Source organism: Sciurus carolinensis, chromosome 4, assembly GCF_902686445.1.
Source record: "Sciurus carolinensis chromosome 4, mSciCar1.2, whole genome shotgun sequence".
NCBI classification, from domain to species: Eukaryota; Metazoa; Chordata; class Mammalia; order Rodentia; family Sciuridae; genus Sciurus; species Sciurus carolinensis.
Window position 1 is genome coordinate 6,068,327 of NC_062216.1, and position 108,379 is coordinate 6,176,705.

The window sequence follows — 108,379 nt, forward strand, 5'->3', positions numbered from 1 at the left end:
GAACACATGAAACATTTTATATCTCTATTAATCAGGCCCAATGTTAAGAATGGGGTATTTTCAAATATGCCATGAAATGTGTCCAGTTGATATTGTAGTTGGTGTTGTACTGATCACCAAAGATGTGGAGCTCCCCTTCTACATTACGTGAATGATGAATTGTGTTATTGTTGAATTTCAAGTCCTGCAGTCCATTTTCTATTTATTTTGTTTTCATTTTTCTTGACAGAGAGCAAGTACAAATGAATGTTTTATGTGCATTTCTTTACCTCCCTCAAAGCAGCAGGCTACTACCCATCCAAACTCCCTGGAAGAATTCTGTCCTGGGCCCTGTGTTGGAGAGTCAGCTACCTGTCAAGAACACTGAGGAGAGATCCATCCTCCCTACCACACAACCCTTCCAAAGAAATGAACTTGATTTCTACTCCATCCCTGTGCCCATGAAAGAACAGGAAGCAGCTACCACAGGCACCAGCCAGCCAGCAGTCAGACTCTGGTCTGAACACTCCCCTCCATGTGAAAGGAGCCCACGAATGCCCAGAGGGTGTATCCTCTAACATTGCTCAGACTGCCTCTGAAAGGCATGACATGAGCCAGTGGCTCAATTCTCCACCAACTTCCAGGTGCTCTGATGTTAGCAAACAGCACTGCCTACAATCTATAGAATGGAGCGAGGTCCAGGGTCTCACACTCAGCATCAGGGTCTCAGGTAAGGAACATGCCAGGATCCTGTCAAGAGAATCCAGATTGCCCCAAAGAAACTTAGACTCAATCCAAGATTGACTCCACAGGGGGGCTCTGACTGTCCAGGCTGGGAGGATTTTAAGTCCCTGCAATGTGTGTCAAATACAAGTAGACTCAGAACAATAGTGGAAACCCAAGTGACCAGGAAATCTGTACTCCATGGTTCCAGCATGGATCTTCACCAACCACAGAAAAGCTCAGTGCTGAATCCTGTCCCACGGGCCCCAAGTCCAGTCTTCCAGCAGCCAGCTGTATTACATGACAGTCTCTCAGAAAGGTTTTCAGGAGACTACACTATGACATGGGAGCTCCAGGTTCATTCCAGCTCCAACTAATCCTTCTCCTACAAAGTCCAATGCTCCAGCTAAGAGCAATCCCTTCCTTGACATATCTGAGGGATACAGCACCAGTGTGCCAATGAGTTCCTTCTGTGAGGATCCTCAGATGTTCTCCTCTGAGGACAGTGACAAGGAGTGAGGTAATTCATGACAGGGAAGACTCACCTTCTAGTATCACGTGACATGGAATGGAAAGTGGGACTAAGGAGGTAAAAGTGAAGGGAGCGGGCTGTGCATGGAGTACAGGACACTTCTAGCTGTGGGGCAGGTACAAATTCTGGAACTGCATACAGTACTAGAACAGACACAGACACTTGCTCTGAATGATGGAAGCTTCTTTGGGGTTTCCAAAGTGATTTGTCAAATGGTCTCATGAAGGATTACGTATATTGTGCATAGAATGGAAAATGGAGTGGAGATGCTGATGTACCTATTGAACCGTAATGTAAATAGGAGGCTCATGTGATTCTGTTTTCCTATGACTGCATTCATGGCAACACTGGTTGATCACTGGGACCTGTGTCTTTTCAGCAGTGTCCTGTCTTGTGATGGGAGGGTTTGACAAGACTATGTCAGTGGAAACAATTTAGGACAGTTTCCTTGTCCTCACTCATTGTGCTCATTTATATTCTTTGCAAATATGTACTTAAAAAATTCATTTTAATCTTAACACAATTCTCCCCATTTTTTATTGTGTCCACAGTTTGAGCACTTAGCTGTGCACATCCATTTCAAACCCATTTTTCTCCTCCAAGTTACACTCCCTGTTCTCAGGTGCTCAATAGGCATGAGTTGGAACCTCTTCAATGTGGCAATTCAGATCATTCATTGTGTTCGATGAAGTATGTGTCACTGTATTTTCCTTTATACCATAATAAAGTCATGAAATTACATAGATTTTCCCAGATAAAAGAGTTTTTATCTTCATTTTGAGTCCTGAACCTTGAGGCTTTTCATACTGTCCAGGCGATCCTACCATTCAGCAGTTGGGGAATGACTGCCATTTTGAGAAGGAGCACAGGATTCTACATGCATTCACCATGCCTAATCTTTAGAAAAAGGTCTGCCCAGGATCCACAATGTCTCTGTGACTCTCTAGGATGATTAAGCAGCTGAACTCTCCTTCCTTGCCAATGGAACTGACATTCAATTCCCTATTCAGAGACAGTGTCTGGGCTGGTAAAGAACTTCTTAATCCAGGCAGGTGACACCTGTGAGAACCCTGGGGAAATGTTTAGCTGCTCATGGCTCCTGGCACCCTCAGGCACTGCCACCTCTTTCTGAATCTGGGCCCAAATGACTCAGTGATGCTTCTGACCTACAAGGTCAGAACCAGGGATTGCCATCTTCAAAGGTATCAGTACTCTGCATTTATTAGTTCCTGACCCACTGTATCTGGTACTACTGATTTGGTGGACACAGGTAGAACACAATCATTTCCTGCCACCATCTCTCTTTACTTCTGAAGATAACAGTGGGTTCTGGAGCACTCACCATTTACTCCAGAATGATCACTTGATTTCTTAGCCTGAATAATTGGAGATACAAAAAACATGATGTCTGACTAAGGCAGATTTTAGTAAACTCAGTCAATTTTTTGAGTAGAGTAGGGTTTTCTGCAATTTTCCTGGTTCCTCAACTATTGTTCAGAGAGTCATGTTTACTGATGACTATCCTGGGAACCCCATTAGTGTGTGAGTTCATTCACATGCCCTTCTGTGTGAGCAACCTACAGTGACTGATACACATCCAGACAAGTATGGAATGGTACAGACTGCTGAGGGATGTGAAGAGAAAGTGTAGAGTGGGCAGAAGAAAGGTTTCTATTACCCACTGTTCTTTCAGGAGCAGCAAGCTGTGGGCACACCTGATGGGAGCAATGGTTTATGGAAGACTTATGTGGAGAACACCCAGCTGCTTCTGCAGTTATGGAACCTGAGAAAGGCAGTGCTGTGCTAGAATTTCCTGACCAGGTGCAGAAGTGGAGCTGGCCCCTCCCCTTGAGCAGACACAGTGGGGAGAAAGACCCTGCAGTGGAGCCTGCTTCTGAGATGAGCAGAGGGAGAGCACTATCCTGTGTGCATGTGAGACTTTGGTGAGAAGGCGGGCTGTGGAGTTTTGCCTGCAGATGGGAGCATCAATACATTTTATTGTCACAGATTATGTCCCTCATATTCAGTACATCTCCTGGTAGTAGAAGACTTGAAGGTGTTTGAGGAAGAGGAGAGACCTGAAATCATGGCTCAGGTAAGCAGCACCTTCCACTCAGGAGAAGGGAGTAGAGCAGAACTGCTCAGGTGTTGGTACTTGTGGCCACATGTTTGTATGGAGACCATCTTAAGACATCAAGAAGCCATTCATTTCCTTCCTTTATCTGAAACTCAATCTTCTTCCAGGACTTACTGGAAAGGTTCACTGAGGTGCTGGAATGTGTGATCTTTCTGGAAGGAATGAAGGTTAAATACTGACTGTGAACTCAGCACCTAGGTGGTAAGATACCTTCTCTAGGACCCTGGAAGTTGTGGTGCTGGAGAACTCTTAACCTACTGCCTGGGGGTTATTCTGTTGCCTACTGTAGGGGACTGATCCATGGAAATACCTGATATGTGCCATGGCGGAGGGTCTGGATGTAGGGAATGTGTACTGAACCTCATGTGGGTCACTTCCCCATCATGACCCTACCCCAAAGACTGTGGTCGAGGTAAAGCAGCTAACTATTAAGGAGAGAAGAATAGATGCCAACATTTCTGGGTGAGGATGGGAGGTTATTCCTCCTTCTATGTACCCAACTGTGTCATTGTTTTTTCAACTAGACCAACAGATGTTCCCAAAACAACCAGCATGCTGACAGGGGAATTGCAGGCATACATTGACCCCTGATGACTTCTTTTCTCTTGCTTCAAGCAAATGCCCACGAAGCTAAACTCAAAAAGCAATGGAGAACTGTTATTACTGCAGACATGTGGCTAGAAACATGAACCATGTGGAACATGGATCATCCTACTATTTCATTTTTATTAACTTCTTTTCTTTCTCCTTTATGTTGTCTCCTTTCCATTTATTTCATTCTTCTTTCTTTCTCCTTTTCTCTATTTCTTCCTTTTTCCTCTTCATTTGTTTCTTTTTTCTCTCTTGAATTTTGTGTTGTGTATTTGACCAGTTGTGTTTTACCACTCAACAATGTCCCCACACTACTTTCTTCTCCTGTTTCTCTCCAGTTATCATCTTTTGTCTATCTGCATTTATGATTTTCTCACCAAATGTGCAATTTTTACTTCTTCATCTTTGTCTTCACCTTGTGTTAGAGTAGATAAAATTGAAATGAGAGATTACTTACTTTCTAAGTGCAATCTAGGCACTTACATATTTTAGGTGTTTTTTCTTATAGGGGCTTCCAGTTTCTGCAAAGTGGAAAGGTGGTATAAAACCAGGATATTAAACAGGAGGAATACAGGGAGGGTCAAGAAGGTAAAGTGGGGTAGACACTCCTCCTTATGACCTTGCAATTCAGAATATTCATATGATTTTTCTCCTGAGTGAGTTGCTATATGGTGTCTGAGGAAAGTGTTCTGACTAAAGGCTTTGCAACACAGATAAAATCTGTATCATGAATGTAATGTAGTCTCTCCTGCTGACTAAATTCAAGATAGAGATTGAAGGCTTTCCCACACATGGGTATATTCTCTTATGCATTATAAAATCAGAAGAGCATCTGAAGACTCTCCCACCAGAATGATGTTCATGTGGTTTCTGTCTAGTACCGCGTTTCCCTGCCCGCAGAGAGACACGATACACGGATCCTGGTTCACTGCTTTAATTCTTTTTCTTTCTCCCCCCCCAACTTCCTGGTTACAGCGTCCTATATACAATAGCTCAACCAATCAGACAATAGTGCATGCACTTTTTACATGGACAGACTATAGCAAGGATACAGAGTATGTGAATATCGCACAAGGATCATGCAGACTTGCCAACCAATTATGATTACTTCCGTAATTTTATTTCTCTCTCCAACTGCACTGGCAGTTTGCCAGCCGCCATCTTGGTGCCTTTGAGCACACCCTTGACTGGGGCTCTAAGACCCCGACAGCTCCCCCTTCTTTGTTTTAAAAACAAAAGTAAGGGGCCGTGCCTGTCTTAGGTTGTCCGTGGTAACTTACATTCTTACCTGTCATTGGAATTCTGACCTCTAGGCGTCAGAACCCTGTCTTAGGTTGATATGTAGTTCCACAGATCTTACCCATCATTGACTACCGGTCCAGCATACTAAGCCAAATGGCTGGGGAGCTGCCTGTCTCCAATGCTGCAAAGGCTTGTTGTACAATATGTTGATTACGTATCATGTTAGCACGCAAGGCACAGATCCAACGAAGGAGAATGATAAGGAACAATAATAGAATTCCCTCCAAGGCTAGAAAACCAAACCACTCTTTGCCAAATTGAATAATGCCCTTAAATATATCAGTAAATTGTCCCATAGACAATGTTTGAACTTTGGTGGCATTAAGTTGTAATATTTCCAATCTCAGTCTTTGAGTTAGATTAGTAAATTTAGAAGTCCAAGTTCCTTTTAACATCTGTCATAGTTCCCTAGACATATTAGCGGTGGCAGTAAGGTTGTTATAAGATCTGGCAGTGACACATAGTTCACTCAGAGAATGGATGCAGTCAGCCTGCAGTACTTGTTCTAGTATGGCTATTTGTTCTTGTAGCAGGTCCACATGTTGATTAACTATCATTAGTCCAGAATAGATAGGTTCATTGATGGCTGTCTGAGTATCCAAGGCTTGAGCAGTGAGTGATGAAATATTGTTAAGAGCTTGGGCAGTAGGAACCGCAACTGCTAACGAAGCAGCTGCTCTGCAGCAGCTGCAGCTGAAACTGCAATGGTTGTTACAATGGCAGCAGTGATTCCAAAATCACGTTTGGTCCTAAGTAAAATATTTAAATCTCCAGAGTTAATTTTAAAAGGCATAGGAATATGAGTGGGAATATTCATGGGAAGAGTGCCAGTATGTCTACTGGCATTCCAGCAGCTCGACATGACATAAGAGGAAGTACTACAATTTAGAATATTAGAAGTATTATTAATTGAAGTCCAATTAAAGAGTAAAAAAATAAATGGAGGGTGTAAACATACAGGTGAGTCTGTGTACAATTGTCTATCTTCACATTATTTCCAAAGGGGGTCCCAACGGAATGATTATATGAGAATCTTTTACATGAGCCTCCTTCCAAAAAGCTCATAGCATTAAGGGTGGTGCAGGAATCCTGAGTGTTACAAAGCAACCATATATTAAAAGGATTACCTGAAGGTGCAGATTTTGCATAAGTACCATTAAAATGAACTGGAGGGCAAGGAGTACTAGTAGTAGGAATAGTAGTAGTAGAAGTAGTAGTAGTAGTAGTAGTAGTACATGCACTAAAATATTTTTTTATGTTCCCTTCTTCAAATTGATAAACAATTCCGAGAAGATTATAATTAGTAAAATTTACACTAGATGTAGTTTTGTTACAATGGTTGGCAAAAGGTATGGAAAATGAAAAGGATTTGCCCATGGTAACAAACACAAGGTAACCAGATTAGCATCCTGTAGGTGTAGGGGGCCAAGATAAAGTGAATTGACACTGAGGAAAAACATTAGGTTGAGGAAGCATTAAGGTTGTTGAGAGATGGATATATATAAGGATCCACCTTATTAGGAGTTATTCCCACTAAGATGTATGTAAAACCCGTTTGAAAACCATTTAAAATAGGTTCAATAACTGAGCCATTAGAATGAACTAGTTTCCCTACTGGAGCTTCAAGGGCCCATCGAAAAGCCTCCTGAAGTGACCCGGAGGGATTAAAATTAGGCAGACCTCTAAAGTGAATAGATTTATTAGTGGGTATGAAATGACCTAAGGTCTGATTACTCAGGATTATACATGGTGGATGAGGTGTATTGGATAAATTTAAATGTATATAAAAGCATAGACTTCTGGGAAGATCAAGAATAGAAAAGTTATTGGTAGCCTCTATTACATCCATGGGTACTGAAGGCATGTCAGTGGATGTGTTAATAGAAAAAAAATAAGGTAGGACAGAGGAGGTATAACTTACAGGCATGGGAGTTGACCAGGACCGCAGTATGGCCCATAACTCCAAGTCATCTGGTTTCCATGGAATCGAGATTGCTCTCATTGGGGCCCTTAGTATCCCCAGAATGCTGATTAGACTCATAATATGTTGAAGTAACATCCTTAGGACTTGGTGTCACACAAGTCAATCGTTCAGGGACCCATACAGGTGTCGACTGGTCCTGTCGAAAAACACAAACCAAACCCGAGACCCATCCTAGGACAGGGTTTGGACACTTCCATGTTTCTATTAAGATGTCTTTCCACATTACAACTTGCTTTGTAGAATTTTCAGGGGAACAATGATGGTCAGCAGCTGAACGCCCATCATTGTCTAAGGATAAAAAATTTAAAATAAAAAGGACTAAGTTTAGTTTATCCTTAGGGGATCTGAGGGATGCCCCTATTCCCCCTTTTTGTTTTTGTAAATAATTTTTGAGTGTCAAATGAGTCCTTTCAATGATTCCTTGTCCTTGAGGATTGTAAGGGATACCTGTCACTAATTGAATATTAAAGGTTTTGGCAAATTGTTGAAAGGTTTTAGAAGTGTACGCTGGACCATTATCAGTTTTTATAATTTTTGGAGTGCTTCAGGAGGAGAATGTTTTTAAACAATGTTGTATAACATCGCGAAACTTTTCTTCGATAAGTGGGGAGGCCATAATAACTCCCGAGTAAGTATCTACAGAAACATGGACATATTTAAGATTACCAAATTCTGGAATATGGCTGACATCCATTTGCCAAGTAAGATTAGGTAACAAACCACGAGGATTTACTCCAAAAGATTGAACGGGAATTAATGGCACACAATGTTGACAATTTTTAACTATTTGTCAGGAAAGTGTTTGGGGTATTTGAAATTTTCTACTTAACATTGTAGAATTAACATGAAAATTATCATGAAATGTTTTTGCTTGTTCTTCCACAGAAAAAATGAATTTTGTATGTGTAGCCAAATCTGCTATTTGATTTCCTTTATTTAATGGTCCGGGGAAGTTAGAATGTGCTCTTATATGTCCTATAAAGAAAGGGTGGTTGATGCTTTAGGATATAGATTTGTAGGCTAATGAAATAAGGAGCAGCAGCAGAAGTGGTAGGAATATAAGGGACAGTTTCTGTTATAGATACAGAATTAACAATGTAATTGCTATCTGTTAGTAAGTTAAATGAGACATCAAAATATAACTCAAAAGCTAAAATTACTGCTGCTAGTTCAACTAGTTGAGCAGAAGAGCCAGAGACAATGGTTGTATGTATTTTATCACCTGCTACAAGAGCTCCTGTTCCTTCTTTGGAGCCATCCATAAATATTGTAAGGCAACCTTCAGAAGGGTTGGTTATAGTAACTTTAGGGAATATAATAGGAGCATTCTTACAAAATTGGATACATGGATGTTGAGGATAGTGATTATCAAATTTAGCAGTGGTAGAACAGTAAATTATTGCCAATCTGCATCATTATTAACAAGCCATTGTATCTGGGCTGTAGTATAAGGTGTGATGATGGTAGCAGGGTGTGACACAAATACAGACACAGTTATTTATGCCTTTTAAAATGAGTTGAGCCACTGCCGTAGGATAAGGCTGTACAATTTTTGGTGTCGAACTGGCTAAATGAATACTTTGTAAGGGTCCCCCTTGCCATATTATGCCTGACGGACTATGATTTTCAGGGAGTATAATAAGATATAAGTGATAATTAGGGTCACAATGGCTAATCTGACATTCTTCTAGGCATTGTTGAACTAGAGAGATAGCTTGCCTAGCTTCAGTGGTTAGAGTTCTTGTAGAATTAAGGCTGGGATCACCTTTAAGTCTATCAAATAAAGGCTTTAGCTCTCCAGTAGAGAGTTTCAGATAAGGTCTAATCCAATTTATGTCTCCAAATAATTTTTGAAAATCATTTAGAGTTAGTAAGTGATCTAATCTAGTAGTTTATTTAAGAGGTCAGACTGTAGTAGCGGAGAGCATAGTTCCTAAATAAGTCTTTAATTCTTCTGTTTGTATCTTTTCTGGAGCTATAATAAGATTCCAAGATTATAACTCTTTAGTCATATATGTTAATGCTTCTTCTACAATTGACTGATTAGGATGATATAATAAGATATCATCCATGTAATGATAGATCAATAAGTCCTTGTATATATTATGAGTGGAGTTAAGTGCTTTATCCACATAAATTTGACATAATGTAGGGCTATTAGTCATCCCTTGAGGCAAGACTGTCCACTCAAATCTTTTATCTGGTTTGGAATGATTGAGAGCAGGCAAGGTGAATGCAAATTTCAAGAGGTCATCTTTATGTAGTGAAATACAGAAAAAACAATCTTAGAGATGCTCTACAACTCCTCTGTCCTTGAGACTTGGAGAAATTATCTTGTTATAAAAAGCCTTTGTTACTAGTGGACTTTAAGAAGCAAGCAAGTTATGTGATCTGCACATGTGCAAAGTTAACTGTACTATGGAATGTATGTAACTTGATATGACCAAGGAAGAGATAATAAACTTGACTGGTTTTCCCATGAAAGCCACTTCTTGCTCTTTGCCATCCTGTGTGTTTGCCTCTTTATTAGCTCTCCCTCAACCCTTATAGCTGGACCCCAATTAACCATTACCCATGGGTGCCATGGTTTACAGGAGAATGGTGTGGAGAACACCCGGATGCATCTGTAGGTACTGAACCTGAGAAAGGCAGGACTGTGCAAGAATTTCCAGACCAGGTATAGGAGTGGAGCTGACCCTCCTCTTGAGCAGGCACAGGAGGGTGAAAGAATCTGCAGTGGAACCTCCTTCTGGGATGAGCAGAGGGAAAGCACTATCCTGTGTGCATTTGAGGGCATGGTGAGAGGTGGACTGTGGGTGTTTTCTGCTTGATGCTGTGGGAACATCAAGACAATTTATTCCCACACATTACATCTTCATGCCCTCTTCAATGTCCCTCCTTTTCAGTATGCTCTTGACAATAGAAGACTTGAAGGTGTGCGAGGAAGTGGTGGTGCTGGAGGAACCTTAGAATGCTGTCTGTTGGTTATTCTGTTCCATGCTCTAGGGGACTGTGCCATGGAAATGTCTCAGCTGTGACATGGTGGAGTATACAGATGAGAATGTGTATCTAACCTGGATGTGGCTCCCCTCCCAAACAAGAGCCTACCCCAAAGAGCATGGTCCAGGACAGACTTTTATTAGGATTGAAATGAAACTTAAGTACATGTTTGCAAAGAAAGTAAATGAGCACAATGAGTAATGCCAAGGAAACTGTCCCCAATGGTTTCTACTGACATACTCTACAGTCAAGCCCTCCCATCACAAGCCAGGACACAGCTACAAAGACAGAGGTCCCAGTTATCAGCCATTGTTTGCCCTCAATTCAGTCACAGGACAACAGGGAGTCACCCGAACCTCCTAGTTACACTATAGTTCAATACATACACGTGCATATCACCTCCATTTTACATTCTATGGAGTGTACATACAATCCTTCACAGCCAGTTGACAAGTCACATCTGAATCTTCTGTCATTCAGAGCCAATGTCTGTGTCTGCTCCAGCACTCTATGCAGTCCCCAAATTTGCATCTGCCACATACGTGGGGAGGTCCTATGACCCAGGTGCAGCCGCTCCCTGCACCTCAGTCCCATAGTCCTCTCCAAGTCCCTTGAGACCAGAAGGTGAGTCTTCCTAGCCATGGAGTGCCTCACTCCATGTCACTGTCCTCAGAGGAGGAGGAAACCTGAATGTCCTCATAGAGGCAACTCACAGGCACATGGGAACTGTGTCCCTTAGACTTGTCAAGAAAAGGGGCGCTCATAGCAGGAGCATTGGGCTTTGAAGGGGGAGAGGAAGGGGGAGTCATAATGAACCTGGAGCTCCAACAGTCATGTTGCAGTCTCATGAAGACCATTCTGAGGGTCTGTCGTGGAACACAGCTGGCCGCTGGAGGATTGGACTTGGTGCAGGGTGGGACAGGATTCAGGACAGGGCTTTTCCTTGGAGGGTGAAGATCCATGCTGGAACCATGGGGTGGAGTTTTCCTGGTCACGTGGGGTGACACTTTGAATCTGAGTCCACTTGTAGAAGGCAGACACTGCACAGATGTGTAAACCTCCACGCCTGGACTTTCAGTGCTCCAATATGGAGTCAGGCTGGGGTTGCCTCTAAGTTTCTTTGGGGCATGCTGGATTGCCTTGACAGGATCCTGGGCATGTCTCTTGATGGGGGCCCTGACACTGAGTGTGGGGACCTGGGCTGCTCTCCATGCTGTAGCCTGCAAAAGAGCCGTTTGCTCGCATCAGGGACCCTGGCAATGGATTGAGTATGGAGCACCTGGCCCACCACATGGCTTTTAGAGATAGCCTGGGCCACATTAAGGGAGTCGCCTCTGGCTTTTCATCTGCTCCCTTCACATGGAGGGCAGTGTTCTGCCAGACCACCTTACTGCTGGCTGGCTGGTGCCAGTGATGGCTACCTCCTGTCCTTTCATGGGCACAGGGATGGAGTAGAAATCATGTTCATTTCTTCGGAAGAGTTTCCCTGTAGGGAGGATGGGTCTCTCATCAGTGTTCTTGACAGGTGGCTGACTCTCCAATGCAGGTCCCAGGACAGAACTCTTGCAGGGTATTTGGATGGGCGGTGGCCTGCTGGTTTGCTGGATGACAAGACATGCACATAAAGCATTCATTAGTACTTGCTGTCAAGAAAAAATGAAAAGCAAATAGGCAAAGCACTACAGAACATGAAATTCAAGAGTAAGACAATTCATCAGTCACCTAAAGTAAAAGGCACGCTCCAACTCAGTGATCATTAGTAGAACACCAACTATAATATCAACCTGACATGTTTCAGGGCATATTGGAAAATATCCCATTCTTAACATTGGGCCTCATTGTTTGAGATGTAAAAGGCTGCTTAATGTGTTATTTTGTGTGATGCAGATGGCTAATGCTCCTTTGAGCAGAGTGCGATGGCTGAGGAGATTTCATACCACAGCTCAGAGTGTTCACCCACTTTCACTAAGAATATTCCTGCAGAGTACATTCTATCCTTTCAGACACCAGAATGAACTTGGTCCATATGCACTCCCATTCCTAATGAGGAGATATATGGAAGGAATCCCACAAAGTATTGCAAACACCATACCTGAAATACACACAAGCCTGAGGCACATTGCCCTTAATAAGCTATAGCAAGTCCCTCAGCAGCAGGGAAATGGAACAGGAAGAAATCAAGTTTATCCAGAGCAGAAAAAGAGCAGCCCAGCATGGAGATACTCACCCTCAGAGAGGAACTGGATTCTTTCCTTTCCTCCCAATTTGGTTGCTGCCTCCCCTGAAGTCTCCTAGGAATTCTTTGGAGCAGAGACTTCCTTGGCTGCTCTTCTTGCCTGCAGAACAAACCAAGGTATTTGGATGAATCCAGAGCAGGAAGTAAATGTTCATGTCCCATTTCCCTTAGTGTTTGGTCTGATATGGTTTGACAGTTCCTAGATCTGTGCCTTCCCTTATGTCACGCCCACTCTGTAACTCCAGCCTGTCCTTCTCATTTTCCACTAAGTTGAATCACAAGGACTCATTGCTTTTGTGCTTATCATGGTCATGTTCCTAGAGAGCCCTGAATCCTGCCCCTTACTGGAGGCATGGGAGCAGAGTGGCATCCAGGGTGTGGCATTCTGAAGTGATGTCCTTACCTAATTGTTTTCCACTTACCCTGTCATTGCACATAGCTGTGATCATTCTGTGGAGGAGGAAGGACACCATCCCTTTGACTTCAGTGCCCCAGCTTGGATCCCCCTACCCATTACTCACCTTTGCCCCTGGTCTTTCCTTCTCTCAAGCTGCTTAAAGCTTTCTGTGTCATGGAGAGTCTCAAGCTGCCTTGGTGTCTGGTTCTCCTTCTCCTTCTTTGGGCCCAAGTGTTGTGGGGCCAGTGCCCCATCCCAGCACTTCATGGGGCATCTTCTGCTCCTTGAAGTGTGTCCAAAGGCCCCACAGTCCTTGCACTTGACCTGTGGGTGCAAAAAGACAAGTCAGCACAAACAAATCCAGCTCTGCAGTGTCAAGGTTCAGATGGATTTTCAAGACTAAGTTAAGCTTTGTTTCAGATTACAGATGCAGACATGTGCACCAGGAATTTATATGATCGCCAGGATTGCTGAAGTTCTTTGGAAAGCATATGTTGTTAGAATCCCTAGTAGGAAGAATTGAATGTTCCAAAGGTGATGATACTGAGCCAGAATTCAAGAAAAGTAATAAACATGGCTGAATATGCTCCTAATTTGGATGGAAGATATCTCATCACATCATATGAACGGGCTCATTTACCTGTGAGCAGGTACCTGGCCTGGCCTTCATGGGTTTTAGCAGGAGATTTGAGTTGTAGAGACCAAATCAGCAATATCTGAGCCAGACTCTGACCCTTGCTACCCCCAGGCTCCTGACTCTTCCAGGCCTCCACTTACCTGGGGGTTTTCCTCCTCTAGTGGGGTAGCCCTCTGCCCCACAGCTCTCCTCTGCTGGAGCTTATCAGTCTGGGTTTTAATGAACCTTTGGGATGGAGGCTGTGAGGAACGACCTTCCCACTGCCTCATGTTCTTGATGTCAGGTCTTTCTTCCTCAGAGGCTGAGATTTGGGTGTCCTGAGTAATGGAGAGAAGACAAATATATTCATGACCACAAAGAAATGGTATGTCCATTGGACTTTGTTTACATTGTAGTGTTGAGCAACCCTCACAACCACTGAGGAAATTCTATTTCCCAGAGTGCAATGCTCCATTCCCAGATGTGTCTTTTTCCACAGCTACAGGTACCTGGCCCTAGGAGGGGACCTTGCTAGGACTCTGACACATCATATATGGATGCTTATTTTAGATTTGCATTGGGTGACTGATTCTAGACAATATGCTCATTTCCTTTATAACACAGTGCATTAGAGATATGAACAACTGTTTTTCCCCACAATTATGAAATAATGATTGTTACAAGGATGGATGGATGGAAGCCCCTTATGCACATCCTTGAAAATGAAAAGCACAACAGTTACCCTTCCAAAGTATTCACTGCTATATTAAATATCACCAGAAGTGATCTTCACAGCATGCATTCATGAAGATACTGTCTTGTGTTAGCTTTGGTAGATGAAGGTGATGGTCTGGATTCTACTTGCTGCATTATATTAGCTCCCCAGTATTTAACTACAGTACTAGTAAATTTGGAATGAGAATATGTGCCCTATGTATGAACAAATGAATTATTTAGGCTCTAAATATCCATGGGATATATTAAGCCTGACATCAATGTCCAACAGTTACAAAACACTTGAAAACAGTATCATTCATCTATTCTGATCACAATGGAATAAAACTGCAAATCAGCAGCAAAAGAAAGAATAGGAGTTATCAACTAGGTCAAAATGGAAAAACTCCCCTTTGACAAAATCTGAGACTCTTGAAAAGTGTGGAGGGAATTTTACAAATTGCTTCAATCACAGGAAAATCAAAAAGCAACACATCAAACTTGGGGCTTACAGCAAGAGCAGTGCTGAGCAGTACCTTCATGAGCTGCCTACATTGCAAAAACTTTCAGAAGTCCCAAATTAGTAATCTACTTTGTTATCTCCAGTTCATAAAAAAGGAACAAGGCTATGAATGACCAAATCAGAATCAGAAGAAGGTAATAAATATCACAGTACAAATGAAAAAAGGACACAAAGGACAGTGATCATGAAACAGAGACCACATTTTGGAAAAGATAACTGAGCTAGAAAAAAAAAATCTCAATGAAATCAGCTGCAGATCAATATCCTTGCTGAAAACAGATGCAGAATTTCATGAGAAAAGTCTGACCAACTGCATTCAAAAGCATATTTTATATGTAGTACACTAGTGATCACATTAGTTTTTTCCTTGGGTGAGTAAGTTTGGTTTGACATAAGGCAATCAGTAAGTGTATTACTGCACATAATTGTCAGGAGGACAAAAATCCCATGAAGATCTCCTCACATGCCCAAAACCAGTTGCCAGAGTCCAGCACCCATTCGTGTTTACAAACCAGAAAAACTAGGAATAGAGGGAACTGACATCAGAAGCCCACAGGCTATAGCCGATGAATCCAAGGGCAATATTATCCAGGAGAAGAACCGAGAGCATTTTATCTGAACACAGAAACAGGACAAGCATGATCACAAACCACACTCCTCTTCGATCAAAACCTCAAACTATAGCCATGAAAATCAAGCAAAAGATGGAAATTAAGTATCCTGAGTAGACAGAAACAGGGAAAGAGAACGCAAGATGGCCCCGTTGGCTGAGGATAGGATCCTGTATTTAGAAGACCCACAAACTCAGCCAGAAGACCTATAGAGCTCATAATGAATGAGGCAAGCACTGGAGACAAGGTCAACAACCCAAATCCATCACCAAGATTTATTTTGTGCCCCTCAGTAGAAAGACACACAATTTAAAATGAAACAATCCTTAGCCCAGCACTGAAACCTCCTGCATTCCTTTTCCTCCAATCTATTAATATTTCCAGTAAAAAACTGAAAAACACCTGAAAAGGGAAATCAATATGAGGTCCCACTGTTCTGCTCTTTTCTGTGAGAAGGTTGTCAGGCAGGTGGCTTCCAGAGGTACAACAGGGCAGGAGATGCTGCCTCCAGGATGCCAGGGGAAGGACTAGGGAGGACTTGTCATGGTCCTGGACTTTTATACTGCCCAAGAGTGACGTGAACCATAACGCGGTGAGCTATTGTAACCAACGGAATCTCCCAGGGGCCATTTCCTGTAAATCCGTGACTCACACCATTGCACCACATGATTCTACCCGGGGTCACTAATTTGCCAATCATTGGGTCCTAGATACTTGCTACTTCCCTGGACCACTTAGTAAATCTTTCTGTGGCAAAAATCTTTAAGATTATGTTCAGATTTGACAGGTGGAATGACTAAAATGACTTAGTAACCTGACAAATGCAAGATACTCTAAATGGCATTTGGTACTTAATAATTTTGCTTCCTGTGTTCTGAATGATTAAATATCTTTTCTACCTAAGGAAGCCTCAGTTAAAATTCAAGGATTTCAGTAATTCTATTATTTGTAAGATACACATATGTTTACTACCTGGGGATGCAATTTGGTTGGACATAAGGAAATCAACAAATGTATTTCTGCACATATTCATCAGCAGGATAAATATCGCTTGATTATCTCCATGCATGGCCTCCAAAAAGATGCCAGACTCCATCACCCATTTGTGCTTACAACACCAGAAAATCTAGGGATAGAGGAAACTGACCCTAGCAGCCCACAGTTTATACCTCACAAATTCAAGGGCAACATTATCCAGGGGAAGAACTGAGAGCATTTTATCTGAATGCAGAAACAAGACAAGTGTGCCCAAATTCCACACTCCTCTTTAACCTAAATCTTGAGACTGAATCCAAGAAAATCAAGCAAAAGTTGGAAATTAAGTTTTCTGAGTAGACAGCAAAAGGGAAAGAGAAATCAGATTGGCCCCGATTCCTGAGGACAGGGTCCTGTATTTAGAAGACCCACAAACTAAGCCAGAAGACTTATAGAGCTCATAATAAATTAGGCAAAGAAGGGCAGAAAACACCAACACTGATAATCCATCAGCCATTTACAGAAAGATTTATTTTGTGCCCCTCAGTAAAAAGACACATAATTTAAAAAGAAACAATCCTTAGTCCAGCACTGAAAACTCTGGCTTCCTTTTCCTCCAATCTATTAATATTTCCAGCCACAGTCTGAAAAACACCTGGAAAACGGAAACCAATTTGAGGTCCCACTGTTCTGCTCTTTTCTGTGAGAAGTTTCTCAGACAGGTGGCTTCTGGAGGCACAACAGGGAAGGAGATGCAGCCTCCAGGATGCCAGGGGAAGGACTAGTGAGGAATTGTCATGGTCCTGGACTTTTATACTGCCTCAGAGTGACGTGATCCAAAACGTGAGCTACTGAAAACAACAGAATCTCCCAGGGGCCATTTCCTGTAAATCCGTGACTCACACCATTACATCACATGACTCTACTCAGGGTCACTGATTTGCCAATCATTGGATCCTAGATACTTGCTGTTTCCCTGGAACACTTTGTCAATCTTTCTGTGGCGAAATCTCTTTAGCATTATGCTGAGATTTGACAGGTGGAATAACTATAAGGACTTAGGAACCTGACAAATGCAAGATACTCTAAATGGCATTTGGTACTTACAAATATTGCTTCCTCTGTTCTGAATGATTCTTTGTCTTGTCTTTCTTCCTAAGGAAGCCTTAGTTAACAGTCAAGGATTTCAAAAATTCTATTATTTTTTAGAAAAACATATGTTTACACCTGGGGATGCAATTTGGTTGGACATAAGGAAATTAATAAATGTATTTCTGAACATAAACGTGAGGAGACAAATATCGCTTTTTTATCTCATGAATGCTCCCCAAAAGATGCCATAGTTCACAACCCATTTGAGCTTACAACACCAGAAAATCTAGGGATAGAGGAAACTAACCCTAGCAGCCCACAAGTTATACCTCACAAATCCAAGGGCAACATTATCCAAGGGAAGAACCGAGACAATTTTATCTGAATGCAGAAACAGGAAAAGCGTGCCCACATTCCACACTCCTCTTTAACCTAAATCTTGAAACTGAATCCTTGAAAATCAAGCAAAAATTGGAAATTAAGTATTCTTAGTAGATGGCAACAGGGAAAGAGAACTCAGATTGGACCCAATTGCTGAGGAAAGGGTCCTGTATTTAGAAGACCCAAAAAAAGCCAGAAGTCCTATAGAGCTCATAATAAATTAGGCAAAGAGGTGGAGAAAAGAGCAACACCCCAAATCAACCAGCCCTTTACAGCAAGATTTTTTTGGGCCCCTCACTAAAAAGACACACAATTTAAAAAGAAACAATCCTGAGCCCAGCACTTAAACCTCTGGCATTCCTTTTCCTCCAATCTATTAATATTTCCAGCAAAAATCTGAAAAACACCTGAAAAGGGAAAACAACCTGAGATCCCTGTGTTCTGCTATTTTCTGTGAGAAGGTTGTCAGACATGTGGCTGCTGGAGGCACAATAGTGAAGGAAATGCAGCCTCCAGGATGCCAGGGGAAAGACTATTGAGGACTTGTCATGGTCCTGGACTTTTATACTGCCCCAGAGAGACTTGAACCAAAACGTGAGCTACTGAGACCAATGGAATCTCCCAGGGGACACTTTCTATAAATTCCGTGACTCACACCATTACACCACATGACTACTCAGGCTCCCTGATTTGCCAATGATTGGGTCCTAGATACTTGCTGTTTCCCTGGACCACTTTGTCAATCTTTCTGTGGCAAAACTCTTTAGGATTATGTTCAGATTGACAGGTGGAATAACTATAAGGATTAGGAACCTGACAAATGCAAGATACTCTAAATGGCATTTGGTACTTACTAATTTTGCTTCCTCTGTTCTGAATGATTTTTTGCCTTGTCTTTCTACCTGGGGAAGCCTTAGTTAAAAGTCAAGGATTTCAATAATTCTATTATTTGTTAGATACACATATGTTTACACCTGGGGATGCAATTTGGTTAGACATAAGGAAATTAATAAATGTATTTCTGCACAAAATTGTGAGCAGAACAAATATCACTTGTTTTTCTCATGCATGCCCCACCAAAAGATGCAGGAGTTCATCGCCCATTTGAGCTTACAACACCATAAAATCTAGGGATAGAGGAAACTGACCCTAGCAGCCCACAGTTTATAGCTCACAAATTCAAGGGCAACATTATCCAGGGGAAGAACAGAGAGCATTTTATCTGAATACAGAAAAAGGACAAGCGTACCCACATTCCACACTCCTCTTTAACATAAATCTTGAAACTGTATCCTTGAAAATCAAGCAAAAATTGGATAGTAAGTATTCTGAGTAGTCGGCAACAGGCAAAGAGAACTCAGATTGGACCCGATTGCTAAGGACTGGGTCCTGCATTTAGAAGACCCACAAACTAAGTCAGAAGACCTATAGAGCTCATAATAAATTAGGCAAAGAAGTGCAGATAATACCAACACCCCAAATCAACCAGCCATTTATAGCAAGATTTATTTTGTGCCCCTCAGTAAAAGGACACACAATATAAAATGAAACAATCCTTAGCTCAGGACTGAAACCTCCGGCATTCCTTTTCCTCCAATCTTTTAATATTTCCAGCAAAAATCTGAAAAATACCTGGAAAAGGGAAAACAACCTGAGATCCCTCTGTTCTGCTCTTTTCTGTGAGAAGGTTGTGAGACAGGTGGCTGCTGGAGACACAACAGTGCAGGAGATGCTGCCTCCAGGAAGCCAGGGGAAGGACTAGTGAGGACTTGTTATGGTCTGGACTTTTATACTGTCCCAGGTTGACGTGATCCAAAACGTGAGCTACTGAAACCAATGGAATCTCCTAGGGGCCATTTCCTGTAAATCCGTGACTCACACCATTATACAACATGACTCTTCTCTGGGTCCCTGATTTGCCAATGATTGGGTCCTAGATACTTGCTGTTTCCCTGGACCACTTTGTCAATCTTTCTGTGACAAAACTCTTTAGGATTATGTTCAGATTTGGCAGGTGGAATGACAATAAGGACTTCGGAACCTGACAAATGCAAGATACTCTAAATGTCATTTGGTACTCACTAATTTTGCTTCCTGTGTTCTGAATGATTATATGTCTTATCTTTCTACCTACGGAAGCCTTAGTTAAAACTCAAGGATTTCAATAATTCTATTATTTGTTAGATACACATATGTTTACACCTGGGGATGCAATTTGGTTGGACATAAGGAAATCAATAAATGTATTTCTGCACATAATCGTCAGCAGAACGAATAACACTTGATTATCTCCTTTTATGGCCTTCCAAAAGATGGCAGACTCCATCACCCATTTTTGCTTCAACACCAGAAAATCTAGGGATAGAGGAAACTGACCCCAGCAGTGCACAAGTTATAGCTCACAAATCCAAGGGCAACATTATCCAGGGGAAGAACAGAGACCATTTTATGTAAATACAGTAACAGGACAAGTGTACCCACATTTCACACTCCTCTTTAACCTAAACCTTGAAACCGTATCCATGAAAATCAAGCAAAAGTTGGAAATTCAGTATTCTGTGTAGACAGCAACAGGGAAAGAGAACTCAGATTGGCCCTTTGTGCTGAGGACAGGATCCTGTATTTAGAAGATACACAAAATAAGCCAGAAGACCTATAGAGCTCATAATAAATTAGGCACAGAAGTGCAGATGATACCAACACCCCAAATCTACCAGCCATCTAAAGCAAGGTTTATTTTGTGCCCCTCAGTAGAAAGACAAACAATTTAAAAAGAAACAATCCTTAGCCCAGCACTGAAACCTCTGCCATTCCTTTTCCTCCAATCTATTAATATTTACAGCAACTATCTGTAAAACACCTGGAAAAGGGTAACCAAATTGAGATCCCACTTTTCTGTTCTTTTCTGTGAGAAGGTTGACAGACAGGTGGCTGCTGGAGGCACAACAGGGAAGGTGATGCAGCTTCCAGGATTCCAGGGGAAGGACTAATGTGGACTTTTCATGGTCCTGGACTTTTATACTGCCCCAGAGTGATGTGAACCAAAATGTGAGCTACTGAAACCAATGGAATCTCCCAGGGGCCATTTCCTGTAAATCCGTGACTCACACCATTACACCACATGACTCTAGTCAGTGTTCCTGATTTGCAAATCATTGGGACCTAGATACTTGCTGTTTCGCTTGCCAATTTTGTCAATATTTTTGTGGCAAAAACTCTTTAGGATTATGTTCAGATTTGACAGGTGGAATAACTATAAGGACTTAGGAACCTGAAAAATGCAAGATACTCTAAATGGCATTTGATACTTACTAATTTTTCTTCCTCTGTTCTGAATGATTTTTTGCCTTGTCTTTCTACCTAAGGAAGCCTTAGTTAAAACTCAAGGCTTTCAATAGTTCTATTATTTGTTAGATACACATATGTTTACACCTGGGGATGCAATTTGGTTGGACATAAGGAAATTAATAAATGTATTTCTGCACATAATCATAAGCAGAACAAATATTGCTTGTTTATCTCATGCATGGCTCCCCAAAAGATGCCAGACTCCATCACTCACTTGTGCTTACAACACCAGAAAATCTAGGGATACAGGAAACTGACCCTATCAGCCCACAGTTTATAGCTCACAAATCCAAGGGCAACATTATCCAGGGGAAGAACTGAGAGCATTTTATCTGAATGCAGAAACAGGACAAGCCTGCCTACATTCCACAATCCTCTTTAACCTAAATCTTGAAACTGAATCCATGAAAATCAAGGAAAAGATGGAAATTCAGTATTCTGTATAGACAGCAACCAGGAAAGAGAACTCAGATTGGCCCCGATTCCTAAGGACAGGGTCCTGTATTTAGAAGAATCACAAACTAATCCAGAAGACCTATAGAGCTCATAATAAATTTGGCAAAGAAGTGCAGATAAGACCAACACCCAAAATCCACCAGCCAATTACAACAAGATTTACTTTGAGCCTCTCAGTAAAAACACACAGAGTTTAAAAAGAAACAATACTTAGCCCAGCACTAAAACCTCTGGCATTCCTTATCCTCCAATCTATTAATATTTCCAGCAACAATCTGAAAAACACCTGGAAAAGGGAAACCAATTTGAAGTCCCACTGTTCTGCTCTTTTCTGCGAGAAGTTTGTCAGACAGGTGGCTTCTGGAGGCACAACAGGGAAGGAGATGCAGCTTCCAGGATGCCAGGGGAAGGACTAGTGAGGACTCTTCATGGTCCTGGACTTTTATACTGCCCAGAGTGACGTGATCCAAAACGTGAACTACGGAAAGCAACGGCAATTCCCAGGAGCCATTTCCTGTAAATCTGTGATTGACTCACACCGTTACACCACATGACTCTACTCAGGGTCCTTGATTTTACAATTATTGGGTCCTAGATACTTACTGTTTCCCTGGACCACTTTGTCAATCTTTTTGTGGCAAAAACTGTTTAGGATTATGTTCAGATTTGACAATTAGAAAGACTATAAGGACTTAGGATCATGACAAATGCAAGATGCACTAAATGGCATTTGGTACTTACTAATTTTGCTTCCTCTGTTCTGAATGGTTATTTTTCTTGTCTTTCTACCTAAGGAAGCCTTAGTTAAAAGTCAAGGATTTCAATAATTCTATTATTTGTTAGATACACATATGTTTACTACCTGGGGATGCAATTTGGTTCAACATAAGGAAATTAATAAATGTATTTCTGCACATAATCATGAGCTGGACAAATATTGCTTGTTTATCTTGTGCATGACCCCCTAAAAGATGCCAGAGTTCATCACCCTTTTGAGCTTACAACACCAGAAAATCTAGGGATAGAGGAAACTGACCCTAGTAGCCCACAGTTTATAGCTCACAAATCCAAGGGCAACATTATCCAGGGGAAGAACTGAGAGCATTTCATCTGAATGCAGAAACAGGAGAAGCCTGCCTACATTCCACAATCCTCTTTAACCTAAATCTTGAAACTGAATCCATGAAAATCAAGGAAAAGTTGGAAATTAAGTATTCTGTGTAGACAGCAACCAGGAAAGAGAACTCAGACTGGACCTTTGTGCTGAGGACAGGATCCTGTAATTAGAAGATACACAAAATAAGCCAGAAGACTTATACAGCTCATTATAAATTAGGTAAAGAAGTGCAGATAAGACCAACACCCCAAATCCACCAGACTTTTCAGCAAGATTCATTTTGTGCCCCTCAGTAGAAAGACACACATTTTAAAATGAAGCAATCCTTAGCCCAGGACTGAAACCTCCAGAATTCCTTTTCCTCCATTCGATTAATATTTCCAGAAAAATCTGAAAATCACCTGGAAAAGGAAAAGCAACTTGAGGTCCCACTGTTCTGCTCTTTTCTGTGAGAAAGTTGTCAGACACGTGGTTTCTGGAAGCACAAAAGGGAAGGAGATGCAGCCTCCAGGATGCCAGGGGAAGGACTAGGGAGGACTTGTCATGGTTCTGGACTTTTATACAGCCCCATAATGACGTGATCCAAAACATGAGCTACTGAAACCAATGGAATCTCCCAGGGGCCATTTCCAGGAAATCCGTGACTCACACCGTTACACCAAATGACTCTACTCAGGGTCCGTGATTAGCCAATCATTGGGTCGTAGATACTTGCTGTTTCCCTGGACCACATTGTCAATCATTCTGTGGCAAAAACTCTTTAGGATTATGTTCAGATTTCACAGGTAGAATGACTATAAGGACTTAGGAAAGTGACAAATGCAAGGTACTCTAAATGGCATTTGTTCTTTACTAAATTTGCTTCCTCTGATCTGAATGATTATATGTCTTGTCTTTCTACCTAAGGAAGCCTTAGTTAAAAGTCAAGGATTTCAATAATTCTATTATTTGTAAGATACACATATGTTTACTACCTGGGGATGCAATTTGGTTGGACATAAGGAAATGAACAAATGTTTTTCTGCACATAATCATCAGCAGGAAGAATATCGCTTGAATATCTCCTTGCAGGGCTTCCCCAAAAATACCACACTCCATCACCCATTTGTGCTTACAACACCAGAAAATCTAGGGATAGAGGAAACTGACCCTAGCAGCCCACAGGTTTTAGCTCACACATCCAAGGGCAACATTATCCAGGGGAAGAACTGAGACCATTTTATCTGAATGCAGAAACAGGACAAGCGTGCCCACATTCCACACTCCTCTTTAACATAAATCTTGAAACTGTATCCATGAAAATTAAGGAGAAGGTGGAAACTAAGTTTTCTGAATAGACAGCAACTGTGAAAGAGAACTCAGATTGGCCCCGATTGCTGAGGACAGGGTACTGTATTTAGCAGACCCACAACCTCAGCCAGAAGTCCTATAGAGATCATAATAAATTAGGCAAAGAAGTGGAGATAAGACCAACACTCCAAATCCACGAGCCATTTACAGCAAGATATATTTTGCGCCTCTCAGTAAAAAGACACACAATATAAAATGAAACAATCCTCATCCCAGCACTGAAACCTCCGGCATTCCTTTTCCTCCATTCGATTAATATTTCCAGCAACAATCTGAAAAACACCTGGAGAAGGGAAAACAACCTGAGGTCCCTCAGTTCTGCTCTCTTCTGTGAGAAGTTTGTCAGACAAGGGACTCCTGGAGGCACAAAAGTGCAAGAGATGCAGCCTCCAGCATACCAGGGGAAGGACTAGTGAGGACTTGTCATGGTCGTGGACTATTATACTGCCCCAGATTGACTTGATCCAAAATATGAGCTACTGAAACCAATGGAATCTCCCAGGGGCCATTTCCTGTAAATCCGTGACTCACACCGTTACACCACATGACTCCACTCAGGGTCCCTGATTTGCCAAACATTGGGTCCTAGAACTTGCTGTTGTTTGGACCACTTTGTCAATCTTTCTGTGGCAATAACTCTTTAGGATTATGTTCAGATTTGACAGGTGGAATCACTATAAAGACTTAGGAACCTATCAAATCAAGGTACTCTAAATGGCATTTGTTATTTACTAAATTTGCTTCCTCTGTTCGGATGATTATATGTCTTGTGTTTCTACCTAAGGAAGCCTTAGTTAAAAGACAAGGATTTGAATAATACTATTATTTGTAGGATACACATATGTTTACTATCTGGGGATGCAATTTGGTTGGACATAAGGAAATTAATAAATGTATTTCTGCACATAATCATCAGCAGGATGAATATCGCTTGAATATCTCCTTGCAGGGCTTCCCCAAAAATGCCACACTCCATCACCAATTTGTGCTTACAACACCAGAAAATCTAGGGATAGAGGAAACTGACCCTAGCAGCCCACAGGTTATTGTTCACACATCCAAGGGCAACATTATCTAGGGGAAGAACCAAGACCATTTTATCTGAATGCAGAAACAGGACAAGAGTGCCCACATTCCACACTCCTCTTTAACCTAAATCTTGAAACTGAATCCATGAAATCAAGGAGAAGATGGAAATTAAGTTTTCTGTGTAGACAGCAACTGTGAAAGAGAACTCAGATTGGCCCCGATTGCTGAGGACAGGGTCCTGTATTTAGAAGACCCACAACCTTGGCCTGAAGTCCTATAGAGATCATAATAAATTAGGCAAAGAAGTGGAGATAAGACCAACACCCCAAATCAACCAGCCATTTACAGCAAGATTTATTTTGCGCCCCTCAGTAAAAAGACACACAATATAAAATGAAACAATCCTGAGCCCAGCACTGAAACCTCCGGCATTCCTTTTCCTCCATTTGATTAATATTTACAGCAACAATCTGAGAAACACCTGGAAAAGGAAAAACAACCTGAGATCCCTCTGTTCTGCTCTTTTCTGTGAGAAGTTTGTCAGACAGGTATCTGCTGGAGACACAATAGGGTAGGAGATGCACCCTGCAGGATGCCAGGGGAAGGACTAGTGAGGACTTGTCATGGTCCTGGAGTATTATACTGCCCTAGGGTATCGTGATCCAAAACGTGAGCTACTGAAACCAACAAAATCTCCCAGGGGCCATTTCCTGTAATCCTTGACTTACACCATTACAGCAAATGACTCTACTCAGAGTCCCTGATTTGCCAAGCATTGGGTCCTAGATACTTGTTGTTTCCCTGGAACACTTTGTCAATCTTTCTGTGGAAAAACTTTAGGATTATGTTCAGATTGACAGGTGGAATGACTGTAAGTACTTAGGAACCTGACAAATGCAAGGTACTCTAAATGGCATTTGGTACTGACTAATTTGCTTCCTGTGTTCTGAATGATTATATATCTTTTCTTTCTATCTAAGGAAGCCTTAGTTAAAATTCAAGATATCAATAATTCTCATATTGGTTACATACACATATGTTTACTACATGGGGATGTAATTTCGTTGGACATAAGGAAATCAACAAATGTATTTCTGCACATATTCGTCAGCAGGATGAATATCGCTTGATTAGCTCTATGCATGGCCTTCGAAAAGATGCCAGACTCCATCACCCATTTGTGCTTACAACACCAGAAAATCTAGGGATAGAGCAAACTGACCCTAGCAATCCACAGTTGATAGCTCACAAATCCAAGGGCAACATTATCCAGTTGAAGAACTGAGAGCATTTTATCTGGATGCAGAATCAAGACAAGCGTGCCCACATTCTACACTCCTCTTTAACCTATATCTTGAAACTGAATCCAAGAAAATAAAGCAAAAATTAGAATTTAAGTTTTCTGAGTAGACAGCAACAGGGAAAGAGAAATCAGATTGGCCCCGATTCCTGAAGACAGAGTCCTGCATTTAGAAGACCCACAAACTAAGCCACAAGACCTATAGAGCTCATAATAAATTAGGCAAAGAAGTGCAGATAAGACCAACACCCCAAATCCACTAGACGTTTACAGCAAGATTTATTTTGCGCCCCTCAGTAAAAAGACACACAATTATAAAATGAAACAATCCTTAGCCCAGGACTGAAAACCTCCGGCATTCCTTTTCCTACAATCTATTAATATTTCCAGCAACAATCTGAAAACACCTGGAAAAGGGAAACAACCTTGAGTCCCTATGTTCTGCTCTTTTCTGTGAGAAAGTTGTCAGACAGGTGGCTGCTGGAGACACAACAGGGCAGGAGATGCAGCCTCCAGGATGCCAGGGGAAGGACTAGTGAGGACTTGTCATGGTCCTGGACTTTTATACTGCCCAGGGTGATGTGATCCGAAACATGAGCTACTGAAACCAATGGAATCTCCGAGAGGCCATTTCCTGGAAATCTGTGACTCGCACTGTTACACCACATGACTCTACTCAGGGTGCCTGATTTGCCAATCATTGGGCTCCTAGATACTTGCCTTTTTTCCTGGACCACTTTGTCAATCTTTCTGTGGCAAAAATTCTTTAGGATTGTGTTCAGATTTGACAGGTGGAAAGACTGAGGACTTAGGAACCTGACAAATGCAAGAAACTTTAAATGACATTTGGTACTTACTAATTTTGCTTCCTCAGTTCTGAATGATTATTTGTCTTGTCTTTCTACCTAAGGAAGGCTTAGTTAAAAGTCAAGGACTTCAATAATTCTATTATTTGGAAGATACATATATGTTTACTACCTGGGCATGAAATTTGGTTGGACTTAAGGAAATCAACAAAGGTATTTCTGCACATTATCGTCAGCAGGACGAATATCGCTTGATTTTCTCTTGCATGGCCTACCAAAAGATGCTAGACTCCAACAACCATTTGTGCTTACAACACCAGAAAATCTAGGGATAGAGGAAACTGACCCTAGCAACCCACAGTTTATAGCTCACAAATTCAAGGGCAACGTTATCCAGGGGAAGAACTGAGAGCATTTCATCTGAATGCAGAAACAGGAAAAGCATGCCTACATTCCACACTCCTCTTTACCATAAATCTTGAAACTGTGTCCATGAAAATCAAGCAAACAGGGGAAATTAAGTGTTCTGTGTAGACAGCAACAGGGAAGGAGATCTCAGATTGGCCCCGTTTGCTGAGGACAGGATCCTGTATTTAGAAGACCCAAAAACTCAGCCAGAAGTCCTATAGAGCTCATAATAAATTAGGCAAAGAAGTGGAGATAAGATTAACACCCCAAATCCACCAACCATTTTCAGTAAGATTCATTTTGTCCCCCTCAGTAGAAAGACACACAATTTAAAATGAAACAATCCTTAGCCCAGCACTGAAACCTCTGGCATTCCTTTTCCTCCAATCTATTAATATTTCCAGCAACAATCTGAAAAACACCTGGAAAAGGGAAACCAATTTGAATTCACAATGTTCTGCTCTTTCTGCGAAAAGTTTGTCAGACAGGTGGCTTCTTGAGGCGCAACAGGGAAGGAGATGCAGCCTCCAGGATGCCAGGGGAAGGACTAGTGAGGACTTGCCATGGTCCTGGACTTTTATACTGCCCCAGAGTGATGTGATCGAAAACGTGAGCTACTGAAACCAATGGAATCTCACAGGGGCCATTTTCTGGAAATCCCTAACTCACACCGTTACACCACATGACTCTACTCAGTGTCCCTGATTTGTTAAACATTGGGCCCTATACTTTCTGTTTCTCTGGACCACTTTGTCAATCTTTCTGTGGCAAAAACTCTTTAGGATTATATGCAGATTTAACAGTTGGAATGACTATAAAGACTTAGGAAACTGACAAATGCAAGATACTCTAAATGGCATTTGGTACTTACTAATTTTGCTTCCTGTGTTCTGAATGATTATAAATCTTGTCTTTCTACCTAAGGAAGCCTTAGTTAACAGTCAAGGATTTCAATAATTCTATTATTTGTTAGATACACATATGTTTACTACGTGGGGATGCAATTTGGTGACATAAGGAAATTAATAAATGTATTTCTGCACATAATTGTGAGCAGAACAAATATCGCATGTTTATCTCCTTGCATGCCCACCCAAAAGATGCCAGAGTTCATCACCCATTTGAGCTTACAACACCATAAAATCTAGGGATAGAGGAAAATGACCCTAGCAGCCAACAGGTTATACCTCACAAATCCAAGGGCAACATTATCCAGGGGAAGAAACAGAGAGCATTTTATCTGAATGCAGAAACAGGAAAAGCATGCCCACATTCCACACTCCTCTTTCACCTAAATCTTGAAACTGAATCCTTGAAAATTAAGCAAAAATTGGAAATTAAGTATTCTTAGTAGACAGCAACAGGGAAAGAGAACTCAGATTGGATCCAATTGTTGAGGACAGTGTCCTGTATTTAGAAGACCCACAAACTAAGCCAGAAGAACTATAGAGCTCATAATAAATTAGGCAAAGAAGTGGAGATTAGACCAACACCCGCAAATCAACCAGCCGTTTACAGTAAGATTTCTTTTGCGACCCTCAGTAAAAAGACACACAATTTAAAAAGAAACAATCCATAGACCAGCACTGAAACCTCTGGCATTCCTTTTCCTCCAATCTTTTAATATTTCCAGCAAAATCTGAAAAACACCTGAAAAAGGGAAAACAACCTGAGATCCCTCTGCTCTGCTCTTTTCTGGGAGAAGGTTGTCAGACAAATGGCTTCTGGAGGCACAATAGTGAAGGAGATGCAGCCCCCAGGATGCCAGGGGAAGGAGTAGTGAGGACTTGTCATGGTCTTTGACTTTTATACTGCCCCAGAGTGACATGAACCAAAACGTGAGCTACTGAAACCAACGGAGTCTCCCAGGGGCTATTTCCTGTAAATCCGTGTCTCACACCATTGCACCACATCACTCTACTCAGGCTCCCTGATTTGCCAATGATTAGGTCCTAGATACTTGCTGTTTCCCTGGACCACTTTGTCAATCTTTCTTTGGAAAACCTCTTTAGGATTATGTTCAGATTGACAGGTGGAATAACTATAAGGATTAGGAACCTGACTAATGCAAGATACTCTAAATGGCATTTGGTACTTACTACCTTTGCTTCCTTGGTTCGGAATGATTTTTTGCCTTGTCTTTCTACCTGGGTAAGCCTTAGTTAAAACTCAAGGATTTCAATAATTCTATTATTTGTTAGATACACATATGTTTACACATGGGGATGCAATCTGGTTAGACATAAGGAAATTAATAAATGTATTTCTGCACAAAATCATGAGCAGAACAAATATCACTTGTTTATCTCATGCATGCCACATCAAAAGATGCCAGAGTTCATCAGCGATTTGAGCTTACAACACCAGAAAATCTAGGGATAGAGGAAACCTACCCTAGCAGCCAACAGGTTATAGCTCACTAATCCAAGGGTAACATTATCCAGGGGAAGAACCGAGAATATTTTATCTGAATGCAGAAACAGGCAAGCGTACCTACATTCCACACTCCTCTTTAACCTATATCTTGAAACTGTATCCTTGAAAGACAAGAGAAGATGGAAATTAAGTATTCTGAGTAGACAGCAACAGGTAACGAGAACTCAGAATGGCTCCAATTTCTGAGGACAGGATCCTCTATTTAGAAGACTTACAAACTCGGTCAGAATTCCTATAGAGATCATAATAAATTAGGCAAAGAAGTGGAGATAAGACCAACACCCCAAATCCACGAGCCATTTACAGCAAGATTTGTTTTGTGCCCCTCAGTAGAAAGACACACAATTTAAAATGAAACAATCCTTAGACCAGCACTGAAACCTCCTGCATTCCTTTTCCTCCAATTTAATAATATTTCCAGCAACAATCTGAAAAACACCTGGAAAAGGGAAAACAATCTGAGGTCCCACTGTTCCGCTCTTTTCTGTGAGAAGTTTGTCAGACAAGTGACTTCTGGAGGCACAACAGGGCACGATATGAAGCCTCCAGGATGCCAGGGGAAGGACTAGTGAGGACTTGTCATGGTCCTGTACTTTTATACTGCCCCAGGGTGACGTGATCCAAAACGTGAGCTACAGAAACCAATGGAATCTCCCATGGGCCATTTCCTGTAAATCCGTGACTCACACCGTTACATCACATGACTCTACTCAGGCTCCCTGATTTGCCAATCATTGGTTCCTAGATAATTGCTGTTTCCCTGGACCACTTTGTCAATCTTTCTGTGGCAAAAACTCTTTAGGATTATGTTCAGATCAGACAGGTGGAATGACTATAAGAACTTAGGAACCTGACAAATGCAAGATACTCTAAATTGCATTTGGTACTTACTAATTTTGCTTCCTCTGTTCGGAATGATTATATGTCTTGCCTTTCTACCCAGGGAAGCCTTAGTTAAAAGTCAAGGATTTCAATAATTCTATAATTTTTAAGGATACACATATGTTTACTCCCTGGGGATGCAAATTGTTTGGACATAAGGAAATTAATAAATGTATTTCTGCACATAATTGTGAGCTGGACAAATATTGCTTGTTTATCTCGTGCATGACCCCACCAAAAGATGCCAGAGTTCATCACCCATTTGAACTTACAACACCAGAAAATCTAGGGATAGAAGAAACTGACATTAGTAGCCCACAGGTTATAGCTCACAAATCCAAGGGCAACATTATCCAGGGGAAGAACCGAGAGCATTTTATCTGAATGCAGAAACAGGACAAGCGTGCCCACATTCCACACTCCTCTTTAACCTAAATCTTGAAACTGTATCCATGAAAATCAAGCAAAATTTGGAAACTAAGTTTTCTGAGTAGACGGCAACAGGGAAAGAGAACTCAGATTGGCCCCGATTGCTGAGGACAGGGTCCTGTATTTAGAAGACCCACAAAATAAGACAGAAGACCTATAGAGCTCATAATAAATTAGGCAAAGAAGTGGAGATAAGACCAACACCCCAAATCCACCAGCCGTTTACAGCAAGATTTATTTTGCGCCCTCAGTAAAAAGACACACAATATAAAATGAAACAATCCTAAGCCCAGCACTGAAACCTCCGGCATTCCTTTTCCTCCATTCGATTAATATTTCCAGCACCAATCTGAAAAACACCTGGAAAAGGGAAAACAACCTGAGATTCCTCTGTTCTGCTCTTTTCTGTGAGAAGGTAGCCAGGCAGATGACTTCTGGAGACACAACAGTGCAAGAGATGCAGCCTCCAGCATGCCAGGGGAAGGACTAGTGAGGACTTTTCATGGTCCTGGGCTTTTATACTGCCCCAGATTGATGTGATCCAAAATGTGAGCTACTGAATCCAACGGAATTCTTCCATGGGCCATTTCCTGCAAATCCATGACTCACACCGTTACACTCAGGGTCCCTGATTTGCCAATCATTGGGTCCTAGATACTTTCTGTTTCCCTGGACCTCTTTGTCAATCTTTCTGTGGCAAAATTCTTTAGGATTATATTCAGATTTGACAGGTGGAATGACTATAAGGACTTAGGAACCTGACAAATGCAAGGTACTCTAAATGGCTTTTGGTAGTTACTAAATTTGATTCCTATGTTCTGAATAATTATATGTCTTGTCTTTCTACCTAAGGAAGCCTTAGTTAAAAGTCAAGGATTTCAGTAATTCTATTATTTGTAAGATACACATATGTTAGCTACCTGGGGATGCAATTTGGTTGGACAAAAATAAATCAACAAATGTATTTCTGCACATAATCGTCAGCAGGACGAGTATCGCTTGATTATCTCCTTGCATGTCCTCCCCAAATATGCCAGAATCCATCAAACATTTGTGATTACAACACCAGAAAATCTAGGGATAGAGGAAACTGACCCTAGCAATGCACAAGTTATAACTCACAAATCCAAAGGCAACATTATCCAGGGGAAGAATGGAGACCATTTTATGTAAATACAGTAACAGAACAAGCGTGCCCACATTCCACACTCCTCTTTAACATAAATCTTGAAAGTGTATCCATGAAAGACAAGAGAAGATGGAAATTAAGTATTCTGAGTAGACAGCAACAGGTAACGAGAACTCAGATTGGAACCGATTGCTGAGGACTGGGTCCTGCATTTAGAAGACCCACAAACTAAGCCAGAAGACCTATAGAGCTCATAATAAATTAGGCAAAGAAGTGGAGATAAGACCAACACTCCAAATCCACCAACCATTTTCAGTAAGATTTATTTTGTCCCCCTCAGTAGAAAGACACACAATTTAAAATGAAACAATCCTTAGTCAGGACTGAAACCTCCGGCATTACTTTTCCTCCAATCTATTAATATTTCCAGCAACAATCTGAAAAACACCTGGAAAAGGGAAACCAACCTGAGGTCCCTCTGTTCTGCTCTTTTCTGTGAGAAGGTTGTCAGCCAGGTGGCTGCTGGAGACAAAAGAGGGCAAGAGATGCAGCCTCCAGGATGCCAGGGGAAGGACTAGTGAGGACTTGTCATAATCCTGGACTTTTATACTGCCCCAGATTGACGTGATCCAAAATGTGAGCTATTGAAACCAATAGAATTTCCCAGGGTCCATTTCTGTAAATCCGTGACTCACACCGTTACACCACATGACTCTACTCAGGGTCCCTGATTTGCCAATCATTGGGTCCTAGATACTTGCTCTTTCCCTGGACCCCTTTGTCAATGTTTCTGTGGCAAAAATTCTTTAGGATTGTGTTCAGATTTGACAGGTGGAAAGACTGAGGACTTAGGAACCTGACAAATGCAAGAAACTTTAAATGACATTTGGTACTTACTAATTTTGCTTCCTCAGTTCTGAATGATTATTTGTCTTGTCTTTCTACCTAAGGAAGGCTTAGTTAAAAGTCAAGGACTTCAATAATTCTATTATTTGGAAGATACATATATGTTTACTACCTGGGCATGAAATTTGGTTGGACTTAAGGAAATCAACAAAGGTATTTCTGCACATTATCGTCAGCAGGACGAATATCGCTTGATTTTCTCTTGCATGGCCTACCAAAAGATGCTAGACTCCAACAACCATTTGTGCTTACAACACCAGAAAATCTAGGGATAGAGGAAACTGACCCTAGCAAGCCCACAGTTTATAGCCTCACAAACCAAGGGCAACATTATCCAGGGGAAGAACTGAGAGCATTTTATTTGAATGCAGAAACAGGACAAGCGTGTCCGTATTCCACAATTGTCTTTAAGCTAAATCTTGAAACTGTATCCACGAAAATCAAGCAAAAGATGGAAATTACGTTTTCTGAGTAGATGGCACAGGGAAGAAGAACTCAGATTGGCCCCATTTGCTGAGGACAGGAACCTATATTTAGAAGACCCACAAACTCAGCCAGAAGTCCTATAGAGCTCATAATGAATTAGGCAAAGAAGTGAGATAAGACCAACACCCCAAATCCACCAGCTGTTTACAGCAAGATTTATTTTGTTCCCCTCAGGTAGAAAGACACACAATTTAAAATGAAACAATCCTTAACCCAGCACTTAAACTTCCAGCATTCCTTTTCCTCCAATCTATTAATATTTCCAGCAACAATCTGAAAAACACCTGGAAAAGGGAAACCAACCTGAGGTCCCTCTGTTCTGCTCTTTTCTGTGAGAAGGTTGTCAGACAGGTGGCTGCTGGAGACACAACATAGGGCAGGAGATGCAGCCTCCAGGATGCCAGGGGAAGGACTAGTGAGGACTTTCATGGTCCTGGACTTTTATACTGCCCCAGGGTGATGTGATCCAAAACGTGAGCTACTGAAACCAACGGAATCTCCCAGGGGCCATTTCCTGTAAATCCGTGACTCACCATTACACCACATGACTCTACTCAGGGTCCCTGATTTGCCAATCATTGGGTCCTAGATACTTGCTGTTTCCCTGGACCACTTTGTCAATCTTTCTGTGGCAAAAACTCTTTAGGATTATGTTCAGATTCCACAGGTGGAATGACTATAAGGACTTAGGAACCTGACAAATGCAAGATACTCTAAATGGCATTTGGTACTTACTAATTTTGCTTCCTGTGTTCTGAATGATTATTTGTCTTGTCTTTCTACCTAAGGAAGCCTTAGTTAAAAGTCAAGAATTTCAATAATTCTATTATTTGTAAGATATACATTTGTTTACTATCTGGGGATGCAATTTGGTTGGGCATAAAGAAATGAACAAATGTATTTATGCACATAATCATCAGCAGGACGAATATCGCTTGAATATCTCCTTGCAGGGCTTCCCAAAAAATACCACACTCCATCACTCATTTGTGCTTACAACACCAGAAAATCTAGGGATAGAGGAAACTGACCCTAGCAGCCCACAGGTTATAGCACACACATCCAAGGGCAATATTATCCAGGAGAAGAACCGAGACCATTTTATCTGAATGCAGAAACAGGACAAGCGTGCCCACATTCCACACTCCTCTTTAACATAAATCTTGAAACTGAATCCATGAAAATCAAGGAGAAGATGGAAATTAAGTTTTCTGTGTAGACAGCAACTGTGAAAGAGAACTCAGATTGGCCCTGATTGCTGAGGACAGGGTCCTGTATTTAGAAGACCCACAACCTTGGCCTGAAGACCTATAGAGCTCATAATAAATTAGGCAAATAAGTGGAGTCAAGACCAACACCCCAAATCCACCAGCCATTAACAGCAAGATTTATTTTGTGCCCCTGATTGAAAAGACACACGATAAAAAATTAAACAATCCATAGACCAGGACTGACACCTCCGGCATTCATTTTCCTCCAATCTGTTAATATTTCCAGCAACAATCTGAAAAACACCTGGAGACGGGAAACCAATTTCAGGTCCCATTGTTCTGCTCTTTTCTGTGAGAAGGTTGTCAGACAGGTGGCTTCTGGAGACACAACAGGGCAGGAGATGCAGCCTCCAGGATGCCAGGGGAGGGACTAGTGAAGACTTGTCATGGTCCTGGACTTTTATACTACCCCAGGGTGACATGATCCAAAACAAGAGCTACTGAAAGCAATGGACTCTCCCAGGGACCATTTCATGTAAATCCGTGACTCACACCTTTACACAATTTGACTCTACTCAGGGTCCCTGATTTGTCAATCATTGGGTCCTAGATACTTGCTCTTTCCCTGGACCACATTGTCAATGTTCTGTGCAAAACTCTTTAGGATTATGTTCAGATTTGACAGGTGGAATGACTATAAGGAGTTAGGAACCTGACAAATGCAAGGTACTCTAAACTGCATTTGGTACTTACTAATTTTGCTTCCTGTGTTCTGAATGATTATAAATCTTGTCTTTCTACCTAAGGAAGCCTTAGCTAAAAATCAAGGTCTTCAATATTTCTATTTTTGTAAGATACACATATGTTTACTACCTGGGGATGCAATTTGGTTGGACATAAGGAAATCAACAAATGTATTTATGCACATATTCGTCAGCAGGATGAATATTGCTTGATTATCTCCATGCATGGCCTCCCAATAGATGCCAGACACCATCACTCATTTGTGTTTACAACACCAGAAAATCTAGGGATAGAGGAAACTGACCCTAGCAGCCAACATTTTATAGCTCACAAATCCAAGGGCAACAATACCCAGAGGAAGAACTGAGAGCATTTTATCTGAAGGCAGAAACAAGACAAGCGTGCCTACATTCCACACTCATCATTAACGTAAATGTTGAAACTGAATCCAAGAATATCAAGCAAAATTTGGAAATTAAGTTTTCTGAGTTGACAGCAACAGGCAAAGAGAGCTGAGATTGGCCCCGATTCCTGGGGACAAGGTCCTGTATTTAGAAGACCAAAAAACAATGCCAGAAGACCTATAGAGTTCATAATAAATTAGGCAAAGAACTGCAGATAAGACTAACACCTAAAATACACCAGCCATTTACAGAAAGATTTATTTTAAGCCCTTCACTAAAAAGACACACAATTTAAAAAGAAACAATTCTTAGCCCAGCACTGAAACCTCTGGCATTCTTTTTCCTCCAATCTATTAATATTTCCAGCAACAATCTGAAAAACACCTGGAAAAGGGAAACCAACCTGAGGTCCCACTCTTCTGCCCTTTTCTCTGAGAAGTTTGTCAGACAGGTGGCTTCTGGAGGCACAATAGTGAAGGAGATGCAGCCTCCAGGATGCCAGGGGAAGGACTAGTGAGGATTGTCATGGTCCTGGACTTTTATACTGCCCCAGAGTGACGTGATCCAAAACGTGAGCTACTGAAACCAACGGAATCTCCCAGGGGCCATTTCCTGTAAATCCGTGACTCACACCATTACACCACATGACTCTACTCAGGCTCCCTGATTTGCCAATCATTGGGTCATAGATACTTGCTGTTTCCCATGACCACTTTGTCAATCTTTCTGTGGCAAAACTCTTTAGGATTATGTTCAGATTGACAGGTGGAATAACTATAAGGATTAGGAACCTGACTAATGCAAGATACTCTAAATGGCATTTGGTACTTACTAATTTTGCTTCCTCTGTTTGGAATGATTTTTTGCCTTATCTTTCTACCTAGGGAAGCCTTAGTTAAAAGTCAAGGATTTCAATAATTCTATTATTTGTTAGATACACATATGTTTACACCTGGGGATGCAATTTGGTTAGACATAAGGAAATTAATAAATGTATTTCTGCACATAATCGTGAGCAGAACAAATATCGCTTCTTTATCTCGTGCATGCCCACCCAAAGGATGCCAGAGTTCATCACCCATTTGAGCTTACAACACCATAAAATCTAGGGATAGAGGGAAAATGACCCTAGCAGCCAACAGGTTATACCTCACAAATCCAAGGGCAACATTATCCAGGGAAGAACAGAGAGCATTTTATCTGAATGCAGAAACAGGAAAAGCGTGCCCACAATTCCACACTCCTCTTTTAACCTAAACCTTGAAACTGAATCCTTGAAAATCAAGCAAAAATTGGAAATTAAGTATTCTTAGTAGATGGCAACAGGGAACAAGAACTCAGATTGGACCCAATTGCTGAGGAAAGGGTCCTGTATTTAGAAGACCCACAAACTAAGCCAGAAGACCTATAGAGCTCATAATAAATTAGGCAAAGAAGTGGAGATTAGACCAACACCCCAAATCAACCAGCCGTTTACAGTAAGATTTCTTTTGTGATCCTCAGTACAAAGACACACAATTTAAAAAGAAACAATCCTGAGCCCAGCACTGAAACCTCTGGCATTCCTTTTCCTCCAATCTTTTAATATTTCCAGCAAAAATCTGAAAAACACCTGAAAAAGGGAAAACAACCTGAGATCCCTCTGTTCTGCTCTTTTCTGTGAGAAGGTTGTCAGACAGGTGGCTTCTGGAGGCACAATAGTGAAGGAGATGCAGCCACCAGGATGCCAGGGGAAGGACTAGTGAGGACTTGTCATGGTCCTGGACTTTTATACTGCCCCAGAGTGACATGAACCAAAACGTGAGCTACTGAAACTAACGGAGTCTCCCAGGGGCTATTTCCTGTAAATCCGTGTCTCACACCATTGCACCACATCACTCTACTCAGGCTCCCTGATTTGCCAATCATTGGGAACCAGATACTTGCTGTTTCCCTGACCACTTTGTCAATCTTTCTTTGGAAAACCTCTTAGGATTATGTTCAGATTGACAGGTGGAATAACTATAAGGATTAGGAACCTGACTAAATGCAAGATACTCTAAAATGGCATTTGGTACTTACTACCTTTGCTTCCTTGGTTCGGAATGATTTTTTGCCTTACTTTCTACCTGGGGAAGCCTTAGTTAAAACTCAAGGATTTCAATAATTCTATTATTTGTTAGATACACATATGTTTACACATGGGGATGCAATTTGGTTAGACATAAGGAAATTAATAAATGTATTTCTGCACATAATCGTGAGCAGAACAAATATCGCTTGTTTATCTCATGCATGCCCCCCAAAAGATGCCAGAGTTCATCACCCATTTGAGCTTACAACACCAGAAAATCTAGGGAGAGAGGAAACCTGACCCTAGCAACCAACAGGTTATAGCTCACTAATCCAAGGGTAACATTATCCAGGGGAAGAACAGAGAGCATTTTATCTGAATGCAGAAACAGGACAAGCGTACCCACACATTCCACACTCCTCTTTAACCTATATCTTGAAACTGTATCCTTGAAAATCAAGCAAAAATTGGAAACTAAGTATTTGAGTAGTCTGCAACAGGGAAAGAGAACTCAGAGTGGACCCGATTGCTGAGGACTTGGTCCTGCATTTAGAAGACCCACAAACTAAGCCAGAAAACCTATAGAGCTCATAATAAATTAGGCAAAGAAGTGGAGATAAGACCAAAACCCCAAATCAACCAGCCGTTTACAGCAAGATTTATTTTGCGCCCCTCAGTAAAAGGACTCACAAAATAAAATGAAACATTCCTAAGCTCAGGACTGAAACCTCCGGCATTCCTTTCTACTCCAATCTATTTAATATTTCCAGAAAAAATCTGAAAAACACCTGAAAAGGGAAAACAACCTGAGATCCCTTTGTTCTGCTCCTTTCTGTGAGAAGGTTGTCAGACAGGTGGCTGCTGGAGACACAAGAGTGCAGGAGATGCTGCCTCCAGGATGCCAGGGGAAGGACTAATGAGGACTTTTCATGGTCTGGACTTTTATACTGCCCCAGGGTGACATGATCCAAAACGTGAGCTACTGAAACCAACGGAATCTCCCAGGCACCATTTCCTGTAAATCCGTGACTCACACCGTTACACCACATGACTCTACTCAGTGTCCCTGATTTGTTAACCATTGGGTCCTATACTTGCTGTTTCCCTGGACCACTTTGTCAATCTTTCTGTGGCAAAAACTCTTTAGGATTATGTTCAGATTTAACAGTTGGAAAGACTACAAAGACTTAGGAACCTGACAAATTCAATATACTCTAAATGGCATTTTGTACTTACTAATTTTGCTTCCTGTGTTCTGAATGATTATTTTTCTTCTCTTTGTACCTAAGGAAGCCTTAGTTAAAAGTCAAGGATTACAATAATTCTATTATTTGTTAGATATACATATGTTTACTACCTGGAGATGCAATTTTGGTTAAATATGAGGAAATCAGTAAATATATTTCTGCACATAATCATCAGGAGGACAAAAATTCTCATTGTGGTCTCCTTAGATGCCCAAAAACATTAGCCAGGCTCCAGCACCCAAATGTGTATCATTCTGGGTCAATATGAATCTCAGTTTACACTGTAGAGTCTAGCTCTTTGTATTTCCCTGTGTGATAGGCTTACTTACTTTTCCCCATGGAAATGTTATGGGGCAGACCATATGGGCAATGACTAAACAGACTCCATTTTACCCCGAGACTCCATATTATGTAGAAAATACTTCTCCAACAGGAAACCCCTGCATCTGTACCCATGATCAGTAGCTTTGCATGACATGTTTGGCAACACAATATGGAAATTTTAATATAGCAAAAATTTGTGCTGTTTTTGATTCTCATTTTTCCTAAACAATGTACCATGTCAACAGTGATCTCCACAGTGATTGTCTGGACATTAGTAACCATTCTTAATTTGTACCTAGGTAAGGTCATTTTGACCCACTTCCCTCCTTCTGCTAATGATTTTAGATCTCATGGTGTTAGTTTGTAATTTTGAATCATAGCAACAGACACTTATGATTGTACTGACTTATGGTATAAAAACCCCTACAAGCCTGTGGTCAGGGCTGTTCTCCCAGTAGCCAATTTTGGGGTGTTGTGTGAGACAGGGAGTTGGGTGGACAATAAAGGCTCTCAAATTTGGACTTCTCAGTGGTCATTGGTCTGTTCTTAAGTTCTGCCCCACAACATTTGCAGGACCCAGACAGATCCTTGCTGCCAGCTGTATAACCATGGATCACCACTGACCTGGAAACTCCTGTGGGTGTGGAGAAGCCATAAAAGCTGTTGCTCCAAGGGGAAGGCCTCTCAGAGACTCAGCCCCAGGCTGCAGAGCTCAGATCCAGGAGTGAACTAAATTCTTCCAGAGACACCTGTGTGTGCCCCCAGGGCACCCAGGTAAATCTACCTCTGGTGGATTCATATCTGGGGACTCTGAGGAGGGCTGGATACAGCATTGCTTTCTGAGGGTGATGGTGCCCACGCCCTCAGGTCAGGAATCAGGAGTGACCACTTGTCATTGTCTTTGGTGTCTTACCGGCTCTGTCTTTTTTTTTTTTTTCTGTTTTATGTTGCCACTGAGTGTGGACGTGGGTCAGTATCCCTCATGTTTTTCATGTACTGCCCTTCAATGTATGTTGACTAATTTCCAGGAATTTCAGAGAAGGGCCCCTGACTACACGACCTGTCATGACATCTTTTCTCTCTCTAAATTCTGTGGGAGAGGATGGCCAACTTTCAGGGTCAGATGGCCCCCTCATGGGACCACCAAATTGTCTCTGGGCAGCCTGAACATCCTTACCAAAGTCTTATATGAAAAAAATTTTAAAAAGTGGTTAAAATGCTTTTGATCCATGTTCACTAAAGCTTACATGGAAATGTAACCTGGTGTCAACAGGAACTTCCAACTATTGGACTTTCTCCACCAAAATGCCAGGCAAAAATTTTGATGGCTGCTGTCCAAGAGATCAGAAAAAATGGTTTAGACCAAGACCCCAACCTGAGGGGGCTCTCCCAAGGAGACCAACAGAAGCAGACTCCCTTGCTGTCTCTTCAGGAAACTCCTTCAGGGAGGGATGGGGCATAACCTTTGTCTATAGTTGCTGAATTCTTCTTATCTGTGATGAGCAAGACCACATCAGGATGGAAGCCAAAATGACTTTTGACATTCTATTTCTTAACTTCATCATTTAGCTCTGCACCTAGTTTAATTTTTGGATCAGACCTATTCTATCCAACTATAAAGTCTTTCTAGTGCTCCGTTTCATTCAGAGGCCAGTGTATAAGGGTTAACTCTCAATCTTGTGGGCTTTTAAAAATAAGTTACAAGGCCTTTGTTTATCTGTTTTATGTGCATGTACACCAGTGTATTGTCACATCAACATATATTTTTAATCGAAGTTGACATATGAGCTCATAAACTAAAATTTTAAAAAATGTATCCAAATACCTTAAATTCATGACATTTAAAAGGTTTGATTTCAATTGGGTAAACAAATAAAAGTAAAGATGTCTTTAAAACTCACAAGATTCTCTAGGTGTTCATGCAACTGATAAAATATCAATGTCTATAAATATCTAGATATCCATTGTTTCTAGATTTTCATCAACAGGGAAGAAACAGTTGCTGTCCAATATACCTGTCTGATATCTTGGATTTTAAAAATAAGGAATTTAGATTTGACCTATATGAGATTGATCATGGATGTGTTTGTTAGAGACATATAAGTGATTTAAATGTTAAGATGCTAACTGTTAAAGATAACATCAAGTACTCTTAACTCCTTAAATTCCATAGGGTAACATAATTAACACAATTTTGCTGTTTTCATAAATTGGTAAATAAAAACAGGGGTTTATAATTACTTTATCACTGAAACCAAGATTACTAGAAGTTTCAACAGGGATAATTCTATATAAAGGGTTCAAAAGTTTCAACTACATTTCAAATAGAGTTTTATAAATACAAAGTATTTCATCGTATTAAAATGAAGTAATTTATCTAAATTCAGAAATTTACAGGGGTTGTTTCAGAATATAAATTTTATAAAAGGGGATCAACAGATTAAACAATTATAGGATTCTAGATATAAAATTTTATTTAGCAAAGAAAACAGTGTTTCTAGGCAAAAAGTCTTTATGTGATAAAATAAAGCTGTCATATCTCTAAGTAAACAATAGGGTCTAATTAAGTGATTAAAAACTTTAAATTAAGTGTAAATTTTGAAATGCTTATGTGTATATATAAGTAACACAACAGTCAAAATTATTCAAGGTTTTCCCCTAAGGTCAAACACTAATGCACTAGTACAAACCAAAGTTCAATCTATATGCTAAAATGACAAATAATTCCTAAAATATTAATTTATTCTTAACAGTATATTCAGAAAGATGTATTCCCTAGTGCAACTAGTCTTAAAAATTTGCAGTTTGTACAATGCTGGTTAAACAGTAGCTGCTATTTTAGAGTATTACACTACATTAGAAAGTAAATTATCCTCAAAAGCTAAACTAGGTTGATATAATAACATGAATGTATTTATGACTCTATTTCTATTCTTATGTATAAAATTGTGCTTGGATCTATAAGGTATACAAGCCCTTAACATAAAACAACTAAAAGAACATTTTATCAAGCTGGTTTTCTTCAAACTAAAGTGGTAATGGTAATTTTAAAATTATAAGAAGAGCAAATTTTATTGGGGACTTATCATTTAATGTTCTGTAACTGGACCTGAACTTTATATTGCCTTCTACATGGGGATAAAAGTGTGAATATATTTCTAAAAGTTAATGAGACACTGATTTATTTAAAGATTAATGTTGTACAACCTAAAAACACTTACCACTTTACTCCACACAGGGAAAGTTGAAAGCTCTGTCAGCTTTCTTTGATTCATATTTTAGATGGAACACCATATTGTGTTAACTAATATTCATACAGGCTTAGGAAACTATATATGTAATCTTTGTAAAATGACATTGAAAAAGAAGACAATGTCCAGCTTCAAAACTAGACCACCTTACCTAGGATTTGTGAAAAGTCCCACCAAACCTGGGATAAGGCTCTGTCTCCCACCTTACTACATGTTAGAGTGACTCCACAATAAGCCAGACTTCAGCTCCATTAATGTTACATGCAAGAGATTATTTTTTGTTGTAAAATTACTGTGATCTCAAACAGGGGCTTGAATGCGTACTTCAACTGCTACCTGTTAGTGCCTTACCAAAGTATATTAGGCCGTTATCTATGGACAGGTAATAAATAAAAAGGGTAAAAGTAACTATAAAATTATAAACATTACAGTTAAAGCCCAATATTCTTACTTTAATACTGCTAAAACTGGTTTGCTGGATGTTTAAAAATCAAGACTTAAACATTGAAATTAAGATAAAAGGGCCCAAAACCAACAAACAATATTTGGATCTTGAACTCAGACTCAGCCTGAACTCAGGGGACAAGAGAACTTCTTTAAGGAGCTTCACAAATGTGGGCCACATGACCTCCCGATCAGGGAGATGCTGAGAGCACTAGAGGATGAAAAGCCAATCAGCACATCTACTGCAGAGGAAGGTCCTTAGAAAAGGGAGACATCCCTAAAGCTTCCAAAGGAAGCCACCCCACCAAGGAGACACTCTCTAGTGATCTTCTCTCAAGTTCCACATGAGTTACCCCTATGGGGACTCAGCTGACCCATAACAACAGTTAGGAAGAAGGTCAATTTGACTGACTTGATCTTAAACACCTTGCAAAAACAGTTAAAACCAATACACAGTCATTCCTGGACATTTTAAAACCAAAACAATAGTTATTGAAATGTAATTTGAAATGTACACTTGTATTAGCTCCCCAAGATAAGTAAAAGTGCAGGTGACAATAAAAAGATTCTTAGACCACAATGCCTGACAACTATCAAGGAAAACTGCCAGAGTATTAAGTTTTTAGTCACTTTAAGGCCTGAAGATCTTCCTAACCTCCTAAACAGGTAGACTTAATCCATGTTTGCTAGTATAATTCTCTAGCCCTAAGTAACATAAATGAAGGGATCTCTACTAAGCAAAGAGTTCATAATAATAAAAAGATATTTTACAAAAATCAGATGACATGAGGTAACTTAAGTAAATGTTGTGTTACATTCTTGATAACTCTGACAATATTAAAGATTTTTCAAAAAAAGGCTTTATCCTCTCAGTCTTGTTAGGCTTCCTTAGGTTTGTTAGGCCTTGTTATGGAAAAACATCTCAGTTCTTCCACCTCCTCGTAAGAGATTATTGATTTCTATCATCTTCTTGATATTCATTGACATGTTCCAGATGCTATTTATTTTGTACACATGTGTATTTGTTTCTCTTATAGCACAAAACTTTCTCCAGTAAAAAGACTCAATTTCTAACAAGGGACTCCAAACGGGTTGCCCAACCCCACATAGCCCCCTCTCAGTTTGCAGCAGCAAGAGGCCTCATCATCCTGTTGCCTTTAGGCAGTAAGAATTTCTTAGAATTAGAGGGCTAATGATAATAAAAATAATAAAAGGCAGTCAATATAGATAGGTAATTGGGTTGAATCAAAAAATGAAGGCCAGTTTGGGTCCAGAAAGTTGGAGGCAAAGGACCTCTGAGAAATTCAAATGTTAATGCTTCCAGAAATCTTCCTTAATGCTTACTATGAACCAGTTCCACTTCCAACCTGTTGTTAAGTCTCTCCAACAGCATCAAAATATGAGAGAACCAACCCCAAGAGAGGAGTAATTTCCAACACCAATTCAAGCCAGTCACTATATCTATGTCAAATGGTTCCAGAACAAAGGACTAACACCCACCTTAAAAGGAGGGAACCTTGCTCACAGCATGGACTCATCACATCTGAGTCAAGACACCAAAAAATGAACAGCCCTCAGAGACTCCAACCACCCTCGAAAGATAAGAGTGAAAAAATATTAATCATTTTTTTCTCTTGCTTATTCTTGCACCTCTACTCTAGTACTTGGGACATCCTCAGGCTCATATGACATCCATCTTATGGCCCTGAGGGAACATAGTTGATGTGTGTGTCAGCTGTAACTTCATGCCTGGTACTTCAACTTTTTGAGGTTACCAAATGGGATGAATTCTCTGTTAGTGTTCACATCATTCCCCAGGTGTACTGTAATGATGGGGAGGGAGGAAAGGAACATATGGGGCTCATATCTAAAAGAGCAGCCCCTGTCTTAGTTCCTCTCCTAGTGGGAATAGGACTAGCATGCTCCACAGCTGTAGGGACCACTGTACTGATTACAGTAAACTGAAATTTAAAACTTGAAGTAGACTTAAGTGAAGTAGAAAACTCTGTGAGCCCCTTAGAAAATTTGATTCACTTGCTGAAGTAGTTTCCTGGAAGAGAAGAGGGATATGTTTGCTGTTTTTACAACAGGGAGGATTATGTATGGTCAAGGGGAGACCTGATGATTCTAGAGTAACCACTGAGGTGTCATTCATGATAGTTTATCTCTGATTAGAGTAAGACTGAAGGAGAAGGAGGGAAGTGAAAAAACTGAGGGAAATTGGCACCAATTTCTGTTCTCTTCATCCCCCTGGTTAAGAACTGTAATAACCCAGATGATGGGACCTCTCATCCTAGCTATACTGGTGCTTTTCATTCAGCTGTATGAAATAAACTATTCTACCAAATATGTTAAGAGATAGAATCCAATCTGTTAAACTAATGGTGTTAGGCACCATTACAATCACCTCTATACTAATGATGAATCAATGCTTTGATTACATACACTGAAAGCAGTGGGGAATGTGACAGGATGACAGATTTGGCTCCATGGAAATGCTATAGACCAGGCTATATAGGCAATGACTAAAGAGACTCCACTTGGCTCTGAGACCCCATGTTATGTAGGAAATGCTTCTCCCATGGAAAGTTCCCACCTCTGTACCCAGAAATGGTTGCTTAGCTTCTCCCATGGGAATGCCCACCTCTGTACCCATCTTCCATTACTTTGCATGACACATTTGGCAATATAAAATGACAATTCTCATATAATGAAATATTCTTCTCTTTTTAATTCCTATTTTTCGTAAACAATGTACTGTGTTAACAGTGAGGTCAACAGTCATAGTTTAGATGTCAGTAACCATGCTTTTGTTTGTACCTAAGGAATGTCATTTTGATCCACTTAAACTCTGCTAATCATTTCAGATTTCAGGATGTTACTTTGTAATTTTGAACCATAGCAACAGACACTTATGACTGATGTACTGATTTCTGGTTTAGAAATACCTGAACCCCATGATCGAGTCTGATCTCCCAACAGCAATTTTTGGGGAATTGTGTGTGACAGTCAGCTTGTCGCGCTCCCTGCCCGCAGAGAAAGGAGACGCAAACCTGGTTCTTTTGAGCTCTTTATTTTGCGCGCTTACTTCCTCATAGTTCTTTCTTTGTTCTCTCTCTTTGAGGAACTTACGCTCCAATATCTACAGTACTGTAACCAATCAGCAACTCGAGCACGAGGGGAGAGCATTCACAGATACAGGCAGCAAAGGCAGGCATACAGTGGACCTGTACTGTCCATCAGGGAGCTCAGCCAATCCCTGGAACTTCCTCAAAATAATGTCAGTTGTTTATGCAAAAGTTAACTGCTCTGGCTCACTGTCAGGCGCCATCTTAGCCTTGCCACACCTAGGGCCAGGGGTCCGGCCGAAACCCCGACAGTTCCCCCTTTTCTCTTTTAAAAAGAAAAGGAAAGCTCAGGACCATGCCTGTCTTAGGAGGAGTGGTCAACCACCGTCCTTACCCGTCATCGGATAACTGTAGAGCATGCTACAGCTCCTGTCTTAGGTCGGTACGGTGTCACCTCCTTCCTTACCCGTCTTTGACTACCGGTCCAGCATCGAGAGCCATACTTGTGGGGAACTGCCGGCCTCTAGGGCAGTCATGGCCTGATGAAAAATAATCTGGTCCATTTGTTGGGTGGTTCGTAGTTGTACAACCAGGCGGGTGAGGAAAAAGATACCAAAGAGGAGTAAAAACCCCAAAGTGCCAAGGCTTGCCCACTGTTTACAAAATTGAAAGCAGAAGAAAACCATTTAGCCAGCTCAGACATAGAAGCAATTTGTACCCTAGTAGAATTAACTTTGACAATTTTAGCCCTAAGTCGTGAGGTAAGATTATCAAATTGAGACGACCAAGTAGAAGTAAGATAGACTGACAATTTTTTAGATAACCCAGCTGCGGTGCTGGAATTATCATATACAATGGGGGTAGCACAAACAGCTCTTAAAGAGTAAACACATCCCAGTCCCAAAAGTTTTTGTAATATGTCCACTTGTTTTTGTAATAGGTCCACTCTCTGATTCATAAGGAGTATTCCTGCTGTTAGATGTTGGTTTAGGGTCTCTTTAGTCTGTAGGGCTGTAGCTGTATTTTCGGCCAAGAGATTGACTGCTGTTGCTGTAGGTATGGCAGTTGCTAGTGCTGCTGTTGCAGAAACCACTATTGCAGTGACCATAGCCGCTGTGATGCCAAATTCTCTCCTGTTTCTTGATAGTAACACTGGCAATTCTGTATCTGTAACAGAGACTGGGACTGGTAGGAAGGTAGGAACACACATTAAGTCTGCCATCAGGAACCTAGAAGCATTTTAACATTGAGAGATAGCACAAATCTGAAGTACAATTGAAAGAAGCAGTTGTTTTGTTACATAGTTGAACTGTTCCTCCTAAGAGACTAAAAAGAGGTTGTAAGTTAGTTTATTCCATGGAAACACACAAACTGAGCCACAGCTCCAGTAAAGCACCGGGTTACCCTTATTACCCAGAGTTAAAAAAACCCCAAACAAAGAGACAAAGAGAAAGTTTATCTTTAGGGGACCTGAAGGTCTCCTCTATTCCCCCTTTTTGTTTATAAAGAGCATTTTTGAGGGTGAGATGTGTATGTTCAACAATACCTTGTTTTTGTGGGTTATAAGGTACATCTGTGGTTAGAGTTATTTTAATTTTAGTGAGGAATTGGTTCTTACCAATTTTAGTTTTTAAAGAAAAATTTAGACTTTATAACGTAGTACAATCTTTAACAGTTGCTTAACCATAATTGTATAAACCCCTATTTTTAAGACAATTGTTTTAAAGAATAAAACTTAAGAGACACAAAGTTAAGAATGAATTAGTGTTTTTAAGAAAACTTTGTTATTTTACCATGTCATTTTACCATATAGATTAAACTTTGGCTTATATCAGAACATTAGTATTTCACCTTAGGAAAAACCTTAAATAGCTTTAGCTGTTTTGCATACATACAACCAACTTAGTTACACACAGACTTGTTGAAACTTGCCCTTTATTACATACAGACTTTCTTATCCAGAAACATTTTCTTTTTCTTTTTATTAAATACATTTTTAAACCCAGAACCTTTTATTTTTTCTTTTTTATCTGTCGACCCCTTTTTGTTTACATTCTGAAACAACTCTTATGAAATTTTTGAATTTAGATAAATTACCCTATTTTAATAAGATTAATTATTTTGTTGTTTATAGTACTCTTAATTGAAACACAGTTGAAACTTTTGGGACCCTTTATATATAGAATTTCACTTGTTAGGACATAACTTTTAGTAACCTTGTTTTTAGTTTAGTGATGACACAAAGCAACTTTAAACCCTTTTATTTACCATCCTATGAGAACACCAATAATGTTTAAGTACGATACTCCATGGGATTTGAGGGGTTAAGAGTACTTGATGTTATTTAACAATTAGCATTTTAACTTTGTAAATTAACCAGACGTCTCTACAAACACATTTGAGTAATCCCATACATGTTAACTCCAATTTATTTATTTTATAAAAACCAAGATATTAGACAAGTGTCCTGAACAGGATCTGCTGCCTCTTTCCTGTTGAAGAAAAGTCCTAGAAGCAATTGATATTAGACATATTATTAACATCAATATTTTATTAGCTTAACCACCTAGAGAGTTGTGAGTTATTTCTAAAGACATTTTACTTTTATTAGTTTACCCAATTTAAATTGAACCCTTTTCAATCATGTGAATAAAAGTATTTGGATCCATTTTTAAATTTTAATTTTAAGAGCACTCAGTTTTGACAAAACATGACATTAGACAGCACAACATAACACATAACACAAAATCAAAGGCCTTGTAACTTTATAGGTAAATGTTCATTGCAATGAAACAGCTGTTCAAAAACTTCAGTTGAATAAAAAATAGAACTGATCAAAAAGAAAAAAAAATCATTAACCTAGGTATGCAGGATCAAAATTATGAGCTCAAAAATACAGCATTAAAGAAAAACAAAACAAACGAAGAATCCTAGAAAATAAGTTAGTTAAGTTTAAAACGGACACCCTTTTTTTTCTTTTCTTCAGGTTACCCCCCCCTTTTCCCGCTGAGACTGCTGCTGTTTACATTCCATTGCAGGCTTTGACAAGGCCAGGCAGAGGGGAGGGAGGATCACCCAGGACTTTTTAACCCTTTTTTTCCTGGTTGAGAAATCAGGTTAGGTTTGAATGCAGAAAATTATGAAACAATTATCTCCCAATACTTGTGGGGACTATGGCTACTATATTATGTTCCCACTGTGGAATATTTAACAGCCCCTCCTTTAAAAACCACGGAGAGACCTTCTCTATGGTATCAAGGAACGTTAGTGGCATTCCATGCCTTTTTAGTAACTCCCTAAGAGGCTGTTGCATTCCAGTCTTAGACAGTTCTGTTCCTATGATTAAATCTTACAGCACTAAGAGCTCCAAGCACACAAACAAGCCACACAACAAACACAAAAATAACACACCACACACACAATTTGGTACCACTTCATAAATTGAAACTAACTAATTTTACCGGGCAACGAGTCTGCCTTCTGTGAACTTTTACCAGGCTTTCAGCCTATTAACCTCTCTCTGTTACCGGGCTTAAAGCCTATTAATCTCTCTCTGTTACCGGGCTTAAAGCCTATTAATCTTTCTCTGTTACCGGGCTTAAAGCCTATTAATCTTTCTCTGTTACCGGGCTTAAAGCCTATTAATCTTTCTCTGTTACCGGGCTTAAAGCCTATTAATCTTTCTCTGTTACCGGGCTTAAAGCCTATTAATCTTTCTCTGTTACCGGGCTTAAAGCCTATTAATCTTTCTCTGTTACCGGGCTTAAAGCCTATTAATCTTTCTCTGTTACCGGGCTTAAAGCCTATTAATTTTTCTCTGTTACCGGGCTTAAAGCCTATTAATTTTTCTCTGTTACCGGGCTTTCTAGGCTTACTTACTTTATTACTTTATTGCTTTATTAATTTATTACTTTATTACTTACCACTTAACTTACCCTTGTCTGTGAAAAATTATTGTTCTTTGGGTCCCGGGATTTCAGCACCATTTGTCGCGATCCGTGCCCGCAGAGAAACGAGACGCAAACCTGGTTCTTTTGAGCTCTTTATTTTGCGCGCTTACTTTCTCATAGTTCTTTCTTTGTTCTCTCTCTTTGAGGAACTTACACTCCAATATCTACAGTACTGTAACCAAGCAGCAACTCGAGCACGAGGGGAGAGCATTCACAGATACAGGCAGCAAAGGCAGGCATACAGTGGACCTGTACTGTCCATCAGGGAGCTCAGCCAATCCCTGGAACTTCCTCAACATAATGTCAGTTGTTTATGCAAAAGTTAACTGCTCTGGCTCACTGCCAGGCGCCATCTTAGCCTTGCCACACCTAGGGCCAGGGGTCCGGCCGAAACCCCGACACAGCTGGTCAGCTAGTATAGACTCTCAAATTTGGACTTCTCCGTGGTGACTGGTCTGTTCTTAAGTTGAACCCCAAAACACCCTGTCTGAAATGGAAGCTTTATCTCCACATGCAGAATTTTGTACCTTTATTGAGGTACAATGGAAAACACAGTAATGCATATTTCTAAGTGTGCAGCATGAATACATTTGAGTTCTGTGAATGGTATGGACCAGGCTGTATGGGCAAATTTCAAAAACAGACTCCATTTTTCTCTGAGAATCCATGTCACGTTGGAAATGCTTCTCCTATGGGAACTCTCTGCCTCTCTACCCATCAACCTCTGCTTAGCATAGTGTTTGGCAACACAAAATGGCAATTCTTATAGAATGTGCAATTGTTCTCTTTTTGCTTCCCATTTTTCTTGGACAATATACCCTGTCAGAGAATGATTATCTAGATGTTAGTAACCATTCTTTAACTTGCACTCAACCAGGGTCATTTTGACCCACTTTCCCTTCTGCTTATGATTGTAGATCTTATGATTTTTTTGTAGTTTTGAATCATAGCAAGAAATTCTTATGATCAAAATACTGACATGTTTTACTTATGGTCTAAAATGTGTCCTCTAACCCCTGGAGCATGTCAAAGGGTGTCAAAGGGTGTGGACTTGCAACCTGCCCATCCATCCTGCCAGCTGGTAAATCCATACTGCCAACTGGTTAATTAAGATGGTCCTGACTCCTGCTTTAAGATTGACTTGGTGTTGTATTGCAATCTTGCCATAACATTTTGGAGGACCCTGCAAGATGATCACTGGAGTCAAAGTTGTGGCTCTTGGGAGCATTGGAGTCCTGGATTCTCTGAAGCAGAGAGAGGGATCCTCCTTCTCTTGTTGTGGAAGTTCTCTGCTTTGCCAAGGTCTGCACCTGCTGTGATGACTAATTGGAGCCCACCCATAAAGGAGCTCCTGGTGCGGTTCACTCCTGTAATTCATGTCTGGTGTGGTTTATGCCTGTAAATTCAGAGGCTTTGAAAGAGGATGGAACTTCATGTGTTTGGAAGCAGCTCATTTTTCTCCCGGTTTGACTTGACAGTAATTCCTCAGAGGTTCCGAGGGCCCAATGTTAAGTCTTTTGAAGTGTTTCAGGGGCTCTCTGCTTGAGGTGTATCAAGCACTTGGTTGTCAATCTTTCCGTGTGCATCAAGTCCTTGACTACAGTACGCAAACTTGTATCAAGTGACTGTGAGTCTGAGGAGGCCTTGGTCACTAACTAAGCACTCTGGCACATGGACTGGGATGACGGTCTCAAGGTTGGGATTATGCGGAGGAGAGTGTGTGTGTTTTGTGTTTCTGTCTTGTCCTGTTTGTTGTTTCTTTGTTTGTGTTAGTCTCTACCTCAGTTTGTACCTAACACTTTTTTCAACACTTTGCCCTAGCGAGACTCCCCAGAATTCTTTTCTCTCATCTTCCTATTGTTTCTGCCTATTGCTTTGTTAGTATTTTAATCCAAACCTGGTCTGATTAGCAACCTGAAAAAACATGGTTAAAAACATTTTTAACCATGTTCATTTGCATTAAAATTTAAACTGCTCCTTACAGGACTAATTAATGGCCATATTCTTTTGACTAGGAAAATTCCAAAAACTTAAAAGAATTGTAGGCATGGAAGGTTTCCGACATTGGAGTTGGTCCACCAAAATGCCAGGCTAACATCTTGATGGCTGCTATCAAAGAGACTACAAAAACCGGTTGAGAACAATTCCCCAACTTGAGCAAACTCTCTGTGGGAGACCAATGGAAGTGGGCTCCCTTGCTGTCTCTTTGGGAAATTCCTTCAGAGAGGGTGGGACATGGCATTTTTAGATATTCTCTTAACTCTTTTCATCTCTGATGAGCAGGACCACATCAGAATGGAGGCCAGGAAGGCTTTAAAAATTCTATTTATTGGGTTCATCATTTTGATCTGGCACCCCCAGTTAAATTTTTTTTCAAATCAGACCTACTTTATCCAACTCTAAAGGATATTTTTACACTCTGTTTCATTCAGTGGCCAAGTTACCAGGGTTAACTCTACATCTAATATGTTTAAATGGCAACATAAGGTATAAGGCCTTTGTCTGTTTTTTTTTAAACGTTATGTACACAAGAGTATTGTCATGTCTACATATGTTTGGCACCAAAATTGTTATATAAGCTCATAAATTATAATGAATCCAAATGCCTTTCATTCATGTGATTTTAAAAAGTTCAATTTAAATTGGGTGAACAAAATATGTCTTTGTAGTTACTGCCACACTTTTGTTTCTAGGTGGTCACAAAATGATAAAATGTTAATGTCTATAAAATGTCTAATATCCATTGCTTCTAGATTTTTCTTCAGCAGGGAAGAAATAGCTGAACTGTCCAATACACTTGTCTGATATCTTTGATTTAAAAAAAATTAATTCAGATTGGACATGTATGGGATTGATCTTGGATTTGTTTCTTAGAGACTTCTGATTCATTTACTGAGTTAAAATGCTAAATGCTAACTGTTAAATACAACAAGTAGTCTTAACTCCTTAAGTTCCATAGGGTAACATACTTGGAATATTCCTAGTGTTTTTATAAATTGGTAAATAAAGAAGGATTTAAAATTACTTTGTGTCATCATTGAAAACAAGTTTATTAAGTGTCGCAACAGGTATAGTTCTATAAACAACTGGTCCAAAACTACCTTTCAAATTCAGCACTATAAATAACATGAAGCATTTCATGTTATTAAAATACAGTAATTTATCTCAATTCAGAAATTTATAAGTTTGCTTTAAAAATCTAAATTTTAAAAGAGGGGTTTGACAGAGTGGAAAGAAAATTGAAAGGTTCTAAATATAGAAATTTTTTTAGTAAAAGGAAAAATAGAAAAATTGCTAGATTAGAATGTCTTTTTGTGCCAAAATAAAGTTGTAGTACAACTGTGTAAACTAGATGATGGAATTAAGTGATTAACAGAAGTGTAATTGAAGGGTAACGTTTAAAGAAAATGATTAACATAATGACATAAACTAAAGTTCAGTCTATATGTTAAGATGACAAGTAATTTGTAAAGCATTTCTTTACTTTATCATGATGTCTGTTAAGGTTTATTCTTTAAAGAAGATAGTCTTAGAAGTTTGGAGTTCATAAAACTCTAGTTAAACAGCAATTGTTATTTCAGAGTATTATTCTACATTTTAAAGTCTAAATTTTTCTTTGAAAGCTACACTTAGTTAATATAAAACATCAATGTAATGATGCTATTTCTCTTTTTGTGTATTAAATGTGCTTATATCTTACAGGTATACAACTCTTTAAAATAAAAGGTTTAAAGAAGAATTTGTTGAATCTAGGGTTCTCCAGACAAAAGTTTTTGGTAACAGTAATTTTACACTGAGATATTAATATTAAAATTTTTTTAAAAAGAAATCAAGAGCCTGATCTATTTAAAGATTAAAAATCTTCTCTTTTGGTTCCCATTTCTCTTGGACAAGGTATTCTGTCATGAATGATAGTTTAGATGTTGGTAACCATTCTTTAACTTGTACTCAACTAAACTCATTTTGACCCACTTTCCCTTCTGCTTATGATTCTAGATCTCAATATTTTTTTTTTTGTAGTTTGGAATCATAGCAACAGCCATTAAAGAGTAACATACTGATATGTTTTACTTATGGTCTAAAATGTGTACTCTAAACACTGGAGGGTGTCAAAGGGTGTAGAATTACAGCCTGGCCCTCTGTCCGAACAGCTGGTGAATCTGGACTACCAGCTGGTTAATGAAGATGGTTCTGTCTCCTGATTTAAGATTGACTTGGTGACTGTTCCAATCCCACCATAATGTGAACACTCATTTTCAGCCACCAGGTATTCTAACTGGAGGCACAGAGAATCATTGTTCTGGTATAACATGTCCTGAAATGTTATCACCTCATGGTTTGGAAAGGAACTTGCATAACTAAGGAGACAAAGTATGTGGCCAACATCCACCTTGGGAGGAATTGTATAAACATTTAACTAAATTAGGCATGGGTCATGGTTGCTTTATAATCTACAATGTGCAATTCTGAGGGATCCTTGTCCACAATGATATCCACTGACATGGGTTGGAATCAAGACCCTTGACTCCCACATCAGGCCACTGCTAGGAATTTAGAGATCTCATAAAAGACACCCAGTATTTCCACATGTGAGGTCATTTTCACAAGAGAGATTGTATTTATGAGGGTTTAAGTCCATTTTTCATGAATGGGCTTAGAGTATTGACCTTCATAAGCAGTTTGAATAACTCATAGATTTAAAGCACTTTTGCAATCCCATTATCCAGAATCAGTGTCTAAGTGATCTGCCCATCAGGCTCTGGAGTTCCAGTTTGACTGATTCCACAGCATAGGTCATTCCTATGAGGCCTGCTCACCTCATCTTGGGATTGGTACCCAAGGCCCAATCTTGTCACTGTCTTTGTGGGCTGGGTGTTTCTATGAAAGGATCAGAGGAGTAAAGCAGGGACACTGAATCTGAATGGCAGTACGAATGTGCCATAGAAATGCAGAAAGCTCCATGAACCATTGCAACTTCTGAGACACATGACCTTAGCCTACAGCCCTGAGCCCTGCCTTGTAGCATAAGAGCAGTATGGAAGGTGATGCCGGGGTGACATGACATGGTGTGGCCACAACCTTCCTCCATGTCCATTGCAGCCCCTGAAAACTGTCACTCTCAGGTATTAACATCACACACTGTGATGTAGCTCTCTCTCCCTGTGGAGGGGCCATATTCTACCTTGAGTGTGTGTGCCTTGCTTGAACCCCATGCATCTCTCAATTCAGATGCCCCATTCTCCCATGAATATGTATATACTTTGATATATGTCTATGCCTTTGAGACACATCCTGAGATTCTATTCTCTCATGAATTCCAGGAATCCCAGTGTAACCAGGCATTGTGCCACATGTCTGTAATCCCAGTGGCTCAGGAGACTGAGGTAGGAGGATTGCAAATTCAAAGCCAGTCTGAGCAACAGCAGGAACCTGTGCAAATCAATGACAACCTGTCTCTCTATAAAATACCAAAGAGGGCTGGAAATGTGGTTCAGTTGTCTAGTGCACCTGAGTGCCATCCCCAAGTACAAGAAACAAAAAGAACTCCACTGCTCCTATGGCAATCTCTTTGGAATATCTCAGAACACTGTAAATTCTGGGTGTCCCTTAGGGGACCTTTGCCGTCATTGACCTTCCTATATTTACCCAAATACTTTGCCTTGCCTGGGATGGATTCTGTGATCTCCTGCACTCTCCTCCACTTTCTGCATTTAATGAGGAGGGTGTGTCAGGTCTGAGGATCTGCACTCTCCTCATAGGGTCCTCCCATATCTCACACCCTAAGGCAGCCTCAGAAGGTCTCTCCAGGCAGACACTTTCTCCCTGGGAGCCAGCTGTGTCCCCAGGGGAGACAAATTGTTTATCAAGTGTGCATCTGCCAAGGTGACAATGATGACTCTACAGGTAGAGTAGGACCTGAGTGGATTTAGCATCAGCTCCATTTGATGGAGAAGATGGTGGTTTAATAAAGTCATCAAACTGAGACTGGCCTTGCCAGTGGAGAGAAGATGTCTCCTTGTCACCAGCATCAATGCCTCCAAGTTGTCCCTGCCTTACCCCAAGAGGAAGAGAGACACTTCTCCTTTTGAGATGATTTTCAAAGGGCATGCTTTTCCTGATCCTCAGGAACTAACTAGTCTACCCACCACACCCATTCACTTGGTGCAACATCCACTAATCACTTCTAAGAACTTAATTGGATTATTAAGGTTTGGGTGTGACCAATGCATTCTCTGGAAAGGTCATGGGAGTTGTTTCTTCAATTACTATATGTGAAGCATCTTAAGAACAAAAGAAGGTTTAGTTATCAGTATTGTTCAAGAAATTTCAAAGAACTCTAGATGATTAAGAAAATTTCCAAGCAGTGGACTGGGGCTGCTATGTTGGTAGGACACTTGAATTAGGTCTCCCAAAATGAGGAAAAGGAAAAATTCTGGAAAAGAATTATATTTCTGTGTGTGTGTGTGTGTGTGTGTGTGTGTGTGTGTGTGTGTGATTATATGTATATATATTTGAAGATCTAGCATACTAATTAGGTATCCATACCATTATGCTTTGTATTCATTAAAAAGAACTTCATGAATATAATTTTCATTTTTATTTAATCAACCAAATTTTCTTGCAAGTCTGTTGAACAGTTTTCATGCTGATTTGATTGGGAAAAAATATTTTAGAAATGGCTCTAACTCTATTTGGAAGAAATTTTAAAGGAGTCAGGAAGTAGGGGTTGCAATCAGTTTCTGTGATGTTTGAGGTAAGTTTGGTGCTCAAGTGAACAAGGGAATGAGCTTGGTAGACAGCCCCAAGTGCTTTTAAAAGGGAAAATCTCTGTGTCTGGAATCTTAGGGCCCTGAAAGAGAGAGACAGGAGCAGGGAAGGACTGACATAGTGCTGGGAATGACTGTTAGTCACGGGCAGGTTTGGACCACTGGACATGGTAGAGGGCACTAAAGTATTTCCCAGGTTTCACAATGTACTTAGCCAGTGGAGGGCCCCAGTTGTCTCTCTAGGAGCAGGGCTGATGCCAGAACCCACCCTGCTCCTGCCCTGGAAATCAGAAACACCACCTGAATCTCATGGGAGACCCAGGACATCAATTCTCAGCAGCAGGCTATCCTTCAGCCATGTGGTCACTGTCAGCTGTTCCATATCCAGAAGTGTCACTACAAACTCTGCAAAAAAACAAGTACACTTCAATATAATCTGACATTCATATTCACCAATGACAAGTAGAGTTCTCATAAATAATTGAAGAATGCAATTTATTTCTCTCAACTTAGTCATCGTTAAGTAAAATGCCAGGAAAAAATCTTTCAGATATCAGAGAGCAAATTGGAAAAAATTGAAAGCTCTTTAGAAGACATTGCATGTGCAATCTTTGTAGAGTCTCCAAATCATCCTGTGTATTTAAAATCTGTTTCTAATAAAATAATTGCCTCATAAATATAGACACCATGGTCATGGAAGCAGCATGTATCAAGGACACAGTGTTTGGAGAATCTGGTACCCTGAATATAGTGATGGGATGCAAAAGTTTGAGTCTTTGGGAGATAAACAGGAAACTGCACCTGATTAGCTTGATTGCATTAGTTGGTGTTTTGGATCACATGACACTTGGGGAGTATATAATCCAGGCACTTGATCCTCCCTCACTGTACCTTCCCCTGGCATCCTGCAGGCTGCATCTCCTCCAGTGTTGTGTGTCCACCAGCCACCTATTCAACAACCTCACAGAAAAGATGAGGATAGTGAGATCTCAGGTTGGTATCCTTTGTCCAGGTGTTCTTCAGATTATTGCTGAAAAAATTACTAGATGGGAGAAAAAGGAGTGCCAGAGGTTTAAGTACTCAGTTAAGGATTATTTCATTTTAAACTGTGTATCTGCTGAGAAGGCTAAAATAAATCATTGTATATTTAATATATTCAAAAAATATTAATATTTCAGAGCATATTTATCCCTGCATTCTGATACCTGTAGGCAGGTTTTGAATGCCAGGGAAAACTGGTGATTTTTACTGTGTGTATTTGGAAACATTAATGAGGAACACTTACAAATGCCAGAAGTTAATGGGATTTGCTGTGATATTTCCACACATTCACATGTAAGCCCATGGTCATACACACCCCATTTTTTTCAACCCATGTCCTCCTCCCCTCTGTCCTGCACTCCCATCCCCTGCCCTGTCCCTGGCAGTTCAGTTTCTAACTTTCGCTCATTTCTCCCCTTAGTTTCCACACACAAAACAATTATTTGCTTCTCAGTGTAGCACACAATGTCCTTGGATTTCATGATTAATGCCTTCCAAAATAACCAAATTTCACTGTTCTCTGTAGCTGAATATTTATCATTCCTTGCTCTCTGCTCCCTGTGTTGAGTTTTGGTAGAGAATCCTGCCAAATAAAGGAAATCAAATAACAGATTTGGCTACACATACAAAATTCATTTTTTCTGTGGAAGAAAAAGCAAAAACATTTCATGATAATTTTCATGTTAATTCTAGTTAAGTAGAAAATAACGTTAAGTAGAAAATTTCCAATACCCCAAACACTTTCCTGACAAATAGTTAAAAATTGTCAACATTGTGCGCCATTAATTCCCATTCAATCTTTGGGTTTAAATCCTCGTGGTTTGTTACCTAATCATACTTGGCAAATGGATGTCACCCATATTCCAGAATTTGGTAATCTTAAATATGTCCATTTTCTGTAGATACTTACATGGGAGTTATTATGTCCTCCCCACTTACCGGAGAAAAGGTTCATGATGTTATACAACATTATTTAAAAACATTCTCCTCCTGGGGTACTCCAAAAATTATAAAAACTGATAATGGTCCAGCGTACACTTCTAAAACCTTTCAACAATTTGCCAAAACCTTTAATATTCAATTAGTGACAGTTATCCCTTACAATCCTCAAGGACAAGGAATCATTGAAAGGACTCATTTGACACTCAAAATTTATTTACAAAAACAAAAAGGGGGAATAGGGGCATCCTTCAGATCCCCTAAGGATAAACTAAACTTAGTCCTTTTTATTTTAAATTTTTTAATCTTAGATAATGATGGGCATTCAGCCGCTGACCATCATTGTTCCCCTGAAAATTCTACAAAGCAATTTGTAATGTGGAAGGACATCTTAACAGGAACATGGAAAGGTCCAGACCCTGTCCTACGATGGGTCTGGGGTTCCGTTTGTTTTTTTCCACAGGACCAGTCGACACCTGTATGGGTCCCTGAAGGATTGACTCGTGTGACACCAAGTCCTAAGGATGTTGCTTCAACATATTATGAGTCTAATCAGCACTCTGGGGATACTAAGGGCCCCAAAGAGAGCAGTCTCGATTCCATGGTAACCAGTTGGCTTGGAGTTATGGGCCATACTGCAGTCCTGGCCGACTCCCATGCCTGTAAGTTATACCTCCTCTGTCCTACCTTATTTTTTTTCTATTAACGCATCCACTGACATGCCTTCAGTACCCATGGATGTAATAGAGGCTACCAATAACTTTTCTATTCTTGATCTTCCCGGAAGTCTATGCTTTTATATACATTTCAATTTATCCAATACACCTCATCCACCGTGTATAATCCTGAGTAATCAGACCTTAGGTCATTTCATACCCACTAATAAATCTATTCACTTTAGAGGTCTGCCTAATTTTAATCCCTCGGGGTCACTTCAGGAGGCTTTTCGATGGGCCCTTGAAGCTCCAGTAGGGAAACTAGTTCATTCTAATGGCTCAGCTATTGAACCTATTTTAAATGGTTTTCAAACGGGTTTTACATACATCTTAGAGGGAATAACTCCTAATAAGGTGGATCCTTATATATATCCATCTCTCAACAACCTTAATGCTTCCTACTTTGCCCCTCCTCAACCTAATGTTTTTCCTAAGTGTCAATCCACTATATCTTGGCCCCCTACACCTACAGGATGTCAATCTGGTTAACCTGTGTTTGTTACCATGGGCAAATTCTTTTCATTTTCCCCACCTTTTGCCAACCATCATAACAAAACTACATCTAGTGTAAATTTTACTAATTTTAATCCTCTCGGATTGTTTATCAATTTGAAGAAGGGAACATAAAAAATTATTCTAGTGCATGTACTACTACTACTACTACTTCTACTACTCCTCCTCCTGCTAATAGTACTCCTTGCCCTCCAGTTCATTTTAATGGTACTTATGCAAAATCTGCACCATCAGGTAATCCTTTTAATATATGGTTGCTTTGTAACACTCAGGATTCCTGCACCACCTTTAATGCTATGAGCTTTGTGGAAGGAGGCTCATATAAAAGATGCTCATATAATCATTCCGTTGTGACCCCCTTTGGAAATAATGTGAAGATAGACAATTGTACACAGACTCTCCAGTTTAAACCCACACCTGTATGTTTACACACTCCATTTATTTTCTTACTCTTTAATTGGACTTCAATTAATAATACTTCTAATATTCTAAATTGTAGTACTTCCTCTTGTGTCATGTCAAGCTGCTGGAATGCCAGTAGACATACTGGCGCTCTTCCCATGCGTATTCCCACTCATATTCCTATGCCTGTTAAAATTAACTCTGGAGATTTAAATCTGTTACTTAGGACCAAACGTGATTTTGGAATCACTGCTGCCATTGTAACAGCCATTGCAGTTTCAGCTACAACTGCTGCAGCTGCAGCTGCTTCTTTAGTAGTTGCGGTTCCTATTGTCCAAGCTCTTAACAATAGTTCATCACTCACTGCTTAAGCCTTGGATACTCAGACAGCCATCAATGAACATATCTATTCTGGACTAATGATAGTTAATCAACGTGTGGACCTGCTACAAGAACAAATAGCCATACTAGAACAAGTACTGCAGGCTGGCTGCATCCATTCTCTGAGTGGACTATGTGTCACTGCCACATCTTATAACAACCTTACTGCCGCCGCTAATATGTCTAAGGAACTATCACAGATGTTAAAAGGAACTTAGACTTCTAAATTTACTAATCTAACTCAAAGACTGAGATTGGAAATATTACAACTTAATGCCACGAAAGTTCAAACATTGTCTATGGGACAATTTACTGATATATTTAAGGGCATTATTCAATTTGGCAAAGAGTGGTTTGGTTTTCTAGCCTTGGAGGGAATTCTATTATTGTTTCTTATCATTCTCCTTTGTTGGATCTGTGCCTTCTGTGCTAACATGATACGTAATCAACATATTGTACAACAAGCCTTTGCAGCATTGGAGACAGGCAGCTCCCCAGCCATTTGGCTGAGTATGCTGGACCGGTAGTCAATGATGGGTAAGATCTGTGGAACTACATATCAACCTAAGCCAAGGTTCTGACACCTAGAGGTCAGAATTTCAATGACGGGTAAAAATGTAAGTTACCATGGACAACCTAAGACAGGCACGGCCCTTACTTTTGTTTTTAAAACAAAGAAGGGGGAGCTGTCATGGTCTCTGAGCTCCAGTCAAGGGTGTGCTCAAAGGCACCAGATGGTGGCTGGCAAACTGTCAGTGAGGTTGGAGAGAAAAATAAAATTACAGAAGTAATCATAATTGGTTGGCAAGCCTGCATGATCCTTGTGCAATATTCACATACTCTGTATCCTTGCTATACTCTGTCCATGTAAAAAGTGCATGCACTATTGTCTGATGGGTTGAGCTATTGTATATAGGATGCTGTAACCAGGAAGTTGAGGGGAAGAAAGAAAAAGTATTAAAGCAGTGAACCAGGATCCATGTATCGTGTCTCTCTGCGGGCAGGGAAACACGGTACTAGACAGAAATCACATGAACATCATTCTGGTGGGAGAGTCTTCAGATGGTATTCTGATTTTATAATGCATCAGAGAATATACCCATGTGTGGGAAAGCCTTCAATCTCTATCTTGAGTTTAGTGAGCAGGAGAGACTACACTACCTACATTCATGATACAGATTTTATCTGTGTTGCAAAGCCTTTATTCAGAACACTTTCCTCAGACACCATATAGCAACTCACTCAGGAGAAAAATCATATGAACATTCTGAATTGCAAGGTCATAAGGTGGAGTGTCTACCCCACTTTACCTTCTTGACCCTCCCTGTATTTCTCCTGTTTAATGTCCTGGTTTAAAACACCTTTCCACTTTGAAGAAACTGGAAGCCCCTATAAGAAAAAAACACCTAAAATATTTAAGTGCCTAGATTGCACATAGAAAGTAAGTAATCTCTCATTTCAATTTTATCTACTCTAACACAAGGTGAAGACAAAGATGAAGAAGTAAAAATTGCACATTTGGTGAGAAAATCATAAATGCAGATAGACAAAAGATGATAACTGGAGAGAAACAGGAGAAGAAAGTAGTGTGGGGACATTGTTGAGTGGTAAAACACAACTGGTCCAATATACAACACAAAATTCAAGAGAGAAAAAAGAAACAAATGAAGAGGAAAAAAGGAAGAAAAAGAAAGAAGAATAAAATAAATGGAAAGAAGAAAACATAAAAGAGAAAGAAAAGAAGTTAATTAAAAAAAAAGTAGGATGATCCATGTTCCACATGGTTCATGTTTCTAGCCACATGTCTGCAGTAATAACAGTTCTCCATTGCTTTTTGAGTTTAGCTTGGTGGGGAGTTGGTTGATGTGAGAGAAGAGAAGTCATCAGGGTCCAATCTATGCCTGCAATTCCCCTGTCAGCATGCTGGTTGTTTTGGGAACATCTGTTGGTCTAGTTGAAAAAACAATGACACATTTGGGTACATGGAAGGAGGAATATCCTCCCCGCCTCACCCAGAAATGTTGGCATCTATTCTTCTCTCCTTAGTAGTTAGCTGCTTTACCTCGACCACAGTCTTTGGGGTAGGGTCATGATGGGGAAGTGACCCACATGAGGTTCAGTACACATTCCCTACATCCAGACCCTCCGCCATGGCACATATCAGGTATTTCCATGGACCAGTCCCCTACAGTAGGCAACAGAATAACCCCCAGGCAGTAGGTTAAGAGTTCTCCAGCAGCACAACTTCCAGGATCTGAGAGAAGATATCTTACCACCGAGGTGCTGAGTTCATAGTCAGTATTTAACCTTCATTCCTTCCAGAAAGATCACACATTCCAGAACCTCAGTGAACCTTTCCAGTAAGTACTGGAAGAAGATTGAGTTTCAGATAAAGGAAGGAAATGAATGACTTCTTGATGCCTTAAGATGGTCTCCATATAAACATGTGACCACAAGTACCAACTCCTGAGCAGTTCTGCTCTACTCCCTTCTCCTGAGTGGAAGGTGCTGCTTACCTGAGCCCTGATTTCAGGTGTCTCCTCTTCCTCAAACACCTTCAAGTCTTCTACTACCAGGAGATGTACTGAATATGAGGGACATAATCTGTGACAATAAAATGTATTGATGCTCCATCTGCAGGCAAAACTCCACAGCCCACCTTCTCACCAAAGTCTCACAAGCACACGGGATAGTGCTCTCCCTCTGCTCATCACAGAAGCAGGCTCCACTGCAGGGTCTTTCTCCCCACTGTGTCTGCTCAAGGGGAGAGGCCAGCTCCACCTCTGCACCTGGTCAGGAAATTCTAGCACAGCACTGCCTTTCTCAGGTTCCATAACTGCAGAAGTAGCTGGGTGTTCTCCACATAAGTCTTCCATAAACCATTGCTCCCATCAGGTGTGCCCACAGCTTGCTGCACCTGAAAGAACAGTGGGTAATAGAAACCTTTCTTCTGCCCACTCTACACTTTCTCTTCATGTCCCTCAGCAGTCTGTACCATTCCATACTTGTCTGAATGTGTATCAGTCACTGTAGGTTGCTCACACAGAAGGGCATGTGAATGAACTCACACAATAATGGAGTTCCAAGGACAGTCATCAGTAAACATGACTCTCTGAAATAGTTGAGGAACCACAAAATTGCAGAAAAGCCTACTCTACTCAAAAAATTGACTGAGTTTACTAAAATCTGCCTTAGTCAGACAGCATGTTTTTTGTATCTCCAATTATTCAGTCTAAGAAATCAAGTGATCATTCTGGAGGAAATGGTGAGTTGTCCAGAACCCTCTGTTATCTTCAGAAGTAAAGAGAGATGGTGGCAGGAAATGATTGTGTTCTACCTGTGTCCACCAAATCAGTAGTACCAGATACAGTGGGTCAGGAACTAATAAATGCTGAGTACTGATACATTTGAAGATGGCAATCCCTGGTTCTGACCTTGTAGGTCAGAAGCATCACTGAGTCATTTGGGCCCAGATTCAGAAAGAGGTGGCAGTACCTGAGGGTGCCAGGAGCCATGAGCAGCTAAACATTTCCCCAGGGTTCTCACAGGCGTCACCTGCCTGGATTAAGAAGTTCTTTACCAGCCCAGACACTGTCTCTGAATAGGGAATTGAATGTCAGTTCCATTGGCAAGGAAGGAGAGTTCAGCTGCTTAATCATCCTAGAGAGTCACAGAGACATTGTGGATCCTGGGCAGAACTTTTTCTAAAGATTAGGCATGGTGAATGCATGTAGAATCCTGTGCTCCTTCTCAAAATGGCAGTCATTCCCCCACTGCTGAATGGTAGGATCGCCTGGACAGTATGAAAAGCCTTAAGGTTCATGACTCAAAATGAAGATAAAAACTCTTTTATCTGGGAAAATCTATGTAATTTCATGAGTTTATTATGGTATAAAGGAAAATACAGTTACACATACTTTATCGAACACAATAAATGATCTAAATTGCCACATTGAAGAGGTTCCACCTCATGCCTATTGAGGACCTGAGAACAGGGAGTGTAACTTGAAGGAGAAAAATGGGTTTGAAATGGATGTGCACAGTTAAGTGCTCAAACTGTGGACACAATAAAAAATGGGGAGAATTGTGTTAAGATTAAAATGAATTTTTTAAGTACATATTTGCAAAGAATATAAATGAGCACAATGAGTGAGGACAAGGAAACTGTCCTAAATTTTTTCCACTGACATAGTCTTGTCAACCCTCCCATCACAAGACAGGACACTGCTGAAAAGACACAGGTCCCAGTGATCAACCAGTGTTGCCATGAATGCAGTCATAGGAAAACAGAATCACATGAGCCTCCTATTTACATTACGGTTCAATAGGTACATCAGCATCTCCACTCCATTTTCCATTCTATGCACAATATACGTAATCCTTCATGAGACCATTTGACAAATCACTTTGAAAATGCCAAAGAAGCTTCCATCATTCAGAGCAAGTGTCTGTGTCTGTTCTAGTACTGTATGCAGTTCCAGAATTTGTACCTGCCCCACAGCTAGAAGTGTCCTGTACCCCATGCACAGCCCGCTCCCTTCACTTTTACCTCCTTAGTCTCACTTTCCATTCCATGTCACGTGATACTAGAAGGTGAGTCTTCCCTGTCATGAATTACCTCACTCCTTGTCACTGTCCTCAGAGGAGAACATCTGAGGATCCTCATAGAAGGAACTCAGTGGCACACTGGTGCTGTATTCCTCAGATATGTCAAGGAAGGGATTGCTCTTAGCTGGAGCATTGGGCTTTGTAGGAGAAGGATTAGTTGGAGCTGGAATGAACATTGAGCTCCCATGTCATAGTGTAGTCTCCTGAAAACCTTTCTGAGAGACTGTCATGTAATACAGCTGACTGCTGGAAGACTGGACTTGGGGCCTGTGGGACAGGATTCAGCACTGAGCTTTTCTGTGGTTGGTGAAGATTCATGCTGGAACCATGGAGTACAGATTTCCTGGTCACTTGGGTTTCCACTATGGTTCTGAGTCTAGTATTTGACACACATTGCAGGGACTAAAAAACCTCCCAGCCTGGACAGTCAGAGCCCCCCTGTGGAGTCAATCTTGGATTGAGTCTAAGTTTCTTTGGGGCAATCTGGATTCTCTTGACAGGATCCTGGCATGTTCCTTACCTGAGACCCTGATGCTGAGTGTGAGACCCTGGACCTCGCTCCATTCTATAGATTGTAGGCAGTGCTGTTTGCTAACATCAGAGCACCTGGAAGATGGTGGAGAATTGAGCCACTGGCTCATGTCATGCCTTTCAGAGGCAGTCTGAGCAATGTTAGAGGATACACCCTCTGGGCATTCATGGGCTCCTTTCACATGGAGGGGAGTGTTCAGACCAGAGTCTGACTGATGGCTGGCTGGTGCCTGTGGTAGCTGCTTCCTGTTCTTTAATGGGCACAGGGATGGAGGAGAAATCAAGTTCATTTCTTTGGAAGGGTTGTGTGGTAGGGAGGATGGATCTCTCCTCAGTGTTCTTGACAGGTAGCTGACTCTCCAACACAGGGCCCAGGACAGAATTCTTCCAGGGAGTTTGGATGGGTACTAGCCTGCTGCTTTGAGGGTGGTAAAGAAATGCACATAAAACATTCATTTGTATTTGCTCTCTCTCAAGAAAAATGAAAACAAAATAAATAGAAAATGAACTGCAGGACTTGAAATTCAACAATAACACAATTCTTCATTCATGTAATGTAGAAGGGGAGCTCCACATCTTTGGTGATCAGTACAACACCAACTACAATATCAACTGGACACATTTCATGGCATATTTGAAAATACCCCATTCTTAACATTGGGCCTGATTAATAGAGATATAAAATGTTTCATGTGTTCTTCCATGTGATGTAGATGGCTAATGCTCCTTTGAGCAGTTTGGTGGCTGAGCAGTTTTTAAATAATAGATCACAGTTTTCACCCAGCTTCAGTACGAATATTCCTGCATAGTACATTCCATCATGTTAGACATTGGAATATACTTCGTCCATCTGCACCCACATTTCAAATCAGGAGAATCATGAAAGGAATCCTGCAAAATATTAGAAAAACCATACCATAAATACACAAAAGCCTGAGTCGCATTGCCCTTAATGGATGATGGCAAGTCACTCAGGAAAGAGGGACATGGAACTGGAACAAATCAGGATTATCCAGAGGAGAAAAAGAGCAGGCACAAGGAGACACTCACCCTCAGATAGACACTGGATTCTGTCTCTTCCCTCCAATATGGTTGCTGCCTCCCCTGGGATCCTCTATGTAATTTGTGGAGCAGAGCCTTCCTCTGCTGTTCTTATTGCCTGCAGAATAAATCATGGTATTTGGATAAATCCAGCAAAAGAAGAAAAGTTTTGGGGGAATTTTCCTTAGTGTTTGGTATGACCAATTGTGAGGATTTCTAGATCTGTGCCTTCACTCCTGTCTCACCCCATCCCTTACTCCAGGCAGTCCTTCTCATTATCCACTTAGTCAGTTCATAAGGACTCATTGCCATTATGTCTGTTATGTTCATGTTCCTAGAGGGCCCTGAAACATGCCCCTTAATGGATGCATGGAAAGGAGTGAGATCCAGGGTGTGGCTATGTGATGTGGTGTCATTTCCTATTTCTTTTCCACTTACCCTGTCCTTAGACATGGCTGTGACAATGTGTATAGCAGAAGGGACACCAATCCTTTGCTGTTAGTACTCAAGTTTTGGATCCCAACTACCCCATCTCTCAACTTTCTCTCTGGTCCTTTTGTCTCTCAGGTTGATTAAAGCTTCCTGTGTCATGGAGATTCTCAGGCTGCCTTGGTGTCTGGTTCTCCTTCTCCTCCTTTGGGCCCAAGGACTGTGGGGACAGTGCCTGATGTCAGCATTTCATGGGGTATTGTCTGCTCCTTGCAGTGTTCTCAAAGTCCCCACAGTCCTTGCACTTCACCTGTGCGTTCAAAAAGACAAGCTGGCATGAGCGAACAAAAACACTGCCAGCAGTGTCAAGGTTAAGATAGATTTTCAGGACATAGTTGAGCATCATTTTATATTAGAGACTCAGACCTGTGCACCAGGAATTTGTGGGACTGCTCAGATTGCCAAAGTTCTTTAGAAAGCCTCTGTTGTTTAAAGCCCTAGAAGGAAGATTTGAATGTCTCAAAGGTAATGATACAGAGTCAATTCAAGGACAGAAAAAAACTTGGGTGAATGGGTTCCTTATTTGGAGGGAAGGTATTTCATCACATCATACGAAAGGACTACTATACTTGTGAGCCGGCCCAGGCCAGGTATTCATCGGTTCTAAGAGAACAGTTGAGTTTTAGAGGCCAAATCATTAATATTTAAGCCAGGCTCTGACCCATCCTGGCCCCTGGCTCCCCACTTAACCATGCCTCCACTTACCTTGGACTCTTCATGCTCTGCTGGGGGAGTCCTGTGCCCCATAGCTCCCTTCTGCTACTGCTTCTCATTCTGGGTTTTAATGAGCCTCTGAGATGGAGGCAGTGAGCAATGACCTGCCCACTGTCTCATGTTCTTGGTCTCAGATCCTTCTTCCTCAGATACTGAGACATGGATATCCTGAGTCATAGAGAAAAGGACAGATTCATAACCACAGCAAAATGGAATGGACTTTGGACCTGTTCACATTGTGGTGTTAAGCATACCCCACAACAATAGTGGGAAGTCTATTTCCTTCAGTGTGATTTCCCATTCCCAGAAGTATCTTCCTCATCAGTACAGCTACCTGGTCCTAGAATAGGACCATACTATGGATGTGACACCTCATATATGAATGCTTATTTGAGATTTGCAGTCAGGGACACATTATAGAGAATGTGTTCATTTCCTTCACCACACACTGCAATAGAGGTAAGAACAACTGTGTTTCCCCATACTTAGGAAATCATCATGACAAGAAAGATGGGTGCATGTAATTCCCGTATACATATACCTGAGAATTAGAAATACATCACTTTCTCTTGAAAATATGTATTGATACATTTACTACCACATGAAGTGATTTTCATGCATAAATTTACATAGATGCTCTCTTTCTTTGCTGTGAGACTCAATGCTGATGATCTTGATTCTATTTGTTGCCTTGTATTGGCTCCCCAATATTTAACTACAGTTTAATAAATTTGGAATATGGATATGTGCACTATGTATAAACAAAGAAAATATCCAGGCTTTAAGTGTCCATGGGATACATTAGGCCTGACATCAATGTCCAATTGTTACAAAATTCATGAAAGACTATCCTTCAACTTTTCTGATCAAAATGGAATGAAACTACAAGTCAACAGCAAGAGAAACAGTGAAATTATCAACTACGCAAAAATGGAAATATTTGCATTGAACAAACACTGAGTTTTTGAAAAAGTCAGAGGAGGGAAATTTACATAGTGTTTCAGTCAAAGGAAAATCGAAACAAAACACACAACACTTGTTGGCTTTTAGCAAGAGCAGTGCTGAGTAATACCTTATTGAGTTGCCTACATTACAAAAAACTTAAAAATCTCAAATTTCTAACCTACTTTATTATCATCAATTCTTAGAAACAGTATAAGATATGAAATACAAAATCAGAAGCAGAAAGAGATAACAAATGTCACAGCAAAAATGAAAGAGGGACATAAAGGTATTGATCTATGAAACAGAGACCACAGATTAGAAAAGATAATTGAACTAAGAAAAAAAAAAACTCAAGGAAACTAGGTGCAGACCACATCCTTGCTGAACACAGATGTACAATTTCATAATAAAATCCTGAAAAGCAGCGTTCAAAAGCACATTTTATACATAATACACAGGGATCACATGAGGTTTTTACTCTGGGATGCAAGTTTGTTTTGATATAAGGAAATCAATGAATGTATTTCTGCACATGATAGACAGGAGGTCAAAAATCCCATGACTATCTCCTTACATTCCCCCAAAATATTAGAAACACTAGAAACACTAGAAAATCCAGGGATTAAAGGGAACTGACCTCAGCAGACTGAAGGCTATAGCTGACAAACCCAGGGACAATATTATCGAGGGGAAGAACAGAGAGCATTTTATCTAAACACAGGAACAGGACAAGCATGCCCACTTTCCACATTCCTCTTCAAAATAATTCATGAAACTGTGGCCATGACAATCAAGCAAAACAAAGGCATTAAGGAAACTGTGTACAGAAATAGGGATAGAGGAACTCAGATTGTTCCTGTTTGCTGAGGACAGGATACTGTATTTAGAAGACCCACAAACTCCACCAGAAGGCCTATAGAACTCATTAAGGAATTAGGCAAAGGAGTGGAGACAAGGTCCACACCCACAAATTCATCAGAAATTTATTCAATGTTTATTTTATGCTTGACAGCACTAGGACAAACTGCTTAGAATGAGTCAGGTCTTAGCCCAAACCTTACACCTGCATTCATTCCTTTTCTCCTATCTACTAATTTTTCCAGCCATAATCTGAAGAACACATAATCTGAAGAGGCCTGCAGCCTGTTCTCCTCCTATTTTCCATCAGCATACTGTCAGACAGGTGACTGCTGGAGACACAGCAAAAGAGGAAATGTAGCCTCCAGGATTCCAGGAGAAGGGGCAGTGAGGGAGGGTCACTGCCATGGACTTTTATACTGCCCCAGGGGTCACATGATAAAAGAAGTCAGCTACTGGAACCAACAGAATCCCCCAGCTGCAATTTCCTGTTAATTCATGACTCACACCTTTGCATCACATGATATCACCCAGGGTATCTGATTTGCCAATTATTGCGTCCTAGGTACTTGCTACTTCCCTGGACCACATTGTCAATCTTTCTGAGGCAAAACCTTTAGGAACAGGTTCAAATTCAACAGTTAGAATGATTTGCGGCATTAGGAAGATGGGAATGCAAGATAATCTAAGTAGTATTTGATATTTACACATTTTGACTACTGTTCTCTGAACAATTTTTCCTGCCATTTTAGCTAAGAAAGTCTTAGATAAAGTATTTCAGCAATTCTATTATTTATAAGGAATACACATTATGGGGTGAATGTGAATCCCAGTTTACATTGAAGAGTCTAGGTCTTTCTATTTCCCTGGAGTTTGGAAATAGATTTCTGGATGTGGAAGTGTCCAGAATGACCACATGGCTGAAAGATAACCAGATTTCTGAGGGTGAGAACCGTGCGTTCCCATGAGATTCAGGTGGGGCTTTCTGAGTTCCACTGGAGGAGTATGGTGTGGCTTTGGCAGGTCATCCTCCAGGGAGACCACTGGGACCCTCAACTGACCAAATCCTTCAGTACTGTTAAGTGCCTTGTGGCAGGTAGGAAACACACCTGTGCCCTCTACCCTGCCCTGTGCTCCAATCCTGCTCTGACCAACAGTCATTCCCAGCACTGTTCCAAACTTTTCTAGCTGGTGTCTCCCTTTTTGTTCCTGAGAATTCCATACACAGAGATTTGCACTTCTCACAGTCCTGGGGTGTGGGTACAGCACTCAGTTCATTGGCATCTGAGCATTTTATGCACATTTATCTCAAAATGTTAGAAAACTAGCAGTAACCTCTCTTACATGACTCCTTTCATATTTTTTCCAAAAAGAGGTAGAGTCTTTTCTAATTCCTTTCCAATCCAAAACCTTCATGAAAATCTGTCAGGAAAGAGAGTCAAGATAATTGGTTTAACTCAGAAGGATTGAAAATGGTTATTTTACCCCCCTCAGGAAGTTGATTTAAATAAGAGAAATGCTTTAAAAAATTAAAATTGTAATACTTGTCAGATGTTATTAATATGCAAATTCCCATACCAGAAAGTAGTTTTAAACACACAGCTATATGAAAATATAAACACACACACACAAAAACAAACACACACACTCACACACCACACACAAAAAAAACACACACCTCATACAAATTTTGTTCCAGTGGTTTTTCTTTTTGTTTTAGGGATTTAATGAAAATATATTTTCAAACAATATCCCAGGATCACTACCTGGAATTTTTCATTCTGTGCTGGAGTTCTCTTAATGTGCTTGATCAATTAATCCCTGGTACTTAAATATCCTGACAATTCAATCTGTTTCTTTGCTTCTTCTCTTCCACAAAATATAAATTGGTGAAAGGACACACCAATGCTCTACAGGAAATTCAATGTGTACAACCAAATATTCCTAACCCAATTTTCCCATGAAGTTGTGAGAAGTGATTGGTGAACCTGACATGGAGAGGAAGGGTGGGGTGGTAGACTCTCTGTAGACTGAGGATAAGAAAAAGCCTTTGGTTTCAAAAGGATATCAGAGGAAGAATCTCTCTCTCCCTCTTGAGGTCCCAGCAGGGTACACTTGTGGTATTTGATCCTCCAAACCTGGAGGCAGCTTCACTCCACTGGAGATCCCAGTTTCTGCCTAATGATGTTACAAAATCTTCATCTTTTCCATCACATGCGGCTGATGCTACATTATACTTGGGTTCTAATCTCTCTGGAGAGTCATCAGAGTCACCTCGGACAAATGCCAAGTTGAACAATAATTTGATTCTTCTACAAACAGTGTTTCAGGAGAATTTCACACCTGTTCCCTGCAAGCAGTGTGTGATACACAATGACAAAAAACAGGCTCCTTGCAGTCCTGGGGATTTCATTCTGTCCCTGCCGGCTTAAGCTGCTGACTTCCACACATCCCAACAGGTAGGTGCCATGTATTTCTGCGGTTCATGCTCCATGCCAAGCAGAAAGAATATTTGTATGGGCACAAGCAGCCAGGGGCTCCTTCTCATGACATCACCCGCATGCTCCTCAAAGCATGCCTTACTGGAATAAAAATTGTGTTTCAAATCCATTTACCAAGGAACAGAGATAAAGGGATATTTCAAGGAGTTTTGGAAGGACACACTGTAGTTGGGTTGAAGAAGGAGAGTTTGTGTGAAAGGCAAAGCATGTAGTGCCTGTCTCCCCCAACACAGTCCCACAGCAAGTAGACTGGAGGGAAACTAACTTCAGCAGGACCATTGTCCTCATTAGAAATGGAAAGCCATTGTTCTGCCATTGGTTTCCAAAATCCTGGTTCCCTAGATTTGAGCACTGATGCTCAATGAGATGTCCAGCTCATGAGAGATCCAGGAGCAATGTAAAGCCAACTGGTTCTCCTCCCTGCTTTCCACTGCTATCTCCTGCCTTGTTTTCAAAAGCATTCTCACCGAGACACACTTTCTGAATAAGGACACCACTATTAGTGCTTTCAGGGAGGAAGGAGCAGATTTGGGTTCATTTTCCTTAGAGAGCAACAGATTCTCTTTTGATAGTGTTCCCAGTGCCAAAAATAGCAATGATGGACAACATATTTCTGGTCTGTCCAAACCATGTCCAGTGATGCCAAACAACATTGACTTTCAGAGTCATCTAGAGAGAGTTTAAAATCTCATTTTGCGGGTCTAAAAGGAAACAAAATTTTATCTGTACCTCCAGAATTTTCCAGCTTTATTAAGGAACATTAGAAAACACAGTGATGCATATTTGAAGTGCTTATGAAGAATAAACTTGAGTGGTGTGAACATGAGTTTTCAGCCTCCAGATGGTTCCAATGTGAGGCAGACTGTGTCAGGGACAATGTAATAACCTCTGCTGAAAAGTAATTACCGCATGACATTGAAAGGGATTTGAATAGCAAAGAAATCAAAGCATGCAGGCAGTGTCCACAATAGAAAGATTTGTGTAAACATTGAAATAAGTTTAGGCACAGATCACAGTGACTTTAAATACCTAAATGAGGAAGGATGGGGAATCCTTGTCCACAAGGTCTTTCATTGACCTTGTCTGGGATCAGAACTCTTGACTCTCAAATCAGCGCACTGCTAACAATGATGGAGATTCCATAGATTGCCCAGCATTTCCACAAGTGAATCATTTTTACCATATAAATTATTTACAGGAGAATTTATTATACACCCTTGCATATCAACTCAATTTTTCATAAAATTGGCTTGGAGTAGCAGTTTTTACATGCTGGTTGAGTGTGTTAATGTCTAAATGACATTTAAATCCCATTAGCCAGAGTCAGTGTCTGAGATACACACACTTTGGGACCCAGCATTGGCCCCTGATACACAGGAAGGAGGTTGCTGTTTACCTGATCCAACTTGCTTCCTGGATCTTGGGTTTCACTCCACTCACTGAGGTTAAAGATTGGGTACTACTGAGACAGGAACTTGGGAATAAAGACAAAGACACTGAATGTCAAAAAAATGCCCATGTGCCACAGAAATACAGAAAAGTCCAGCAGCCATTGTAATTCCTGAGCCACAAGTTTTTGCCCTACACTTCTGAATCATGCCTTGTAGCAGGAGGCCAATGTGGAAGCTCAGGTAAGGCTAGCATGATGTGGTTCAGCTACAGCCTGCTTGCATGTCCAGTGCAGATCCTGGAAACTGTCACTCTAAACATTTTCACCAAGCACCAAGGATTAGGTGTCTGTACCCCAGGAGGGGCCACTTTCTGTCTTGAATGTAAGTTCCTTGTTTGACACACAAGTATCTCTCAATTCAGATGTCCCATTCTCCCATGAATATGTACCTACTTTCCTAAATAAACTCTGTCTTTGCCTTCGATGTGGCATGCTGGAATCCTATACTGTCATGAATGCAAAGAACCTCCTGGAACCAGGCACAGTCGACATGCATGGAATCCCACTAGTTTGGGGTCTGTGGCAGTAGGATTGTCAGTTCAAAGACAACATAAGCAAGACTGATTCTCTAAGCAACTCACTGAGAACATGTCTGTATATCAAATAACAAATAAGCTGGAAAGATGGTTCAATATTTGAGTGCCACTGAATTGAAGCCCCCAGGAGAAGAAAAAAAAAAAAAAAAGAACTCCACTGGTCCTAAGACATGGTCCCCCTGTCAATGGGAATGTCTCAGAACACTCTAAAATATGGGTTTCCCTTAGGGATCCTTGGAGACATTGACATTTGTTCATTTACCCAAATACTTTATTTGTCTTGAATAAGACAGATTCTTTGAGCTCCTGCACCTCTAACCCTCTCCTCCACTTACTTCATTTATTGAGGAGGGTGTATCAGGCCCGCAGAGCTGTACTCTCCTAGCAGGGTTTTCTCACATTCCACAGCCTAGAGCATCCTCAGAAGGTCTCTCCTGAGACACTTTCTCACTGAGAGCCAGATGTGTCCCCACGGGAGCCAAATTGATTTTAAAGTGTGCATCTGCCCAAGGTGACACTGTTGACTCTGCAGATAGAGGAGGACTGAAAAGATCTTCGGAATCACCTCCATTTAGTTGAGAAGATTGTGATTTAATTAAGTCATCAAACAGAGCCTGACCTCTACAGTGAGCTGAAGCTGCCTCCATGTCACCAGAATCAATGTCTCCAAGGTGTCCCTGCCTGATCCCTAGAGAAAGAGACATTTCTCCTTCTGAGATGGGTTTCAAAGGACAGGCTTTTTCATATGCTCAGGTGATAACTAGTCTAAAATTAAACCCACTCACTTGGTGTCAGGTCCACCCATTACTTCTAAGCACTTAATTTGATTCACAAGAACTGGGTGTATCCAATTCCTTCCCTAGAGAGGTTGGGATGTTCTTCCTCCAATGACTATTTGTGAAACATCTTAAGCTTAGAAGGAGGATTAACAGGAATGTTCAAAAATTTTCAGAGAACACCAGACAGTTATTACAAATTCCAGACAGTGGACTAGGGATGCTGTGATGGAAGGACACTAGAAGTAAGACTCCTAAAATAAGGGAAATTAAAACTTATACAATAGAATTATCTTTATGTGTATGTGTGTTCATATGTATTTTCAGTAAAAAAAAACTTGCATAGTAATAAGCTCCCTAAAGAATTGCAGTTTGCATTCATTAAAAAACTTCACGATGAGATCCAAGATGGCAGACTAGAGGGAGGCTGCATTCCTTGTTGCTCCGTAATGCCAGTTTCAAGCAGAAGATATCTGTTTCTTGGTGAGGCAGTTTTTGCTGCTTATCAATCCCCTGGTGTTTACCCATTTGTCTGCTGTGATAACCTGAAGTCTGCCAACATATCGACGCCTTTTTTGAGAGCAGATTGCTCACTGTCAGGCATCTATCATCTGCCATTTGCCTGCCTCTCATCTGTCCATCGCCTGCATTACTTCTATCACCCAATACTCGAGGTTCACCTCCCGATCATCAGACAACAGTCAGCAAACTGATCACCAACTGCCAGTGCAGCAACAGCTGCCTGCTGCTGCCTGGAAGTTCACTATTACAGTACCTACAGGTTTGATTACACATGGCTGCTGCCATCTTGAGACAACAGCCAGGCCCCATAGGACCCCTGGCTGGACTGACTGAGCCCCATCTCCAGGATCCCTCAGCCTGACCGATCAATCCCTGCCTCTGAGGCCCTCACATTGACTGACTGCTCTCTGCCACCAGTACCCCCAGACCAACTGACTGCGCCCTATCACTGGGACCCCAGACCGACTGATTCCATCCAGCCTCCAGGATCGCACAACTACACCAAACACACCAGACCTCCAGGACACTGCTGGACCAACTACATCCCGTCTCCAAGACCTCCAGTTGACCATGTCCACCCCTGAGCTGCAGCTCCCATTTGCCAACACATTTCAAAAGCAGAGCAGCCATCTTGGATAATCCCGGAAGCCTTAGCTCCGATCATTCAGTGAGGCAAATCCCATTCTGCGACACCTGCTGGAGGCTTGAAGCTCATTGTCAGGTACTTCTCATGCATCAGTACTGAAGACTGGAAAGTTTCATTACTGTATGAGTGTTTTACAGTAGATTTTCTTTTCTCTCCTTTTTAAAAAAAATTAAGTTTTTATATCTTTACTTTTCTTGCTTTCTTTTCCTTTTGTTTACCTGTTCCCTCAGAGTCTCTTTCTCCCTTTTTTGCATGCTAAAATTCGATTTCATTTGATTACACTCTCACCCTTTCTATTTTCTAGAACTTCTGTTATTCTTTTCTCATCCCATTAAGAGTCACATTCTACTTCCATCTGCATCCTCTTTGTCCTCCATTTGAAACAGCAGACCTTATTGCAAATCTGTTTGTTTTACCAAAGATATTATTTGAACTCATTTTGTTTATTATGACAATTTTGTTATTGTCTCTATAGGGGCTATTTGGTCTAGGTTTGCATAGTGTCTGCTTTGGGCACTGATAATATTGATCTCCCTTTTAAGAAAGAGTTTTGGAAACAGATAGGGCCACTATAAGCCTATAGGGGGAAATCTGAAATATCCCATATCTGCACTGCTAGAGGGGAAGATACATGAATAACATGAAAAAACAAGGGAAGAAAATGATCCAAACAAACCTAGATTCTATAGTAATAGAATCCAATGACAGTATGTTAGGAGAAATGTCAGAAAAGGACTTCAGATTATACATGATTAAGATGATTCGCAAAGCAAAGGATGAGATAAGAGAGCAAATGCAGGCAATGAATGATAATACCAATAAGCTGAAAGAGCACCTGCAGGAAGCAAAAGATCATTGCTACAAAGAGATAGAGATTCTCAAAAAAAAAAAAAAAAAAAATGGCATCCTTGAAATGAAGGAGACAATAAACCAAATAAAAAACTCAATGGAAAGCATCACCAACAGTCTAGACCACTTGGAAGACAGAACCTCAGACAATGAAGACAAAATATTTCATCTTGAAAATAATGTTGCCCAAAAAGAGAAGATGGTAAGAAATCATGAACAGAATCTCCAAGAACTATGGGACATCATGAAAAGACCAAATTTTAAGAATTATTGGGATTGAGGAAGGCACAGAGACACAAACCAAAGGAATGAACAACCTATTCAATGAAATAATATCAGAAAATGTCCCAAACCTGAAGAATGAAATGGAAAATCAAATACAAGAGGCTTACAGAACACCAAATGCACAAAATCACAACAGATCCACACCAAGGCACATTATAATGAAAATGACTAACATTCAAATTAAAGATAGGATTTTGAAGGCCACGAGAGAAAAGCATCAGATTACATATGGGGGAGACCAATATGGATAACAGCCGACTTCTCAACTCAGACTCTTAAAGCTAGGAGGGCCTGGACCAACATATTTCAAGCTCTGAAAGAACGTGGTTGTCAACCAACAATCCTATACCCAGCAAAACTAACCTTCAGATTTGAAGATGAAATCAAATCCTTCCATGATAAACAAAAGTTAGAAGAATTTTCATATTGAAAGCCTGCACTACAGAATGTTCTCAACAAAATATTCCATGAGGAGGAAATGAAAACAACAATGTAGGTCAACAAAGGGAGGAACTACCTTAGAGAAAATCCACTCAAAGGAGAAACCAAGCCAACTTAAAAACCAAAAATAAGCCAAATGACTGGGAATACAAATCATTTCTCAATAATAACCCTGAACGTTAATGGCCTAAACTCATCAATCAAAAGACATAGACTCGCAGAATGGATTACAAAGAAAGATCCAATAATATGCTGCCTGCAAGAGACTCACCTCATATAAAAAGACATCCACAGACTACATATGAAAGGATGGGAAAAAACCTACCACGCACATGGACTCAGTAAAAAAGCGGGGGTTTCCATCCTTATATCAGATAAAGTGAACTTCAAGCCAAAGTTAGTCAGAAGGGTAAGGAAGGACATTTCATACTGCTTAAGGGAACCATAAATCAGGAAGACATAACGATAGTAAATATTTATGCCCCAAACAATGGTGCATCCCTGTACATCAAACAAATCCTTCTCAATTTCAAGAATCACATAGACCACAACACAGTAATTCTGGGTGACTTTAATGCACCGCTGTCACCACTAGATAGATCTTCCAAACAAAAACCAACAAAAGAAATGATAGAACTCAGTAACACAATCAATAACCTAGAGTTAATAGATATATATAGAATATTCCATCCATCAATGAATGGATACACTTTCTTCTCAGCAGCACATGGAACCTTCTCAAAAATAGACCATGTGTTATGCCAAAAAGCAACCCTTAAGAAATGCAAAAAAATATAGATACTGCCTTGTGTTCTATGAGATCATAATGGACTGAGAGTAGAAATCAATGACAAAATAAAAAAGGGAAATTACTCCAACACTTGGAAACTAAATAAAATGCTATTGAATGAAACATGGATAACAAAAAGCATCAGGGAGGAGATTGAGAAATTCTTAGATGTCAATGAGAAAGATGATACAACATATCAAAATCTCTGGGACACTATGAAAGCGGTACTAAGGAAAATTCATTGCATGGAGCTTATTCCACAAAAGAATGAAAAGTCAGCAACTAAATGACCTAACATTACAGCTCAAAGCCCTAGAAAAAGAAGAACAGAATAACAGCAAAAGTAGTAGAAGACAGGAAATAATTAAAATCAGAGCTGAAATCAATGAAATTGAAACAAAAGAAACTATTCAAAAAATTGACAAAACAAAATTTGGTTCTTTGAGAAAGTAAACAAAATAGACAAACCGTTAGCCACACTAACAAAGAGAAGGAGAGAGAAGACTCCAATTACTAAAATACATGACGCAGAAGGAAATATCACAACACACACCACTGAGATACAGAACATAATGAGAATCTACTTTGAAAATCTGTATTCCAACAAAATAGAAACTAACGAAGACATTGACAACTTTCTACAGACATATGCTCCTCCCAAACTCAACCAGGAGGACATACACGATTTAAACAGATCAATATCAAGCAATGAAATAGAAGAAGACATTAAAAATCTACCATCCAAGAAAAGCCCAGGACCAGACGGATTCTCCTCCGAGTTCTACAAGACCTTCAAAGAAGAACTCATTCCAATACTTCTCAAAGTGTTCCAGGAAATAGAAAAGGAGTGTACCCTACCGAACTCATTCTATGAAGCTAATATCACCCCCATACCCAAACCAGGAAAAGACATATCAAAGAAAGAAAAATTTTAGACCAATATCCTGGATGAATATAGATGCAAAGATCCTTAACAAAACATTGGCAAACCATATCCAAAAACATTTTAAGAAAATTGTGCACCACAATCAAGTGGGGTTCATTCCTGGAATGCAAGGATGGTTTAACATTCGTAAATCAATAAACGTAATCTATCATGTCAATAGACTCAAGGATAAGAATCATATGGTTATTTCAATTGACAAAGAAAAAGTGTTCGACAAATACAACACCCCTTCATGCTCAAAACACTAGAAAAAAATAGGGATAGTAGGAACATACCTGAATATTGCAAAGTCTATTTATGCTAAGCCCATGACCAACATCATCCTTAATGGAGAAAAACTGAAACCATTCCCTTTAAAAATGGGAACAAGACAGAGATGTCCTCTTTCACCACTTCTATTCAACATTGTCCTCAAAACTCTAACCAGAGGAATTAGGTAGAATAAAGAAATTAAAGGGATATGAATAGGAAAGAGGAACTTAAGCTGTCACTATTTGCAGATGACATGATTCTGTATTTAGAGGAACCAAAAACCTCCTCCAGAAAACTTCTAGACCTCATCAATGAATTCAGTAAAATAGCAGGCTATCAAATCAACACGCATAAATCTAAAGCATTTTTATACGCAATCAATGAAACACCTGAAAGGGAAATGAGGAAAGCAACTCCATTTGCAATAGCCTCAAAAAAAAAAATAACATAAAATAAAACACTTGGGCATCAATCTAACAAAAGAGGTAAAAGATCTCTACAATGAAAACTACAAAACATTGAAGAAAGAAATTAAGGAAGACCTTAGAAGATGGAAAGTCTCCCATGCTTTTGGATCGGCCAGAATTAATATTGTCAAAATGGCCATAATAACAAAAGTGCTATACAGATTCAATGCAATTCCAATTAAAATCCCAATTATGTACCTCACAGAAATAGAGCAAGCAATCATGAAATTCATTTGTAAGAATAAGAAGCCCAGAATAACTAAAGAAATCCTTAGCAGGAAGAATGAAACAGGGGGTATTGCAATACCAGAACTTAAACTCTACTACAAAGCAATAGTAACAAAAACAGCATGGTATTGGCACCAAAATAGACAGGTAGATCAATGGTACAGAATAGAGGACACGGACACAAACCCAAATAAATACAATTTTCTCATACTTGACAAAGGGGCCAAAAATATGCAATGGAGAAAAGATAGCTTCTTCAACAAATGGTGCTGGGAAAACTGTAAGTTCATATGCAAAAGAATGAAACTAAACCCCTTTCTCTCACCCTGCACAAAACTCTACTCACAGTGGATAAAGGACCTTGAAATCAGACCAGAGACCCTTCATCTTATAGAAGAAAAATTAGGTCCAAGTCTTCACCTTGTTAGCTTAGGATCAGACTTCATTAACAGGACTCCCGTAGCACAAGAAATAAAAGCAAGAATCAATAACTGGGATAGATTCAAACTGAAAAGCTTTCTCTGAGCAAAGGAATCTATCAGCAATGTGAAGAGAGAGCCTACAGAGTGGGAGAAAATCTTTGCCACTCATACTTAAGATAGAGCACTAATTTCCAGAATATATAAAGAACTCAAAAAACTCTACACCAAGAATACAAATAACCCAATCAACAAATGGGCTAAGGATATGAACAGACACTTCACAGAAGAAGATCAATAAGTAATCAACAACATATGAAAAAATGTTCACCATCTTTAGTAATAAGGGAAATGCAAATCAAAACTACCCAAGATTCCATCTCACCCCAACTAGAATGGCGATTTTCAAGAATACAGGCAACAATAGGTGTTGGAGAGGATGTGGGGAAAAAGGTACACTCATACATTGCTGGTGGGGGTTGCAAATTAGTGCAGCCACTCTGGAAAGCAGTGTGGAGATTCCTTAGAAAACATGGAATGGACCTTCCATTTGACCCAGCTATCCCACTCCTCGGCCTATACACAAAGGACTTAAAATCAGCATACTACAGAGATTCAGCCACACCAATTTTCATAGCTGCTCAATTCACAATAGCCAGAATACGGAACCTAATTAGATGCCCTTCAATTGATTAATGGGTAAAGAAACTGTGGCATATATATACAATGGAATATTACTCAGCTATAAAGGACAATAAAATTATGGCATTTGCAGGCAAATGGATGAAATCGGAGAATATCATGTTAAGTGAGATAAGTCAATCTCAAAAATCCAAAAGATGAATGATCTCACTGATAAACAGATGATGACATATAATGGGGGGTGGGAGGGGGGCAAGAGTGGAGGAAGGAGGGACTGTATAGAGGGAAAAGAAAGGTGGGAGGAGTGGGGGGAAAGGAAAAAAATATTGGAATGATTCAAACATCTTTACTCTATGTAAATGTATGAATATGCAAATGGTATGCTGTTACTCCATATACAAACAGAAACAACATGTATCCCAATTGTTAACAATAAAAATAAATTAAAAAAAAACTTCATGAAAAATCCATTTTTCCTCTTCCTCAAGTTATCAAATTGTCTTGAACAGTTTTTCTTGACAGAATTTTATGATGGCTTTGAATGGGTAAGGAGGTAGTTCTAAAGTGGTGGGCTTCCCTCTTTGGAAGAAATATGAAGGGACTCATGGAATAGAGTTTGTATTAAGTCCTCTATGATGTTGGAGATAAGTGTGCTTGAAATGTCCAGGTTCCATGTGATCTGAACTCTGTAGACACATCCAAGAGCTTTAAGAATTTCTAATCACTGTGTCTGGAATTTTAGGAACCTAAAAAGAGGAACACCAGTAGGAAAGTACTGGCAAAGTGTGGGGAATGACTGTTGGTCAGGGGCAGGGGTGAACCACTGGTTAGGGTAGAGGGCACTGGTGTATTTCCTACATGCCACACACAGCCCTGAATGATTTGGCCAGTTGAGGGCAACAGTGGATGCCCTAGGAGTAGGGTTGATGCCAGAAACACACCTTGTTCCTGCCCCAGAACTCAGAAGCCCCACCTGAATCTCATGGCAAACCAGGGACATCAGTGCTCAACATCAGGCTATCCTTCAGCAGTGTGGTCATTGTAGTCCCTTCCAAATGCAGAAATGTCATTCCAAATTCTCCTGAAAAAGACATCCTCTTCAACATAATCTGAGATTCATATTCACCAATGACACATGTATTTTTCATAAGTAACTGAGGGGTGCAGTTTATTTCTTTTAACTCAGTCATCATTTCCTATAATGCCAGGAATATTTCCTTCAGATGAGAGAAATTCAAATATATAAAAATTGATGAATTGCTAGAACAACTTGCATGTGCAATCTATGGAGTGTCTCCAAATCATCCTAAATGTTCATTTTAAATCTGTATCTAAAAAAAAAAAATTGCCTCAGAAATAATGACAGAGTGGTCAGGGAAGCACCATGTATCCCGGACACAATGATTGGCAAATCTTGCACCCTAGGTAGTGATGGGATGCAAAGGTGTGATTCTTTCATAAACCAAAAATTTCTCCTGGGGGATTAGGTTGATTGCATTAGCTGAGGAGTTAGAACATGTGACCCTGTTTCAGTATAAAAGTCTAGGGCTCTGACCCTCTTCACTAGCCCTTTTCTGGGATCTCCTGCAGGCTGCATCTCTTCCTGTGCTGTGTGTCCAGCAGCCACCTGACCGAAAACCTGCTGACAGAAAAGAACAGAACTGTGGGATCTTAAGTTGACATCCTTTTTCCAGGTGTTCTTCATAGCATTGCTGGAGCAAATCATAGAGTGGAGAAACTCAATACCTGAGGCTTAAGTTCTGTTTTATTTTTAAGTGTTTCTTTCTACTGCAAATGATAAATAAATCATTCTATATTTAAATTATTCACATGTATTAAAATTTCAGAGCTCATTTATTTCTGCATCCTGATACTTGTGGGCAGATGGTGAATAGATGTGAAAAGTGGTAATTTTTACCATGGTATTTGGAAATGATAGTGATGGACACACATAAATTCCTTCAGTTAATGAGATTAATTCATTAATTGATGTGATATTTCCACACATGCACATGTAACCCCTGTGTCAGGTCCACACAGTCTTCTGCTAGCCATTTTATCCTCCCCTCATTCTCCATTCCCATCCCCTTCCCTGTCCCCAACATCCCCTCTTCTGCATTTTGGTCATTTCTCTCCGTAGTATCCACACCTGAGAGGAAGCATTTGTTTTCTCTGTCTAGCAGCCAATGTCCTGTGATTCCATCTTTAATCCCTTTGAAAATGACAGAATTTCACTGTCATTTATATCTCTCATTATTTTGCTCTCTTTCACTCTATTAGGTTTTGTTTGAGACTCTTCCTAGCCCCATAGAATGTGGTTGGAATAATTTGTTCTCTTTTATTTCTGTGGAATAGTTTTACAATCCTTGCTATAGGACATTTTGAAAGTTTGGTGAAACTCAGCAGTGAACCCATCCAGTCCTGAGCTTCTCATTTCTGGTGATTCATTACTACTAAAATATTGTTTTTGTTATTTCTACATTTAGTTTTGGAAATATTTTCCAAGGTCAATTTTGGTGAATTCTATATGTGGAGAAATAATTCTTTTTGCAATAGACTTTCCAGTTCAAGATCACAGATTCTTTTTAAAGAAATAAATTCCTAATTGTGGTCTCAAATTCTCGAGTAACCGTAGTGAAACTCCTTTTTATCTCTAATTGTATACATTCTGATTACCTCCCTTCATCATATTAATTTGTTGTTTAGCTATTTAAGTTAAATTTTCTCTCTTTTAATTGGATATTTTTCATTATACAAATCATGCATTCCTTTCAACAGGTTTATAAAAACATGGAAGACAATGAGGAACCTATTCTAACTCAGACTCAGCAGTTGCATTTCTCCTCTCTCCTTCCCATATTCAATTGTCTTTCACCTATTCTACTGCTCTACTCAATACTCATGGTTGTGTTCCACACCAATTATGAAGACAGTCCAATAGAGATCCCATTTACTCTGTGGGAGTACATTACATTTTCTTTTCCAGTGACTCAGGAAATTCCAATCTCAGCATCTGAGGAAGAAGAACCTGACTCTAAGAACATGAAGGAGTGAGCAGGTCATTCCTCACAGCCTCCAACCTAGAGTCTCATTAAAACCCAGAATGAAATGCCTCAGCAGAAGGGAAATTTGGAGTAGTGGGCTCCCTCACCAGAGGAGGAGGACCCCAGTGTCGGTGGAGATTTGTGCAAATGGAAGTCAGGTGGTGAAATGGGTCAGAATCTGGCCATGAACATTCAGGGTTATTATTGAGATATGATTTGTATTCCTGGTCATTTTGTTCATATTTAAAATTTTATTTATTTATTTATTTCTTTTTTGACACATCTTGGTTCCTCCTTTATTTGACAGTTCCTTTAGGATAATTCCTCCCTTTGCTGATTTGCTTCTTTGTTTTTTATGTCTTCCTCATGAAATATTTTGCTGAGAATGTTCTGTAATGCCGGCTTTCTTTTTGTAAATTCCTTTAGCTTTTGTTTATCATGGAAGGTCTTATTTCATCGTCAAATCTGAAAGTAAGTTTTGCTGGGTATAAGATTCTTGGTTGGCATCCGTTTTCTTTCAGGGCTTGGTAAATGTTGTTCCAGGCCCTTCTAGCTTTTAGGGTCTGGATTGAAAAATCTGCTGATATTCTTATTGGTTTCCCCCTGAATGTAATTTGATTCTTTTCTCTTGAGGCCTTTAAAATTCTGTCTTTATTTTGTATGTTAGGTATTTTCATAATAATGTGCCTTGGTGTGGGTCTGTTGTAATTTTGTATATTTGGAGTCCTATAAGCCTCTTGTACTTGATTTTCCATTTCATTCTTCAGATTTGGAAAATTTTCTGATATTATTCATTGAATAGATTGTTCATTCCTTTGGTTTGTTTCTCTAAGCCTTCCTCAATCCCAATAATTCTTAAATTTGGCCTTTTCATGATATCCCATAATTCTTGTAGATTCTGTTCATGATTTCTTACCATCTTTTCTGTTTGTTCAACTTTGTTTTCAAGGTTAAATATTTTGTCTTCAATATCTGAAGTTCTGTCTTCCAGGTGTTCTATCCTATTGGTTATGCTTTCTTTGGAGTTCTTAATTTGGTTTATTGTTTCCTTCATTTCAAGGATTTCTGTTTGGTTTTTTTCAATATCTCTAACTCTTTATTGAAATGATCTTTTTCTTCCTGAATTTGCTCTGTTAACTGTTGATTGGTGCGATCATTCAATGCCTGCATTTGCTCTTTCATCTCATCATTCAATGCTTGCATTTGCTCTTTCATCTCATCGTTTGCTTCCCTAATCATTTTAATTATGTACATTCTGAACTCCCTTTCTGTCATTTCTTCTGCCATGCTGTCGTTGGATTCTATTGATGTAACATCTAGATTTGTTTGGGGCATTTTCGTCCCTTGTTTTCTCATATTGTTCAGGAATCAGTGGGTCATTAAGATATTGCAGATTTCCTCTATTGGCTTATAGTGTCCCTGTAGATTTCCAGTATATCACCTCCCAGCCTTCAGTAGCCTGAAGTCTTGGAGGAACTTGATAATGCAGTGCTTCCGAAGAAAGCTGCCCCTAGCCCGCTACTGGTTCCAGGGCTTGGAGTTGTCTCTGTGCGGAAAGGCTCTCACTGGGCTGTCTGCATCAAGAAGATGGCCGTGAAAGGAGCCTGCCACTGGAGGGAGCAGGGCTGCTTGAGGAAGTCCCTGGCTATCCTGTCCTGGTCCCAGAAGCTGCCTGTGGGCTGGAGCTCGGAGCTGGCTCCAGGACTTTGGAGCTGGTTCTGTGCAGAAAGGCTCTCACTGGGGGACCTGCTCCTGAGAAGCTGGCCATGTGGGAGGAGCCCACTGCTGGAGGGAGCAGGGCTACCTGGGGAAGACTCTAGCTGCCCTGCCCTGCTCTGAGAAGCTGCCCCTCTCCGGGCCTGCCACCCGGGCCGAGCTTCAACCAGTGGGGGAGACTCACCCCGTGGCTCTATTTTAGTCCGAGTCTCTCAATTCCTCCCCTTATTGAGTCCTGGGTTCTGGAGTGACAGGAGATGCAGTCACTCTCTAGCCGACCATCTTGGATCATCCCTGTAGTTTGAATTTTAACATAACATTTCCTGGTGCTCAGGAGCCAGTCTTTGTCCCTAGGGATCTTCAGCCACTGCACAGCAGAGCAAACTGGGACTCTGAAGCAGAAGAAGGCATTCCAACAATTTTATGAGTCTGATAGTACAAATATTCAACCCATTTTCCAAAATATTACATCATTAAAATTTCATTTACCCTCATTTACCCAATTTTCCACTGACCTTCATGTCAGGTGATTTTTTTTTGAACTATACTAATAATTAATATAAATGTAAATAAACTAGATATTGCATTTAAAAGTTGTAAATGTTCAACATTGTAAAATGCAAGCAATAAATATGTGCTCTACACATATGTCACACTTTAAATATCAATACAGGTTTAGGTTGAAAGCCAAAGAAGAAAATAAGCATGGGAAATCTGAACTAGAGCTATTCTTATAAAGCAAATATCAAGAAAAAGAATTTTCAGAGGTAAAGGGAAACATTTCTTAACTATACTGGAGTAATTTCTTCAAGAAAGTATAATAATCCTGCCTGTGTATGTACCCAATAACAAAATTTCAAACTACATGAAGTAAAACTTCATCAAGCTTAGAAAGACAAACCCATAATCATATTTGCAGGCTTGGCATCCCCTTATGTTGCTGGAGGGAGTAATGAGATTGAAGGCTTAACAACATTATCAGCCACCTGGACCTACTTGTTATGTATAGAGCACTGTACACACAACAGACAATCAGAAAATTCAGAGGAATGAACCATATTCTGTCATAAAATAAGCTTTGAGAATTTTTAAAAGTTTGAAATCATGAAGACTGTGTTTCCTACATGATTTATTACATTAGAAATCAATCACATTATGATATCTATAACACCACCCCCATGTCTCAACTAATTAAAAATTAAATGGTACACATGAATAACTTCTCAAAGAAATAAGAAAGCACAAGAAAATTAAGTAAATGGTGCTTGGACCTAAGTGATAATAAAATCTTAAAAATCTGAGAATCTCTGTGATGAAAGAGTACTTGATGAACACTTATACCTAAAAATATTTTCTCAGAAAGAAGTTAGACTAAAAATCAAGTTACTTTCAAATTAGGAAGTGGGAAGGAAAAAATAAGAATAGGAGCAGAAACATAGGAAATAGAAAAGAAATAATACAGTAAAAGTTGATACAAATCTAACCAGTCTAATCAAGAAAGAAGCAAGAAAGCATATCAATGGAAAAGAAACTATCAAAACAACCCTATGAATGTTTAAAATGTGTTAATATTACAATTGTATAGTTATAATTATACAACTTACATATCTTGACCTACTTTAGAAGATAGAATCCCCTGCTTGTTTACACAGTCCATGTGAGTGATATGTTTTTTCGCAACTTTTCACTGTCAGTTTGTGGATGTCTTTTTCTATGCAGTGAGTGTCTTGGAGAAAGGCATACGTTCGGTTTTGTTTAGGAATCCAATCTTCCAGTCCATATCTTTTGATTTGTGAGTGTAGTCCATCAATATTCAAGATTATTATTGAGATATGATTTGTGTTCCCAGTCATTTGGGTTTATTTCTAGTTTTTAATTTCAATTACTTTCTTTTTTGATTGACTATTCCTTTAGTGTAGTTCCTCCCTTCACTGGTTTTCTTTTTTTAATTTCATCTTCAGGAAATGTTTTGCTGAGAATATTCTGATGTGCAGGCTTTCTGGTTGTGAGTTCTTTTAATTTTGTTTTCCTCAAGGTAGGTTTTATTTCATGTGCAAATTTGAAACTTAATTTTGCTGGATATGGGAATCTTGGTTGACATTCATTTTCATTCAGAGTTTGGTATATGTTGGTCCAGTGCCTCCTGGCTTTGAGGGTCTGGGTTAAAAAATCAGATGAGATCCAAATTGTTTTCTCCTATATATAATTTGACATTTCCCCACCCCCCACAGTCTTTAAAATTTAATTCTTATTCTGGGTACTAGGCATATTCATTACAATCTGCCATGATGTGGCTCTGTTGAAACTTTGCACATTTGGAATCTTGTAAGCCTCTTGTATTTGATTTTCCAATTCATTCTTTGTATTTGAGAAATTTTCTGACACTATTTCATTGAAAAGATTGTGCATTCTTTTGCTTTGACTCTCTGCACCTCACTCTATCCTGATAATTCTTAAATTTGCCAAGGAAGAAGCAAATGACCCCCAGCCTCAGCTGTAAGGCACCCTCACAGGCACACAGAAGACCTAAGCCCTTTGCCCATTGAACCATCAGACTCCACTCCAGGGAACATCTCCCCATGCTACCTGCTTGATGGGAGGGTCGGCTCCACTCCTGCACCTGGACACAAAGTTCCACCACAGCCCCAACCCTCTCAGGTTCTGTTGCTGCAGCAGCAGCCTACTGACCTCAGTCCCTCTCACTTGTGGAACACTGTGCACCTGTGAGACCTACAGCACTCAGTACTCCTGAGATGAGTTGGCATTAGAAACCTTTCCTCCTTCCTCTGTGCACTGCCCTTACCTCTCCCTTCTCATGTCTCCCTACCTCCAACCCTTCATTCCTGTCATGGAGGTGCCAAGATCACTGTATATGTCTCACACCAAGGTGCAGGTGAATGAGTCATGAAATGCATTTGGGTTCCCAGTACAGATGCTGCACCCACAGGCTCCCAATCCACAGGAGGGAAAAGAGTGTGGTGCAAGCTAATGTGTTTAAAGAATGCCAAGTTTTTCCAAAGACCTCCCAATCAGATATCCTTTCTATATGTATCTCCAATTGACTAAGAGAGAAATGAAGTTTTTTTTTCAGGGAGAAAAATGACAAGCTTTCCTGGAACCTACTGTAGTTTGGATGAGGAAGGATGGTTGATGTGAGGTGCTGCATTTGCTGTGCCTGCCTACCCCATCGTAGAGCTTCAGGAAGACAGATATGGAGGAAACTAATATCTGTATGGCCACTGATCTTATTAAAAATGTAAATCCATTGTTCTAGCCTTGAGTTCCAAAGTTATACTTTCTTAGATTTGAGTACTGCTTCTTAGAGGTGACTAGCACTTTAGTATTCCAGGAGCCATATTTATCTCATTACTTCTCCCCCCTGGTTTCCATTAGAATCACCTGTCTTGTTTTAAGAAGGATCATCACCACAGACACTATCCCCAACATCAGTGCTCTCAGGGAGGAAGGAGCAGCACTTGATTAATCTTCCCTGCAGAACCACAGAGCTTTTCTTGACCTTAGTCAGAGGTGTTCCCAAAGGTAGAGAAGGAGATGACTTGACAATAACTTCTGGTCATTGCTCACCAACTTCAGTAAATTTCCAAATCTGCTAACTTTTACAATCACCCAGTGAGTATTTTGAAATCCCACTGCCCATGCACTAAATAAAATAAAAACTCACTCACAGAGAACTTTTCATCTTGGCTAGAATTTTTAAAATTCACTAGATGTGAGGGGAAAATACAGTGATATGTTTTAAGTGCACAGGATGAATAAACTTGATTGCCATATTTGTTCATTTTAGACTCCTCTACAGAATGTGAGGCAAATAGAGTCCATATTTATCAGAGAAATATGTTGAAGAGAAATGATTCTCAAAGGGATTTGCCTAGATAAGCACTCATAGTATTGTTACTCCCTCCAATATTGAGGAGAATATTAACATTGAAATAAAATAAGTATGTTTATAATGACTTTAAAAACCCCAGTGTTCAAGAACAAGAAAGTTTTGTCCAAAATGGGCTCCACTGACATCCTACAGTGTAAAGGAGTATTTTCTGATGCAGTGCTCTGCTGAAAACATAGAGACCACAGAGATCACTCAGAGGTTCCTCAGATGAGTCACTTGGACAACAGAGATTATTTACACCCTACACTTGAATTACAGCTCACTATCTATAATGCATATCAACTCAGATCTTCCTACATCTGATTTCATGTAAAAGCCTTCAGATGCTGTCTTACTAAGTGCCCATGTTAATGCCAATTTACTTTCACATGATTCACAGTGTCAATGTCTGTGTGTCTGATTCAGCACTTTGGGTCTCAGCAGTTGCAGAGCAGGGGTGGTTCATCTTCTTTAGGTGCAGCCTGCTCCCTGTGTCTTTGCCTCCTCAGCCCAACAGTGCTCACCTAGTCACATGTGTGTGGAGTGTGAGTCTCCACTTCCATGGTGCATCTCACTCACAGTCACTGTCCTCAGAGGAGCATGACACCTGATGATCTCCTTAGAGGACACACACAGGCACATGGGAGCCCTGTCCCTTGGCCTTCTCCAGAATGGGAGGGCTCTCAGCAGGAAGGGTTTTCTTCTCAGGAGAATAGAAGGAGGCAGCTGTGATGAACTTGAGACCACACCTGTCAGTGTCCAATCTCCTGGAGACCATTCTCAGGGTTTGTTTTGGAACATAGATGGATGGTGGGTGATGGAACTTGAAGAAGGGCTGCCTGGAATTCAGGACCAGTCTTTTGCCTACAGGGTGCAGACATTGCTGGGCATCTTGACTGGTATTGTCCACATAGCCCAGAATGACACTTTTGCTCCTAGTCCACGTACACCTGGCAGAGACAGGAGTGACTGGAGACACCCCAATTCAAGACCTCGAGAGCTCTCCTGGGAAGTCTGGTTGTGACTGAGTCTAGGATTCTTTTGGGCATTCTGACAAGTCCCAGTGGGGACTTGGACATGTTCCTTTCCAAGGCCCTGCGGTCACTTCGGGGTCCTGGTCCTCTCTACATGCTACAATCTGCAGGCATGTGGCTTGGTGCTTGAGAATTAAGCACCTGGTTCACATCATGCCTTTTGAAGGCATGACATGACTCCAAATATTTCAAAACTTGAAAGGAGACTCCCTCTGGCTTTGGGACTGCTGTCTTCACATGGAGGGCAGGATTTTGGCCAGAGTGCCTTAATGATGGCTGGCAGCTATCAGTGAAAAACAGTACCTTTCCTTTCCTGGGCCCAGGAGATACAAGTTCTAGTGTGTGGACGGGAGGCACAGCAGTAAGATGGTCTCATGTGACTGTTGTTGACAGGGGGCTGACTCAAGTGGACAGGGTCTAGGACAGATCTCCCCTGGAGTTGTTTGAAATTGCATTGGCCTGCTTTCATGCTACAGGAAAAGACAGACACATAAAATACATATTAGTACTTGCTCTACATCAAGTGAAAATGAAAATCTGTCAATAACAATATGGAACATAGAACTTGAAAGTTAAATGTAAGATAATAACAAGTAGTCATTTACAACTTGAGGTAGTATTCCAGGTATGCTGATAAAATAAAAATATGTTAGATTATCAAATGATAAACTTCACACAAAATTGGAAAATTAATATCATTCTTAATATTTTATGTGGTTATAAGATTTTAGAAGGCTCTTTCCTGTTACTTTATGGAATAAAATTGGTTAATGTGATTTGGAGGACACTCTGATAACTGGCAAGCTTTGAAGACAAGTTGAGTGTATGCACCCACACTAAGTAAGAATATCCTGCACTAGGATTTGGTCTTGTGCAGCAATTTGATTCAACCATACCTGTCTGGCAGGTAATTGAGAGACGTGCAAGTCCTTCTACAAAGCATTGGAAATATCAGAGCTGAAAAATACACAAACTTGAATCACATTGTACAGAGCAGATTGGAGCAGATGCCTCATGCAGAAGAGACATGGAATGAAGTCAATAAGTGCTGTCCAAAGTAGGAAAGAAGCAGGGCAGCAGGGAGAGACTCACCTTCAAGCAGGCTCAAGGCTCTGTCACTTCCTTCCAATGTGGCTGCTGCCTCTCCTGGGGTCTCTTGGTGTATTTCTGAGGTAGATCCTTCTGCTGCTCCTCTTCCCTGCTAAACAAATGATGTCAATTATGTGTATCCAAATGGAGAAGCATAGTTTAAGGTCCTGGTCCCATTAAGTGATTGGTGATACACATATTGAAGCCTTGTGACAATTGCTACATCTGTGCCTTCCCTCAAGTTAGACCCTTACCCTGACTTCAGGCAGGTGGTCTTTCTCATTTTCCAAGTAATTAGTTTTAAATGTTCTCCATTCCTTCTGTGCCTGTAGTGTGCCAAGCACCTAGATGTGCCTTGACACCTCCCCTTTACTGCTTTTACATGAGAAAATGAGCTCCTGGGTGTACTTTCCTGATATAAAGTTTTGTCTAATCCAGTTTGTCTGTAACTGCCTGGCGATGGCTGTGCAGTGGTGTAGAGAAGGAGAGACACAACTACCTTGGATTGCAGGGGATGGGGGATGACTTCTGTGCCCATGCTCAACTTTGCGTCTGGTTCTTTTGCCTCTCAGGCTGGTTAAAGCCTTCTCTGTTCTGGAGATTCTCAGGTTGCCCTTGTGCCTGGTCCTCCTTCTCCTGCTGTGGACCCAAGGCTTGTGGGGTCAGTGCCCTATCCCAGCACTTCATAGGCCATCTTCTGCTTCTTCAAGTGCTTCCAAAGCCCCACATTCCTTGCACTTCACCTGTGGGTAGAAAATGAAAATGTTAGTGCATGGTCAGAACCTCAGCCAGTATTCCATTATCAAGAAAAGGACAGATTTTCAAATCTTAGTTCAGTACTATATTTTTGGGAGAGACTAAGACAGGAGGTTCATTACTAGGATACTGGAAATGCTAGAGTTTTTCCCAAAACACAAATTTGATGGAGGCACAATTAGTAAGGACTACACATTCTGATAGATGAGATACTGAGCCAGGATTCAGAAAGTGGACAACATCCTGTCTGGACTGTGATATGTATTTGCAGGTAAACAGGACACTGGCAGCATAAGAATAGACCAGTTGGCCTGATGGGGAGTTCCCAGGCTAGGACATCATGGGATTGGAATGGACAGTTCAGTTATAGAGGCAGAACCTCTATGATCTAACCCAGGTCCATTAATCCACATTGCCCCCTGGCTTTCCACATACCCAGGCCTCTACTTACCCTGGGACCCTCCTACTCTGGTGAGGGAGCCCTGGGACCCACTGCTGCCCTCTGCTGCTTTTTCACATTCTTGGCATTAAAGGATCTATGTGACTGAGGGTGTGGGGAACGATCTGTCCATGGCCTCATCTCCTTACAGTCAGGTCTGTCTTCCTCAGGTGTCAGATTTAGAATTCTCTCAGTCACATGGAAAAGAAAACTATTCTATTCACAGAGAAACAAATGCCCTCCTATGTGCGCTTCCTTGCCTTTTTGTGATACGTAGAACCATGACCACATAGTCAGAACTATTCCACACAATGTGATGCCCCATTACCACATGTTTCTCTATTTTTTGCTATAGTCACCTGGTCCAAGGACAGGACCCTGTCCTGGGCCAGACACATTGCCTGGTAATGAGACATTTGTTCCCCGAGTGGCTGATTCTAGAGAAGTTGTTCATTTCTATTGCAACACAGTGTGTGAGTGTCAACAGAGGAAGTGATTTCCTTGAGTGATGAGGGAATCATGGCCATGAGGACTGGTATATATTGTTCTCTTACACAACTATATGAAAACCAAACTATTTTCATATCTGACCAACTTTGAGGTCAGGGGAGGCAGTTTTCAGATAAATGTTCCAAGGAAAATCTATTTTCTTTCATACATAGACTTGAAGCTCATAATTTGCATTCTAATTTGCTGACTTAAGTTTAGCACCCTGCTATTTAATTACTTTCTCATAAATATAAAATTAATGCATTTGTTTTTTAACTTTTATTATTTTTCATTTCTATTCATTCAACACAAATGGGTTACAACTATCGTTTCTCTGGTTGTATACCAAGTAGTGTCACACCATTTGTGCAGTCACAAGTGTACATAGGGTAATGATGATTGTCTCATTCTATTATTTTCTTTTTCCCACCCCCTGCCCACCCCTCATTTTCCTCTGTACAATTCATCCTTTCTACATTCTTGCCTCTTTCCCTTCCCCCTTCCTATATCATCATCCACTTATCAGAGAAATTATTTGGCGTTTGTTTTTATGGGATTGGTTTATTTCACTTAGAATGATATCTTCCAAATCCATCCATTTACCTGAAAATGCCATAATTTTATTCTTTATGGCTAAATAATAATCCTTTATATATTTGTGTATATATACCACAGTTTCTTCATCCATTCATTCATCTATTGAAGAGCATCTAGATTGATTACACAATCTAGCTCTTGTAAATTAAACTGCTATAAACATTGAGGTAGCTGTGTCACAGTTATATGCTGATTTTAATTCTTTTTGGTTTAGGCCCTGGAGTGGGGTAGCTGGGTCAAATTGCAGTTCAAAGATTTCTAAGGGTTCTCCATACTGCTTTCCAGAGGGACTGTACCACTGTGAACTAAATATGAACAGAGGAAATATTTAGACTTGGCAAATTCATGTGATAAATTAGGCCCAAATCAAGAACTGACATATTCAAAATATTGACATAATATTCTGAATCTTTTATGATCACGGTGGACTGAAGCTAGGAATAAACAGAAAGAGAAATTCGGACATTTTTTAAAATATGGGAAATGAATAACTGAGTTTTCAAGAAAGAGTTGGTTATTCAAAAATGATAAAGAGAAATCTGGGATGACAAAATAGAGGAAGCTGCATTTCAGGAGACTTGATGGAGTGAACATAAGAAAGTAGACAGGCAGCTTCTCCACAAAGTGGGTAAATAAAAACAAGGGGGGTACTTTGATTGATACTAAAACTAGTCCTACAAAGCAGTCCGGGGACACAGGAGGTTGGATAAAATAAGATAAGAAAAAATTCCCAGTGGCACAGACACTGACACAACACGGCTGGATGTTGCAGTCACAGTGGTCCCTCCATCAGAATAACAGAGGGATAAGAGAATTAAAGGAACCAGCAGTTTTCAGAGGCCTGGGAAAATGTCTGGGGACAGAACATTTAGGGACCAAGGACATTGCAACAAGGACATTTTCCAACAAACCAGAAGGACACACTGCATGATATCCGAGTGTGGGGAAAGAAGTCACCATCTCTCCAGGTGGCATAAGGAGGAAAAAGGAAAGAACAATTTTGTAGCTGTGGCTGGTGGGCTGTCAACTGAGGAAGCCAAGTCCTGGGAAACGTCAGTTGGACTTGAGCTATAGGCCCAAAAAACACAGGCTGCATGGCACAGAGTGCACTTAAGTGTCCAGAAAAAAATCAAATGTGGAGAGAGGATTACACAAGGGACAACTGGTGTCAGAAATCCACCTCTCTTTACCCCTCCCCTCCAATCTGACTGCTTGCAGGACCAACTTCGAGAGACACATATGGCAGGAAACTTTGAAGGTTGGGGGCAGGAGAAATTCTTTGGAGACCCAATTTGAGACCAGGGAACATGGCGTCTGTAGGCGATGTAGGGAAATAAGAATTGACCCACCTACCCAATGAGTGGAAACCAGGGAAGTCCTGGGGTAAAGTCCTACAGCATGGACTGGAAGTACTGGGTGCAGGAGGTGTGCTGATTGAAAATCTCCAGACCAATTGCCATTTGGCAAAGAGCCTCCAGCCTAACTAAGCCTAAACCCTGCCTCCAGGAATTCCACCTCTGGGATTTCCTTTCTCACTCCAGCAACAGAGAGTGGAGCATAATGCCCCAGAAGACCACACCTAAAACTGCAGAGAAGAGAAGCTGAGGATATTTTGAACTAAAATGGAAATAATTCTTTAACTTTGCATCAAGATTTTAAAAAAATTCTTTTTCACTGTTTAATTGTGACCTTAATGGTACATTAAACAGTTTATACATTTATACAGTTTTCTATTTTCTTCTATTCATCTCTAGCATTTCTGAAGCCAATTATTTCACAAGGATTAGTTCTTTATGCACTAGGATGTATACTCAGTATATTGTAGTTTTGTTTTTTATTCTTTTATTTCTTGATTTTCCTTTAAAGTTTTTGCTTCATGTATATTTTTCTCCTACCTAGCTGTTTCCCTTGATTCCCTCTTTTCTTCTGCTAACAACCAATCTCTATTGTTCTCTCTTTCACTCTTCCTTTAATTCCTTACTTCTGCCTTCTCTCCTCCTCCCTCATAATCATTATATGCTCTAGCACTTCTGTTTTTTCCCAGTCCACCATTTAAAAATGTAAACATTTTGCAAACTTGCAATGTTTATGATAGGCATGAGTGGTCATAAAATTTCTGTTTCTTGTGATACTAAACCTTGTAGACATGATTGAAGGAAATATTTGTTTTAATGCTGTAAATTGTTTGCTTGGTTGTTATTATTTCTTTCCTCCTAAATAGCAGTGTACTGGAAACCTTGGGGGACAGTACAAGTCCACAGGGTAGAAACACTGTTGCCTCAGATCCATAACTACTAGATGTGTAGATGCACAAAGAACATGAGAAAGTAAGGGAACATGTCACCCTGAACAAACCAAAATATACCAATAATAGGATTCATTGAAAACACAGTAGAAGAATGTCAGAACAGAAGTTTAGAATGTATATAGTTAACTTTATCTACAAAATAAAGATATGTGAGAGAGCAAACACAGATAGCAAAAGATTACTTCAATACAGAGATAGAGATTCTGGGGAAAAAACAAACAAAAATAAAGGAACCAGTAATCCAAGCTAAAAATTCAATAGTAAGCATCACCAACATATTAGGCCAATTGGATGACAGAATCTCAGGTAACTAAGACAAAATATATAATCTTCAATATAGAGGTGACCATGGGGAAATGTTAAAAAAAAACAGGAACAGAGCTTCCAAGAATTAAGGGATAACAGAAAAAGACCAAATTTAAGATTTCTCAGGATAGATGAAGGCATTGAGATACAAACCAAAGAAATGCACAGTCTTTTCAATGCACTAGACCCACAAAATTTCCCAATGCTAAAGAATGAAATGGAGAATCAAATACAACAGGCATACAGGACACCAAATGTGCAAAATTATAACAGACCAATGTCAAGGCACATTGTAATGCAAATGCCTAGAATACAGAATAAGTACAAAATTATAAAGGCTGTGAGAGGAAAAAAATCAGATTACGTATAAGGAGAAACTAATTTGGTTCTCAACTGATTTCTCAACCCAGACCCTCAAATCTAACATGTCATGGAACAGAGTGTACCAAAAATCTAGGCTAATAAATTAGAAATTCTGGAGGAAATGGCCATATTTCTGGTCACACATGACCTTCCAAAATTGACTTCAGTATATATTTAAGAAACGAGAACAGAATTGTACCATTACAAATGAACCATTGTAAAGATTGTTCCAAGGAACATCCATGGCTCCATAGGATCATTGCTGAGTTTTACCAAACTTTAACCATTTTGGTTTAATATTTTTTAGTTGTCAGTGGATTCTTAAAATTCTATTCATTTATATGTGGTGCTGAGTGTTGAACTCAAGGCCTTGCATGTACCAGGGAAGACTTCTACAACTGAGCCAAAACTCCAGCTCATTAGCAGATGATTAAAGAGGTTCCAAAAACAATGCTTCTGAAATGCTCCCATGCTGTTGAAAGGCAGGGACTTTGGAACCATATTCTGTGGGGCCAGGGCTAACCTGTATATTTACCCAAACAGATGAGGACACAAGAGAAAAAGCAAAAGTAAACTAAATACTCATATTCAGCACGGGGAGGTAAATCCTGTCATGATCAGGGGCTTCCCTGGAACTGGAAGACACCACATCCTAGACACAGAAAGATAAGGCTCCAGTGTTTCCTCTCATATGTGGAAACTGAAGGAAAGAAGATGATCCAAAGTTGGAGGGAGGACCACCAGGGGACTGGGAAGGGAGCATTTGGAGTGAGAGATGGTGATTGGAAAGAGAGGGGAGGGGAAATGGGTAGAAGGATGGATGAACAGGAGAAAACACTGACATGTGCATGGATGGAAATATCAGGCTGAATCCCATTAATTTGTTCACATTTACACTTTTAAATTGCCCATAGTAAAAATGACCAGTTTCCATATGACTCCTCCACCTACCCACAGAACTCAGAATGGTGGAGCATGTTCCCTCTGAAATTTGAGTCTTTCCACAGTCAATAATATGTTGAATGATTTCTCAATGCAAACACACACTATTTAAATTAAAAAACCCTCATCCAAGGACCAAAACCTCCATCATTTTCTGTTTCTCTTCTACTCTTTCCCTCAACAATTACCTGAAGAACACCTTGGTAAAGGAATCCACCTGAGCTCCAGCTGTCCTCCTCTGATCTGTCACCAGGTTTTCAGGCAAGGTGGCTCATGGACAAACAGCTCAGGAGAAGAGGCAGCTTCCTGGATGCCAGAAGAAAGGGAGGGTTGGACATTGGATACTGCCCTGTGCCCATGTGATCCAATGCCTCACCTGATGCCACTCACCTAATCCCTGTGGAAATTCCTGATAAAACATGACTCACACATTTGCATCACCTGACTCTAATCTATGTACCTGATTGCAAGTCCTTGTGTCCTAGATAAATGCTACTTGCCTGCATTTCTGTGCCAATCTTTCTAAGCTAATACTTGGTTAGATGCAGGTTCACAAAATCAACACTTTAAATGGGTTTTAGGCACTTGGTAGATTAGAAATGCAAGATGACATTAGATGATGTTGATTTCTATGAATTTGGGTTACAGTGCTCTCTAGGATTATTTTTATACCACTATACTTAGAGATGCATCTGTTAAAATAAATGCCTTTGAGGGATTCAAGTGTTTGTAAGAAACACATTATTGTGAGATAAATGGTATGATTTCAGTTTGCCTTAATGTCCAGGGATTTCTCTTCCTCTCCAGAGTTTGGAATGAACAATTCAGGACTTGAAAATGATGATTTTTGATACTGAGTGGTGGACTCCTCGCACACACTTTATCTTCTGGAAATTTTGTTAATGACTCAAACACAGAGAGGAATAAATCATTGGTGTTACACTGAGAAATCAGTTTGCAATTATTACTTTGGGATCCACCTCTGGTTTCATTTTCATTACATCAATCAATACTTGGTCCTCACCCTCAGGAGAGAGATGGGGTCAATGTATTCCTTCAGTGCCTGCCAACTGCTGCAGACACTGGAGGCTATAATCCACAGTCATTCTTAAAAGTCCACCTCTACTTATCATTTGGCAGACAAAATGCCTTAAAGGTAAATCCCTTAACAAGGGTTTACTTCATCTTAGACCTCAGCATCTGTGATCCTTTGTTGTACAATACCTGAAGAGGAGGCTCAGTCTCCAGGCATGGTGAAGGATAAAGCAGAAACCTGGGCCGGAATTAAACACCCCAAGTTGGAATCAGCGGGGACTCAGTTAGCCAATTGCTCCAGCTTCCCTTGTGAGAACTTGACTGACGCTTAACAGCAGATAGGAATGTGGTCAATTTGACCAGCTTGATCTTAAACACCTAGCAAAACAGTTAAAAACCAAACCACAGCCATTCCTGGACATTTCAAAGAGGAAACAATACTTAACTATAACTTAAGATGAACACTTGTATTAGCACCTAAGAAAAAGTAAGACTGGAGGCTACAAAAGAGATATTTGTAGGCAATAGTGCCTAATAACTATCAAGAGAAACTGCCAGAGTGATAAACTTTTAGTCAGTGTAAGGACTACAGATCTTCTTAACCTCCTACACAGACAGGCCTAATCAATGTTTGTATGATCATTTAGCCTAAGTAACAAAATAAAGGAATCTCTGCTGAACCAGAGGTTGTACCAATAAAAGGATATTTTACAAAAATCAGATGACATTAGATAGCTTAACTATAATTTATGGGGACATATATGACATTAAAAAGTAAATGTTTTGTGTCCATTCCTGATAACTCTGACAATGTTAAAGATTTCCATTCTCACATAAAGTTCTTGGCCTCTCCAGCCTTCCTTAGACCTTGTTATGGAAACATCTTCTCAGCTTTTTCACGTAATGGTGAGAGATTATTGATTTCTATCATCTTCATGATATTTATTTAAATGTTCCAGATGCTGCAACATTTATTTTGTATTCATCTCATTTCAGAACTCATGTCCTTTTGTTTCTCACACATAGAAGCAGCACCCCAGATGACATTGCAACCTGCTCTTTCCCTATCACAGTTTTAGTATGGATCCCACAACCTACCCACTTTCTAAAAGGGAACTCCAATATGCTTGCCCCACACTGCCAGCTTCCAGTTCTAAACAGCCACAGCAGTCATTGTCCCATATCCTTACAGCAATAAGAAGTTCCTTAGAATAAGAGGAGGGAATGAAGCCAGTATTAAAGACAGGCAGTGAGAGTACAATAGGTGATCAGGTCAGATCAAGAAAATGGAGGATGATCTGAGCTCCTGGAAGATTGGAATTATCGTGTCTCCAGATCCCTTTGATACAGTCATTCCCAAAAAGGTTGTTAAGGAAGCAGCTCCTGAGCAGACAGAGAACTACTAATACAACCTGGGCTGCCACTTCCCTCTTGGCTGGCATTCCACCTTGGTGCTCCCAGTTCACCTGCCCAGCCCCACTCTGGCCATTTCACTGACATATCCCAGTCACTATGCAGGAGTGGGTGGAAATGAACAAGATAAGAGAAGAATGGAGGAGAACAAAGGAAACTTAATTTATAAAAGGGGAAGGGCACTCTCACTTCCTGGGTTACTAGAATACCAGCCATGGCCCATCTCCCTCCCAGGAGACATCTGTGTTAGTTAATTTAAGTAAAACCTGCTTCATACACCTGCCTCAGCATGCTTCTTTAATGTTCACACTTCAACATTGGAGGAAGCAGAACTCATCACCAATAACAGGTAGTATCAGTGCTAACATTGTATGTGCCAGTTTATGGAAACAACTTCTCAACTCTTCCACATACTGGTGAGAGGTTATTGAGCATCTGTCTAATTGGGCTCCTTCCAGGAAAAACCTGTGTGACACCAAATTTGAAATCAAATTGGGGTCCCAGGAAATCCTAGCACAACATCAAGTCTTCCTCCATGGCAACAAGATGTCCTGAGATCTGGTTCTTCCTGGATGTTTGGTGCTATTCCTTTTTAGTCAAATGAGCTCAGGGGATGAGGAGCCACTCCACTGCACCTGGGATGGTTGGGGGTGGTTTCACTTACAGTCTGAGAACCTGGCATTTTCTAAGCCAAGTGAGGGGTGTTGGGTCAACTTTGCTAACAAATTGGATCAGGGGACTTTCTAGGCAGCCTGAGCATTTGGTAATTTCCTAAATCTACTGATGTCCACACAAGTCTAGAGAGCTAGTGAAATCAGAGAGTTCCATCTGAACTTGTGAGCAATCTCAGAACTCCCTGTCTTCTAGGAAAGCCCTGGCTCCTCTTCTCCCTGCTGGAGTTTCCCCAGTGTGTTGGGAACACAGAAGAAGAAGATCTAAAACTGCACCGCAGGGGAAAAATGAGTAGTCTAGACTGGGAGGGACCCAGAACAACAACATGGCAGGAGAGCCAGATCCTGAGAGCTTTTAGGGCCTGGATTCACAGGAGATTCAGGTGTGTCTTCTGAGTCCACATGGAGGAGAAGGCTGTGACTGTAGTTTGAGTTGTCCTTTTTGGAAACCCATAGGGCCCAACTTCTGCCTAAGTGACTAAATACCTCTTGGGACCTGTGGTAGGGAGGAGTTAGGAGTGTCTCTACCTCTACACAGGTGTCCCCACCCTACTCTGGATCAACTTCATTCCCTGACCCTGTTGCAAACCTCTGTCTTCTGCTGATGGCTCTCTCTTTCCAGGACCCAGGGAAGTCCAGACACATAGATTCACATAAAGATAACCTGGTCTGTGGAGGTCATCATCCTCAAATCTCCTGGCCAGCAGGGCATGAAAGCCCCAGCAGTAGGTGTTTCCAGGCTCTGTGGAGGACATAGAATTCTGAACTTCACCACATTCCTTGATTGGATCAGGCTTCCCTATTGCCCCAAGAGCATCTGGAATGTTTCTCAGGTCCAGGTCTTCACAGAACAGAGCAATTCTTCTGATGCTCTGTTTTTAGCAAGCTCAGTAGCTGGGATCAGAATCTGAAGGTAATCAGGGTAGGGCTGCTGGGCTTGGGGCAGGAGTGCCATCCACAACCTCTCCACATATCAAGTCAGTTGCTTGGCTGGAATTTCCCTGGCCCAGCAGGTAGTGGCTCTGAATGGAAAGATGTCCCCACCACTGATTCCAGGCCTGCACAAGCTGCTTGGGTGCACATGAGGCACTGTCACATTTTTTACAGTATTTTTTACACAAGGGAAACTTCTTCGAACCTCCCCTAGAGGCTCTCATTGTTTACAGAGGGAAAATGGGAGCATTTAAAGAGGTGATTTTGTCCAAGGTGCCGCCACAGGCAATGCTGGGGCCACCGGGAGCTGTGTGCATGCCAGCCCCTCGGGAAATCCTCTGCCATCATGGTCAGTAAGTCACAAATACTTCTTATGTAGAAAAACATACAGACAATATTCATGAAAAAATTAAATGATACACAAAATATGACAGCGTGAACAGGACTTTCAATGATAGCCAAAGCAGAAGAGAGAAACTTGCCAAGCAGACAGGCCTAAAGGGACCTCCTCATGTGCATTTCACTTCTGCCTTTGCCACTGACCACAGATGGAGTACACGGCTCCTGACCAGCACTTCCATTGGAGCCTGACGTTGTGCTCAGAACCCTGAACCATTCCCGAGGAATCAACACCGTGTCTGGGCAGTTGTGATTGGATTCAGAGACCACTACTTTCAAATTACCAGTCCGTGGTCTTTATGGGTGACTAACTCCCCTCTCACATCATCATACAAAGCCCTAGACAGCAGCCATCTGGCAGCACCCTGCCTGTGCTTTCCTTCATTACTTTCATGCATCCTCTTATTTGCTCTCTTGCTCTGTGACCGTGGAGCTGATTCTTCGAATTCACAAGACAAAGAACCTACAAATCCTTTCTCCTCCATGCTTCTCCTGATCATCATGATCAATTTAAGGAAGTGGGAGATTAAATGACAGAAAGCCCTGGAGAACTAGTGAAATCATTTGCATTGTCACCTTTCAGAGGCCCAACACAGGTAGACAAATCCATTTCTAGCTATGTTCCAGATCATTCCACTGAAAAATAAAATTTGAGAGATAAAGAACCATAGAATTAAAAACCTTAGTACATTGATCTTATTTAAATTATTTATGGTTCTGTGGTCATAGCTCAGTGGTAGAGGGCTTGCCTACCATGCCTGAGGCACTGGGTGTGATTCTCAGAACCACAGAAAAATAAATAAAATAAATTATTTATGACTCTAAATGAGTACTGGCATTTGGGTGGAGAAATCTGTACACATGATACATAAAAATTAGAAGGAACATTATCTTGAACATAATTGAAAACTTATTCTAACTGGTGCCACATGCCTCCTTGATATTTCTACCAAATACAGGCAGAAATATTCCCAAATGACTTCATTTTGAATTCAAAACCACCTTGGAAATGAATGAGAAAAAAATTCCAACATGACGTGGCTCATTGAGAAGAGAAGGAATTGAAATGCATCCTTTTCTATGTAAAGTGGTTTAAAATGGAGAAACACTTTTAATAAATGCAAACAGTACTCCCTTTGAAATATTACCAATATGAAACTGTGCGTGTCTCAAATTCTAAAAGAATGGGCACACACACAAACAACAAACAAGACATTGTCCTGTATTCTTCATTTTTCATGTTTTTTGAGACCCAATTCAAAGGTATTCCCATCACACTAACCGAGCAGAACTACCAAAAATGTTGGTTTGTTAGCCTTTTTTGTCTAAATGGAGACCTCAGGATATTTCTGAACAATCCTGATAATTGAATCAGATTCTCTGCTCCTGGGATCTGCAAATCAGAGAAAGGAGTCAAGGAGTCTCTCCCAGAAGGGAATCGACCACACCCAAACTTTTTAATCCATTTAAGTGCTTAGAGGTTATTGGTGGATCTGACACTGAGTCAGTGGGTGTGGTGGAAAGGCTGAGCTATAAAAATTCTGGATACTTGGAGAAGACTGTCATTTGAAGACCAGCTCAGAAGAAGAAGCTTTCCTCCTCTTGAGATCCCAGCTGGGAAACCCTGTGGTCAGTGCTCCTGGAGACATGGAGGCAGCTTTGCCCCACTGTGGAGGTAAGTCTCTGTTTGATGCCTTTGTGAAACCTACATGTTCCTCAAATGCAGGTTATGCTAAAGTCCATTGGGTTTTTCTACCTACAGAGTCACCATTGTCACCTTGCACTAATGCACACTTGAATAACGGTTTGGCTCCTGTGGGGACACAACTGTCTCCTAGGGAGGAACTATCTCTGAGCTGGCAGAGATCTTCTGTGGCTGGTGATGGGCTGCAGAACATTGGAAACACTTGCTATGTGAGTGCTGCTCTGCAGTGTCTGACATACACCCCTCCTCTGGCCAATGACATGCTGTCCCAGGATCCCTCCCAAACCTGTCCTCCTCACAGGGTCTGCATGTGTGTGATGCAAGCTCACATGGCACGGGCTCTCCACAACCCTGGGGATGTCATTTGGCCCTTGCCTGTATTGGCTGCTGACTTCCACACATGGCAGCAGGAAGATGCCCATGAGTTTCTGCTGTTCACCATCGATGCCCTGCAGAAAGCATGTCTGCGTGGGCACAAGCAGCCAGGTGCTCACTCCCAGGACATCACCCTCATGCACCAAATATTTGGAAGGTTCTGGAGATTGCAAATCAAGTGTCTCTGCTGCCACGACCTTTCACACACTTTTGACCCCTACCTGGACATCACCATGGACATCCTGGAAGCTCAGAGTCTGCAGCAAGCCTTGGAGCAGTTGGTGAAGCCTGAATGGCTAAAGGGGAAAATGCCTATCACTGTGGTGTTTGTCTGAAGAAGATGCCAGCCTGCAAGACCTTGAGCCTGCAGACTGCCTCAAAGGTTCTCATGCTTGTATTGAAACCATTCTCAGTTCTCACAGGTGACAAAATTGCTAAGCAGGTGCACTATCCTGAGTGTCTTGACATGCAGCCATACATGGCTCAGCAGAGCAGCGGCCCACTGGCCTGTGCCCTCTATGCCGTGCTGGTCCATGATGGGGTGAGCTGTCACAGTGGATATTACTATTGCTACATAAAAGCTGGGAATGGCCAATGGTATAAAATGGATGATGCTAAGGTAGTGGCCTGTGACATTACTTGTGTCCTGAGTCAGTGTGCATATATCCTCTTTTATGTCCAGAAGAGTGAACTTGAACCTGACAGTGGGAGTCTGTCAGTAGACAGGGAACCGAGAGCTCTTGGGCCTGAAGACACAGTCTTGGGAGCTGCCCAAGGGGAGCTCCAGGGAGACTCCTGTAGCCACGTGGAGGAGTCACAGGAGGCCCTGGTGGGCACCACCACCAGAGAACTCACCTTAGATCTGTGTAAGTTCCTCCAAGAACAGAACCAACCAAAGTCTGACTCCAACCCCAAGAAAGTAGAATTCACTCTGCCTCCCAATGGAGTCACCACTCACCAGTCAAAACACAGAGGAGGGCAGAGAATTCACAATAACCAGGAAATATACGAGCCCAACAAGGTACCAAGAGCACAGTCAATGTGGTGTCCATGAACACTTGTTTTGGAGGAAGGGCCAGAGCCACCAAGAGCAAGAACAAGCCGGGAAAGAGGTTGCAGTGGTGTTCCAGCAATCCAGTACGAGGATGAGACCAGGTGGGTGCACACACACACACACACACACATACACACACAGGCACACAGAGAACCCCTAAAATGCTGGAGATGAGTGTACTCAGTCTAGATCATCCTCAGAATTCTCCACATGAACTTAGGGGCCAGAATTCTAAATTTCAAATGTTAGAGGTGCAACTGCAATTTATATCCAGGTCTTCAGAATTATTCTTGGACCCCTGAGTTCCCTGACAAAGCTAATGATGGTCTCGAATTCCAAACCATGGTGACATGCCCACCTACACAGCTCCAAATATTCTGCCAGGAGCCCCTGGGCTTCCCCAGCCTCAGTGCCCCCCACTGCTTGACAGGTCTTCTGGCTGCCACTCTTCTCTCCTCTGACTCCAGCCCCCCATGTGATCCTTTCTCCATGAACAGGTATCTCTGAAAGATATGTAGGAGCAGAGCTTCCAGGACACACTGGGTCTCATAGGTTAGAGTAGAACAAAAACATAGATAAAAATAGCTTTCAGTTTCTCAAATCTATGATAATTCTCAGATCTGAGGATCAAGGTAAACCTGTGGGAAGTTGCAACATTTGTACAATTAATGTGTTCATGAAATTATTTGATATTACACACTTGTTTCAAGGGATTAGAATTTGTGAATTCTCCCACATATGAAATCAAGTGAGTGAAACGTTAATTTCAAAAGGAAATTATATGCAAGCTGTAATTGTGACCCCTGTATCTTGTTTCAATTGAGATATGATAATTCTTTGTGCCTACAATGTACTATGCAGTGTTTTGATACTTGTACATATTATGAAGTCTACTACCTCCATTGTTTATCCTTTCATGTTGGTGAGAATATTCAAACACCCTCTTCTTTCTTTTTTAAATCATGGCAACATGATCACTGTCACCTGGTGGAACTGGAGGACATTGTGCTGAGTGAAGAGCACTCATCATGGAGAGCAGATGAATGAAGGAAATGACCCTAGTCCAGGGGAATTTCCTCCAAGGAAAATCCAACAAAAATCTGGTGAAAAAAGAAAGTGGGGGACACTATGTGCCCAAGCTTGTCCCTGTGTCTGGAATCCTCACAGAAGCAAAGTGAAGCTGAACTTGATGTCACTGTTTCTAACTGATTGGAGAAACTCCTGGAGGAATATCCGCATTCTCGAACTCCACATTCTTATATAATTAATCATTCCATGTATAATACTGAATACATCTGTGAATCTCCACTTTCAAATAGTTCAAACTTCCCTTCATGCCTGATCCAAATACACCACCACACAGTGACCTTCCCTGATGCAACTATACCAATGCAAAACTATTCTATTCTTTCTTGACAATTGCAAACCATATGTATGTTTCTTTCTTGGAATTTTCTTCTTGATAAATTATCTTCTCCATGAAGGCAACAGTAATAATGAGCATTCTAATTTTGAATACAGCATTCTCCATATAATGCATTGTGTACAATGCTCAC

The 108,379-nt window shown here is 40.6% G+C and overlaps 2 protein-coding genes across 2 annotated transcripts; one reads left to right on the forward strand and one right to left on the reverse strand.

The window, feature by feature from the left end:
• Nucleotides 1-10,898: 10,898 nt before the first annotated feature.
• On the reverse strand, nt 10,899-103,906 carry LOC124982246 (putative protein FAM90A14P). The gene is made up of 8 exons (XM_047548549.1): nt 103,834-103,906; nt 103,022-103,156; nt 15,276-15,349; nt 13,659-13,835; nt 13,006-13,205; nt 12,476-12,584; nt 11,640-11,849; nt 10,899-11,468 (listed from the first exon to the last, which is right to left on the reverse strand). Exons 1-8 carry the CDS (start codon nt 103,904-103,906, stop codon nt 10,899-10,901), a joined length of 1,548 nt encoding a protein of 515 aa, XP_047404505.1.
• Nucleotides 103,907-105,336: 1,430 nt separating this feature from the next.
• LOC124982247 (ubiquitin carboxyl-terminal hydrolase 17-like protein 6) lies at nt 105,337-106,823 on the forward strand. Its single transcript, XM_047548550.1, is given in 2 exon segments — nt 105,337-106,066; nt 106,069-106,823. Coding segments are annotated over 2 exon segments (1,485 nt in total).
• Nucleotides 106,824-108,379: the final 1,556 nt, after the last annotated feature.

What these genes read in the sequence shown, in the direction of transcription:
- LOC124982246 (XM_047548549.1), bottom strand. Translation starts at nt 103,906, where the DNA reads ATGGTTCAGGGTTCTGAGCACAACGTCAGGCTCCAATGGAAGTGCTGG. An exon ending in AGCCGTGTACTCCATCTGTG is followed by an intron (nt 103,157 to 103,833) that starts GTCAGTGGCAAA and finishes TTGGGGCAATAG; the next exon opens with GGAAGCCTGATCCAATCAAG. An exon ending in CTGGCACCAGCCAGCCAGCA is followed by an intron (nt 11,469 to 11,639) that starts GTAAGGTGGTCT and finishes GCTCTTTTGCAG; the next exon opens with GCTACAGCATGGAGAGCAGC.